Consider the following 142,867-nt stretch of genomic DNA (forward strand, 5'->3'; position numbering starts at 1 on the left):
GAGAACATAGTGTGCACTAGTCTTCTCATTATCAAACCTCCCATTCAATGTGAAATCATCGTTAAATTTTGCATTCAAACGGACACAAAGATCGTTGAACCTAGGAGGTTCATCAAACCATTCCAATTCTTCCTACATATCCTTAAACATACCATCTTCTCTCCCAACACTTCCTTCATACAAAACTCTAACACAACAATCCATCTGCAAAAGCATTTCAAAAAATTTCATGAAGTCATCGAAATCATCGTACATAATGTCCATAGTAATATTAATACATATTCTAACTATAACTATACTAACTAATCTAATATTAACATCTATACAAGACTAACTACAACAACTAATTAGACTAAATCCAATATATAACTAGACTCAATAACTATACTAACTAAACTACATATACTAACTTACTATATTATCTATCCTAACTAAACTAACTAACTTTACTGACTATATTTTAATAATTTTACTAACTTTATTAACTATACTAACTATATTAGGGGAGTACCTCGCTGCAGCGCGCTAGACCAGGCCAGGAGGCACGAGCGCAGGCCTCGGCAGGCAGCCGCCGTGCGTGGCCGGAGGGGGTGGCGCGCCGGCGTGCGGGCGCAGCGGCCGTGCCGTGCTCGACAGCGGGCTGGCTGGCGCGGGCGCGGCGGTCAGGCGGCCTTGCTGCGCTGCTCAGGCAACGACGGTTGCTTAGCCACTGGCGGACGCGCGATGCGACGTGAGTTTTATTTGGCTCTGCCGCGCCACGGATCAGGACGCGGCAGTGCCGCGCCAAGATTGGTGGCGCGGCAGGTCCTGCCCCGTCAGCGATTCTGGTCGCCGCCACGTCAACCCTCTACCGCGCCACCATGCATGGCGCGACACGTGCATTTGACCGCGTCAGGGAAATAGGCGCAGCCAAAAGTGTTAGTTTTTTTTAAAAACGGACCGTATTAGATTTAAAATTAATTTTTAAAAAGTGTTAAAATTAAAAAAAAAATCGCGTTCGCATGCACCAGCGGGGGGAGGCCGGGAACAGACGCGTGCGCTGATGTGGAGCGGCCGCGGCGGTTGGCGGTTGCGAGTTGCGACGCAACTAGGTAGCCCTCCGGGCGTCCGGGGGACGGTAAAATTTCAGCGTTCGTGCAGTGCATTGCATGCAGTGCAATCGTGCGTGGCGACTGGCGAGACAAACCAGGCAAAGGATGGATGGACCGAACGGTGAACCAAGAGACTGCAACCGCGAACTGGCTAGCTTTCGGTCGGCCAGTGGGGGGATCCATGGGACGGACAAGGCAGGGTGGTTCGGACGTTCAGGTGGCCATTGAACAACGAGGATGGTCTGGAGGCGACTAGAGCACTAGTGGCAGACGAGTAGGCAGTAGCAGCGCATAGCAGGAAGGATTGCCATTTTTTACTCCCGTTTAAAACCTACCGTATTTAGCTAAAACAGGTTTAAAATATAGATAGAGATCCAAACAACCACTAAGGTCTTGTTTAGTTGGGCGAAATTTGGGAATTTGGCTACTCTAGCACTTTTGTTTTTATTTGACAATTAGTATTCAATCATGGACTAATTAGGCTCAAAACGTTCGTCTCGCGATTTCCAACCAAACTGTGCAATTAGTTTTTTTTCGTCTACATTTAATACTCCATGCACGTATCGCATGATTCAATATGATGGCTACTGTAGCAGTTTTTGGAATTTTTTTTTGAAACTAAACAAGGCCTAAAAGCACGCAACACGAATGTGTCCCGAAGCAATTCTTTGCCCCGTATCTCAAGAAGTCAATCTATCTCAATTTTAAATAATAAGTTTATAAAAAATAGTATACTTATTTGTATGTATCTTTAAATATGTTTACTATTAAAAAAAGAAAAAAGTCTACTTAACCTCCCACCTATCAACCATGGTCTACTTCACCCCCAAACTATAAAACCGTCTATTTTATCCCCTGAACTTTTCAAAACCGTCTATTTTACCCCCCGGGCGGTTTTCGACAGTGGTTTGCTACAGTAACTGTGGTTTGCTACAGTGATGCTGGTTTTGTCTTTTTCTTTTTTATTTATTTCTGGTGAATCTTTAAAAAATTATAGTAAATCATAGAAAAATTATAAAATGGAAAATCTAATTTTGTTGGACTCCACATGAGTAGATCTACACAATGAACATATAATATGATATGCTTTAGTACAAATTTTTTGCTGTAGTTTTAGATTAATTGGAAAATCTAATTTTGTCTGTAATTAATTGGGCCGGCTGTGGATCCGCGACTCGGCCTTTGACGCGGGCCGCAAAGGGAAGAGGAGCCTGCAGACGTGTCCGGTGTCCCTGCCGTTGGCGGTGAAGAGGCAGAGACAGGAGGAATTGACGGGCTTATGTCAGTATTTTTCAGCATCAGTCGACTTATCGCTACCAGCCGAACAGCTTGGCGGCGACGGCTTGGCTGGAGCCTTGGAAGGCGGAGATGGACGAGTAGGTGAGGAAGGCGGACGAGGTGGAGGATGCGTATCGTTGTGTGTGAGGACGTGAGCGGATTCCCGAGGAGGTGCTGCTGTCCCGGGAGCAGTACAAGACAAGAGACGAGTGTCCAGTGGACACGAGGCGACGAAGTGGGGTTGAGGACACGAGACGAGGAGAGGAGTGGAGTGGAGGAGGACACGAGGTGGGTTCCGTCCGGCCCACTCCCAGGATATACCGCCACTCCCCTTCCCTCTCCTCCCTTCTCCGCCACGAGTCATCCGCCGCAGCCATGGGGACGGAGACGGAGCATCAGGACAGCAGCCTCCAATACGACGGCCTCGTGGTGGTGCCAGCGCCGCGCCCGCGCAAGGGGCTCGCCTCCTGGGCGCTCGACCTGCTCGAGTCCCTCGTCGTGCGCCTCGGCCACGACAAGACCAAGCCGCTCCACTGGCTCTCCGGCAACTTCGCCCCCGTCGTCGAGGAGACCCCGCCGGCCCCAAACCTCACCGTCCGCGGACACCTCCCGGTACCATTTCCATCTCTGATCTCTCCCTCTCTTCTTCTCCGCCAAAGCAACTATTCTCCTCCGTCCCAAAATAGATAACTCTAGAATCTTGAGTAGATTAACCGACTTTATAGGTACTTTTGAGTTTTGACACAAAAAAAGTAGACTATGAAAATATATTATTTATATATCACTCCTAGAAGTTGATTTATTTTGGGACCGAGGGATTAATATTTCTACTACTACATGTATGTATCGTCAAAATACTTCATTTTTGTGTGTTTCCTTTGTTTCCACACAAAAATTTCCTGTCACAGTGTCACGAATTCAGATTCTCAGGCTCCTTGTATAAACAAACAAAAACATTGACCTGTGCTGTTGTGCGCCCTTTAACCAGACCCAATACAATACTCCTACTAGTACCTTGCCATGACACTGGTAGTCAACAGGTATGAGTATGAAACATTGGAGCACAATACTCCTTTTACCAGTAGATGTACTCTTCAAGTCAACTAAAAACTATCTTAAACTAATGAATCTTAGGCTACAGCACTCTGTAGCAATCACCTTTAATTTAATGAATCTTCCCTTATAAAAGGAACGACTTTAAATGCAATAATAAAAATTGGCTTTCTTTGAGACAACTCCCTTTAGGAATGACATTTTCGTTATGCAGTCATGTGTTTGCTAGATTGTTCATATCTCCTTTTGTTGTCTCACTATTATTTTTTGGACATCTATCTACAGGAGTGCTTGAATGGAGAGTTTGTCAGGGTTGGGCCTAATCCAAAGTTTGTCCCTGTTGCCGGGTATCACTGGTATTGACTCTTACTTGACAACTTCCCTTTTCCTTAGAGACACCGTCGTAGTCACTGCTCCACTTTTCTGTAAAAGCCTAAAAGGTTAAACACCATTTTGCAGTTCCAATCCAAGGGCATTTAATCACATATTGTATAGTGTTACTAAAGCATAAGATTCTACATGGCTATATAATTCCAGAAGGGTTCGTTCATAGATGTGCATTCACGCATCTTCCTTAATTTACGCATAAGTGTGTACTGCTGTGGTTATAGTTACTTATTTGTTTGTAATGCAAATTCCATTCCTATTTCCCAATATTTAAGTGTAAATTTTGTAACTAACTACTTGTTTTTCAATTTTGTTTATGCAGGTTTGATGGAGATGGGTATGTGGTACTTCCCAAAATACCAAAGTTCTAGCAGTACATTCGTTCTGTCCTGCTGCCACTTGTTTCATTCATGTATATTTGATTCTTTACAGCGGCATAGAATTAGAACAATTCTATTATCACAAAATTCTCTTCATACACAATTGCAGCTGGTGACAGGAAAACATAATAAATGTAATGCCCAATGATACATGCAATTGCAGATGAACAATTTAAGACGTAGGTTATGTATTTTGATTGTTCAGTGCTCATCAGAAAAGAGAACGTGAAGAAACATAGCTATAACCATGTCCGTAGTCAAAGAATTTAAAAGAATTATCAGGATGTAATGAAGAAAGACAGGCTCATCAGAAAAGAGAACATGAAGAAACATAGTTATAAACATGTCCATAGTCAAAGAATTTAAAAGATTTATCAGGATGTAATGAAGAAAGACATGTGAATACAAAAATGCAAGAGGTCACACTAATATTTCATGGTGCACTAACTGTGATGCCATCTTCATTTTGTCTAATAGGATGATTCATGCCATGCGTATTAAAGATGGAAAAGCTTCCTATGTATCAAGATATGTAAAGACTGCTCGCCTCAAACAAGAAGAGTATTTTGGTGGAGCGAAGTTTATGAAGGTAAAATTACTTGTTTCATTCAAAACCTAAGCATTTTATTAACAAATTACCATTTGACGCTGTAACGCCTACTTATCTCCATCTCCAAAGTTTGTTCTTTTTAGCTAACTAACTAATGTGTGATGTGTGACTAGGGTTCTGAATACATACTAGGCATAAGCTTATTTTGGTCCACCATTTTGCTATGGAAATATTTGTTCTGAAACTAGCTTAGATTTTAATGATATATCCAAAGTTCCAAATCGATGACTATCGTCTTGGGGTATGCTCATTTGTTTTGGTTATTTCCTCTACTTATAAATTGTCATATCTTCATGTCGACTTATTATGTGATGTCATCTTCGTTTCTTTGCTGCTATATTGATGGCATGTTTGAATTTCAGAGCATATTTTATTCTTTGTTATGGCATCAATTAGTAGACAATGTATCATAGAAATGATGTTTAGATCTTACCATCTGACAGTTCAAGGATAATATTGATCCTAAAGTACTAATTCAAACCCTACAACTTTAGCTTTGACCATCAGTGTTATGTGCATGAATTACTGTTCACGCACGTGAATAGTACCTTTGTATTGTAGCATGAGGTTAGGGATGTTAGAATATCTATTATTTGTTAAGCTCCCATCTTATCTGGATTTGGTCTGTCAAATTTTTGGAGGCTGCCACCCTTTGTAATTGATCAAACAATGAAGAGTCAATTTAGCTATTTAAGCCTTTCCAGTGTCTAGTCTAATTCCTCTCCTAGTAGCCAGCTCCACCCAGCTGTCCTCCTTTACAATCAGCTTCCTACAAAATGGTGCATGCACGTGATTATTCCCTCTCTCAATTATTTGCAGATTGGAGACCTGAAGGGGTTTTTTGGATTGTTTATGGTCCAAATGCAGCAACTTCGGAAAAAATTCAAAGTCTTGGATTTTACCTATGGATTTGGGACAGGTACCACCTTAGCTTATGATGTGTCTGTTAAATATCATGTCTAATTAAGGGCATTGTTGTATGCGACGTAAATCTACAATTGTTTCACGAGCAATTGCTTGTGGGGTGATATTTTGGTTTTCTGATGCCTTCCTTTTTCCAGCTAATACTGCACTTATATATCATCATGGTAAACTCATGGCCTTGTCAGAAGCAGATAAGCCATGTAAGTTCTCAACCCATTATCACATTCTTTTTTGTGGACATTCCCTGTTGGAAAGGCACCTAACTTCTGTGTATAAATAAAATTGGTAAATTTCCCCCCAAAATTTTGCACTATTGTTATGTTCTTGTGGCTAACAAGAAGTGACAATGAAGAAATCATATGCTAAAACCTGTGTGACAGTACAAAAATAAACAATATGTAGAATTCACTATTTGAGATAATGTTCCACTATGCAAGGCATGCAGGGGACACATTGATTCATCTGTGCCATGCAGCTATAGAGGGTAAAGAATATAATAGGAGTTCAGGTTGAAGAAAGATACAAATATGGAAATAATGACAATCAGTTTCATATTCGGCACTGTCTGTATTGATTGTCTGCTCCCCAAAAAAAATTCGTTTATAGTAGGATTTAAATCACCAAGCACATTTACCACAACAAAAAGACGTCACACTGTGTAAGACAGATTTGCCATAGGAATCTTGAAAATCTTTTCCGATGGCACATTCTGCTTGCAACTATGCAGAGATCACATCCTGATTTTTACACACTATTGCAATCTTTTGTTATCCACAGACCACACACATCCATTGCAGTAATTATGCTAATGCAGAACATGTTTTCCACATTTTTAGATGTTGTTAAGGTCCTTGAAGATGGAGACTTGCAGACTCTTGGCTTGTTGGATTATGACAAAAGGTTGAAACATTCTTTCACTGCCCATCCAAAGGTTGATCCTTTTACAGGTAAATTACATTGGCTCAGTACTATTTCTTGATTTCCCTCTGATTTCTGACAACTTTTAATGTTTGTATTTACCCTCCTTTTAGATGAAATGTTCACATTCGGATATTCACATGAACCTCCATACTGTACATACCGTGTGATTACCAAAGACGGAGCTATGCTTGATCCTGTGCCAATAACAATACCAGAATCTGTAATGATGCATGACTTTGCCATCACGGAGAATTACTCTATTTTTATGGACCTCCCTTTGTTGTTCCGACCAAAGGTGAGCACAGAAAACCTTCTTTGCATTTTCTTTCTGTGCTACTTATTTACATTTAGCTGATGGATGTTCTAGTTGATTCCTATTAATGCAGTCGGGAAATGCTTCAAACCTGTTTTCATAACTAGATCATTATTGTTTTATATTATTGTATACAGGAAATGGTGAAGAACGGTGAGTTTATCTTCAAGTTTGATCCTACAAAGAAAGCTCGTTTTGGTATTCTCCCACGCTATGCAAAGGATGACAAACTCATTAGATGGTTTGAACTCCCTAATTGCTTCATATTCCATAATGGTACGGCGTCTTTAGCTTTCTGCTGAAACTCTTAATGTATGGCCTTTTTAGATTTTTGTCGAACCCTGTCTTCTTTTCTTTCTTTCTTTTTTTGCAAACTTGTGCTTCTACCTTTAGGAGCTTCTGATAGAATTATGTCAGAAGAACAGGACTCAAGCTAGATCAGTTTCCAGTTACTGTGCTTGAGTATGCAATTCCATGTATTTCTTAGTTTGAGCTGATCTTTGATAACATGTGTTGTCACAGCTAATGCTTGGGAAGAGGGTGATGAAGTTGTTCTCATTACCTGCCGTCTTGAGAACCCAGATTTGGACAAAGTGAATGGACATCAAAATGACAAGCTCGAAAACTTCGGGAATGAGCTGTATATACCTGTAATCTTGATCTATATTTTTGTTATGAAGTAATGCAGTGCTTGCCATTTTTCTAATGCTAATATTTTAGGTACGAGATGAGATTCAACATGAAATCGGGCGCTGCTTCACAAAAGCAACTGTCTGTTTCTGCTGTGGATTTTCCTCGTGTTAATGAGAGCTATACTGGCAGGTACCTCTATTGGATATTTTTGATTCAGTTAGCATTGATTCTTTTGTTGGAGTGAAAGCACGATTACTGTCAATTTCATTTTTTTCAATTTTCCTCTGTGGTAGATATTCTATGAACTGAACTTCATTAAAGAATCTAGTTAGATGCTTCCAGAAGCTCTGAGGATTTCTAATTTTCCACTTGTTGAAAACAGAAAGCAGCGGTATGTCTACTGCACGATACTTGACAGCATTGCGAAGGTGACTGGCATCATAAAATTTGATCTGCATGCTGAACCGGAGAGTGGTAAGAAAGAACTTGAAGTGGGAGGAAATATACAAGGCATATATGACCTGGGACCTGGTAGATTCGGTTCAGAGGCGATTTTTGTTCCCAAGCAGCCAGGTGTATCTGGAGAAGAAGACGATGGCTATCTGATATTCTTTGTACACGACGAAAATACAGGGTACTCTATTCCTTGGCTCTGCATCCTCTTATCCCTGCATATATTGCCATTCATAGAAGGCCTGAAGTGTCTAATAGACAATCGTTTTGATGATGTCGATAACTCAAGAAGCCAACATATGCCTCTTGCTCTTAATATTTCAATTTGACGATTGCAATTTGATTCCACATGTGTTCTTGTGGATGCAGGAAATCCGAAGTAAACGTTATAGATGCGAAGACAATGTCTGCTGATCCAGTTGCAGTGGTTGAGCTTCCTAATAGGGTTCCTTATGGATTCCATGCCTTCTTTGTAACTGAGGTAATACCTACTTTTTCTTAGCATCCGTTCTGCAGTATTGTACTTTGCTATAGCATCTCTGGCTATATTGCTGAGAGAGCCTTCAAACAAGGTTAATTTATTGTCTATGCATCAAAATTGAAAAATGCAAAACTGTAAAAGTAGGAGTGGTTATTATTAGTATATTTCAAACTGTGTGGTGGTTTGAGCAGTATGTTCTGCTTGGTGTTTGGCGACAGGACCAACTGGCTCAACAAGCTGAGGGGCAGTGAAGATACGGATTCATCACCTGCAGATTCTGCACACGTGGGTACACGTTGGAAAATACTGTAGGAGCTAAACTCTGAAACGGCAATGTATATGTGTCTGTCTGGTAAATACAATGGAGCTAGCCTGTGAGCCTGGACTTAAATAAAACTCTTAAAAATCAATGGGTTGATATAAATACCCCTTCACACATGTATGTATAGGACAAGTTGAGGAAGTTTATTACAGTCCTGATTGATTGCAAAATGCTTAGTCTGTTGCATGCTCTGTCTGTGGTGGCACAACTACGTTCACAATAGTACAAGTACGTCATCATACTGCCTCGCCGTCGCCGGACGCCGGTGTAAGATTACAACGATGCAAGCGATTCATCACTCATCAGGCTACTCTAGAGCAACGGTCACAGCATATCATAGGCCGTTGTGGTAGGCTCATGCGTCTCCCTGTACCATACGTGAGGCGACGCAGTGCTGGTAGTATTTGGCCTTGTTGTGGTCGGTGATGCCCTGCCCCTGGCTGGCTGGCTCACCAGTCACCACGGCCAGCGCAGCGTGCGGCCGGCGTCCTGTGGGCGGCCACCGCTGCCAGCTCCCCAACGCGCCCGTTGCAGCCGCAGTCGTCGCTCGGGCTTTGCCGCCTTCCGCACCAAGCGCGACAGGATGGACAGGGCTCCGAGGGCCAGCGCGGCCGAGTGCCGACACGGCGGCGCCCGTCGCGAGCAGCCAGCCAAGCTAGCAGCACCGAGGGGACGTCGGGACGAGGAGCAAGGAGCGTCAGGCCAGCGAGGATGAGGAGTGGTCGGCGAGCACCAGGAGCGCGCCGGTGGTGGCGCGCTGCTTGCCGTGAGCATGGTCCGCCTTATGTATGAGAAATTCTAGTAAGAAAAGTCTAGTCCAACAATTCTTAAAGAAGAAGGGCTTAGGCAAAGAAGATTTACATCGATATCGGCCTGTGGACTTAGAAGTGGGATTCCTTATTTCTTTACGAGTAAAACTTACAGGCTTTGAGAAAGAAAGTCTCACTCAGTATATATCTTATCTTATGTGTAAGTGTTCTTGGTTGGCCCTTACCTGGAGCAAAGCAGCTTCTTACCTTAGTCATTCGGTCGCGAGCAAGACCTCGTGGGAGTTGCGAGCAAGACTTATATCGTGGGACAAGATTTCATGACTTACGAGAATAGTAAGGAAAATAAAGTATAGAGAAAAGAAGCGACCTGCTAAGTTCCTAAAAAAGAGTGATTCCGAGCCGAAGATTCTATGCTTTTCTTTTGGGAGACGGTAATGAGCCTTACCAAGGCCAGAGGTAGGATCATCGGATGCAATTGCAATTATGCAAAGCAATGAAGAAACCGAACTGCCTTTCCTCTAGTGCGACGCATGAAGAGTACTTACCTCCGTTCGATTCATATACTAAAAATTAATTAATTCTGGGACACGCTGCGAAATATCAAAGCTCATGGCTCCCCAAAATGAGCAATCAAAGCAACAGCAAACAGAGATCATATATACGCAAAAAATAGAAGGAAAAAATGAGACCGTACATGAATACATGATTAAACACACGTGTACCTTCCCTCCAGTCCTCTTCGACACGTGCTAAGACTGTCCTCCAGCATCCAAACCCAAAATAAGTAGTAAGAAACCCAAAATAAGTAGCAAGAAACATAAAATCAGCCTCCAACAGAGTACCTATACGGAATACCTATTTTAGGTTATCTGAGAGGCACAACCCAAATATAGACATCTTATCTTCTGAAAACCCATTTGCAGAAAAAAATTTCTTTTGAGTCTTGTTTATTGGAAAAGATACCGAATAAATATTAAACATTTTACCTGTAGCACTGCCTAAAGAATAAATATTAAACATTTTACCTGTAGCACTACCTAAAGAATAAATAGGTCTTTTGTGTGCCTAAGCCACGGTAGACGCGGTCCCGAGGCCCAGCTTGACCAACGCGTACGAGACGAACGCTGCAAACGCTGCAATGATGACTGAGGTGAGCTAATAAAAATCACGAGCAGAAGGCACCAGTCGCCAAGGCGCTCGCCGGCGTAAACCACGTGAGTCCCCGTGTGTGATGTGTACGCCAGTGCCTACGTCGGCTTCTTGTGCAAAAGAAAAGCCGAGGAAGACGACGACACGAGAGACCGAGGTGGAAAGGGAGTGGGCCGTACCGCGCAATCAAACGTGAGGGCTGCTCAATGCCAACGCGCGCCGTGCCCAGTGCCCACCACGCCGTCGCCTCCACCGTAGGCGAGCCCACCCAGCAAAGCAGTGGCCCGACGCGGGCCTCGGCGCGGCAGCTAGCAGGGCAACCCGACGCCACACACGCCTGCTGTTCCCGTGCACGCATGCAGGTGATGTGCCGCAGCTACCGCGGGGCTCCTATTAAAACCCAAGCACATGCTATGCTACCAGCAAACGCCGCAGCGCCGCTGCGGCAGCAGCATCTCACGGCAAGCTCACCTCACCTCACCCCCACCTCTGCAAGCAAAGCTCCGGTCCGGCCTCCGGATCAGGATCACACTGACCCCCGCGAGGCGTGCCGGCGTCCAGTGCCTGCGTCGAGGGAGCCTTGGCTAGCTCGAAACAGCCAGCCACCACCATGCTTGTGAGGAGTGCCTCCACGCCGGTCCTCGGCGCGCTGCACCCCTCCGGCAGCCACTCGCCGGCGGTGTCCTCTCCGGCCGTCCGCTTCCCCGAGTCGCCGGCGGCCGCCTACCACCCACCGCCCATCTCCTGCCACCTGGCCGGGCCCGGATCCGGGTCCGACCACGAGCGCTCGCGCGTCGGCATGCGCCGCACGTGCTCCGAGGACAACCTCGCGTCTCTGGCCGGCGTCCGCGCGGACGACCACCACCACCTCCCTCCGTCCGGGAAGGGGGCGCTCCGGGCGCGGCCGGTGCCGCTCGAGACCATCCAGTGGTTCAGGGGCCGGCAGGCGTCCACCGACGACGAAGATGAGGAGGACTACGATGACGAGGAGGACGCGTACGAGGTGGAGCGGGAGCTGCGCTTCGGCCAGTTCAGCTTTGCCGGCGGCGGCACCGGCAGCACCTACTCGCAGGAACACCCGCTGTTCCTGGCCAGGGGCCTCGGCATCGACCGCCTCGGCTCGGGCCTCCTCAGCGCCGACGGCGGCGGCGCCGGGTTTGGTGGCAGCGATGGTGGCGGCGGCAGTAACTTGGTGGCGTCGGGGAACGGAGGGGACCGCTCCGGCATCGAGATGCACTACAAGAAGATGATCGAGGAGGACCCCTGCAACGGCCTCTTCTTGAGGAACTATGCACAGTTCCTGTACCAGGTAAAGCACAAAAGCAAGCACCAGTCTCGTTCCGTTCCTGCAGAGCCGTTCGTTCTAGTGTCAATCTGCTGGGCATGGCATGCAGGTCCTCATCTACTTCACGGAACTTTTCAGCGAACGAATAATATTTTTCTCTAAAAAAATCAACATAAACATAAGTTTAAGTTAAATTTCAGTGAAGCGAACAGGTCTTAAAAAAATAACCTTTTTTTGTTTCTGAATTCTGACGGCGGCACCTGCACATTGGGTTTCAGGTGAAAGGGGACTACAGGAGGGCAGAGGAGTACTACTCCCGTGCGATACTGGCCGACCCCGACGACGGCGAGCTCCTGTCGGAGTACGCCAAGCTGGTCTGGGATGTGCACCGCGACGAGGAGCGCGCCTCCAGCTACTTCGAGCGGGCGGCCAAGGCGTCCCCGCAGAACAGCCACGTCCTCGCCGCGCACGCCGCGTTCCTGTGGGACACGGACGACGACGAAGAGGGCGGCGGCGACGTGCTCAGCAGCTACGTGGGGTTCAAACAGCCTGCGCACTCGTCGACTCTGGCTTCGGCGACAACCTGAACAGAACAGCCTCTCAAATCGTCTCTGAACTATGAAGTGAATGAATGGAGGTAGCTAGCATGATAGTGGCCTGTGCTCGTCTCTGTAGCTTATCAATAATACTAGCGAACATAGGCCTAGTGCAGCGTATGTCTACTTATGTTTGTTTCAACAATGAGCAAGCAGATTCCATACTCTCTTACAGCCTGTTCGTTTCGTCGTAAACGATCGTAGATTATTTACTGCTACCTGGTTTGGCGTGAGAGAAAAATATTATTCCAGCTTATAATCCACGATCGTATACGAGCAAGTCTCTTTGGGAGCTTAACCTTGATCTGTTGTTAATCTCTCTAGTATGCTTATATTATCTGAAGATGCAAAGCTACTCTGCTGCTATACAGAGAACTGAGAGAAGGTTCAGTTGTGCTATACAGAGTCTGTAGCCATGCAATGATTTTGCGAGCGAGTTCGGGTACTGTGCTGCTGCAGATAATTCTGCCAATCGGTTCTTCAGGTTACTGTTACTCCCATGCATTCTGCATCGCTTAATACTGACATAGGCCACATCGATCCCACGGAAACAAATTTGATTGTCCGATAAAGGCCATGTTCGCTTCTCTTATAATTCGCCTTTTTTTAGCTTATTTTTTTCAGCCAGGACAATGTTTTTCTCTCACAACAAATCAGCCAGAACAGTGTTTCGGTTTGTTTTTTCAGCGAAGCAAACGGGGCCAAAAGCCTATCTTCATTATTGACACTTCGTGGCAATGCTCAATTCTGATTTCTGAAGCAACGTGTTCACGTCAACGACAATGGAGTCTGAAACTCATCAATAAAGTTTCAGGCAACACATTCAGCGTAAAGCCTCTCTTTGAAAGCGTCCTTGTACTTCTGTGTCCTGGCATTGAGATATTTGCAGGATACCATAAATATCAAGCCTATAAAAATCCAGAACTGGTGGCGCAGGACGAGCAGCAGCACCAGCACGAACTACAAGACGGATCCTTGCTAGGATTGGTTTTCACACCGCCGCATCTATCTTTCGTTGAGAATTTTCATGTTACTGTACTGCTTCACAGATATGCAGTAAAATTTTGTTCCAAATTAGGGTGTGTTTAGTTCCATCAAATTTTCAACTTTGACACTATACAAAAAGAAGATTCTCCGTCACATCAAATTTGCGGTACATGTATGGAGTACTAAATGTTGACAAAATCAAAAACTAATTGCACAGTTTGGTTGTACTTTACGAGACGAACGTTTTAAGCCTAATTAGTCAACGATTGGACAATTATTACCAAATAAAAACAAAATTTCACTGTGAATCTGCCGCCGCCGAATCAGGCCAACTAAACGAGGGCTTATTACCAACAGTTGCACAGAGCAATTCAAATGAAGTGCCAACAGGATCAGTAGTGATCAAAGTGCCCAGGGCAATCAAATCCAAAAGTGTCCTGCATAAATTCAGTATTTTGGTTCACCTTTCTTGGATGCTCTGTTCACAGAAAGCAGGTTACTCAATGTGATGTACTTGATCTCACAACAACTAAGGGCATGTTTAGTTCCTAAAAATTTTTGCACAGTACCCATCACATCGAATCTTGCGGCACATGCATGGAGTACTAAATATAGACGAAAAAAAACTAATTGCACAGTTGGGTGAGAAATCGCGAGACGAAACTTTCGAACCAAATTAGTCCATAATTAGACACTAATTGTCAAATACAAACAAAAGTGCTACAGTAGTCAAAACCCAAAATTTTTTGCATCTAAACGCGCCCTAACCATTTTCTTTTGTCTTAGATTGTGTGGACACAGGGAAACCGAGCTATGTCCCTAGGACGATAAACATTTTGTTTAATGAGATTAATTCGATGGAGAGGGCTAGGTAAAAGAAAAAATGTTGCAAAAATAACAAGCACACACTCTACATGCATCAAGTCGTTGCTCTAAAGCTGAAATACCATGCAGCAAGGTCTTGCCTGAAAAACACTGCAATATCAACTTATCTGCTGGTCTTTTTCCAGTATCTTAAGACAAAAAAGAAGAAGCTTCGTCACTAATTCATCACCTTTAATTATCATCACGAAGTTCGTCATGCACAGAAAATGTTTTCAGAGATGATCATGAATAAGATTTGTAACTTTAAACATGCAGCCACAGTTGTTAGCTAAGAAATGTAGACTCAATTTCAAGTTTCCACCATATGCTTTGCTCTAAATAAGCAATTTGTTTCACACCTTCCCACTGTGGCACCACGTAGCTAATTACACACCAGCCGAGTGGGATTTCAAGGCACTTCAGACTTGAACAAAACAACCCCCAAATCAGTCAATAATTGGTGGAAACATACCACAAACCTTTTGAGCCCAACAAAGGTTGTGCAAGGCAGCAATTGAAATTTTCAGGAAACATTGAATTAGACATGATTTTTTTTTATTTCGGTTAAAAGACAAAAAAAAAGGGTGTGGGGTCTGGGGAAGCCTCGCCTGTGCAATGCGAGGAGACCGCGACTCGAACCCGGGACCTTCCGGTCACAGGCGGTAAGACTCTACCGCTTGCACCAGGCCCGCCCACCAATAAAAAAATTTAGAGAAACAAGATATTCCAAATCAAAGATTCAATCAGAATAATATTCCTTGAATTTTACCAAAGATTCAATTATATTCAGTTATATAGATGGAAATTTAACTTCCAATTTGGTTGGGATGTGCCAGGCTCTGCCAGCAGTGCAACAGTGTCAGTGTTTTGGACCAGCAGACCCTCAACTGACTAGTGAAAATGTACTGCGTGCCCCTAACCTCGGATGGTGATGCAAAGAGACACAAGGTTTATACTGGTTCAGGCAATAGGTGCCCTACGTCCAGTCTGAGAGAGCGATCTTGTATTCCTTGCACCGAGGTGCTTATAGTAGGGGTTTACAAGCTGGGCGAGAGAGGGAGCTTGTCCCAGGTCTCTGCGTGGAGTGGCGTGAGTTGCTTGAGATGTTGATCTCTAGCAGTGAGGAAGCGTGTGTGTTACAGAGCAGTGTGCGTTGCTTGCATGTGTGTGTTCGTCTGTCTCTCTGTCTCCGATCCCCTAGAAGCGGCCCCGGTCACTCCCTTTTATAGTCGAAGGGAGGCACGGGGCGGTACATGGATTTGCTACGTGGTGTTTTGTGAGTAGAGGCGGCATGTCCGAGCCCTGTAACTTGTCACTGTGGCGGCATGGTCGGTGGAACGGCCTTGTCCACGGTGCACTGGAGCGACGTGCCGGTCACGCCCGATCCTGTGCGACGTGGGAGCTCCTGTGATGGCTTGACGTAGGGCATGGCGCATACTGTGGACGACGTGCCGGTCGCTGTATGTTGACAACGTAGAGAGCCGAGGCCCAGTTGGTGCAGAGGCTGAACCATTGTCGGGGGCTCAGCGGGCGTGAGTCTCGAGGCTACCAAGACCCCGAAGCGGATAGCCGAGGCTCGGATGGAGCATTTGGTCTTTGTTCGCTGATTCTGAGACTACAGAGACCCGGACTTGACTCTCCACACCATGCTGTCCTTGGAGCAAGTGGGGTTAGGCAGCACAGTGCAGCATGAATGTCAGTCGTGGACACAGTGCCAAGCACAGCGGCCGGTAACCCCTGCCCCATCCTGTCCCGGACGGCATGGCGTCGATGTGACTCACGTCTCATCGGCCACTCCGCTGTATCGAGCCGTCACTCGGTAGATGTCACGGGAGTGGTTGAACGTGCTAGTTGGACGTGACGTCCTGTCAGGGAAGTCGATCAAGGTGGAGGCGACGGGGTTGTTGCCGAGCCGGCCTTGAGCGAGGCGAAGAATCGGTACCTTGTTCGAGGCCTTACGGGCGGGGCCTCGGGTGAGGCGGAGAATCGGTACCTCGGGCGAGTCGAGGAATCGGTACCTCATCCGAGACCTTATGGGCGGGGCCTCGGGTGAGGCGGAGAATCGGTACCTCGGGCGAGTCGGGGAATCGGTACCTCGTCCGAGGCCTGACGGGCAGGGCCTCGGCGAGGCGGAGAATTGGTACCTCGGGTGAGTCGGGGAATCAGTACCTCGTCCGAGGCCTGACGGGTGGGGCCTCGGGCGAGGCAGAGAATTGGTTCCTCGTTCGAGGCCTCGTGGTTTGGGGCCTCGAGCGAGGCGGAGAGTCGGTTCCTCATCCGAGGCCTCGTGGTTTCGCTCTGGGCCGAGCCCACCTCGGGTGAGCTCGGATATTGTTCGAGGTGGGCCGAGCAGTCCAGTCGAGCCTCGGATAAGGTGGGGGTTTTGCCGGTGGTTGTTTCTTAGTTTTGATTTTTACAAGGTCTAAGCGATCTTTTTGGCTCTTGCTTAGGGGACCCCTTTTTATGGTACCCGACAGTAGCCCCCGAGCCTTGGGGAGAGTGTGAGCGCTCTTCCTGAGGTTTTGATGGGACTTGGCTTGCGGCAGCTCCTAGCGGGATGGTATTTCGTACTCGAGGCCTCGGTGGGTGTGCACGAGTGCACCCACCGGGTGTAGCCCCCGAGGCCCTGAAGGAGTGGATTTATTCCTCCAGGGGGCTTTTTCATGTTGAGCGAGGGGTTTTATCGCATTTGTCGAGCCCACGAGTGTGAGCTTGGGTCGCTGGGCCTCGGCTTGGTTGTAGGAAGAGCCCTCGAGCCTCTACTCGGTGCAAGAGGGCGATCAAGAGTTTCCCTGTTTTTTTTTTTTGCGCGGTCCTCGCGCATCCTTTTCGTTCGGAAGGAGGGGTGTTTATCGCGTTTGCCGAGCCGTCGAGTGCGAGCTCGGGTCATTGGGCCTCGGCTTGGTTGCAGGAAGAGCCCTCAAACCTTTGCTCGGTGCAAGAGGGCGATCAGGAGTTTCCCTATCTTTTTTGCGCGGTCCTCGCGTATCCTTTTCGTTCGGAAGGAGGGGTGTTTATCGCGTTTGCCGAGCCCTCGAGTGCGAGTTCAGGTCGCTGGGTCTCAGCTTGGTTGCAGGAAGAGCCCCCGAGCCTCTGCTTGGAGCAAGAGGACGATCAGGAGTTTTCCTATCTTTTTTGTGCGGCCCTCACGCATCCTTTTTATTCAGAAGGAGGGGTGGAGTATGCTAGGCTACCCTCGGTGGGCGCGAGTAGTGACACCTCCAGTGAGTTGTTACTGGGTAAGTCCGAGTGGAGGCCCGTGCCCCATTTGATAGGGGTCGGCTAGCGGTCCAGAGACGCACTCCAAAAGTACCAAAGGACTTCTCTAGTGGGTCCTAGGGCCGTTCGATTGGCCCCGGGGGCTCAGTGCCTCCCTACGGTGGGATTCCATTCAGAGACCTCCCTGTCAGTCTCGGACATGACTTAGGGCATCCCAAGCAATTGCTTGCTTGGGCCTCGGCCATGTACGGGCTCGCCCATAGTCATCCCTGACTCTGTTTGTCTTGGGGCGACTGTCGAGACCCTCGGGGGCCCAGCCTTCGAACCCCTAGACCATAACGGGCTCGGTGCCTAGTTCCTTAGTTTGAAAGGAATCGGGTTGGTTGCAGGAAGAGCCCCCGAGCCTCTGCTCAGAGCAAGAGGGTGATCAGGAGTTTCCCTATCTTTTTTGTGCAGCCCTCATGCATCCTTTTTGTTCGGAAGGAGGGGTGGAGTATGCTAGGCTACCCTCGGTGGGTGTGAGCAGTGATACCTCCGGTGAGCTGTTACCGGGTAAGTCCGAGTGGAGGCCCGTGCCCCATTCGATAGGGGTCGGCTAGCGGTCCAGAGATGCACTCCAAAAGTACTAGAGGGCTTCTCTAGTGGGTCCTAGGGCCGTTCGATTGGCCCTAGGGGCTCGGTGCCTCCCTACGGTGGGATCCCATTCAGAGACCTCCATGCCGATCTCGAACATGACTTAGGGCATCCCAAGCAATTGCTTGCTTGGGCCTCGGCCATGTACGGGCTCGCCCATAGTCATCCCTAACTCTGTTTGTCCTAGGGTGGCTATCGAGACCCTCGGGGGCCCAGCCTTCGAATCCTTAGACCGTAACGGGCTCGATGCCTAGTTCCTTCGTCTAAAAGGAATCGGGTGGGGGATATTCCCTTCCCATCGGCTGACGACGGTGGTTTGTGCCTTTTGAGGTGGTTCCTCGGGGAGACAGAACGGCGCCCTTGCTTTATTTGTTTTTCTTGCGTTCGACTCCTAACTCCCCGATGCGACACAGAGCTGGAGAAGAAGGCTTCCAGGGCGGCCGAGGCCTCTCAGGTTGAGGTCCAAAACTGGAAGGAGAAAGCCAAGGGTGAGTCTCATAGGCTCGCACCCTGTTTGGCTTGTTTTCTTTTGTGCTTAACCCCATCCCACTTGTCTTGGCGTAGGGTTGGAGAAGGAGGTCTCCCGGGCAGCTGAGGCCTCTGTTGAAGTGCAGGCGGTGCTCGAGGCCAAGATCCGGGAGCACAACACGCTGTAGAGCACTGCCTGTACCGCCTGCGAGGCCCTGGAGGTTGGGGGTCGAGTCGGGCAGCTCCCTCAGGAGCCGCTTGATCGCGTTGAGCGGCCGAGTCCACGAGCGGCTCCGGGGGGCGCTGCACACGGGCATCAAGCATGCCCTAGCCATCGTCTCCTCGCACTACGCCAGCATCGACCTCGAGGCCGTCAGCGACGGTTACATCATGGCCAAGGATGACGAGAAGGCTGAAGAGGAGGTCATGAAGCTGGTAGAGGCGGCTGAGGCCCCTAGCACGACGCTGGCCAGTTTGTTCGAAGAGGAGGTGGTTCCTCCTACGCCGACCGCCGACACTGGCGACCTGGAGTTTTGACCTGGGCCAAAGGGGCCATGTAAATAGATTAGGACTTTACATCATTGTATCATAACGCTTGTGGCCGTCGAGGCCTTTTTAAAGTACTTATGTGTATACGCGTTTTAATCGTTTTTATGGTATTTCTGAGCCTCTGCCCTCTGTCTCGTCTTTGAATATATCTCTTGCAAAAAACTTCCTCGGAGCCTAAGTTGCCCTTCAGGCAAAAGGTGGTGAGGGAGTTGCCATAGCCTAGAGGCATAGGCCATCTCATGGCTCGGCCGGCCTTTTGGCCCTGAGACAGACTTTTGGTCCTTAGGTTTTTTACAATCGATTTGTCAGAGCACGTGAGAGAGTTTGGCGTAGAATTTTTTTCAAAAAATGATTTCAAAAAATGACTAAAAAATGGTGTCTGGGACTTAGGGGGGTCCCCCCTTCTAGCCCCCGAGGGAGGCTTGGTTCTACAGAGGCAGAGTCGGGTCTCCCTTATAGCGTTATCGTAACGCCGATCCCCCATCGATGGGCTAGGGGGGTTTCTCGAAAAATTAGAACAACTAAAGAATGTTTTTTTAATGTATTTTGAGAAACAATGTATACAATGCTTGGAAATTTAAGGGTGAAGCGACGTAGCTATTCTATGTTCCAAGCGTTGGTGAGGATTTTGCCCTTCTCGTTGGCTAGCTTGTAGGTTCTAGGCTTTAGCACTTGGGCGACGATGTACGGCCCTTCCCATGGCGGGGTCAGCTTGTGACGGCCCTTATTGCTCTGCCTTAATCTCAGCACCAGGTCACCCACCTTCAGGTCTCAGCTTCGAATACGTCGGGCTTGATAGCGTCCTAGGGCTTGCTAGTACTTGGCCGAGTGTAGCAGCGCAACATCTCAGGCTTCCTCTAGTTGGTCGAGGGCGTCCTCGTGAGTAGTGCAGTTGCTCTGCTCGTTGTAGGCCTATAGCCTTAGGGAACCATACTCCAAGTCAGTGGGGAGGATGGCTTCGGCTCCATAGACTAGGAAGAACGGTGTGAACCCCGTGGCTCGGCTCGGAGTGTTCCTCAGGCTCCAGATGACCGACGGGAGTTCGACAAGCCATTTCTTGCTAAATTTCTTTAACCAGTTGTATATTCTTGGCTTGAGGCCCTATAGGATCATGCCGTTGGTACATTCTACTTGGCCATTTGTCCTAGGGTGTCCTACGGCCGACCAGGCCACACGGATGTGGTGGTCATCGCAGAACATCAAGAACTTGTGGCCGGTGAATTGTGTCCCATTGTCAGTGATGATGGTGTTTGGAACCCTGAACCTGTGGATGATATCAGTGAAGAATAGCACCGCTTGCTCGGATTTGATTCGAGTGATCGGACAAGCCTTGATCCACTTGGAGAACTTGTCGATCGCTACCAGCAAATGGGTATAGCCCCCGGGGGCCTTCTGCAGAGGCCCAACCATGTCCAGCCCCCACACGACGAATGGCCATGTAATGGGGATGGTTTAGAGGGCTTGGGCTAGGAGGTGTGTCTACCGCGTGTAGTACTGGCATCCCTCGCAGGAGCGTACCTGCTTGGTGGCATCAGCAATCGCCGTTGGCCAGTAGAACCCTTGGCGGAAGGCGTTTCCGACGAGCGTTCGAGGCGCTGCATGGTGCCCGTAGGCCCCCGCATGCAAGTCCCAAAGTAGGGCTTGGCCTGCCTCGGTGATGATGCATCGTTGTAGGACGCCAGATGGGCTTCGCCTGTACAACTTGTCGTTGCTGAGGACGTAAGTTTTGGCTCGTCGCGCAAGCCATCAGGCTTTAGTCCTATCTACAGAAAGCTCTCCTCGAATGAGGCAATCAAGGAATGGGACTCGCCAGTCCGTGCCTTGGTCGGCCTCGGGAGGCTCCGTGTTGATTTCCATGACCTCGGGCTCGGCCGCAGGGGTCTCGGTGATAGAGGGAGCCTCAAGCCCTATGGTGGGCTCGACGGGTGGGCCCTCTTCTGCCGTCGAGGCATAGTCAATGGAAGGCTTGTGGAGGTCTCTGGCGAAGATGTTCGAGGGGACTGGGGCCCATGCCGACGCCATCTTGGCCAGTTTGTCCGCGGCCTCGTTGAATTTTCACAGAATGTGGTTGAGTTCGAGGCCGTCGAACTTGTCTTCTAGGTGACGTACCAACTTGTAGTACACCTCCATTTTGGGGTCATAGCAGTTTGACTCCTTCATCACTTGATCAACGATGAGCTACGAATCGTCCCGTATGTCGAGACGCCGTACTCCAAGTTTGATGGCGATCTGCAAGCCGTTGATGAGGGCTTTGTACTCGGCTACATTGTTGGAGGCGGCGAAGTAGAGATGGATCATGTAGCGCATGTGCACTCCGAGGGGTGAGATGAAGAGCAGACCCGCACCTGCCCCGGTCTTCATTAGGGATCCGTCAAAGTACATGGTCTAGCATTCCACCTGAATTTGAGCAGGTGGCAGTTGGGTGTCGGTCCACTCGACCACAAAATTAGCTAAGACCTGGGATTTGATTGCTTTTCGAGGCGCAAAAGACAGGGCTTCCCCAATGAGTTCCACGGCTCACTTGGCTATTCTACCCGAGGCCTCCCGGTTCTAGATTATCTCTCCCAGAGAAAAAGACGACACCATGATCACCGGGTGGGACTCGAAGTAGTGACACAGCTTGCGTCGAGCCAAGACTATGGCGTAGATCAGCTTCTGGATGTGGGGGTAGCCTGTCTTAGTCTCAAAGAGCACCTCGCTGATGAAGTAAATAGGTCATTGGATGGGTAAAGCATGCCCCTCTTCCTGCCTCTCGACCACTATGGTCACGCTGACCACTTGGGTCGTTGCGGCGACATAGAGTAAGAGAGCCTCGCCCTTGGTCGATGGCACCAGGACAGGAGGATTGGAGAGCAGTGCTTTGAGCTTGGTGAGGGCTTCTTCGTCCTCGGGGGTCCAGGAAAAGCATTCGGATTTTCTCAAGAGGCGGTACAGAGGCAAGCCTTTTTCGCCAAGGCGCGAGATGAAGCGGCTTAGGGCTGTAAGGCATCTCATAACCCTCTGCACTCCCTTGAGGTCTTGTATTGGTCCCATGTTGGTCACAGCCGAGACCTTCTCTGGGTTGGCCTCGATGCCGTGCTCCGAGACTATGAATCCCAAGAGCATGCCTCGGGGGACCCTAAAGACACACTTCTCGGGGTTGAGCCTGATGCCCTTCTCTCTAAGGCATTTGAAGGCTATCTCCAAGTCGTTGACGAGATCACTGGCCTTTCTGGACTTGACCATGATGTCGTCCACGTAGGCCTCAACGGTTCACCCGATGTGCTCGCTAAAGACCTGGGTCATGCACCGCTGGTATGTGGCCCCTACGTTTCTAAGGTCGAATGGCATAGTCACATAGCAGTACATGCCGAATGGGGTGATGAAAGAAGTCACAAGCTGGTCGGATTCTTTCATCTTGATTTGATGGTAACCAGAATACGCATCAAGGAAAGATAGGGTTTCGCATCCCGCAGTGGAGTCAATGATTTGGTCGATTCGAGGTAATGGGAATGGGACTTTTGGACATGCCTTATTCAAACTGGTGTAGTCTACACACATCCTCCACTTCCCATTTTTCTTCTTAACTAATACAGGATTAGCTAACCACTCTGGATGGGACACTTCCTTGATGAATCCGGCCACCAAAAGCTTCTGCACCTCCTCGCCGATGGCCCTGCGCTTTTCCTCATCGAATCGGTGCAGGCGCTGCTTCACCGGTCTGGAGCCAGCTCAGATGTCCAAGGTGTGCTCGATGACCTCCCTTGGTATGCCCGGCACGTCCGAGGGACTCCACGCGAATACATCGGCATTCGCGCGGAGAAAGTCGATGAGCATGGCTTCCTATATGCTATCGAGGGTGGCGCTGATCCTCAGCGCCCGGTCGTTGGAGCAGGTGGGGTCGACCAGGACAAGCTTGACAGCCTCTGCAGGCTCAAAAGTCCTGGCACGACGCTTGGAGTCAGGTGCCTCACTACCAAGTTGGTCAAGGTTGACGATGAGGGTCTCGGCCTCCACGAGAGCCTTGGCGTACACGATGCATTCGATGTCGTAGTCGTATGCATGCTCGTACATGGACTCGACAGTGATGACACCGTTGGGGTCCAGCATCTTGAGCTTAAGGTAGGTGTAGTTGGGGATCGCCATAAACTTGGCGTAGCATGGGCGGCCCAGGATGGCGTGATAGGTCCCCTTGAACCCAACCACCTCGAAGGTGAGGATCTCCTTGTGGTAGTTGGAGGGAGTGCCGAAGCAGACGGGCAAGTCGATGCGCCCGAGGGGTCACGTGCGTTTCCCTGGTACGATGCCGTAGAAGGGCACGGCATCTCCTCAGAGCCATGACTCCATGACTGGTCGAGCCCCAGGAGTTCTAGGGTGTTGGCATAGAGGATGTTGAGACCGCTGCCTCCGTCCATCAGCACCTTGGTGAGCTGGGTGTTGCCGATGATCGGGTCGACGACGAGTGGGTACTGCCCGGGGTTTGGGACGTAATCGGGGTGGTCATCCTGGTCAAAGGTGATCACCTCCTGAGACTAGTCGAGGTACCGGGGAGTGGCTACCTTAACCGAGAAGACCTCCCGGCACTCCTTCTTTCGCTGACGCACCGTGAGGCACGCTAAAGGCCCTCCAAAGATCATGAAGGTGTTGTACACCTCGGGGAACCTGTCGTCCTTGTCATTGTCCCTATCGCCGGCGTCCCTCTTCTGGGCATCGTCGTTGGGGGGCCCGAGCTTAGCGTAGTAACGCCGGAGCATGGTGCACTCCTTGAGGGTGTGCTTCATTGGGCCCTGGTGGTAACGGCAGGGTTTCTTAAGCATGTCGTCGAAGAGCCCGAGGCCTCTGGTGGGGCCTCAGGGATTCTTGCGATTTGCGGCCACGACCAGATCGGCCTCAAGGGCCTCCCGCTTCCCTTGGCGACCCTTTTTCTTTTTCTTGGGGAGGTGGGAGGCCGAGGCCCCGGGGGCCTCGTCCCTCCGCTTCCCCTTGGCATCGTTGTCGGGGAAGATGGCCCCGACAGCCTCTTCGCCTGAGGCAAAGTTGGTGGCGATGTCGAGGAGTGCGGTCGCTGTGGTCGGTACGTTCTGGCCTAACTCTCGGACCAGGTCTCGGTAGGAGGTGCCAGAGAGGAATGCCTGGATAATTTCCGAGTCACCGATGCGGGGCAACTCGGTGCATTGCTTGGAGAACCGTCGGATGAAGTCTCAGAGAGACTCGTCCAGCATCTGGTGACAACTCTTGAGGTCCTAGGAGTTCCCAAGGCGCACGTATGTGGCCTGGAAATTCTCGACGAAGATCTTTACCAAGTCACGCTAGTTGTGGATCTGCAAGGGAGGGAGGTGTTCAAGCCAGGCTCGCGTTGAGTCTGATAGGAACAAGGGGAGGTTGTGGATGATGAGCAGGCCATCATCTGCGCCGCCTAGCTGACAAGCCAGGCGGTAATCGGCCAGCCACAGCTCGGGATTGGTCTCGCCGCTGTACTTCGAGAGGTTGGCCGATTGCTGAAACCGGGCCAGGAAGTGGGCACCGCGGATGGCCTTGCTAAAGACTCGAGGGCCAGGTGGCCTAGGAGAAGGACTGCAGTCCTCCCCACTATCGTAGCGACCACCCCAGTATGGGTGGTAGCCTCAGGCGGGCCCATCGTTGTCGTGGCACCATCACCTGCTGACCACATCATGGTCGCCTTGCGCCTCGCGTCGGTCGCTGAGGGGGCCTTGTTGGCTTTTGGTGCCCAACCAGGCTCTGGATGAACTGAGGCCTCTCTATCCTGCCGAGGTGGTAACGTGGGTAGTTCCGAGGCACCCCCGCGCCGTCGAGAGGCGGAACTTTCAGCCTATTGTACCGCGGCGGTCTCGAGGTCTCAGAGCTCACCGTGGGCCCGTCGTCCCTCCGAGGCAGAGGGCTCGGGCATTGTCCGAAGTAGCATCACCGCTGCCATGATGTTCTGGCTAGCATGATTGAAGATAGGGGGTTGCTCGTCCCCTTCGTCATTGTTGATGCGGTGGCTGACGTCGCGAGCCCTCCGCCGGGCTGCTCCGCCATCACCGCGACCCCGTTGCTCTTGCTCGAGAGTGTCTCGGAGCTGCTACAGAAGGAGTCGGTCTTGTTCGACCTTGGCCAGAAGCTCACAGAGCTGCTCTAGGTCTAGGCGCCGAAGTTCCTCGGGGGTGGGGTTCTCGTTCCGCGCCACCGGGGGCTCGACGTGTAGAGGTACGGCATCGCCTGCCTCCCCACGGGGCAGGAAGCGACTGCCTGCCCCTTCATCCTCATCGCTCACGCTTGGCATCCCGAGCTCGATGTTAAGCACTCACGAGTGGGATCGTAAGTGCCTTCGTCATCAGAGTCAGAGTAGCCGAAGCAGTAGTCGCTCGTGGCCATGAAGCGGCGCATGGCTTCAGGGTCGTGAAGCCTAGAAAAGTCCGCTCAAGCCCATGCCTCATCCTCCTCCGAGGAGTCAGTGTGGGTGTGGGTCGAGGTTGTGGCGATGAGGTCGAGGGCAAAACGTTGGTGGCGTCCTGGGGGCTCCACATGAGCAGAAGCGTAGGCGGTGGTGGCATTGCTCAACCCGAAGGGGTACGGGGATGGTGCCATCGTCGGGCTCTGCTCCACCAAAGTTGACTCCTCAGGAGGTGGCGGGGCAGAGCTTGATGATGGGGCGTCGCTGTGCGCCACCGGCGTCTTTCCCCTGCCCAGGCTTAAGCTGGACAGGTCCCCAACCAAGGACTCTATACCAACAGTCGGGTGTGGGATACTGGCGGAGCACGGTGTGTCGCCTAGAGCTCACACGGTGTCAGGGTGTCTTGCCCGCGTTGTGCCTGGCGAGCGTGATGAGAGCGGCGGCCCAAGCGCCGCCTGCGCCTGGGTTGCTGGTGCGTGATGTCGTCGTTGGTCGGTGGGGCTCGGGGTGTGAGGAGGACCATATCATACTCACATCCTAGAGACATGAACTCTAGGCTCCCGAACCAGATCACCGTGCCGAGACGTAGTGGTCGCACGGGGTCTGCCATCCGGAACTTGTTGGGATGACTGAGTTGACACGCATTAGCCCCCCTACCTGGCGCACCAACTGTCGGTGTTTTAGACCAACAGGCCCTCAACCGACTAGTGAAAATGTACTACGTGCCCCTAATCCCGGATGGTGATGCAAAGAGACACAAGGTTTATACTGATTCAGACAATAGGTGCCCTACGTCCAGTCTGAGAGAGCGATCTTGTATTCCTTGCACCGAGGTGCTTGTAGTAGGGGTTTACAAGCTAGGCGAGAGAGGGAGCTTGTCCTAGGTCTCTACGTGGAGTGGCGTGAGTTGCTTGAGATGTTGATCTTTCGCAGTGAGGAAGCGTGTGTGTTACAGAGCGTTGTGCGTTGCTTGCATGTGTGTGTTCGTCTGTCTCTCTGTCTCTGATCCCCTAGAAGCGGCCCCGGTCACTCCCTTTTATAGTCGAAGGGAGGCACGGGGGCGGTACATGGATTTGCTACGTGGCGTTTTGTGAGCAGAGGCGGCATGTCCGAGCCCTGTAGCTTGTCACTGTGGCGGCATGGTCGGTGGAGCAGCCTTGTCCTCGGTGCACTGGAGCGACGCGCCGGTCACGCCCTATCCTATGCGACGTGGGAGCTCCTGTGATGGCTTGACGTAGGGCATGGTGCATACTGTGGACGACGTGCCGGTCGCTATATGTTGACAACGTAGAGAGCCGAGGCCCAGTTGGTGCAGAGGCTGAACCATTGTCGGGGGCTCGGTGGGCGCGAGTCTCGAGGCTACCGAGACCCCGAAGCGGATAGCCGAGGCTCAGAGGGAGCAGTTGGTCTTTGTTCGCTGATTCCGAGACTACAGAGACCCGGACTTGACTCTCCACGCCGTGCTGTCCTTGGAGCAGGTGGGGTTAGGCAGCACAGTGCAGCACGGGTGTCAGTCGTGGGCATAGTGCCGAGCACAGCGGCCGGTAACCCCTACCCCGTCCTGTCCCAGACGGCATGGCGTCGATGTAACTCACGTCTCGTCGGCCACTCCGCTGTATTGAGCCATCGCTCGACGGATGTCACGGGAGTGGTTGAACGTGGTAGTTGGACGTGACGTCCTGTCAAGGAAGTCGGTCAAGGTGGAGGCGACGGGGTTGTTGCCGAGTCGGCCTCGAGCGAGACGGAGAATCGGTACCTCGTCCGAGGCCTTACGGGCGAGGCCTCGGGTGAGGCGAAGAATCGGTACCTTGGGCGAGTCGGGATCGGTACCTCGTCTGAGGCCTGACGGGCGGGGCCTCGGGCGGGGCGGAGAATCGGTACCTCGGGCGAGTCGGGGAATCGGTACCTCGTCCGATGCCTGACGGGCGGGGCCTCGGGCGAGGTGGAGAATCGGTTCCTCGTCCGAGGCCTCGTTGTTCGGGGCCTCGAGCGAGGCAGAGAGTCGGTTCCTCGTGGTTTCGCTCTGGGCCGAGCCCGCCTTGGGTGAGCCCGGATATGTTTGAGGTGGGCCGGGCGATCCAGCCGAGCCTCGGATAAGATGGGGATTTTGCCGGTGGTTGTTTCTTAATTTTGATTTTTATAAGATCTAAGCGATTTTTTTGGCTCTTACTTAGAGGACCCTTTTTTATGGTACCCAACAAACAGCTAAGTGACACCCCAATGGCAAGCCATTGTAATGGATTCTCTCATACAAAAAATAAATTTAATATCAAAAGTGGACACATGATCCACGTATTAGATATTAATAATTAAACAGGATATTGCACTTGATCTTAGCCAAATGGCCGAGAAAGGTATGAGTTACCAAGAGGGTTACCTCTTCCTTTTATATGCACCTCGTCTTCTCCACGAGTCTGCCCATGCGATGTGGTACTAATATTACTTCGCGTGTGATGTTATTCGCAATCAGAGGGACGTAATCACGTAATTACGTAAGCCAAACTGGGCCGCATAATCGTATTGATCTTTGTAAGCGGCCCATTAAGATAGGTCCCTCCCCAGCTAGAAAAAAAAGTACCGCACCATTACGACACTAGATGCTATCTTCCACTAAAAAAAAGATGCCATATCTGAGTGGCTGTTCGTTTTTTTTAAAAGAAAAGATGCCATGTGTCTGTTCTGCAGTGCCTCGACCCTCGAGGGATCACCTGAATGCTCTTGCAGGCTGCAAGTGCGGCTTAGACCTCCTCAATCATGAGAGCTCGTACAATTTCTTGGGCATCGGAACGCTGAAGGTCCAAAGCCCAGGTCTGGCGTCTCGCACACTCGGAGCGGGGTCCCCCCCTCCTCCGGCATATCGGCAGAGGGCGGAGTGACGGGGAATCCATTGTTTTTAATAAGTTTTTTTTTTAGCAGATCGAGTCTTTACGGTTATGGTCTCTCTTCATGCTAAGTTTTTTTTTTAGGATTTATCTCCTCCTCCCCACCTGCGGCGACGACGAGAGTGCAGTGTGGAATCGTTTTCTCCATGACGGCTTTGTTGAAGATGAGGGTGACAACTACGATGTCATCATTCTCATCAGTATGATATGGAGACTTTTATTTCTGGACGGCGACATTAAGACGGAGATGGTGTCGTCGCCAATAAATAATTTTCTCTAGTCTCTTCTCTGTTTTATCGTGGTTAGATCTGGCCACGATGAAGGACTATGAAAAATAAGTTTTAGATCGGTCTTCCTCATTCTTCGGCCGCAGAAGAAGAAAGGAAGACACCAGAAATAAGAAGTTTCTCAACTTCATCTACATGAATGTTAGCCGTCGTTCGTTGGGCATCTATTCTCAGGCCTTTTGCCTAGTGTTGGTCTATGCGGTCATCCATACTGCAAAGCGTTGTACAGATTTGGTTTTGAGATCTGGAGCTATTCACAGCGTGGGTACAATTCAGATGAAAATCAATTTTTGGATATTCGTGTAATCCAGAGTGATTATAACATGTCCATGTACCCAGCTATTTTTTAATATAATTCTTCTTTCGTCGAAAACAAAACTCCTCAATCATGTCGCTCTGTGTAGGAAGATCACCTTGCAGCTGCTTGGTGTGTGTGCTCCTTATTCCCAAGAGAATCTAGCAATAAGCATGCATGCAAACGGTAGGTGAATGAGCTGACGAAAGCTCCCATGTAGATCTTCGTTTATCTCCTCGCAGTTTGTCTTGGCGGTCTCATAATGCTGACCTGCTTTCGTTACGGAGCAACGAAGTAGTGGTACGTTTCATTGGTTCCTTTGCCTCGGCTACTCTGTATTTTGGCACCTCACTGTCACTGCATCTACCAACAGCCTAACTAATCACGTGCCCCAGGTTTTCTAAAAAAATAATATATATAAGGGTGACAAAAAAAAGGAAAAAACTATAAGCATGACAGGCGGGGCCAGATGAAATCAAGTGGGACCCACAGTTATAGCTGCTACTTAACGATGTCAAGAAGCATTCCACCCCTTCGATCCACACAACCGAGCAGAGACGACTTTGTACCCTCAACCAAATGGCAAGCTGGGATGGTTCCATGTGAAAAAAATCAACGATAAGACGATCACATTCCACCTTGTCCCGAAACCAACGCTAGTCGCCGGAGGTGATCCCGCGCGTGCCGTGCTCTGTCCATGCCAGAGGAGGCCAAGCTCCGACCTCGCTCGTCCGCGCCTGAGGATGCCAAGCTCCGACCTCGGCTTCGTGCACCGTCACCCTCACCTCGTCCGTCCGCAACCATGAGAGTAAACTACTGAACCAGTGAACCTCACCCGTGCTGAACCTCACTAGGGGAGGATAAAGCCTCTGCTTGCCGACTGATTGGCTTCGTCTTACTGCCACGCATTGCTCGGCCCACCACTGTGCCTGTCCGCCGCTAGGGGAGAAGGAAGAATAATGGAGACGAAGGTGAGGAAGAAAAATGGCGGGGAGAGCGACGTCATCGAAGTGGGACATGTTGGTTTGTGTCTTTTTTTTTTTGGGACGAGCTCGTCCCTGTTTCTTGCGAATATTTCGGAAATGTTCCTTAGATGGGACATTCGTGTTCTACCTAGCTCACAACCAAACACTTGGTAATAAAATGGGCTCGCCCGTTCGTTCCATATATACCCTCAACGCTACCTTAACTTTGAGAAACCAAGTCACATATGACTTCCCACCTCTCCCATGCCTTTCATTCAACATCCAATGGACGAGGAAGGAAACAACTTTCCCAGTGCATCTATAATAAGCCCCGCTATGATTGTTGGCCCAAATAAGTCCTAGTCCTGGTTCAGAAGTAGGACAAGAACAAGAGAACTAACATACTCTTAAAAAAAGAGCATGCGGATAAAGATAAAAATTTATATGAAATTATACAGCTCGAATAGATCTACAACTTCATACTTTATACTTTATGTATTTTCCATTAATTTTTTTTTGGTGTCTACAAAATTGATATAACTAATGTTTAGATATGTATTTGTAGATATAAACATCGTACCTATTGTTTTGGTATTATTATGGCTTTTAAATGAAAATATTGTCAACTAGTAGTTGTAGATCTCTTTAATATCTACAATTTTTTGTTTAAAATTTTATCTCTACACGAGGCTATATGAAAATTTGACGATTTTTTTTCTATATTATGCAACACTAGGGAGTAGACAATTCGTGGGAATTTATTCACACCATTACATAACACATCTTCAACATTTTTTATATAGTCTCATATAAAGATAAAATTTGTAAAGTACGTCCTCCGTTCCAAATTATAAGTCGCTTTCACTTTTTTGATATATCCATTTTATTATGTACTAAGACATATGTTATATCTAGATACATAGTAAAATGAATGTACCAAAAAAGTCAAAGCGACTTCTAATTTAGAACGGAGGGAGTATTTTTTATTTCTCGATGAGATCTCTAACCTTTTAGTTTACAATATTTTACTTACACATATGTTATATCTACATTACATAGCAAAATGAATGTATCAAAAAAAAAAATCAAAGCAACTTCTAATTTAGAACGGAGGGAGTATTTTTTTTATTTCTCGATGAGATCTCTAACCTTTCAGTTTACAATATTTTCATTTGAAATCATCTTGGTACCGAAATAATCGATATAATGTATAGTAGATCTATAAATGCAGATTTAAATACCTTACCAATTTTTTTTGGCACAAAACAATTTTTAATATAAAATTCATAAACTACAAACTTATTGATATATATACTCAAATCCATACAAATTTTATGTTTATTCAAGCTTAGACAATTATTATCTATATATATTCTTATAAAGCTTAACTCCACTAGAGGATTTTTCTCTTCATGGTAAAGCATGTTAGAGCAAGGCTAATAATACAGCCGGCTTGCTAGCTGTAAGGTTCATTGCAGTCTTTTCTCAGCCCACTCATATAGTAGTTAGCTCTTTACAGTTAATACATGGCACACTTGTATCTCTCACAGACTTTCTTAGTTCCTGTGCCCAAACCGGCCGTAAGCTTACAGTCCGCTTCTCCTCTCTCTCCTCCACCTCAGCATTTAAGTCGGCTTACAGCCTGCTATTATACTTGCTCTTAGGACTTGAAGATTCTTGGCAAACGTGCGAGCTAGGCGTTTCATTATTCACTAGCGCCGTGACTCTACTGCTTCTCTTTCCTTCTGCTTTATTCCTTCTGCTTTACTGCTTCTCTTTTCCTTCTTCTTGATACCTAATCCTCCTCGCTAGCGAGCCGAGCAGCCGCTGGAGACGCCTAAGGCTATCTTCAGCCACAACATCTCATTCATCTTTTAATAACGCTATAGGCAAAGAGTTTAATATTTATTGGACATCATCTCTAACAACAAAATTCAAAAGAGAATTCTTTCTGCAAATGAGTTTACAGGAGAGATGATATTTATATCTGGGTTATGTCTCTTAGACAACTAAAATAGGTCTTATATATCCGTTGGAGGCTAATTTTGGGTTTGTTGCCCATTTTGGTTTGGAAAAAGTCTACTTAACCCCCCTACCTTTCATACTTGGTCTACTTCACCCCCAACTATGAAACCGTCTGTTTTACACCCTGAACTTTCTGAAACCGTCTATTTTACCCAAAGGCGGTTTTTAGCGGCGGTTTGCTACAGTGTTTCCAATTTTCTTTTTTATTTATTTTTGGTGAATTTTTAAAAAATCATAGTAAATCATAAAAAAATCATAAAATGAAAAATCTAATTTTATTGGACTCTACATGAGTAGATCTACACAGTGAATATATAATACGGTATGCTTTAGTACATTTTTTTTTGTAGCCTTAGATTAATTGGAAAATCTAATTTACTGTAGCAAACCATCGCTGAAAACTGCCCAGGGGGTAAAATAGACGGTTTTAGAAAGTTCAGGGGGTAAAACAGACGGTTTTATAGTTGGGGTGAAGTAGACCAAATATGAAAGGTGGGGGTTAAATAGACTTTTTCGGTTTTGGGTCCCGATATGGATTCGGAGACAGTCTAAGGCCGTAACTTCACCAATCCGCGCCGGCGGCAACCCTCTGGCGACGGCTGGGCGGCTAGCGTGCCTTTTTCTTCTTCCTCCATAAACCCCAGCGTGCGCTCTGTCTCTTTCCCTCTCTATCTCCCTCTTGGCGACGACTGGGCCGCCGTCGCAGCAGCCCTACGCCAGGTGCCAGGTCTTGTTCGGGCCCTTCGTCGGCGACGACCGACGAGCACCACCAGGTACGCCCATCCCTTGGCCTCCCTTCCTGCTGTGCGAAACCGAGCACCCAACCCTAACTTACCATTTGTATTCGTCGGATCTGATCTAATTTAAAGTGTATATGCATGTATTAAGCCTACTGAATTCGATTGTTTCATCCGGGGGTAGATGTGTACACCCATGTCCTTTAGGCTCGGGTGATTCCACCCAGACGTGGGAAGGGTTGATCCACGCGGACCACCCAATACACGGCCAGCGGACCACTGTTATACACGGCCACACTGTTTTGATTCAACACCGAATACACCAGATTAGTTTTCTAAAGAAAGAATACACGGCCAGCGGACAGCTCGAACGAGACGACGACGAACAGCTCGGAGGAGCGCCCGAACGTGTGGTCGCGATTCCACACCTTGGGTGGAGATGTTTCTCTCACGCGTGGATTGACGTGGATGGCAGCGTGATCCATTCTAATACTCGCACATCCAAATGCGATTTTCGGCCGAGCGTGGGAGTTCACCCCGACGTGGGTTGTGATCCACGGGTACACTAGCTTCCAAATGAGGCCTTACTGGGTCCGCCCCTGGTTCCGCAGCTATGAAAGGTCGCTGTGTCAAATTGTGAAGATAATTTTGTGAATCATTTGAAGTTTGGACTGCTTGTATCATACTTGAATGCCTGGTTTCAGTTTATTTGTTGGCCTATTTGCGCCACCAGTGCTTTACCCATCTTACTACTCTTGTATTGGCATACCTTGAATCTAATGTAATCTATTTTAGCCTAAACTGTTCACATTGTGCTGGCTTATGTGTTGATTTCTGCTGATTCCAGGTTCCTTCTGTTTTTAAGGAAAAAAGGTTTAATGGAGGCAAAGTTGGCATTCTCCAAGGACAGCCCACCAATTTCGATAATTTGTGCAGCAAAGTTTGTGGGTCTACCCCTAACCATCGACCCTAGCCTTGCTGCTGGCTCGGCACCCACCCTACGGTTTGCTTCTGGGTAAGTTCTTGCTCCTCTTCTCAGGTACATGTTCTTTTTCTCTTTATTAAAATGTCTCTTTGGTCAATTGCTGCAAACAGCATACCACTTGTATCATAGTTAGCTTTGGGACAGTTCATATGGGTGGGGATGCTGCCAATGGCAACCTCGGGTTGTTGCATGGAACTAGAGATGGCTGATGCACCGTTAGCTGTACACAATTTGTTGCTGCAGCAGCTATTGTGTTTTAACACAGTTAACTATTATCCTCAGGACAGGAGTACATCTAATATGATTTCTACTCTGCTATTCTTTACCCGTTTCTTGCGAGTCTGCAACTTTGTAATGGCAATCCCTGATCCTGTATGTGTGAATATGTATTTTTTCCAAATAATCGAATGCTATCTGTTTTTATCTAGTTTCATTTCATGTGTTTATATTTGGTTTGACTCACCATCTGGGAGTTTATATAATTTCTTATACAACTTTGTTGTGTTTGGGTACAGAGAATCACTCCATGGTGTCAACCCAATCCTCCTCTACATTGCCAGCAGTGCATCAATTTCCTGCTTCTCTGGGAAGAATGATATTGAGTTTGGGCATGTATGTTGCCGTCTACTGCTTTTCGATAAGTTACTTATTGTCCTGACTACTTCTAATTTTCTATATTCTAAATTCTAAATGGCTGCTGTTAATAAACTCAGGTTGTTGAATGGCTTGAATATGCCCCCACCTTCCTTTCAGGCTCTGAATTTGAAAATGCCTGCTCATTTGTTGATGGATTCTTGGCCTCCCGGACCTTTCTGGTTGGTCATGGCCTCACAATTGCAGACGTTGTAGTTTGGTCAAATCTTGCTGGTAAGCTGTGGGTTTGTTCACCATTCTTCTTTCAGTCTGGCTCTAGGCATTGTAATGTTTAGCTTGCTGTGTCATTTCCTTCAGGAATTGGTCAACGGTGGGAGAGTCTAAGGAAATCAAAGAAATACCAAAATCTTGTCCGCTGGTTCAACAGCATAGATTCAGAATACAGAGACACACTGTACGAAGTTGTGGCTGCATATGTTGGGAAACGAGGAATTGGAAAATCTCCTGCACCAAGCCTTAAGGAAAAGGTACATGATTCAAAGGACCCATCAGCTCCAGAAGTTGATCTCCCTGGTGCAAAAGTTGGGAAAGTCTGCGTTCGTTTTGCCCCAGAGCCTAGCGGTTACCTCCATATTGGGCATGCAAAGGCTGGGCTATTGAACAAATACTTTGCTGAAAGATATCAAGGGCGCCTAATAGTTCGATTTGATGACACAAACCCTTCAAAAGAAAGCAATGAGTTTGTTGAGAACGTTTTGAAAGATATTGAGACGTTGGGGATCAAATATGATGTTGTCACATACACATCTGATTATTTCCCAAAGCTAATGGAAATGGCTGAAAGTTTGATAAAGCAGGGTAAAGCATATGTTGATGACACACCAAAGGATCAAATGAGGAAAGAGAGGATGGATGGTATTGAGTCAAGGTGCAGAAATAATACCGTGGAGGTAAATCTGTCGTTATGGAAAGAGATGGTTAATGGAACTGAAAGGGGCATGCAGTGCTGTGTACGGGGTAAACTTGACATGCAGGATCCTAACAAGTCACTCAGGGATCCCGTTTACTACCGCTGTAATATTGATCCTCACCATCGTGTTGGTTCAAAGTACAAGGTCTATCCAACTTATGACTTTGCTTGCCCATATGTTGATGCATTGGAGGGGGTGACGCATGCTCTTCGTTCCAGTGAATATCATGACAGGAATGCACAGTATTACCGAATTCTTCAAGACATGGGGTTGAGGAGAGTAGAAATTTATGAATTCAGCCGATTGAATATGGTTTACACTCTTCTAAGCAAGCGGAAGCTTCTTTGGTTTGTACAAAACAACAAGGTTGAAGATTGGACTGACCCACGTTTTCCCACTGTCCAAGGCATAGTACGTCGTGGCTTGAAGATTGAGGCATTGATACAATTTATACTCCAACAGGTACACCTCTGTGCTAATGTCTTCATGCTTTATCTTCATGTTTCCTGAATGTTTAGTACCGATTTTGTATCCATGTTTGATCTTTTGAAACTATATCTATTTTGTTTGTTGAAGGGTGCTTCAAAAAATCTGAATCTCATGGAGTGGGATAAACTCTGGACAATCAACAAGAAGATAATCGATCCAGTGTGCGCAAGACATACTGCTGTGCTAAAAGACCAGCATGTCATCTTTACTCTTACAAATGGTCCAGAGAAGCCATTTGTTCGAATTTTACCAAGGCATAAGAAATTTGAGGGTGCTGGAAAGAAGGCTACAACCTTCGCCAACAGGATTTGGTTAGATTATGCTGATGCAGCAGCCATTAGCAAGGGTGAGGAAGTAACCCTTATGGATTGGGGGAATGCTATCGTTAAAGAGATCAAGGTGGAGAGTGGAGTAATTACTGAACTAGTTGGAGAACTACATCTTGAGGGCTCTGTGAAGACAACAAAATTGAAGATCACATGGCTAGCAGATATAGAGGAGCTAGTCCCCCTCTCATTGGTTGAATTTGATTATCTCATCAGCAAGAAAAAGGTATTTATCTGCTCTCTTCAGCCATTGTTTATGTATTGTACTAGCCTGTGACGCTCAAAAATATAATTTTGTGCATGATTGTCCATGTTTCCATGTTTCTTGATGATGTTTGATCATAAAATTAGATATGACATATTAACATGTTATAATGTGATTTGTGCGTTGTCTTGTATATAGAAGACTATGCTGCACTGAATCAATTTGCATGCTGATTTCCACGGCATTTTATCTTCTAGATATGCAGCAAAACTGCTGTTTCATTCACAAGTTTTCCCCTTAATTTCTATTAATCTTGTGTAGTGATGCTGCAAGAGAATCTATGTTGAATCCTTTTTTTTTTATTTTGTTGAAAAGTATGTTGAATCTTTAGAATGGACATTGTCGGAGTGAGTGCAATGTCTGCCTCCAGATTAAAGACTTGCGAAAATTCCGTGTTAAGTTTTAATTAGAAAGACTCCTTGTTCTTTGACAAATTAATGTTGAATTATTCTGCTGGTGGCCTCTGGCAGCTAGAGGAGGAAGATGACTTCCTCGAGAATCTCAACCCTTGCACCCGACGAGAGAACCCGGCCCTTGGAGATGCAAACATGAGGAACCTCAAGCGTGGAGAGATCATACAGCTCGAGAGGAAAGGCTACTATAGGTGCGATGCCCCTTTTATCAGATCATCTAAACCGGTGGTTCTGTTTGCGATCCCAGATGGCCGGCAGCAGACCTCGCTTAACTAGGCATGGTGACCACTTTTGGCACATGGAATTCCTCAGATACAAGAGTCGGCAATCAGTATTGTTGCATTGTACACTTAATATTGTACTGTGATTAGGCCAGGCCTATCTATCCTGCCAACCAAGCAGCGCAGCCATTTTGATTTTGGTCGATGATACTTTTACCTGAGCTTGAAGATTCTTATACTTTTTCTAGCAGTGCCTTTGTTATTTTGCTGTTAGATTATTTTTATTGCGCCGGCTCTTTTTTCTTTTGCTCAGGTATTGACTACCTTAATCTATCGTGGACGAGTATGATATGTTGTTGTGATGAGTAATTGCATGCGGTGACCGACCAAGTTGGCCCTGCTGTATTTGCTCGAGGGATTCATGTTCAAGATGTTACTCGTGAAAACATTGCCTCGCCTGTGGCTGCTTAGCTCGGCCCCTACACATGCCAAATAATTTGAAGATGAGTTTTTCTGGTCTGAAATCTCTGGTGTTTCTCAATTGCCAGCGCCGATCGCCGGTCACTATGATCTACTTGTAGCGGCAAATTAGCTATGAAGCAGTGAGTTAGCCTTGAATGCAAAGTCACCATCCAAGCGTCATTGACTTATATACCGTATATGAGAACTAATCTTTGACCTAACTGATTTATACACTTTGAGGTTGCAGCTAGGCCAAGTGAGTCGTGCAACGAGGGCACAACAGAACGCCAAGAACATATAGATTACAACACGTAATAAAATTGCACAATGGTTCTAATCATCAACAGGTAATAAAACTGCACAATAGTTCCAACCGTCAAGGATTTGTACACTGCATAGAGCTAATATTGTTCAAACAAAATTACATTTCCCAACAGAGAACACCATCATACAAAACCACCACCTCGCCGGTCGCCGCCGCCCGGTCCGCCCACCACAGTCCCAGCCCGCCGCCTCACAGCAGCCCATACTCGCTGCAGCTAAACCCCTGGCCTCGGGGCCTCAGCCTATATGGCTGTTCTTCACGCGGTACTCGTCAAGGCCACCTCGCCAGCGACCTCACCAAAACAGGCCAAGAGACGAGCAGAATCTTGTAGACTGGGTGAAGCCCTACTCTTCCAACTCTTAGAAGCTTGAGACTGTAACCGATACAAGGCTTCAAGGGAGCTATAGCATAAAATAAGCAGCCCAGCTCGCTTCAGTGGCAAATAAATGCCTGGTACGTGCACCAAGCCAGGTACTGTCCCAAGATGAGCGAGGTACTGGAGATAGTGCAGAAGATCGTTGAGAGCAGCAAAATTGGAACATCAGAGCATCCCCTGATCAGCAATTCAAAGGAATTAGTGAGTGATGAAAAGGAAAGGAAAGGCCTTGATTTTAACAGAAGTGCAGATATTAAAGGTGGGGAAGGGAGAGGCGGATGCCTAAGCTTGTGAGAACACAATGATTCACATCATCAACAGATGAGGTGTTTCTTGCATGGCTTGACTTGCGTGGTAAGTAGCAAAAACAGCAAATGACTGAAAGGTACACCTGTGAGTTTGCATATAGCATACAAGTCAGAGCATATGACAATTGTAAACAAACGGTTTGGTGCAGCCCATGGCGGCCACCACTTAATGGATAGGTCCACATTTTCTGGGTTCACACGTAGGCTGATAGGCAATCTTCTCCACTCACTTGAGGTTCTACGTTTTTTATCAGAGCTTAATCAAAGCTCAGCTAGTGCTTTCTCCTTGTAGAAGGCTCACTGTACAGTTTAGCTTGGTTTTGTGGAGTGAATTTTGAGTGTATGAAGTGCCAAATAAGAGTATTCTTGTAGTGCCTATAGCTTGTTGCTTCATATATTCACAGGTGTTGCACTTTGCGCAACCTCCCTGCACAATTCTGTTTCCCTATACTTTGTACAGCTGATACCCATAAAAAGAGCAGAATGACTTGTGCACTTCCATATAAATTGCTGGAACATGCTCCTGGGCTCCTGGCAGATTGCAAAATTGCTCCATGCACAGCTTTAGCAGATGGTTGTAACTTATGAAACACTCGATATAGTTTTCACCTTATTGCAAAATCTGTCATATAGGCAGTAGCTACAGGTGAAGCAATTTCTGAAGAAAGTTTATCCAGATGTCAATACTATCTGTCTGCTATTCAAGCAATATAAATGCCATCTGCGTCCCATATTTCCACGTCCCTGCTATCAGCAGAGAATTTGCAGCAAATGCTGCTTCTAATGCTCAAATATATATCTCCTGGTGGATCTGCTCACAACTGTGGGTTGACCTCTCGATTTAGATTCCAATTAGATTAGCCTAACTGATGCTTTGCATAGTGCTTCAGTGACCAGGACTAAGAGTGGCAAATACTATGTCCAGATTCACTCCGAGAAAATGATCATACAGCTTCATGGAAATTCTTTGTTGAGTGATCCACAGGTGCAACCATCATTCTAGCAGTGTGCACAGAGGTAATCTGGAATAGTAGCATCATCCTTCATTTTCATCTCCATTGCTATTAGATTCAGCAAGTCATAGATCTCCGCTGAGCCAGGATGAGTCTTGTCCTGGGCAGTGAACCTGGAGAGCCCTCCACCAACATCAATCTCACTAAATCCAGGGACCTTTTTTACACCCCTGTCCTCCATTACCTTTCTAGCTTTCTTCGCCTCTTGCCACCGTCTGGCAATAGCATAGATATTGGACAGGCCAATGTACCTGCCATCATTGTCTGGCTGCAACTGGACAAGCTGCCTTCCGACTACCTCCCCCAGCTCCACCCATCCATGCAAATGACAGGCATTCAAGAGAGCACCAAACACAGAAACACTGGGCTTCATCGGCATACTTTTAACAACACCCTACACTTCCTCCAAGTGCCCAGCACGGCCAAGCACATCTACCAGGCAAGCGTAATGCTCGACATGTGGTCTGAGCCCTTGCGCTTCAAGCGAGCGGAAGAATTCCCAAGCCTCATCCACTAGACCGCCATGGACACAAGCACTCAACAGACAAAGGTACGTGATCTCATCCGGTGCAACCCCAGCACGCCGCATCTTCTAGAATATCTCCACTGATTCGGTGGCCATGCCATGCACCGCAAGGCCACCAATCACAGCATTCCATATCAGAACATCAGTGCTCTCCACCGGCACAGCCCAGAACACCTCCAGCGCCTCACGGATGGCCCCGAACTTGGCATAAATGTCAACGAGTGAGGTCGCAAGCTTGAGGTTCAATGGGACGCCTCCCACGCTCAAGGTCCCCAAGGTTCGCACAGGCTCCAAGCACGCTCACCATCGTGACGTCATTCGCCCTTGCCCCACCCCCACCATCCTCCACTGACCTGGTGGCAGTGTTCTCCATCATCTCAAACAGCGCGAGCGCCTCACGGCGCTCTCCACACTTTACGCACCCGTCGATCATGGCACTCCAGGACACCACGTCCCGCTGGGGCGTCCGAGCGAACACCTGCCGCGCGACGGGAAGGTCCCGGCACTTGGCGTACCCATCGAGGAGAGCGTTCCAGGAGACGAGGTTGAGGCGCGGGATTTCGTCGAACACCCGGTGGGCGTGGTCCGGCGTGGCGCAGGCCGCGTACATGTGGACGAGGGAGTTGGCGACGTGGAGGTCGGCGGGGAGGAGCCCAAGCCGGAGCGGGTGCGCGTGGAGCGCAGCCGCGAGGGAGGCGGAGGACAGTCGCGCGGCGGCGCGGGCAAGGAATGGGAAAGTGAAGTGGGACGGGCGGAGGGAGGAGCGGAGGAGGAGGATGAAGAGGGAGAAGGAGAGGGAGGGGGACGGCGAGGATGAGGCGGACCGGATGAGGGGCTCGAGGAGCTGGGTGGTGAGCGTGCGGCCGCGGAGGTCGCGGAGAAGGTGCGGCAGCAGCGGCGGGTAGGGAGGCGGAGGCATGAGCATCAGTGACGTCAGCGTCAGGGGATGGGCGGCAAGAACTAGTAGAGGATCAACACGCCTTCAAATCCAAACGGAGAGCACCAGCCTTGCCGGGTTGCCGCCGCTCCAAAACAGCTCATCCCCAGAAACCGCCGCCTCGCCGTCGCCGGTCATCGCCGCCCATAGCATCCCGCCTAGGACGCCCATGCTCGCCGGGTCCGCGTCCCTCAGGGCCTCGGCCTCCGCGGTGGCCGAAGCGGGCGGCGACCCGGCCGTTCTCCACGCGGTCCTCGTCAAGACCGCCTGGTCCTCCCGCGCCGCCTACAACCTCCTTCTCTCCCGCTATCCTCCGTCGCTCTCGCTGCCCCTGCTCTCCCGCCTCCCGTTCCGCCCCACCGCCGCCTCGCTCACCTCCTCGCTCTCCTCCCTCTCCGCGTCCTCCCCGGCCTCCGCGCTCCCGCTCCTACGCCGCGTCCTCGGCATGTCCTCGGCCCTCCTCGCCGACGGCCCGCTCTCCTCACTCCTCCGCTCCATGCCGCCGTCCCTCGCACCGCTCGTGCACGCCCTCGCCTTCAAGCTCGCCCTCTCCTCGTCTCCCTATTCCGCCTCGTGCCTTATTACCCTATACTCCCGAGCCCGCTCCCCCGCGTCCGCCCGCCACCTGTTCGATGAAATCCCCGTTGCAAATCGTGACCCCGTCTGCTACTCTTCCACGATTGTTGGGCTCGCACAGAACGGGCGGTACGAAGAATCTCTCTCTGTGTTCGCTGGTATGCGCGCAAATGCTGTTGATTCTACCATGTATGCACTGTCCGGTGCTCTCCGTGCCACTGCAGGGCTTGCTGTGCTGGAGCAGACCTGTGGGATTCATGCGCATGCGGTGGTGGTTGGGCTTGATGGAAATGTGGCTGTTGGGACCGCCCTGGTGGATGCTTATGGTAAGGCTGGAGTTGTGGATGATGCAGTGAAGGTTTTTGAGGGGTTGGGCGGTGACCGGAACCTGATCACATGGAATGCGGTGCTGTCTGCTCACGCTCAGCAGGGAGATGTGCAAGCGGTCATTGGGCTGTTTAACCAGATGATGGAGCTGGGTTTTGCTCCTGATGGGCTAACATTCCTTGCTGTTCTCACGGCATGTAGTAATGCCGGAGCAGCCACTGAAGCTGAGTTTTGGTTGGAAGCAATGCAGTCGAAGTACAGTGTGAAGCCTGGACTTGAGCATTATACTTGCGTGGTGGGTGCAATGGCACGGGTGGGACGTCTAGAGGATGCAGAGAGTGTTGCTTGTACAATGCCATGCAAACCAGATGCAGCAGTGTGGCGGACGCTTCTAATGGGCTGTGTGGTTCACCGCAAGGTTGACATGGCAGAATCCATGGGGCAGAGGCTTCTGGAGATTAATCCCAAGGATGACTCAACTTATGTCATGCTTGCCAACGTCTACTCAGCAGCTGGGAAAAAGAATGAGGAGGCCAAGGCATGGACTGCAATGAGGGATCGTGGAGTCAGGAAGGAAGGTGGCCGGAGTTGGATTGAGGTCAGAGGGATGGTACATGTGTTTGTTGCAAACGAAAGAAGGCATGAACAGCTGCTAGAGATATATGACAAGCTGAATGAATTGATTCAAGAGGTAGAGATGTTAGGGTACAAGGAGGCAGATGAGGGTTTTTGGCATCATAGTGAAAGATTGGCCCTTGCATATGGGTTGATCAGTGGTGCTGCACCATCAGGAAAGGTGTTGAGAATAGTTAAGAACTTGAGAATATGTGCCCATTGTCATGAATTCTTCAAGTATGCTAGCATGGTGATCGACAGAGTAATTGTAGTACGGGATGTCAATAGGTACCACACAATTAAGAAAGGTGATTGCAGTTGCAGAGACTACTGGTGAAACACTTATCCTCAGGATAAACTATGATGCAAGAACCATTTGTTTGATCTTCGGATAAACCACGAGATAACTGACTCCAGAAAAAACTCACTGCAGGATCCATTGGAAACTTACTTGAAGTTGTTGCCATATGGCTAACTTCCCTACATGTTTGAAATCTTGAAGGGAGCTGTGGTCTTATGGTGTTGCAGACACCATAACATCTTGTTCGGATAGACACCAAAGCATCTTGTGACTCATGAAGCATAAATTAAGATGGCAAGTGATGCCCTTTAGGTGCAATTACTCTGGGGAACCGTTTGTGCCTGCTGATTAACAGTTTGGGTTCTCAGAGATGCCCCAGTTCAATAGTGCTTAATAGTTGCTTCTTGTTCTTGTCTTGGGGCTGCTATGCTCATCTTGTTCCGGTAACATAAACTGCTGAGAGGAAGTACCATTCCTCAGTTGCTCCGTGGTCTGTAGCATCCCATTTGGTGCCAGTTAAAAGCAATTAACTCCAGAGCAGAAGACTTTCAGCTTTGTGGGAACAAGTGTAGTACAACAAATACACTATTGAAACGTGTGAGAGTTAGATCGATTCTTCTCTCCCTTTATTTATGATTGTTTGGCTTTTCCTAGGTTTTTTCTTTTCCTTTTTTATTTTATACTTTAGTCTATTCTCGTATTATTTTCCTCTCTATTTGCATTCTTTCAATGAATAATTATCTTCAATTCTTTTTATTTTGACTTGATTTAAATTAAGTGGATACAGCTAGACGCCTAGACTATTATTTCAATCTACTAATTTATTACATATAGATTCAAGATAATATAGCAAGAAGAATGTAAAGTGTGGTAGAATAAAGTATATGTAATTCTTTCTACCACACTTTATGATTCTAACCACATGTAAGACTTGGATTTTTTTTTCATGGACACGATGCGACATATATCTTAAAAGGAAGCAACCATCAGGTTGAGAATTTTTTGAGGATTTACTCGTAATTGGCTGATTTCTTTATGTCTCTACAACTCTGTATTTCGCAGGTATTAACGACCATCGCCAGGATTCGGATTGGTCCATGCCATGACCCACGAGGCCATGAGTCGGTGTCCCAACGCCACTAGGTACGCGGCGCGATAGGGAGGACCGAGAGATGGAAGAAGGCAGGGGTCCGAGGGAGGTGGCTAGCTTCAGAGAGCAGCGATTAACGGTGGCGGCAGCACTGCATTGCATTGTGGAGATGGAGAAGAAAGAATCAACGTCTGTGTTTTTCAGTCTTTTTTTTGTCTTGTATCGCGCTGCTAGACAGCCACTTGTGAGCTTTCTATAAAAGCTGGATATTACCTCCGTCAAAAGAAGAAGAAGAAGAAGTAGAAGAAGAAGAAAAAAGAATCAACCAAGGGGAAAGAGAGACGGCGGTCGCGTGTGCACAGGGGCAATGGGTTAGGCTTAGGCTTATACGTGGGCTGGATGGATCAGCAAAGGCCTAAGCCCAAAGGCCAGGCTTGGAAGCCCATCGCATCATTTGCCTCTTGTTAGTGATGGATGGGACTGACGTAACAAGGAAGCCACTTATCAACTCTGCTGCTGCATCTTCAGCTGGTCCATTAAGCTGTCGACGCAACGAGAAGTGAAGAACAAAGATTACATGGCAAAATTATTTCTCAACATTGATCGTGCCGTGACATGCCATGCTAGAGTTGGGCCGCCTGTTTGGCCAACTATGAACTATAGTCTATTCCATCCTATTCTTTCTCCGTCCCTGTTCGGCTTACCTTAAAACCGGTTTGTTCGTTTTTTTTTTTTCAGCTGGAAGAGTATTTTTCTCTCATAGCAATTCAGTCAGAACAATGTTTTTTCAGTCAGTTTCAGCCAAGTTTCAACAAGCCAAACGGGGCCTTTATTGCTAAGATAAGACTCATCCATCCGTCATGCGGCATGTTCGTTGGTTGGTTTCTGAGTTGGTTTAGGCTAGCTGGTGCTGGTTTATTGTAAGAGGAAAATACTGTTGACTGGCTGGTTTGGACTGGCTGAAACCAAAAAGCGAACAGGCTGATGGACTCAATAGTGGTCGTACTCCGGCAAACGACCTCACATGTGAGCTCCCATGCTCTCGCTCTTCCTCCCTTAATCCCTCGGTTCCCCCTCTTAGGGCTACTTTGGAAGCAGGTGGAGCCTATCCCAGGGAAGGAAAGCATTCGGGAGGATTTTGATGGCAATTCGTTTCCCTGGGCAGCCTTCCCTAGCAGGGTGTCAATTCTCTGTCGCTGTTTGGCAACAAGGGCAGAAATCCCAGGTAGTAAAAATGGTCTCCAAAATTAGAAAGAAGGGAAAAATCAAGACGCATCCTCTTCCTCCTGAACACGTTGTCCGCCTGTCTGGTAGACGCGCAGCGCTGGAGACTCGCCCAGACAGCCGGGGCCATCGACGCCCTGCCGTGCAGCGCGCCGAGGATCTGGAGCACGTCGAGGACGCGGTCCCGGAGGTCACCGAGGCGCACCTCCACCGTGGGCTCGCGCGTGGGCGAGCCCCTCCACGTTCTCCCTCCACTCGGCCTCCACGCCATCGTAGGCCTTCCAGAGCTGGCTCCGTTCGTATCCCACAGGTCTGCACCTCTCCACAACGTCCTCCGCGACGAAACCCCGGAACAAAGACAATAGCTTAGAAAAGAAACTGAAACCAATTCCCAGCACTGATGCGAGGAGGGGGTACAGGAATCGAGACCTTGTTGGTGGAATTGACAACGGCGTCGACCTCGAGGTTCCAGGGCTGGCCACGCCAGAGGTATATCCTGGAGTTGATCTCCTGGTCGACGGGAAAGCGCGAGGCGCCCCCGGCGCGGCCACCCGCACTAGCGCCGTCGTCGCCCGTGAGCGGGTCGGAGAAGGAGATGAAGCCGGACGCTGAGGTCGCGTCGGATCCGGAGCCCTCCGCGGACGCCTCGTCGGGCGTGGAGGCGAGGAAGATGCGATGGTCGGGGTCGCTTCAGTGCGGCACCTGGTCCAGCGTGACGGCCGGCTCGACGCCGCCCAGGCCCGGCACCATGGTGGCGCCCGCGGCCTCCGCCGCCGGCGAGCGCGGCTGCATGGAGATGGAGGCCGGCGGGACGCGATTAGTAGCGGATAGGCCGGCGGCGGCGGGGAGGAGAGATCAGGCAGGTCGTTAAGCGAGGCCAGCGGGGAGCACGGGGCAGCGCGGTGGGCAAGCTGCACATCGCGCGGCTGGCTAGCGGCACGCCTGTCGGAGACTTGGAGTTGAAGGAGGCGTCGCGACTCGTGGCAGGGAAGCGCGCCCGGCCTCTTGCGGCGTGGATTGCTCCCCCGTGAAAAACGCGAGGAAGGGGGACGTATTCCACGTCTCTGCGATCTTCCAAATGCAGCAGGGGATTTCACGGGGAGAGATCCGCCCACGGGTTTCTCGTCTTGGAAAATCGCAGGGAACCCGGCGGGGAATGCTGCTGCCAAAGTAGCCCTTAATGCGAGCTAGGCTGCCTTTCTAGCCAAATCTGAGCTCCTACCCTCGGATGTGGAAGCACCAGATCCTCCATGTTACTCCACATGCACGACCGTGTTCTCCTACACCTGGATAATGAGCTTCTCCTAAGGTATGGCGTCCTCCACGCGCACGGTGCAGCGTGAGCAGGGGCAGCCAGCCGCCGCAAGTGTCTCTTCTCCATTGAGGCATTGACTTCCACCCCACCTCCGAGCTCCCATGATTTGTTTTGAATTTTGTTCGTGTTGGCTTCTCAATTTTGTTGAGTTTTTCTGGCGGTGGCCTTAATTTGGTCTCGATCTGGTCGGCGATGGCAGCTTCGATTCAGTACTCTTACCCTCGCTTGATCTATGCCTTTTCCTATTCCTGTTCTTGTTCTTGGTTGGGGTCTGCTTCATATTTCAAACGGGTGATATGCTGGACTCTGTGGTTGGGGATTCAAATCGAACGGGAGCTAGTCTCATCTACCAGCTAGCGTGCATAGGATGTAAAGGAAAAGAGGCGGCCAGATGGCGCGCGCATTTGTTCATTTCCTGCCCCAATCATCGTGAGAGGGTGAACCACATGTTACTCCCATTTCTTGCAACCTCTTTGCCTCATCGTCGTGCCATACTTTATCTTGACATGGCAACCATGCATGCATTTGCATGCAGAGAAAACCCAGCAGCAGTCTTGTTGTCATGTTGTGGCATACCGTACTCCACAGTACATGCATTGATGTGGTTGTGGTCTCTTTGTCTCCCATCATCGATCTCATTGGCTTGTGGGGCTGGTTGTTTTTGCCTGCTCAAAAAAACGTTGGTTCAGCCACCGACCTCTGAGCCGCTCTCGTCGTACACGTCCTCCTAGGACTAGCTAGCTAATGAAACATGGAATGACAATTCGCTCGTTGGTCATCGTACGTGCGTGAATATGCAGTTCCTTCCTGAGAATTGAAATAGATTTGGAAGAGGACTAGAGGGGCAAGGAGGAGGAGTAGGCATGGGAGTCGTGCCTTGGGCGGACAAAAAGTTGAGCGGACGACACAGACACTTCTCTTGACAAGTACTCATACTTTGACAGTCTACATACTTCATGACAAGTGGCTTTACGAGCAGCCGAACAGAGCGTATATTATAACCCTAAATATTCTTTTCTATACAAAAAATACATAAGTTTTTTTTTTCTTGACAAATCTACATAGCAAATGCATGGTTAGTGCATCGAGCTGGTAAAAGCAACAAGAGCAAACTCTATCCTATATGATGGGATTTCAATACAGTACACAGGAAGATACATGATTGATTAGAAGAGTTATCTCTTGCATTATATCATATATGATGTAATTTCAACAGTACACAATACATATCAAATTTGAAGTAGGCTTTATGCGTATATACGCATTTACATACAAAAGCAACATAACAAGCAGATAACATGATACAGAAGTGTGTGGTAGTTTTTGTCAGTGACAATAGACACACGTACTTTTTCCACCAAGAATTGTCACCTTGACTTTTATTTCCCCCCATTAAAGTAGGTATTCAACTTTTCCACCAACCATCGCCTGCAAGCTTTATAGAAGGAAAATCAGCATCAAATGCATATGCAACACAAGCAAACAATAAAATTGCAAACTCAAATTCTTTACAGAAATGTCAAAGAAAATACAAATTGCTATCTTCTTTCAATTTTGGGTACAAGATATATCTAAGCAAACCATGTAATGATTGTCGTAGAAAATGACTCTGCCTCATCATATGTTCAAACTGCCTATATGCTTTTGTCTGCTGAACAAACGGATGCAAGATATATAAGCAAACTACGTACTGATCAAGGACTGTGTGCTTGGCTACCGCTTGGAAACAGCGACGAAGCCAGGAATCGACGAAGCCAGGGCTGGCTTCCTCTTCTTCTTCCTCCAGCCCCTCCTTGCCTTCTTCTTCCTCCTCATGGCAGTAGCCCGGGCTAAGCCCGGGCTCCATGTAAATCATGGCCGTAGGGGGGGCTGGAGCACGAGTAGCCCCCCCCCCCCCCCCGCTGGCTTCGTCGCTGCTTGGAAGTACTCCTCGCTCTACTCTTCACCAGGTACGAGCATGCACTTCGTATGTGCTCCTTGGTGTGTGGGATCCGAGGACGAACGACTAGCATGGTGCAGCGGATAGAAGTTGAAGAGGACGGAAGGGGCAAAGAGGAGTAGGCACGACACTACCCCAGATCTTGATATCACGTACTGTCGGTTCAAAAAGCTCCTTCACTGTCGGATTTTGAACCGGCAGTGGCATACCGATAGTGATGGAGGGTTGATATCACTGTCGGTTCCTAAAAACCGACACTAATCTACAGGCAACAGTGTCAGTTCCTGGCTCCACTCGGCATTGTCTAGTTGAACAACACTGCCGGTTTGTAGACCCAACCGACAGTGATGTTTGCTTCAAGAGTGTCGGTTCTTGGCTCAAGCGCAAGCCTACACTGTCGACTTGTGTCTCAAGCCGGCAGTGTTGAGCAAGCCATCACTGTTGGTTCATGGCTCAAGCCGACTGTGTTGGTCGAGCCATCACTGCCTACTGGTACGTCAAACCGACAGTGTTGTCTTCAGCAACACTGCCGATTTGGATTTCAAGCCGACAGTGATGGCTCAATCAACACTGTCGGCTCGTGCTATGGAACCGGCAGTGCCCTCTTTACCATCACTGTCGGTTTTGTGCTAACGACAGTGATCTCCTTTTCGTATTTACTATTTTATATTTTTTTTGGTGGAATCAGGTTTCGCTACATAGACGGCATGTCCTTCAACATTAAACATTATAAATGTTACGATTACAGTTCAAATGTACTTATGAAGCTCTCGATCCCTTGAAATAAAAAAAAATTATAATAGTCTAGGAGCCGCTCTGGCCCGTACTGCGCCTTTTACTTCACGGACTGTGCAATAGAGAATGTTCCTTTTTTTCCAAGCACTCTGATACGATGAAGGCAACTAGCTCCGATGACAGTGCTATGACCTCCATTTCTAACACCTATTGTGTTTAAATTTCTTGCGTTGTCATTAAAAAAAACCGGTTTCGAAAGGCAAAAATTGTTAGTGAATTAACAAATATAAATGAAGTGGGAATTATACACACCAAAGCATCTACCTACCTCTCCGATTTTACGCTGAGGTAACGAAGCATTGCCCACATTACGTAGAACCCGCATTCATTGTTTCCCGCCGTCTAGTCTAGAGTCTACAATTGCATTGGTGCAACCTGGAATGGGACCTTTGTCCCATCGACCATTCTTGCCTGGACACTGTGCCACATTATAAAGTGTGAAAAAGGGACAACATTAGAACATGCTATGTGCGATTAGAAAATAATATGTTATTAGGTTCGCTTATGGATTAAGTACTTCGACTAGGGGATCAAGCAAAGAAAGTGGCTTTTTCTTCGAGTCCCACACCTTGATACAGATTTCTTTTAATATCGACAACAATGAAGATGAAATGGTTGCTGCAATCATAAAACCCTAGTTAATGAATAATTGTAACTACAAAAAACAAGCATAAAAATAAGAGCAGAGAACACATACTCCCAGTTGTAGGCTAGAAGTATTTCAGTTTTATTACTCATCTTGAAATTTTTGAAAATAGGCAGTCAGTGTCTCTGTCAGATCTTCCACTTTATTTCCATGCATGCCTCCGCATGTTCTCTCGTTGACTAGCTCGGGGTCCAAGAAAGACATATGAGCGTACTTTGTTTTGAAGCAATGTTTTGCTACACACCTGCATAATTCATGGGGAATGTACAGTCAGTTAACTATTTGTGTATCGAGAGAGTAATTAATTATAATATCGTATGAGTAGGGTACTTACATAGTCCATAGCGTCAACATTTGTGTATCGAGATCACGTCTCTGGAATAGCTAAAACAAGTGATCCCAATCGACAAAGTGCTTCTCTTCATTAGGATAATGAAAAATGCGACGGGCGGATAATATATTTCGAAACCCGCCTGCCCCGTCTCAAGTGCTTGGGCCATGTAATAATCATGCAAGTCACGCATATATGTTGTCAAATTTTTATACTCCTCTTCGTCCACCAAGAAATTGCCTCTTTGAAACTGCATTGCCGGTCTTGCCGTCTCATATAGTGAATCATAATAGATGTTCGCGGCATCATCCCTGGTTAATCCGGGGTTGTCTTCGACAATCTTGTTTATCTTCCTTTGATCTTCATGATGTATTTCTTTGACTCTTAATTGATTGTGCTTACTCTCTGTTTGCCTATTGAATTCGGACTGCACCCTCCACTTAGGCAGTGAGGCAAATAGATTCCAGAATCTAACTTTGTCTTCCTTGGAGGCTACTTCTGGCTTTTGTTGGTTCATCAAGTTTGTAACGCTGCCACTCATTGTCCTTTTCTTTTTTTGTTGGTCCACTTTGGGAGCATTAGCGATCAAATCCGAGGACCTTTTCTGCGACTACGAGGATGCCTTAGATCTTGTTTTGGGCTGTTGTGAAGGAGGAGGAGGACGAGAATTATGTTTTCTCGGGGTGATGAAGAGGGAGGAGGAGGAGGAGTTTTCTCTTTTGTTGGGGCTGATGAAGATGGAGGACGAGGAGGAAGAGGAGACTTCTGTCTTCTCGGGGGTGATGACAAGGAAGCAGGGAAGGTAGTGTGATCTCCTCTATTGGGAGATGGTGAGTGATCATCTCTGGGCGGTGAATATTTGCCGTTGTCCTCATCATCATCCGAAGACAACTTATGATCAAGCTTAATGAAGTGCTTGCACCAGGCCACATGAGCGCCCTTGTTCTAAACAAGGCGTTGCCTATCTTCCTGTGCGGGGTAATCAATGTGCATCTTGTTATACTTCTTATCAAGTATAGTATCAATGCTGATGTGGACATGCCCCGTTGGAATTGGGCGACCATTAATGGTCCCGTCTCCCGTAGGCCAGGCCTGGTCGACCGCCACCTTGTCAGTTGCCCATTGCTGATGGATGTACAGCCTGACATTGATGGGTTCGATGATGCTATCCACCGGATGAGGCGCATTCACCTCTTCATCGTCGAGCGGGGTCGATCCGTAGCTGTTGCGACCCCTAAACTGTGGGCTAAAGCTAGTTGAAATAGGTTCTTATGGTACTACTCCTGATCCCGTGGACGCCATAAGTACATTGACTTTTTCTTGAACCCTTTCATCAATCCATTTTTCAAATTTGTCTTCCATCTCTTTTAGAACCCTCATATAATTTGCCTCTTGTGCCGCTTTACCCCTCAGCGGCTCCGATAAGTGGAAGATTCTTCCACGAATGCTATTTTTCAAGGAATAAGACCGGCTCCTCTAGTGCGACCAGGGTGCTCCTTGTTTCCGAGTGCTTGGGTGAGCACGTCATTCTCCCTATTAGCACTACGGGTCCCTTTCCTCACCTCATCATTTACCTCAAAGATCCTCTAGACGAGGCTACTCATGGCTGGATTTGTGGAGCTAAAGCTCTCGTCCGGGCCGTGGTGTACCCCCCTCGTCGTATAGAAATATATCGATCTGGGCTCCCAATTGGCAGTCTCAGGCTCAACGCCAAGGCGTTCCACCTCAAGTTCCCTTTCAAATGCATCCATCTTACTGATGTAGCCACGAGAGCCAAGTTTATGAGGATTCGTCGCTTTAAGCGAGTTCTCCTTATTCTTCCTGCTCAGTTTCAAGTACTCCTCGGATTGCCTATATTGCTTTGAATTCCTACCAAAAGTCCTTATTCTTGGCGTACTGTCCACCATCCCAATTTGGTCTTTTATCCTCGAGGATAAATTTCTTGTACAATATCCCCTTGAAAGTCTTGAAGCATGTCCCCATGATTTCTTTTATTTTTTTTTACTTGCTCCTTGTCATAGTCCTATGGGAAAGTGAAAATACTGTGGGATCCATTTCTCCCATATGTCATCCTTCTCACTTTAGGAACCCTCCATGGGTCATCATCTTTCTCAATCCACTTCCTGTACTTAATCGGGATGTAGTCCCTTACAAGTGTCCCAATGATAGTCTTGTATTTGGCCATAGCTTTTTTAGGTGCGAGCGGCTCCCCGACTTGGTCAAACTCAGTAATGTGCTAGTGTGCATTCCTACCAGTAGGAAGCTATGACACGCCTCACTTGGTTCTGGCCTTGCTTGCTACCCGAACCATCTGGCTGCTCGATCAGGCTGAACCTCCTGCTGGAGACACCAAGTAAGCTAATAGACTCTCAATTAATTAGCGTGTGTGGCTACCTAGTCACATGATACCTAAGTTACCTGGTCATCTTGATCTAGCTCGAGAAGAGTGGTAGGGGTCCATGGTACCTCGTTCTCACCGTCCTGATTGTTACCGCCACCAGTTTGTCGATCATGCGGCTCTCCTTCCCACCCGTGATATCAGTCGCTTCTTGTTGCCTATCAGTTCTTGGGCGATAGGGTTAACTGGGCGACTGACGAGTCATGGCTGTGACATGATCGTGGTCAGTTTTGGCTGCGTACAACTACTAGTAGAATTTGTGCATATATATATTACCTAACTAATAGAGATTTAATGCAAAGTCTAATAATAAGTCCACATATAGTTCACGTACAACAAATGCATTGTTTGATTGGCCTCATACAACAAAGTCCACCTACTGTTCTATGAAACAAAGCCTACATCAACTTCCAAATAAGAAAAGCAATGACCATAGCCATAAATAAAAGCATGGCATCTTTTCAAGACCAAGGAGTAATTCTCCTAATCTTCATATCTCCGACGGGTGGCTCCTCTTCAATCTCTAGTGCCGGCGGATCGCCATGGTTTGCACTCATTGGACTATAGTAGGCCCTAAAAGCTTCAGCTTCTGTGTTGTATTTTTTGTAACAATTGCCTAGGTATTGATTGACTTGAGCATAGCAATCTTCTCAAGTCAGGTAGATCCCAGGCACCCAACCAACATGCACTACATACCATGCCATGGTTGCCTATATATTTAACTAAATTAGGTTGATAGTGCTGTGTCATTCAAACATGTTGTAGACCAAGCAAACTAAGTTTAGTGTATCGAGCAAAATTGTAGACTATATTCAAATATTCAAACTTTAATTTCCAACACAACTAAATCATGAATGTCAACATCTAACTCATTTCAATGTATGTTTGAGCACTAGTATGTATTCAACCATGCTTCAAATGACCATAGTGTTTTAAGCTAATTTATTTATCATAGATCAAAGAACATTTGCTACTAAGGAAATTTAAAGTGTTTCTACATGAAATCTAGAGAAAATGGAATAAACAGGCTAATGTCATCCTGATGGGCATTTCAACGAACACCTAAGAGGCAGTGTCGGACACACTCACCGTGGGGGGTGGTAGTAGCTCTCTGTGTGCTCCTGAGGGCCTCGGTCTTGGAAGATGCAGGCGTGGTGGTGGGGGCACGGCCTGTGTCGTACAGTACCGCTGGGTGGACAAGGAAGACGAGGGCAGTAGTGGTGCTCCAGCGGCATCTAGAAAGAAGAGGGCGCTAGCGTGGCAGGGATGGCATCGGGCATTGAAGAAGAGGATGGCGTGATGGCTGTGGACGGCGGCACGAGTGGTGGTGGAGCTCCATTGACACGGAGGAAGGCGACGACATGGGTGTGGCTGGGTTGGTAGCGATGGTTAGCGGCAATCCACCGAACACCTAAGGGGCGCAGTGAGAGAGGCGCTCACCCTGTAGGTTGGGGACGCTACTGTCTGTGTGCTCCTTCAAATCCACACTGTGTTGGGAGTTGTTAGCGTCGCGGTTGGAGGGGTCATGGAGGACCGAGGGTGGGGGATGTCAGCGTGAAGGACCGTGGGGTGGGGGATGCCGAGGTGGAGGACAGCGTCACGCATCTTCCTCGCTACCGTGGGCTGTACGGGGACGCGCGGACATCAGCATTGAAGAAGATGAGGGCGCTCGGGCTATGGATGGCGGCGAGGGGTGGCAAACGGTGGCGCAGGGGCTTGGCGGTGCTCCATCGACTTGGAGGAAGTGGATGGTGCGGGGTTCAAATGACTTAGAAAAAATTCACCCTGTGCCATCGGGCTATATACTCGTGGCACATCACTGTCGGTGTGAACGACAAATCGATAGTGATGATGTAGCATCACATCACAGCCGGTGCTAAAGGCAAACCGGCAGTGATATGCAGCTCCACTACCGGTTTATTTAAAAGGTTAAAAAATAAAAAGAGAACATATACTAACGAACTCCCTATCCTAGCACAGCGGTTAAGGCCGCGCACTCTCGACCCTGCGACCCACGTTCGAATCTCAGGCGGGCCAAACCTTTTTGTTTTTTATTTTATAATTTAATAGTGCGTTAGAACAGAACAAAAAACTAAAAGAACCTAAACCTAATGAACTCCCTACACTACCACAGTGGTTAAGGCCACGCACTCTCAACCCCGAGACCCGTGTTGGAATGCTAGGCGACCCAAACTTTTTTGTTTTTTATTTTATAATTTAATAGTGCATTAGAACAAGATAAAAAATAAAAAACCTAAACCTAACGAACTCCCTACACTACCGCAGCGGTTAAGGCCGCGCACTATCAACCTTGAGACCCGCGTTCGAAGTCTAGGCAGGCCAAACTTTTTTGTTTTTTATTTTCTAATTTAAATAGTGCGTTATAATAGGATAAAAAAGAAAAAAAAAATACAAAACCTAATGAACTCCCTAGACTATCGCAGCGGTTAATGCCGCGCACTCTGGACCCCGAGACACGCGCTCGAACCCGAGGCTAGGCACAATTTTTTTATTTTGATTTTAAAAATATAGATATCACTGCCGGTTTTGAACATGGAACCAACAATGATACTTGTCATCACTATCAGTTTTGGACCCATCACTGCCGGTTTTGTGAAATCAACAGTGATGATTATATATAATCTTTTTCCTTTTTAAAACTGAATAAATTCACGCATTTATATTCCTGTTGCACCTATGTCCAAATGACTTGAATTTTTTTGCAAACACGTGCATCCAAATTATGGCCCCACACAAAATCTTAGGTTTTTTTATCAATTTCTTTATTATTATATTTTTCTTTCTCCTAGACGGGACAAAAGAGGCCCAATTACATGTTGGACACACTAGAATATTGCATCCACCTCGACCAAAAATTGGTCCCTAGGGCACATGATACCCTATGGAAAAGTTTGGCACCATTTTAGATTGTTTTGGGGTAGGCTCAGTTCAACCTTTAATTAATCGGTGACGTCGTGCAGAAATTCAATTAAACAGCAAAAAGTATCAAACCATCTCAGAAAAATCCAAAACTTGGAGGTTCCTTCACCTGTGGCATGTGCAAGCCTGAAAAAAGTTTGAGACCAATACGACACTGGAATGTATATGAACCATAGAAACCTTGGGAATCTAGGTGTTTAGTCATTGTAACATGAGATGGCTTCTAAGCATGTTTGTACCGCCTATGTCCCAATGGTTTCAAATTTTTTTGCAAGCATGTACACCCAAATTATGGCCCCACACAAGATCTTAGGTTTTTCTAATCTTTTTCTTTATTATTATATTTTTTTGTGCTAAAAGGGACAAAAGAGGCCAAATTACATGTTGGGCACACTAGAATTTTGCATCCACCTCAACCAAAAATTGGTTCCTAAGTCACATAAGGCCCCTGGAAAAGTTTGGCACCATTACGGATCGTTTCGGGGGTAGGCTCAGTTCAACCTCTAATTAATCGGTTACGTCGCGCGGAAATTCAATTAAATCGGAGAAAGTACCAAACCATCTCAAAAAATCCCAAACTTGGTGTTTTGTTCACCCATGGCACGTGCAAGCCTAAGGAAAAGTTTGAGACCAATATGATACCAGAATTTAGAGTTCTTGTTCCACAACATATGAATTACATGACAAACACAAGCCGAATTAAACTTAAACCTTGTAAATTAAACCTAAACAAACACTAATGAGGGGGTGGATGTGCAGCACCATACATTTGCATCCAAGCATGGTAATTGATGTCTCAGATTCTGTAACCACAACTATTGATGAAGGCCAATGCCCGTACGATTGCACTCTCTCGTGCCTCAAAAGACTGGTGACATGATCGTCCATAGATGTAACCTACTGAAGGACCATTGGCCCCGTTAGTAAATCTTATGCAGAACTAGCGTCCTGCAGTAGTGTGTTGGCCAAGGTTCCTAGTGTAGTACTCACAGTCATACCCGTGTCTCTCCGTAGCTTGATCTAGAATGGCCAACATGCCCAATGCAGCATAGGTATTGTCATGGAGCACCACCTGCAAGCGGGCAAAACAAAAAAAATGAGAGATCATTATTACAATAACAATACAATAAATAACCATGACTCAGGTATCATTGACGTCGACTTTACCACATCCATTTGGTTGTAGCTCACTCAGTATTTGCTTACTTGCGGAACGGTGACATCACCAGCACACAAAGCTTCTATCTTGAAGTGCGAGAAATCAGGCACCTGATAGCAAATGTGCTGAAGTGACACCAAACAGTTACGCATGACAGAGAACTAGGCGCTTCTCATGCTAGGCATCAGTGATCACGTCTGCTAGATAAATTCCTGATGCCCTGATGGTAGCCTCGAAGGGATGTAGAAGCTTAATTCACACTTCCAAGTTTGACCATCATTAGCAGATAACGTGTTCTCAACGATGTCCGACACCATGAGCAAGCTAAGTGTTGCTTGCAGCCACTCTATCGGGGCTATCATCTACAACATATGCAACAATGATATTATTTGAATGAGTCCATACATATTATGAAACAACACTTATTACAAAATTTAAACTATAATTATTAAATAATTAGCATCCAAAAATAAGATGTTAAAAATATTTCATACGATAGCTAGAATATGGTGGTTTGGAATGGCCACATCAGGATCGAATAGATCATTGCCAGAGTGGGAAACCTAGTTCTTGTGGTGGGGAGGTCCGTTCATCCCACCTAATAAAATTCAAGAAATATGACTATAAATATATATTTTATTATATAAAATGTGCCAAGTAAAATGTAGCAAACTAAATAAATATAGATCGATGCATATATATACATAGCTAGAATATGGAAGAGGAGAATATATGTATTGCATTGTACCTAATAAAATTCAAGAAATATGAATAGAAATATATATTGCATTATATAAAATAAGCCAAGTAAAATGTGGCAAACTAAATAAATATAGATCAATGATGCATATATACATAGCTACAATGTGAGAGAGGAGAACATATGTATATATATACCTACAATGAAATATCCAGAAGCCATGGCCAAATCACATAGAGTGAAAAGAGTGAGAAGTGAGAGTACGTGAAACTAAGAAATGAGAGTGAAGTGAGGGTGCGTGCGTGGGTATGTTCCTGGTTCCTTTTTATAGGGGGACAGATATATCACTGCCGGTTTTAAAACAAAACCGACAATGATGATGTCCATCACTGTCGGTTTTGTAATAAAACCGACAGTGATGTAACCCGATCACTGTCGGTTTTGTATGAAAACCAACAGTGATGTGGCTGACAGCACATGCTTCCATGCAAGCATGCATGTAGCAATAAATGCATTGCATGCATGCTGCAATAAATGTCATTTCTTATGAAAAAATAGTAATCATGTGATCTTTATTTAATGCTCAAATAATGTCTAAAAATTTTGTATCAATTGCATAATTTCATATATGGGTACAAAAACACCGTCGTCCACCCAAAAAAGATTGATAATTAATTATTAGGGCGCCATATATATGTAAAATATCCATACATGTATTGCCATTTGAAGAGACAAACATCGATATATATATATATATATATATATATATATATATATATATATATATATATATATATATATATATATATATATATTGGTTACTGAAATACAACATAAAATAACAGAAACCTTGAAATAAAATTACATACACGATAACAAAGACATGACACTAAAATTAAATATACGATTATAAAAACCTATTTTCGTCTAGGTTAATGTTACAATCGAAGTGTACAAGCACATTATAAGATAACCATCTCAGAAGCATTCTTCTAGCACCCAAGTAGGGGCAAATAGCCGCCAGAGAATGTCGGAGATGGCTGATGAGCTACGCCTTCAGGAGACAAACGGAGAGGTTGTCGGGCATTGTTGAATGCCTCTCTAACAGACAATCCAGAGCACATCGAATGGTTGCCGAGCACCGATGAATCTATGTCGCTCTGGTCAGATAGTCCAGAGCACACCGCATAGGATGACTCTATCAACCTCGTGGCGTCCCCAAGTTTTGGCGTTGCTCTATCTTCAGAAACATTCTTCTAGTACTTTTTGTGTGCACCATCCTTGCGGATGACCACGTTTATTGAAATTTGTATGTGGAGCAGTTCTCCTACAGAGAGGACATAGATGTGTATACTAGCTAGAGAGAACAAAGTAAGAAATAAGCAGCAAGAGGGTGGCAAAACTTGGCTGTTGAGAGGCTCCCGGTCAAGGGCCATTTTATAGGGGCTAGCAATCGTGGTATGTTTTTTTAACTAAAGTATCAGGGTAGATGGGAGCAGTGCTCCTGCTGTGGTGGTCAGCGGGAGCACTGTTGGCCTACGAGGAGCATCTAGACATCACTGTCGGTTTTGGTTTAAAAACCGACAATGAAGGTGGCCTTCTGTGCTGGTTCTAGGAATCGACAGTGATAACTTGAATCACTGTCGGTTTTTAAACCAAAACCGACAGTGATGGGTCCTGCCATGCTGACACCTAGCAGCTAGACTGCCTACCGTCGTAGCCTTTTTTATAAAAAATATAAAAAAAATTCCTGCGCCTAGGATTTGAACCCAGGTCTCGGGGTTCTTAGTTTGGAGCCTTAACCGCTGTGCTAGAATAGGGATTATGTTAGAACTAGTTGTATGTTTTCTTTTATCCCATAGTAAAGCACTACTACTACATAATAAATAAAAAATCAAAAAAAGTTTGGCCCCACCTAGGATTCGAGCGTGGATCATGGGGTCGAGAGTACGCAGCCTTAATCGTTGAGCTAGGATAGGGAGTTTGGTTAGATTGGTTTTATTTTTCCTTTTATCCTATCATAACGCACTACTAAATAATAAATGAAAAACCAAAAAAGTTTGGCCCGCCTAGGATTCAAGCGTGGGTCTCGGAGTACAGAGTGTACGACCTTAACCACTGAGCTAGGATAGGGAGTTCGGTTAGTTTGCTTTTCTTTATTTATTTATTACTAGCAATAATGCAGTTAGTTTATACTCTAAAATTAGACAAAAATTTGTGTCTTGATTATTTAATTCTATGATAATTAATTAGTGGTTTATAATTATCAAATAATAGTGTTTGTGAATATCATCTCAATATTTGATTACATAGTCAATAATTTAATTATAGAGATGTGCATAAAATATAAATTAGATAAGTATGAATTACTGATATAATGTTTGAATAATGATTACATAGTTAATAATAATCTAACTATCTTCATCGGGTCCAACAATGAGGGCCTTAGTGTGATCACGCCGGACGTAAGTAGGTTTGTCACCCTCTTCAAAGATAGGTAGGGGTACGTTTGCCTCGAATGCAGGCATTTTCTGATAGCCCCTATAGTCTTCTTCGTTCGTTACTCTATCAACACCGATAATCTTCCTTTTTTCCTTCTAGGACTACTTTTAGCTTTCCTTTTATCTTGTTGTCTCCTGCATAGAAGATTTGCATAACATCTTTTGCAAGGATGAAGGGGTCGTTTCTGCATACGGTCTTGGTGAGATCAATGGTAGTGAACCCTTCTCTATCGGTGGTGATTTCCTCAAGCCGGACCCACTGGCAGTGAAAAAGATCTACCTTCAACTGACCATAGTCTACCTTCCATATCTCCTCTATGAAACCATAGTACGTCGCCTGCACGTTGTCATTTTTGTCGTGAGCATCAAAACAAACACCACTATTTTGGTATGTGCTCTTTCCATCTTGCTTTTTTGTGTAAAATGTAAATCCATTGATCTCATACCCTTGGTACTTAAGCAATGTACTCAAAGGTCTCTTGGCTAAGATATCCAGCTGATTACCCAATGTTGTTCCAATCAAGCGGCATCGCAACTAGCTGACAAATTCCTCCTTATGTTTTTATCAAGCCAAGCCGCGACCTGCTCAGATACAAAATTTGCAGCGATTGACTATGCTCGTCAATGTATGGCATTACATCCTCTACTTGCTGTGGAACAGTGAACTATGCCTATCTAAAAAATAGAGTCATCTACTGTGATAGATTTCTCCCCGATCATTCCTTTGCCACCTAGTCTTCCCTCGTGACGAGATTCTAGAACTCTGGCCCTATTGATGTCCAAATAATATGTGTAGAACTCAGTGGCCTCCTCCGTTGACCATCCTTCAACCATACCCCTTCTGGCCTAAATCTGTTTCTAACATACCTCCTAAAAACTTCCATCAACCTTTCGAAAGATAACATCTAATGCATGTACATTGGGCTAAGGGCTCTAATTTGGTCAACAAGATGAACGAGAAGATGCACTGAGATATCAAAGTAAGTCGACAAAAAATGCATCTCAAGCCTAACGAGAGTTTTGGCTATGTCCCGCTGTAGCTGGTCCAGCGTGGACACATCAATGACCTTTTTCGAGATCACGTTGAAGAACGAGCATAACTTTATGATTGGGACGCTGACCTTTAGGGGAGGATACTATGTAGGGCAACAGGGAGCAGCTGAGTCATAATGACATGATAGTCATGGGCCTTCATATAGCCATAGTTGAACTTGAGTTGTCTCATGTTCACTAGCCTCTTTGGATTCGCATAGTAGCCCATCGAGACTTTGAGTTCATTGAAGAAAGAAATAAGCGCATGCTTTTCTTCCTTCTTCAAGGTCCACGACGCAACCAGAAGTTCGAACTGGCCATCCTCTAGCGCCATGGGATGCAGCTCCTTCCTAATTGCCAAGTGTCGCATGTCTAGGCGTGTGGCTAGTGAATCCTTCGATGTCCCCTCGGTGTCCATCAAGGTGTTAAGCGTGTTACCGCACACGTTTTTAGTAATGTGCATGTGATCAAGATAGTGGCATACACTCAGCACTGGCCAGTAAGGTAGTTTCTAGAAAACTAATTTTTTTTCTTCCAGACGCTCCCATCAGGCACTGCTACTGCATTGTCCCCCTTCCCAAGGATAACCTCTAGTTTGTTGACTTCTCAAAGTATCGCAGGCCTGTCTCGATATTTTGGAGGTAAGCGTTTCTCAATAGTCCCATCAAAATCTTTTTTGTTCCTATGGTAAGGGTGATCCTTAGGTAGAAACCTACTATGGTAGAACCATCCAATTTAACTTAATCCCAAGTATACTTTTTAGCCATTTGACACTAAGTACACCAGCGACCAAGTTAAATCCAGTAATCTGTCGAGTACACCCTACGAGAGGACTCAAAAATCCATGTTTTCATCAGGATCATAAACAAGTGAATAAAGCTTATAATATTCTTAGCCATTTCATACATCACAAGGTTATATAAAATTGGAGTTATCACAAATAGATTTCATAAAGCAGCGGAAGAGAGATCATTTTATAAAACCAGTGGAAGGTAAAATTTGAACATTGAATCAGAAGTAGAGTTTTAAGAATAAAACTTCTATAATCGCGACAACAAGGATGTCTCGCTGAGCCCACCAGGAGGTATCCACACACGACAAAAGTTAGCTCAAACATCCACCTATTACCTGCAACGGAGGGAAAAACCCTGAGTACACAATGTACTCCGCAAGAATTACACGACTAGGTGGGAGTAGTCTCTGACTCTCAAGGATATGCAAGGGGCTATTTGGCTAGCTATTTAGTTATTTTTGCAGAGAATCATCACTAATGGTGCATCCTTATATTTAAAGTTTTAGCGGTCACATCAAGTTCATTTACTTAACCATTCTAGGTAAGTACCTAGACTACTTTCAAGCAGGTGGTAAGCAATCATGATATATTTCATAATACAACAGTAGCCTCATCATCAACACCATGTTCCAATTGGGTTAACTATGATAGCAGTGGTGCAACAAGTGGTATCCATATCCGAGGAGGGCGGTAATTGCAATTGATGTACATCTAGCTAGGCAATCCCAAACACACGCTCATACTTCTCGAAGGAGCAAGTACAAGGCTACCTTTCCTCTAGTACAACCCAGGTCTAAAAGCGACCCAACCATCCCGGGGAACCCACCCTATGAGGCCCATCCCGCGAACCGATGATAGGTTTCCCCCTCATAAGTTTTACCATGGACATCCCCCGCCTCCTAACAACTCCTCGAATGGTCAGTGTAACACTCTAATAAACTTTTTAGGGACCCTGAGTCGTAGGAAAGTATATAGCTTCACGGTCAACTATAACTCAGGACCCTATTATGTGTTCGGTACCTTCAAATTTGCCACATCGCTACTAATGGTATGGTCCTTAACTGACATAGGTGGGAAACGTGCACCCAGGGCCACGCCCTGTTGCACCCACCAATTCCCCAACAAAAATCTATTTTCCCACTTCCCTCTCGGTTTCCAATTATTATCCATCTCTTAATCCATGTGATAGTAGTAATATTATAACCATCACCTATTTCTCGCGAGTGACCGTCCATCACTCGATTTCTACCGTAGCCCTATAGCATGGCATTCTACACGATTCTTGTCATACTAGTAGGACTCATAGGATAGAATATTTATGTAGGTGGGTTTCAAACAACTCCTAAAATTTAATAATGCACAAACAACATAATAATAAGTGCTTTAAAAATAGGGGTTATGCATCGAGGCTTGCCTGGGCAACTTATTAACACTAAGTTAGTTGGCTCCATCTTTGGGATGTGATCCAACCAACATCTTCAGGACTTTCATCATTCATCATCTTCCCGCTTGACGCCAACATCCTTGTGTTGACCCATTAATCCATCATCGTTCCTAAATGATATGCATAAATGTAATGCATGCTTAAGTCAAACAAGCATACACACAGGCATTACAAACTTACAAGACAAGCAACACATCGACGTGGATAAACTAGGGTATTAAATGTTCCAATTTCCACTCCCATCCTCTCTCATCAGGACTTGTTCGTGAGTTGATTATTGCACTAAATACACAAGTCTAGGACCAAGCAACATGCTACGCATATAACCACTACTACCCAGAGTTAACTAACATTGTACTTAGCTAACCAGTGGCATAAACAATATATAAAGCATGTGGTAAACATAAGATTAAGTAATTATTAAACTTGATGGTTTAGTTACATATAAACATGGAATAAAAAGGTGTTGTACCAAACGTCTATTTTGGAGGTGAAAATTTTATGGGAGGCACATCTTAACTAAACAAAGCTACTATAGGAATTTCATAATTTATGGATAAGCAGATTATTTACTAACAGTTAATTAAGATTTAATGGTAATAAAAGCATGTGACACATGATAAATCAATAACTCAGTAAATAAACATCCATTGGACATGAAATTTTTACCAGAGCACACACACATCCATACTAGTTTACTATAAAAATTTCACTGCATTTGCACTACCCAAACATCCTCTATTAATTTACCAAGGAAAAACATAGATCTAAAAATACAACAATAATTTTATACTAAAACATGTGATATTATATATCTAATGCATAGATCTAGTCATGTGGAGTGTAACAAAATTAGTTTGGCATTTTAGGATTTTTCTCCAATTTCTTACAAATTTTCAAAGTTTCAGCCGAATAAAACATAAAAGAAAAGGAAAAACCATAAAAGACAAACACTTAGCACTGAGGCCCCTGAACTTCCCCAAATCAATCCTCAGTACATCACACACTATTCACATAAGTCAAGAGTTTCGCATCTAGACCCAAGAAAGAGTTTCTATTTACATTTTGACCATCCTTCTTCCTCACGTACACAAAGTAGGGGACGAGCTTGGGCCTGTCGATTTGGCCAGCGTGGGAGCGCACCAGCGGCAAGGGGCGGTGCTTGAGCATGCCTAGGCCAACACGTAGTCGAGGGAGGAGACATCTCGGCTAGTGGCAGCCCATGGCAGCCTGACCATGGGAGCAGGCGCCCTGGTATCATGTGGCCCTCCTGCCCTAGCGATGGAGCGGCGGCGGCGACCGATGAGGGCGCTAGGGCGAGGAGCGCAGCAAGGGAGAGATGAGGGAGTGCTTGGCTTGGGCGAGGAGTAAGGAAACGCAGCGCGGCATGCTTTGCTCATCCATCCAAAGCGGGCGAGAGACAGAGTAGAGCGAGCGAGGGAGAGAGAACGCGACGGGTGAGCTAGGGCTCTACTTAAGCACGGGGCAAGGGAGGAGCAGGGCACGGTCAGCAATAGCACGGCATGGGCACAGTGGGCGAGCAGGGCATGGACGGGCATGGCACCCCTGTGCGACACCAGAGCAAGGCGTGGGCATGGGCAGAGCAGAGCAGAGCAGTGGCAGCACGATGTGGCCCTGCGGGGCCCACATTTTAGGAGATTCCAAGAAGATTCGGTCCAAGCCACAGTAATAAAATATCTTCACATTGGTTCAATCTTTAACTCTTATTAAGTGCCCAAGGTCATTACTATCACAGATTAGGAGATAAGCAGCTCTAAACATCGTGGTGTCAGTGAAAACGCTGAGCACTTGGAAACTTTCTAAGTCTCCCAGGAAATAGCATTTTATTCAAACTTTGGAGCGTTAACTAATCTCTCAAACATGCAAACTAAACACCAACAAGCACTCTACCACAAAGCTCATAACTTGTACTAAGTTGTTCACACGGACATATTTTACAGTTTCAATATAAAATAATTATTTATTTATCCTCCAAAAGGCTATTGAGCAATTAAAACAAGGTAAGGTTTTGGCATTTTTAGCCATTTTCTCCACATTTTTATTATTACAAACAAAAGATCATTACAGAGCGCATGAAACTTACTAATCAAGTTTTATTATCTTTAGCCTATCACTAATCAGGCATTTAACACCAGGGGTGTTACACATATGGTGTCCCATATAAATTATCTTTGAGTTCTTTGGCAGATGTACCGCATCAGTGTCATCCAAGCACTTGACACATCCAGTATAGCCTTTTGTCTTCTCTCCAGACAAGCAACCTTGACCTAGTAGGTCAGTGATTGTAGTGATAAGTACTACCTTGATCGTGACATGTTCCTTTTTGTACTCGTCCCAAACATCCTCTACACCCTTTTCAAACATCTCCACTAGTTCATCGATAACTGGTTCTAGAAATACATCGATGTCATTCCTAGGTTGTCTTGGCCCTTGGATCAGTAGTGGCATCTGGAGGTATGACCACTTCATATAGAGCCAAGGTGGAAGGTTGTATATACAGAGCGTCACTAGCCACATGCTATGATTGCTTCTAACCTGGTCGAAAGAATTCATCCCATCTGTGCTTAAACCAAACCAAAGGTGTTTTACCTCTCCATCGATGTTCTTATAGAACATAGTATTGACTGTCCTTCGGTCCTTCCCATCAGTGGGGTGCCTCATCATTGTATCTTTCTTGCACTCTTCGCCATGTCAGCACAACAGCTTAGCTAACTTTGCACATGCAAACAACCTTTGCACCCGGGGAGCTATAGAGAAATACCGAACAACCTTGATAGGACCTCCTCTGATCTTAGTACCCTCATCTGATGACCCTTCCTTGTACCATGGAGCTTTACACTTGGGGCACGCATCCAAGTCTTTGTATTCGTCTTCATGGTACAATATGCAATCATTGGAACATGCATGGATTTTTTAACCTCGAGGCCGATGGGGCAGATCATTTGCTTGGCTAGGTATGTCTTTTCTGACAACTCATTTTTTTCTGAGAGCATTTTCCTTATTATACCTAACAACTGATCGAAGCCTTTATCGCTCAATCCGTTTGTCGATTTGAACTCTTACAGCGTGATGTCGGCTTCCAATTTGCTCATTGGACAATTCTTATACAATGATGTTTTGCCATCTTGTCTTATTTTCTCTAGCTTTCTTAGCTGTCTTTCACTAAGACATCCAGTCTCTACATTACGTTGCAGCTGAGAAATGCCATTGTTATCCTCGGTGTCATCAGCTAGCATGTTCCTAAACATATCATTAACTGTGGCCATAGGTTCCGTATTGACACTGGATTCCTCGTCAGCATCGTGGATGGCTATGTCAGGCATGGCCACATCATCATCATTTTCCTACAGAACATTCACACCAACCTCGCCATGCATAGTCCGTATAGTTTGGTATGAACCCCCTGGTAATCAAGTGCATTCGTATAGACTCAATTTGATCCCATTTCCTTTGATTCATGCAATCTTTGCATGGACAGAAGATAGGATTCCCATTCCTACCTTGGGCTTTGGCATTAGTGATAAACTGGCTGATGCCATGCATGTACAACTTGTCCGTTCGGGACAGATGTATTCATGCATCCACTCTTGATCCATCTCTGCACAAAAAAATTGAGACAGTAATTATAGAGAAATTAATAAGAAGTCGAGCTTCATGAACAACAATTGTGGCTCAAAAATACCATTTATTCTACACTTATTTAATTTAGTCACATCATTTTTGGAAAACATTATTGTACACTAATTATTGGCAAATTGAAATTGGTAGCCCCGGCCATATAAATTGAAAATCATAGCCCCATAAAAAACAATTATTGCACAATAATAAAGAACAATTATTCTGCTCGATGCCACATAAAAATGGAGACACTAATTTTTTTAAAAAGACTAAAATTGGAGACATGACCATGAACAACAATGTAGCTCCAAATAATGTGTTGGTAGGTAACACATGGATTAATTTGCTCACCAAAATTGTAAAAGAATCTACTCTACTCTTATCAAGAACTAATTATAGCATCACATACTAACAATGATCTTGACCACCATGTAATTAGCTAGGATTTTAAATGTGCTTAAAGACACCAACCTTTGGGATAATGGATTCACCATAATTTGCTTGGAAGCCTTGCACAAAGTCCAATTGGAAAAGTGCTCTCTAGAATAGAGAAAGAACTAGAATGAGAATTAAGCAATATAGACATCAAAACAACGCTAATTAAGCTACAAAAACAAAGAAGTGGATGCTTGTTACTAACCTTAAAGCAAAAAGATCAAGCCATTCTTCCAAAACCAAGAGCTAGCTTCACGGTGAAGAGAAGCCGCAACAATGGAGGGAGCGGCCCAAACACGTGCCTCTATGCTTGGGATGGAAAAGAGGAGGAAGGAGAGGACGGCGCCAGCCTTTTGTACTGCTATTTTATCACCATCGGTTCTTAGCTCAAACCGATAGTGATAGCACCAAATCACTGTCGACTCTTGGTTAGAACCGACAGTGATAAGTGGCCGCTAACTCACTGTCGGTGCAAACCATAAACTGATAGTGATGTGGTCCTTCAATGCCGGTTTTAGCCTAACCCCAATCATTTTCTCATTTTAAGCTCAGAACCTACAGTGAAGGTACATCACTGTCGGTTCTCACAAATCCGACAGTGATGAGGCTGGTAGTGATGTCCAAATCTATAGTAGTGTGGGTGTAGTGCATTGGGCAGACGATGCAGTAGAGATGTAGTAGAGAAGAAGAGAAGAAGAAGGGGATTACTTCACACACAAACACAGCCCCCATATTATACTTTTTATTCCATACAGAGACTACCACCATAGAACAACGAACAACCAAACGCTCGATGAGAACTAAGTGAAACCATAGAGAATGACACCAAATGACGCTTGACATGAACTAATAATAACAAAGAAAACACCAACACACATAGACTACTAGGTGATCTCAATCGCCGGGAGGGACTGACCATTGGTAAGCCTCCAAGACCACACCCTCATAGTCACCCCACACCAAGCATTGCCACTCGTGGCCTCACCCATGGTGGCTTGGTTGCGGCTGTGCCGGTCCTTGCTTTCCTCGCTACGTGCTTGCCCTTGTTGGAGCGGTGGCAGCACCTCTTGTACAATAGGCATCAACATGCCACTGTACTGGTGACGAGGAGGCAACGGTGGATCTAGAAAGAAAGTTTAAGCTTTTCCTGCAACAACACTAGGGGCTTAGGGGGGCTTTGAGGAGGATTCCTCCCACCCCATAGATGAGGCCTAGCCATGCCCTATTCTATCGATGAAGAAATCTAAGCGGGGGTGGCCACCGTAGCCAATAGTGTTAGCCGGCTACTGGCTGTGTAGCCGTCGGGGGTGCCAACTTCGTGAGAGCCGTAACCACCGGTGGAGCAACAGCCCTCTACCACACCCCAAATTTCTAGTTTTGGATTGTGAATAAAAAATACTAAATAAAATAAATAATTTAATATTTTTCTAAAATTTTCTAAGATTTTAGTTGCCAATTTCAAGAGTGAACGAAATTGTGGTTCTATAAAACTTTTACAAGCCAATGAAAGTTTGTTGTTGCATTCATGCTGGTTGCATAGTTTAATTTGAGTGAAAAGTGAATTTATAAAAAAAAATCATTCAAGCCTCGGATAGGTTTTGTCCCTTTTCAACAATATTTTCTCGAAATTTACTTTTCGAAAATAGAGTTTAAAAGGATTCAAAAGAGGGTTTGAAAAGTTCAAAAATAAATGGTTTAAGATGATAGTTAATTTTTTTTAATTTTAAAAGTTTGAAATGATTTTATGAAAATTTCTTTGAAATATTTGAAATGAAAGAAAACCTTTCTTTTCTCTCATTTTCCTTCCCTCCCATTTTGTCCCGTTTCTTCAATCTAGCCCAGCCCTCCAGTCTTCTCCCTCCTTTCTCTCAGTTGAAAATCAACCGGCTCAACCATCAGCTCGGCCCACTCCTCCCTCCTCTCCCGCGCGGCTTGCTGCTACCTCTTCCTCTCTTCCGCGAGGCCCAGCAAGGGCGATGGCCCAATCGGCGGCCTAGCGGAAGCAGCCCGCCAGCACGCGCTCTCCTTTCCGTAATTTGTTGCATGTGCATGCTAATTTACCGTATATCTGCTGAACTCTGAAAGTTTTGTCTCTTTACCGTTCAAATCCTTTTGGTGCTGCTGAATTCTGTCACGAGAGCAGGGAGAGATGGTGGCACCCACAAATAATCCTTGTCTCATTGTGAACGTGGTGTCATTAGCGAAGATTCTTGTCTGCAATAAAGAATCCAAGAGAATTTCTACAAGGGGTTCCTTCTCTCCTCTGTGCATGTGTGAGTGAGCAGGACGACAAGTGGCCCATATATTTTTTAAGACTTGGAAAATCGTTCCCAGATGCAAGAGTAGGTGTGTGATCTGCACCCTGTTCGCTTGTTGGTTTCAACCAGCCCAAACCAGCCAACCAACAGTGTTTTCCTCTCACATAAAACCAGCCCAAACCAGCCCAGAAATCAACCAGCGAACAGGCCGCTGATCTCAAGAACTGCATCGCAACCTTTACTTCTCGCGGGCCCTGAGGTCACTATTCACCTAAGCTGCAAAGGGAAACAAGGACTGAAAGGAGGAGCCTACAGACTACAGACTACAGAGGCCAAGCATGAGGGCTCCAGGTATGTAGTATGATCACATCAAAGCTCGTCTAGAAAAGATCATGTTCTTTTCCTTCATGGTCTTGTTCGCTTATCTTATAATCTGGTTTTTTTCAGCTTGTTTTTTTAGCCGGAATAGTGTTTTTCTCTCACAACAAATCAGCCGGAACAGTGTTCCGATTTGTTTTTTTCAGCGAAGCGAATGGGGCCATGATGGCCAGGTTTTGTTTCGAGTTGCAATGAGGGTGGGGGCAGCAGTTACAATGCATTGGATCCCAAGCACTTGCGCTAGGTGCTGAACTTGGACAGGTTACGGATAGAAAGAGTCCAGGTAGCACGCCAAGTTCATAATGATTTATTTAGGAATCAGGCATGAGGAGCAGCCGAGCAGGCAAGAATGTTGGGCAACGTGTGTGTTTTCCATCCTTCTCCTAGTCCAATGCAATTTAAATACACCCCCATACAGCTACTCTGCCGAACTGTAGGACACGCTTAGGTTGATGAACTGTTGTTTACCTTGCCCAATATTCTTTAGGCGGCAGCATTGTACTACTTGAACACCGACTGACGTGCTACATTTCCTTCCTTGCCTCCTCTCTGAGACGAGGACGACGTTGGCTGCAGGCTTGGTGGTCAGCACTCGCATTTCGCAAGCAAAGACCAGTGGCCTCTGTGGTTGGTCAACAGGTTCGCAGACCGAATCTTTGAGCAGATCAAACTCGGCTCCAAACCGAACTGGCCTGCAAAAAAGGCGGTGGACACGTCTGCCAAGGTTGCCGCCATGACCTGAATCTCTGAAGCTCTGAATCCCTGATCATGGCATTGAAAGGGAACCAATGCGATGCACCGTGGACCGGAGAAAAATGGTCCTGTCAAAGCGCCACCGCGCTCTCCTCTTCTCCTTTTCCTCTTCCTCTCATCCTCACCGGCTCTCCCACTCCGGAGGCAGACAGACTGCCAGCAGAGAGCAGAGCAAAGCGTAGACCTTTTTTACCCGGGCCCGGTGCGGACAGCCGAGCGGCTTAAATGTGCAAGACAGCAAGAGGAAAGGAACGCAGCTCGCAGCCGGCGGGGGCGGAGGGAGGAGTAACGACGGACACTCTTTGCTGCCGGTCAGCCTGTGCGGTGCCGGCCTCTCTCCTTGCCTTTTCACCTACCCCTTCACGGTTTCAGTGATGAACGCGCAGGCGAGCAGCGAATCCTGAAACCTCCATCCCAGGCACTCCGTAGAGTCTCGAGGAGAAGCGCCCTTGCCGCTTTGGGGGCGTGTGGTCCGGTCGTGTGGGCCATGCTGGGCCTGATCCCGCCCCGTTGCCCACCGGAAGAAGGTCTATGGGCCATGATTGACCCGCTCGTCGCCCTCAGCCTCTCGCTGTCCATGTGCAGGTATAGATTATTATAAGGAATATGTGTAACACATACACGCCGTCTGTTCTAAGTTATAAGTCGTTTTGAATTTTTATTCATTAATTTTAATATGTATCTAGATACAACTTATGTTTAGATATATAGTAAAATCTATGAAAAGGGTTAGTGCCCGGCTGTCCGGCCACATGACTCGTCCAGACGCTGCTCCCGCACCTATCCGCCAGCCACCGGCGCCATTACAACATACGAAATATCCGATCTACTGTTGAAACATCCAGATACAACACTTGCAATAAACATGACAGACGAAATATTTGAAACATACGTCTGAAACACTTGCAAAAACACGTGAAAAACACATGAAAAGCCATTGTAAAACATACGCAGCATCCAGATAAACACTTGCAACATATGTGTGAAACATACGCAACATCCAAAATAAACACACTTGCAACGTAGGTCTAGAAAAATAGATGAAACATTGGGAAGAGAAGGTTGCAATGCAACCATTGCAACATCCTGATCTACCTTTACAACATCCATATGAAACACTTTGCAACATACGTATGAAACATCTGAAACACTTGACACATAAGGCTTGCAACATGCGTTTTTCACCCTTCTTTTCGTACAATGCAGCGTAGAGCGAGGGAACGGCCTGTTCCGGCCAGCCGGTAGCCGAGGATGGTGGTGCGGCCTGGCAACGGCCAACTGCGCTTGCGCCTGGCCTGGCCTCGCTAGCGGCACCTCCCTCTCTTGGCCGCCTCGCCTAGGCGCAATGGAGGACGGGCATGGCATGGCGGGAGACAGAGGAGCGGCGGGGGATGGGGGTGCCACGAGGGATGGCTACGGCGACGCGCTGGAGTGGGCCGTGGCATAGGATGAAAGCGCCGTGGGAGATGGCGAGCAACACGGCGGGCGGACGCCGCACAATGGACAAGCACCGAGCGCAGAGTGGGGAGATTTGATTTTATATTTTGAGTCCGGAAGGACGAACATTCGAGCCTAAGCATTATCGAAATCTATCTATCGGTGCGCCCACAATACTGTTTGTGCTCTGCCGCATCTGGCAGGCTGTATAGTGTCCGTCTGACATGGCCTAACGATGCCGTCCTACAGATGCGTAGGGTATGGCAGGGTACGATCCTTGGTATTGCGGTTAACTTGAGCGCCTTACCTTATTTGCTCCACCTGCTCCCCGAGCCCACATCGAGCAGGCGTCCTGGTCGATCGTTCTCAGTCGGCCCTGACCATGTCAGCTGGGAAAGATAGGCGTGCAAAGGTCCGGCATATCCTCGGTCGGAGGAACGGGGTCGGAGCTAAAACTGCAGTCCCACCTTGGCCAAGCCTTTCGATCGGGGCTCCAACCAGGACTCCTGGCCGGAGATGCCGGCCGGGGACCGGATCATGGTCTCGGCCTATCATTGTGTATCTGGGCCGGCCCAAATGCACGCTATCGCTGCACCACCTGCTGGGCCAAGTATTGCAGGGAAGTGGGTCCATTGGGGACCCCAGGTTTATGAACCCGACAGGAGCCCCTGAACCCCTTTGGGGCTTCTATGAAGCCGTGAAGGGATTGTTGAGTTAACACTTTTAAGGGGCACGGGAGTACGGTGCTAGAAGATCTCTTGTATGGATAGAGCATCGTACGTCTCGAACGGGCCCCCTGTCTCAGATTCTGGATTAGAGGATGGAGAGAGGGAGGAGAGCATTGTAGCGGGAGAACAAGGATCTTGGCACCCTTGTTCCGCTTTATGCCCTAAGGTGCGGAGCAGTCCTAGGGCTGTTCACACATGCTTTGCGTGTTATTGTAAAAGGCTGGGGCTTGTGTCTTTATCTTAATGAAAGCTTGTATTTGCATTGTAATTCCTATGCCCATTGCGCCGTGGAGGCGGGATGTTTATTGGAACTTTGGTGTTTTCCCCCTTGGTTTGTTGTACCGCGTAGGGTAACCAAGTAGGATTTAGGCGCCCCGCCTCCACAGGGAGGACTAGCGAAGGCCGCGGAGGCGCACCGGGGGGATATTGGCACCCAACCCCTGATGAGGGGACCGGAGAAGGCCACGGAGGCACGCCGAGTAGACATAGGCGCCCAGCCCCCAAAGGGGAAGGAACTTGTCGGTAGTTCGTCTTCTGCAGGGCGCGCGCGAGCACATCCGGTGGGTGTAACCTTCGATCCTGTAGCTTACTAGTGAGTCGATCGAAGGCTGAGCACCTTAGTACTCTTTTCTAGGGCCGCAAACTCCTGTGTTCCTACTAATCAGGGTGTTCGCCCGTGTTCATCCCACCCATGACCTGCGCGGTAGATTGGATTCCTGAGTCGAGGTCGAGTGGCTCACGCCCTTGAGTCCCGTTGGGCTCGGTAGGGGTCGATCGACTTTCATGCGTCACCTCGTCCATAGTTTCCGCAACCAAAGGGGTTGAGCTAACATCACTTGCCTCCATGACTCGAGTGACGTGTTCGGTGAGCTCACTAACGGGCATGTCTAAGTGGAATCTAGGTCCGTCGTTCGTAACAGGGTCAGCATAGCCCTCATGTGGCATTCCATTGCTCCTTAATATGGCTCTCGGCAGATGCCCAAGCCATTTCAAAGACTGACTTAGGTGGCCCGCTGGCCTTCCCTTGATGGAGATTCTATGGGCATAGCTCGAGGTTAGGATCGAATGAGAAGGTCGAGATGACCCTGTCCGCTTCTGAGCGAATAGGGCAAGGGCCACTAGGGCTCATCTGCATTTTTCTCCCCTAGCTCTGTTTGATGTGAGGCGACCTTGAGCCCTTTGCGGGACGACCTTCGAACCCTAGTCAGTCACTGCTCATATCGAATGAGACAACTACCACTTCATGACGCGATGCGAAGCATTGTGATGCTACAATTGCATATGCAATGTTTGGATGTATGGGATGAATGTATGGATGAATATATGACTGAATGTTTGAATGCATGCATGAGAATAGATGAATGAATGCTCATGCACTGAAAAGGTAAAACAAGGGTTGGTAAAGTTACCTTGATGGCTGGAGTGATAGGTTTAGGGAGCTCCTATCAAATATGTTCGAGTGGAATCCGGGTCCGTTGTTTATGATAGAGTTAGCATAACCTGCATGGGGCATCCCACTGCTCCTTATCCATTTCTCGATAGCTGCTTGAGCCGTTCGATCAACTTGGGTGACCGGCTGGCTTCTCCTCGATGGAGATTCCATTGGTGGGCCCCTCCAAACCTTTCTTGGGAAGGCGAAGGGTCGTTTACATGTGGCTGTGCCTCATTACCCATGCCCAGGTTGTGGTAGTGGTGGGCCCCGCCTAGTCCACATCCCACCAGCCAAGCGATGTTCCATCGGGCGGTCGCGTCCCGTCAGCCAGGCCACATCACGCCACATGTCCTTTCGCATTTAAATAGGGGGCAAGAGAGGGTTTTTTCTCTTGTCACTTCGCCTTTCCTTCACCACCGCCGCTTCCTCTTCCTTCTTCTTGTTATGCACCTTCGTGCGCCGTGGGGGTTTCTAGGAGAGAGGAGAGTAGAGCGAGGGAGAGGAAAAACTTATAGATCCACTCATAGATCCATGATGCGATGTCAAACTAGAGGCCTTCCAATGTGGATGAGGAGGCACTGGCCGCCTTCGCCGAGAAGGGGCTACTCCCATCGAAGGAAGGGGCATTGGAGGGCTCCCGCGCTAGGGGAGGTTGTTCCACAACCCTAGGTTGATGAGGTCATCTCCTTCCTTGCCTTCCATGAGCACGGGCTCGGGTACCCATGCACTAGTTCCTACATGGGCTCCTCAACGAGTGGGGCCTGGAGTTGGAGCACCTCACCCTGACTGGGGTGCTACACATCATCAGCTTTGTCACTGTCTATGAGGCCTTCCTCGAGATGGAGCCACACATGGACCTCTTTCGACGGATCTTCAGTAGGCTGGCCCTATCCGAGGGGAAACCACCTAGAATCGCTCCGGTCGATGGGTTCGCCCTGTAGAAGCGGCCTGAGCCATTGGTCCCCTACCCGGTGTACTCCCCCAGTGACTCCTTTAGGGGATGGCATGTCGAGTGGTTCTACATCAAGAACCCAGCGGAGGCGCCATTCTCGACGTTCACCTGGGAGAGGCCAGACAGGTGGGAAAGCTGGTTGTGGGGTCCTGCCCATCAGTGGAACAAGCTAGAGATCATCGAAATGGAGCTTCAGAGGCTCATGCGGCATGGCCTTGATGGGTTACAGATCTTCCATACCATCTTCTGCTGTCAGGTCACCCTATTGGCAGAGAGAACGTGGCCGATATGGGAATACTCTAGCCCGATGGATCCCGACCATGCGTCACCGGAGGAGTTGTCAAGGGATGAAGTCTGGAGTTATATCAATCGGGTGATGCAGTTGGGGAATGATGAGTCCCTCGAAGGGACGCCCAGACCTCTCCATGCCACACAGCTGTCTGATCTAGTATACTCCTTTCCTATGACCTTTTTCCTTTCTATTTTGATCTTTAGATTGATTTTAAGCCACCTGTTTCATAGGGGCTTGCGGGAAATAAATCCCGGCCACATGTTCCAAGAGGGGCGGAAGGCGTGGCTTGGCAAGCCACCTAGAGGGAGGCCAAGCTTGCCAAGAAGAAGAAGAAAACCATGAAGCTCTGAGAAGGAGAAGGAGATCAATCGGTGGCTCTGCGGCGGTGAGCGCCACGAGGAAGTGGAAGAGGAGCTCGAGTCAGAGGACCCCACGAAGTCAGGCGACAACATGGGTTCCTTAGAGGACGAGGGAGATGAGGGTGTTGTCATGACCTTGGTGGAGTTGGGCGTGGTATGGAGACGTGCAGTGATGCTCCTGAGTTAAGGAAACACGCCACGGGTGAGGATGCTGCTCGTGAATAGGAGGCAAAGCGAGCGCGGGCGCCATGCCCTTCGGAGGCTTCATCACTTCGCAACCCCCTGCTCTGAGTGTGGCAGAGCATGTCAATAGGTTGAGGGAACATGATCGTTCCCCTACGTCTTTAGGGTCGATGTGTGTGCACGACCCCCAACGGGGAGATGCCTCGCTAGTTGCTCTGGCTGCTTTCACCATGAGCTAGCAGTCGCGGCCATTCATGGGCCAAACAGGGACCACCTGGGTCACCCCCACCCTCGGTTGATCCGAGGGGGCATGGGTCGTGACCCCTAAGCGATCCTTGTCCGGTCAGCTTGTCGTCAGCTAGTCAGGCCTTCAAGGTTCTGTCGCTTTCGCCTAGGTATGTATGCATGCTTCCCTTTGTTCTCATATTTGAGTTTTTGAGTGTGACTAACCTGCGCTTGTGCCTTTTTTGCAGCGGGCAAGAGCTGATAGGACTAGGGATTTGCCCACCCCCCATGCGAGAAGAGTGGAGACCTAGCCTGTAGCGGGTTGCGATGAGCGAAGGGGAAGCAGGCTGGTGATGGTGCGACCTTCCTTAATGAGGGTTGCATCTTCCCAGCCGGTCATGAGCATGGTGGTGGCCATGATGGTGGTGACCCCCATGGTGATGGTGAAGGCCGGTTCAGAGGTGACTCTTATGGTTTCTCCCCCATCAGTCATGGATGAGAAGAAGAGGGAAGCTAGGCTCCCTATCTTGCCTGGCGAAGGGGCACACGGTTCGCCCGCCTAGTCATAGCTAGAGGGGGGCGGAGGAACCATGACTAGGCCAAAGGTGGAGTAGCCGTAGGCAAGTCTTGGAGTCCTAGTGGTGGACATCCCCTTCGACGGTGAGGAAGACACCGGGGTGGAGCCGCCAGCCATCCTGCCATCCTAGGAGTTGGTGATGATCTGGTCATCGCTTGATACTTCGATGGCTAGATCTTGTGGCGAGTCAGGGGTGACCCATGAGCTGGTGTGACCTTACCCCGGTGAGCCGAGAAAGGCCTAGTTCATCCTTCACGACGAGGAGATGAAGCTTTGGCACCTGCTCGTGGAGAGAGGACTATCGATGGTGTTTAATCTCGCCCTTACTAAGACGAAGCTCATGGAGGCCTTGGAGAGGGTTGAGCTCGTCCATCAGGCATGACTATTGACTAGATCTGGGGGTAGATGCTCGGTGTAGAGGAGTCAAACACTCGGCTGCTCAAGAGGGTGACCAGTCAAGAGGAAGGGCTTTCCATTCTAAAAAGCACCTGCCTTGGTACATACCTATTCTTCCCTAGGTTGATGCCTTGAATTTTTCTTTTCCTTGCTCCTAAATTTGTTGTTCATTTCTAGAACTAGGTGGAAAGATCAGCTCTCTTGAGCAAGAGCTGGAGACAGTCAAAGCGGTGGTCGGTCAGAGCACGGAGGCGCTAGCCCAGTCCCTCAAGGAGCGATATGCTCTCGAGGGAGAGCTTGACTAGCTTCACAACATTGCGCAGGTGGTGGTCTTTGAGGTGTTTGGGTCGGGACCGAGCACCAGTACGCCCGCCACACAGCTGGCGGAGGTCCCGAATGGAGTTCGAGCGCTCATCTCCAACAACATGTTCTATGGGACATCGGGGGTGCTGACCTTGGAGGCAACCCACTACCCTGATTTGGACTTCGCAGCCATCTGTGGAGGATATGCCGATGGGTGGAGCACAGATGAGATCCATGCACTAGGGGAAAGTTTGGTGCTGCACGCACAGGTGGTCGCTGAGGAGGTCACCATGCAGTGGGTGATGGAGGCTTGCCGTTCGACCGTGCCCACAGATGTGCACCGAGAAGAAGTCATCCAGCCTATGGAGGTAGCGGATGCCGATCGGGGGCGAGCGTCATCGTGCCCCCAACCGAGCCAAATGTCATCTCGGCTACAGCCAAGCCGAGCACCGTCATCCTGACCACAACTGAGTAGCCTTCGTCCTTGCCAACCGCACCATCAACCGACGCAGCCGGGGGGCCATAATAGAGTTAGAGTAGAAATAGTCAGTTTATGTAAAAGATGAATTTGTAAGGGAACCCCTGTGTGAATAGTTTTACATTCATGAATATTTTAAGTTTGTTTTGTGATGAAATCACTCGTGAGGGGAAGCTTGTCTCGTCCGCCCTTGTTTTATCCTTGCATAGCTTTGTTTTTTGTCCTTTCTTTTTCACACCTGCCCATTGATCCATAGGTTGCAACCTTAAGAACCTAGGCGTGGCCTGCGAGGCTTAGCTACTCATAATCGTAGGTCGTGGTAGGGTGTGATCGGTCGGGAGGCTAAAGCGCATGTTACGTAGGGTAATCAAAGGAACGTGATGCCCTTTTGTTTGGGCAAAAAGTGTTACTACATGATAGTAAAAAAGGGGGTGATTTTGCACCCCCGTGGACCCAAGCCAAGAGTGATTGTGCTGGGGCACTATAGGACCAAGCACTGAATGAAAATAAACGGTAAGACCAAGCTTTAGGGAAAGAAACGACATAACTATTCGATATTCTATGTGTTGGTGAGGACATTGCCATTGTCGTCCTTTAGCCAATAGGCGCCTGGTTGGATCACCTTGGCCACCGCATACGGTCCTTCCCATGATGGAGAGAGCTTATGTTTATCCTTGGTTGACTGGGTCCTCTAGAGTACAAGATCACCGACCTCGAGGATCCTCCCCCTGATTTTTCTTTCCTGGTACCTGCGAAGAGTTTGCTGGTAATGAGCGGAGCGGATGGCAATAGTCTCATGAACCTCCTCAAGTAGGTCGACCATGTCCAGCTGAGCCTCCGTGGCTCAGCCTCGGTTGAGGTCGCCATGATTGAGGTTAGATGGCAACACTGCTTTTGGCTCTGAATGCCAAGAAGAAAGGGGTGAACCCATGGACCGGTTTGGGGTCGTTCTTAGTCTCTAGAGGATCGCTGGGACCTCTGCAACCCATCACCCAGCATACTTTTTGAGTTAGCTAAAGATGCGGGGCTTGAGTCCTTGGAGGACCATGCCATTAGCCAGCTCGACCTGACCATTAGTACGTGGGTATCCGATCAAGGCCCAATCGATCCTGATGTTGTATCCATCATAGAAGTCTAGGAACTTCTTCCTGGTGAAGTTTGTTCTGTGGTCAGTGATGATATAGCTAGGGACACCAAACCGATAGATGATATCGAGGAAGGACTTGATTGCCTCTTCCGAGCAGATATTGGTGATGGGCTTTGCCTCTATCCACTTGGTGAACTTGTCCACCGCCACGAGTAGGTGAGTGAATCCACCCAGGGCCTTTTTGAGGGGTCCGACCATGTCGAGGCCCCAGACCATGAATGGCCAGGTGATGGGGATGGTCTAAAGCTCCTGCACCGGTAGGTGAGTTTGCCGAGCGTAGAACTGGCATCCTTCACACCTGTAGACCACCTCCTCTGCATCTTGCAGCGTAGTGGGCCAGTTAAAACCTTAGCGAAAGGCTTTCCCGACCAGTGACCTTTAGGCCACGTGATGTCCATAGATTCCAACATGGACTTCAAGGAGAAGCTATTTCCCCTGGTCGGTTAAGATGCACCTCATGAGCACTCCCAACGGACTTCACTTGTAAAGTTCATTACTAATGGCAACTAACGTCTTGGCGCGTCGAGCGATTCATTGCGTTTTAGTCCTTTTTAATGGGAGAACCTCCTTGAGGAGGTAGGCGAGCAGTGGTGCTCTCCAATCGGCTAGATCGAGTGCCATCATGGTGATGTCACTGGGTGATGTTGCCATGGAGGCACCAAGGTTAGAGCCCCCGAGTGCTCGGTCAGGGTCGGGGCATGTCGGGGGGTAAGAGCCCCCGAGTGCTAGATTGGTGTCGAAGCACGTCTAGGTCGGATCCTCTCAGATGCGGGCAGATGACTCATGGAGGTCGTTTACAAAGACCCCATCAGCGGGTGGTTCCCATCTAGCCAACAATTTTGAGAGGAAGTCGACGGCGTCGTTGTACTTTAGAGGGACATGATGCAGTTCGATCCCTCAAACTTATCCTTGAGCTTGCACACCTCCTGGCAGTATGCCACCATGAGAGGGCTCTTGTAGGAGGACTACTTCATGACTTGGTCAATGACCAACTCTGAGTCACCGCGGACATACAGCCACATGGTGCCAAGCTCGATGGCGATGCACAGTCCATTGATGAGGGCCTCGTACTCTGCGACATTGTTTGAGGCTAAAAAATGGAGACGGATTGCATAGCAGAGCCTGATGTCGTGGCCCATGAGCTCGAGAGCCCACTTGGAGATCCAGCTGGCGGCATCATGATTACGGATGACCTCCCTGAGTGGGAACGAGGTGATGATCATGACCTCGTGGTCGGTGAAGTAGTGCAGGAGCTTCTAGTTCACCATCAGCATGGCGTATAGAACCTTCTGAACCTAGGGGTAAGAAATTTTGGCGTTGGTCAGTACCTCATCGATGAAGTACACTAGTCATTGGACCTTCAAGGGGTATCTTGGCTCCTCCCTCTCAACGACGAGGGCGGCGTTCAAAACGTGGTTGCTTGCCACGATGTAGACGAGGAGGGATTCTCCCCGTTCAGGAGTGACGAGGATTTGGGCCGACGTTAGTGATGCTTTGAGGCTTTCCAAAGCCTCCTGTGCCTCCTTTGTCTAGACGAATGTGTCTGTCTTCTTGAGAAGTTTTTAGAGAGGCATCCCCCATTCGCCTAGTCAAGAGATGAACTGGCTCAGGGAGGCCAAATAACCGGTGAGCCTCTGTACGCCCTTGACGTTGCGTATAGGGCCCATGTTGGAGATGACCATGATTTTTTTGGGGTTGGATTCGATGCCGCGCTCAAACACAATGTATCCGAGTAGCTTCCCCTTTGGAACCCCAAAAACACATTTTTCGGTATTCAATTTGACGCTAAACCTTCGAAGGTTCACGAATGTGGCGGCCAAGTTTGCGACCAGGTCGCTAGCTTGAGCTGTTTTCACCACTATGTCATCTACATAGACAATGATTGTTGGTTTTGGCCACTCGACTTGGTTAGGTTGGTCGAGCGGGTCCATTTGATCGGCGAAGCATCGCTGCATGCACCGTTGATAGGTGGTGTCAGTGTTCTTTAGACCGAAAGGCATGGTTACATAACAGTACAAACCATACGGGGTGATAAATGAGGTCATGACCTGGTCGAACTCTTTCATCGTGATCTGGTGGTAGCCTAAGTAGGCCACTAGGAAGAAGAGGATTTTCGCACCCTGAGGTGGAGTCGACTATCTGATCTATGCATGGTAAAGGGAAGTGGTCCTTTGGGCATGCCTTGTTGAGGCCAGTATAGTCAACACATATTCTCCATTTCCCATTCTTCTTTTTCACAAGAACATGGATTAGCTAGCCAGTTGGAGTGGTATACCTCTTTGACGAATCCGGCTACCAGAAGTTTGGCGATATCCTCGCCTATGGTCCTACGCCTTTCATCATCAAAGCAACATAGGCGTTGCTTGGTCGGCTTTAAGCCTAGGACGACGCGTAGTGCGTGCTCAGCAACCTTCCTTGGTATGCCCGGCATGTCAAAAGGCTTCCACGCGAAGACATCGCAATTTGCGCATAGGAAGTCGGCGAGCTCGCTTTCCTATTTGGCCGGGAGCTTGGTCCTGATCTGCACCATCTTGGTTGGGTTGCTAGGGTTGATCAACACCACCTTGGTTTCCTCAGTCAGATGGAAGGTGCCTAAGGAGGTCTGCCCGTTGCGGTTGAGGACTGCTGGAGTTGCCGAATTCCCGAGCTTTGAGAGCTCGGTGGAGTTGATGACGACAGTGGTGAGCTCGTAATGCTCGTAGTCGTATGTGTAGGCATGCGAGAAGGTGCTACCTACAGTGGTGACACCATTCGGCCCCGACATCTTCAGCTTAAGGTAGGTGTAATTAGGGATCACCATGAACTTGGCGTAGCATGGCCACCCCAAGATGGCGTGATAGGACCCCAGAAAGTCCACTTCCTCAAAGGTTAGGACCTCCGAGCAGAAGTTGGCAAGGTCGCCAAATGTGATGGGCAGGTCGATCTGCCCGAGTAGGTGTGCCTATGTCCCTAGGATCACACCGTGAAAGGGAGAGCTCACTGGGCGGAGCTCTGACCGGGGATGCGCATGGCGTCGAGGGTGTTGACGTAGAGAATGTTGAGGCCGCTGCCTCCGTCCATCAGCACCTTAGTGAGGCACTTCTTGCGGATGATGGGGTCAACGATGAGAGGGTAGCGACCCAGTCGGGCGACGTGGGAAGGATGGTCCCTCTGATCAAAAGTGACCGGGGAGTTCGACCAGCTAAGGAAAGAGGGGATGGCCAACTCGGCGATGCATGCCTCTCTGTAGCGTACCTTGTGCTGGCGCTTGGAGTGGATGGTGTCGGATCACCGAAAGATCATGAGGCATTCCTCGGGGTAGGGGAAGCCATCTTCATCCTTGCCCGCCGTGCCTCCTTTCTTGGCCGCGTCCTCCTTGCCTTTCCCTTCCTTTGGATTGGCGACTTACTGTAGGAAGCGCTTGAGGAGCTCGCAGTCCTTGTAGAGGTGTTTGATGGGATAGGCGTGGTTGGTGCATGGACTCTCCATGAGCTTGCCAAAGTGGTCGGGCTGGCCCTGCTAGGGCTGCTTGCCCGCGCGGTTGGCCACGGCGACCAAAGCTGGGTTGGCCGGTCGGTGCGATCCTTCTTGTTCTTCTTGCCCTTTTGTGTGGAGGGGCCCTTGCCTTGGTCCTCACGCTTGGCCTTGCCCCTATCCCGACCGCCCCTAAAGACCACCCCGACCGCCTCCTCGCCGGAGGCATGGTTCGTGACAATGTTGAGCAGGTCACGGGTGGTACGGGGATTCACACAGCCGAGCTTGTGGATCAGGGACTTGCATGTTGTCCTAGAGAGGAACGCGCTGACGATGTCCCTACTTCATCACATAACTTGCTGAATAATTATTCAATTTTGTTGTCCTCTCCATCAAGCGATTGTATTCCTCCGGTAAAGACAACAACACTCAATGCATCACATCGATGCCGAAGAAGAAAGATATATGGCAAGCACTCTAAATTTCTCGTCTGAGTTGTTCTCCCTTCACTGGCCAAAACCTCCTTGGGTGGTTATTAGCGTTGCCGATGTGCACACTGTCGGTGTGAGTTCGATTCTCAGGAATCACTCACATCTCTCACCGCGACTTGCTCTCAATATTGTCTGCAACCTCTCTCGTGTGAAGCCACAAAGGGATTGCGATGCGCCTGTCATCTATGGATCCATGGGTGGTCCTGGTGGTCCCTGGAAGGACGCGGTGTACCGATATATATAGTCGTAGCCTCGTAGGTCTAGTTGTGCGCACTTGCTGTGAGTGTGGTGTGCGTTCGTGTATGAACAGATGTTACAACTATACCCAGATGAGAGATATACAAAATCTTCTCACACCACTCTCGGACCTTCTAACACCGTCTAGCGGGTCTAGAGACGAGAGTATGAGAGCAAAAGGCTCGAGCAAGTGAGAAGTCAGCTACTCGGCTCCTGTGGTAGGCTATCTCAATTCTCAAGCTGGAGGCGAGGACTGCTCCCGATCCGTTAATCATGCACTACTATGTCCCAAAAAAACACCACCTCGTTGGCACTATAAACCATTAGGGTTCATATATAGTACGTACGTAGCTCCGATTGACATGTCGGATTATGGTCCATGCATCCACATGCATGTGTCTGCGACAAGCACGCACATACGATACGATACGACACACACACACACCCCCCTTGCTCTTGCGGGAGCGTTTGGTGTTTTGTCCCACTAGGGTGGCACACACCCTTGCACTCATCCTGTCCTTCCCAAAGGCAAGGCCACAAAGTACAATGATAGTGGCCAGTGGTGTAAAGAAAAGCTAGCACACATGTACGTACAGCATATGATGTATCTCGAACGCAAGTTACCAGCACTTGCATCGGCGGTGTAGCCTACCAGCACACATGTACGCACTGCAATTGGCTAAGGTGTGCTCCCAATTTCCCAAATGCCCTGGATGAACCACCCAGCACACCAACTGGCCATGCATCTGATCTGGGGCCCCGGCGACCGGCCTAGCACAGGAGAGAGGGAAAACCACGGGCTGGTGCATTTGGAGGTACACCTATGACCTAGTATGTATGTTGTGGGGGTAATTTAAGGCTGTGTTTAGTTCCACCCAAAATTCCAAAAAGTGCTACAGTACCTATCACATCGAATGTTTATGGCCTGTGCATGGAGCATTAAATGTAGACGAAAAAAAACTAATTGCACAGTTTGGTGGGAAATTGCGAGACGAACGTTTTGAGCCTAATTAGTCCATGTTTGAACACTAATTGCCAAATAAAAATGAAAGTACTGCAGTAACCCAAAATTCCAACTTTCTGGAACTAAACACGTGCTATGGTAAGGTATTGCCATACTGGTCGAAAGTGAAAGGCTCTTATTTGCACTGCCACTGCACCTGGTGAGAGAGGCAATCATCCAAAGGGGGAAGGCGATCAAAGCGAGAGGAAGTTTCGTGCTTGCTTTGGTGCCTCTCCCTCTCTCGGTCCCTCCCTGTGTTGCTGTGTTTTTTTCACTTTGCCCAAAGGATGCGTATGCGTGCAAGCAGGGGAGACGGGGTAGAAAGGAAAGCCATCACCGATCACGCAGCGATCGATCGGGCCGGCCGGGGGCGAAAAAACTGCTTTTTGCGGTGGGCGAAAGCGTCGGTCGGGCCTTGTGGGTGGCCAAGAGACCGTCTGGGCAAGTCATTCCGTAGCCGCTTGGGTTGGCTAGAGTGAAATCTACTAGTACTGTGCAGCAGCTTTCGTTTCAGGTACTGTACCAGTACCACTCACTGCTAGGTAAGCTACAGGGCACGGCGGACAGGTCAGGCAGGCAGCGATCGGAACGGACAGCGGAGCCTCCGGCGACAGCGATCGGAACGGACAGCGGAGCCTCCGGCGACCCAAAACATCTGAGACGTCCCTTTGCTCCAAACCTGATTCCACCTCTTTTATTAACGGGATGTCATCACGGCCTCACCTGCTGCCGATCCTCCCTCCCTGCACCTGCAACTGCAAACCGCAAAGCATTTACTGTAGCACAAGCCAACAATCGCTAGTAAGTACATTCTAAAAAGGCCGATGCACCGTCTGCACATGCAGCATGCATTTCGTTGCTGCATTTGCATTGCTCTGCTAGCGGAGTCAAGTCCCATCCCCATCCCTAGCACGAGTGCATGACAGGGAAATTGACAGGCATGATGGGAAGCAGAGAGTGCTCTCGTTGGTTCCTCCTTTCATCAGCAAACCAAGTTCCTGGGTGCTGCGAGCATAATCTGCTAATCCCTGTCATGTTACATGAAAAGCGGCGGGGGCTACAGCCTGTTCGGCTGGTGCTGATACGATCGTATACGATCGCGGATTATTACTGCTGGCTAGTTTGATGTGAGAGAAAAATACTATTCTGGCTGGAAATTTACGATGGAGTTCTTCTCAGGTCACGGTTCTAGCACTCCGCAACGAGATCTTGGGTGCAGAAAAATGAACGTTGCGGTCATAGGAAAAACATGACACTTGGAGAAGGGTGCATGTGGATCTTCTGCGGCCAAAAATTTTTAGTACGGGCAGTGGTATTATTAGGCAGACCGTGCAATGGTGGGCGATGTTCGTGATTAGTGGCGGATCTACACGGTATGCCGTATATGCCACGGCATACCCTGCGATTGAGCCATGCGTGGCATGCGTATTGCACCTCGCACGCTTGGAACGGGCCATCGCTCGCACGAGTAGATTCACCTGCCTGCCTCACGGTCACCACCGACTCGATAGAAGAGACACATCACATGAAGGTAATTCCACAAACAAATACTCCCTATTGAAAGGACTCATGGATACAGTTGCGGCGGTGTTATATTTGTATATATTGTAGTGAGATTGATCAACATCAATATCGCAGTCCGTGCGAGTTATATTCGTATTGTACTTCATGCAATTTTTCAACTTTGTACTCCTACATCAACGGCGTAGTTTCGCATGACACGGTCTCCTAAATTATGTTGTAACAATTTATTTATTTTATACTATATTATTGATATTTATGAACTTATGATAATTGAATAGTACATTTAATTACAAATCTTATAGTATCAGAATTTTCCAATTTGCATTATAATAATTCAAATTTGTTAGTCCAATATTGGTCAAAGATATTAAAGTTCGATTCTTGATATATGTGTGCGCCTTATAAAAAATAGAGGAACTAATCTATAAATTGAAGACTTATCATATTTTTTCTTGCTTATATACCGAATTGAGTAGCAAATTTTTATAACTGTTTATCGAGTTGGTAAATAGATTTTACCGAAATACATGTGAAATTTTGGTATAGCATACCCTTTAACAAAATCCTAGATCCGCCACTGTTCATGATTATGGGCCTGTAATGGTACACATGGTTAGTTATTTAATGGGACTAAAAATTAGCTCAAATTAGTTATATATAATTGGCTAGCTAGTTGGCTCACAAATAATTAAAGACTTGACTAACAAACTAGCTCTCCTGCTTGGACGGACTAGAGCTAATCTTTAACTAGCTAGCAATTAGCTCCGGTATCAAACATACCCTATAACAAGTTCTAAACTGTAAAGTAAACAGAGGTATCCTTAAAAACGCCATGGCACCAATTTTTTTTAGCTGTTCATCGCGGTACATCCTAGCAAATATGCACTTTCTATAGCACATTCTTTCAAAGAAAAAAAGCCAGGGTCGAAGTGTTCTGTAGTCTAGCCAAATTGGCCTCTTAGCTGCATGACCAAAGACGCGTTTGTTTTGGAGGACAAATGAATGTGGTGTGAGCTTTAAGCTTTGCAATGGATAAAACTTCTGCTGACACAACAAACGCTTCTTTAAATGGAATCGGTTTAAAACAAGATAGCACATATTAATGAACATCGAAGAAGCCACTTTTGTTTATATAATAAAGTGATCGAGAACTAAGGCAATCAGACAGAGGCAGACTGTAGAACTGTAGAAGATCCCCAAGCCACATCGGAGAAGTAAAAACTTGCAACGAGGTTATTAGATAGAGGCAGGACTGTAGAAGATCCAAAGGACACGCCAAATGAGAATCCCTGGTCCTATCCACATCTGGTACACCGTGCGTCCAAAACCTACTACGACGTAAAGAAGGCCATTAGCATTAACTTAATTAATGCGCCTAATAATAACTTAAGGGTACAATCAAAGACTGAAAATAAGGTTCAACGCAACGATGGAAGTACTCGTACTCCAAATACTACAAGATTTGCTACCGCTCCACCAGAACATGTCACGAGAGCCAGATGATGAATCGATAATCGTCGATGTCGAGATGGCCCCGTTCGCGTGCCCTTAAACCCGGCTTGATCCGTTTTTTTTTTCATCCGGAATAGTGTTTTTCTCTCACAAATTCCTCCAGCATTCCTCCAAACCATCCAAATTCCTCCAAAATTCCTCCAAGCGAACAGAGTGCTCATAGAAGTAACATGTGCGTGCGCACTTGTTTAGTAACCATGTATGCATGTATAAGTGTCTTTATTTGTATCATGATTTGCAAGAAGAAGAAGAAGAAGAACAAGATCCATATTCTAGGGCATGTTGGAACCCGGAAATCTCATAAGAATTGTACTTAAATTTCATAATAATCATTTCAATTTCTCAGGATTTGTACAAGAGCTTTTGAAGTGAACCGTTTGAGGCTTTGATTAATATTTTGTTATAATATACTTGTAAAATACAACAAATACATACTTTTGAATAAAGCTATTTTTAAGGAAAAAACACTTATACTATTTTAAACATTTAAACTAGAAAAGTAAAAAAATATTGTATGGTCAAAATTTTAAATTACGATCTTAGATAACCTAAAAGATTTCTCCTATTTATAACCACGGGTTCGCTCGTTTGTTGAGAAGAAGTTACAACCAGAGCAGCCGACGCTGCTGCAACAAGCACTAGTAGGCTACAAAGGAGTAGTCAATATAAATAAATAATTATTACTTTAGCCACATAATTTTTCAGACATCAGTAATAACTATTTTTTTTTGCATTCCCTCCCCTTCAAAGCAGATACTATTGCAAACCATCTAACGGTATTAAACGATGCCCTGTCAGCAGCGCACCTGAACTTGGGCCGTTGGGCGCCAGGGACAGAAGGAGTGTCAACCTGCTGAAGTGCAAAAGCGTCCCGTTGCAACAAAACCCTCTAGCCTAAGATAACTAAGAGTACCCCCAAGTCTCTTTCCGGACAACAACATTTAGTATATCCTCTTTTAGCTTTAGCCCATCGAGACGTTGGTCCGCGACATTTTGCTTTTGAAAACCGTAATCTTGTTAGCACTTTCGCAACCACAGCAGGTCGGTTTTGCGGACGAAAATATAAAGCTGATGAGTGGCACCAGCTGCAATTTGCGTGCAAGCTCCGATTTTTCCTCCTCGGCTCTTGTTCACTTCACACGCCAGAGATTAACCGCGGCGTCAACGTCATCAGCCGAAACAAACGCAGAGGGGGGAACGGAACGGGAGAGAGAAACAAGGCACCTGGCGGTGGTGGCCTTGCCCTTGCTGCGGTGGGCGAGAGGAGCGCGGCGCGGCGCGGGGCGGCGGCAAAGGCAACCCACCCCACCAAGCAGAAGCGGGCGAGCCGCGAGCGTGGCAGTTCAGGTCCAGTCTCCAGTCCAGTACACTCCCACTCCACACTATCACCACCGCCGCCGCCGCGACGAGGGGCACAGAGGAGTGGGAGAGCAGAGCAAGGAGAGAGTGGGTGCGCGGGGGCCGAGGGCGGGGAGACGAGGCCAAGAGATCCCCAGGACCTGGCGGCGAGATGATGGGCATTCGCAGAGCTCGCCGGTTCCTCTTCCTGGCGGCGGCCGCAGTCGCCGTCCTGCTGCTCCACGCGCCGCCGCCTGCGTCGTGCGCCGACATCTACGCGCTCATCTACAAGGGCTGCGCCAACCAGAGCTTCCCGGGCGGGGTGGCGCCCGCGAGCATCGCCGCGCTCTCCGCCACGCTCTCGGCGCAGTCCGCCTCCGCCAAGTTCTACAAGACCTCCTCTTCCTCGGCCTCCACGGCCTCCGCCACCTCCGTCTTCGGCCTCTTCCAGTGCCGCGGGGACCTCTCGGCCACCGACTGCGCCGCCTGCGTCTCCCGCGCCACGTCCTCCTGGCCGGGCGTCTGCGGCGCCTCCGTCGCCGCGCGGGTCCAGCTCGCCGGCTGCCTCGCGCTCTACGAGGTGTCCGGCTTCCCCCAGGTCTCCGGCATCCAGATGCTCTTCAAGACCTGCGGCACGGGCGGCGGCGGCGGCGGGGGCGACTTCGAGATGCGCAGGGACACCGCCTTCGCCGCGCTCGAGGGCGGCGTCGCCACCAGCTCCGGCGGCTTCGTCGCCACCAGCTACCAGGCCGTCTACTCCATGGCGCAGTGCGAGGGCGACCTCTCCACGGGGGACTGCAGCCAGTGCATCACCCAGGCCGTGCAGCACGTCGAGGTCGAGTGCGGCGGCGCGCCCTCCGGACAGGTCTACCTCGACAAGTGCTACATTAGCTACAGCTACTACCCCCACGGCGTGCCCCACGGCGGCGGCGCGGGAGGTCAGTCTCCTCTCCTGGCTTTACCTATGCAACGCTGTTCGATTTGACAAATTGGTGCCTTGGCTGTGCTTGCAAGTTTCATTTGCATCCAGCATTCCGATTCACTCCCAATTGCTTGTTGATGGGTCCGTGGATGCATTGGCCCGATTGATGAATAGGGCAAATGCAGCATCATTGTTCAATTGCAACCAGTTGTTAAGATTCACGTGGGTGCCTAGTTTATGACTTTGAAGTTTTGTTGGAAGTTTTGTTTGTATGTGTGTAGGTGAGATCTTGGCAGTGCTCTCTGTTCACTTGTGCTTCAGAATTGATTAATTTATAGTGATTGGTACCTTTTAGGTTGTTCCTTTGGTTGTTTTGGGCAAATGTGTGTAGATTAGTCCACTCTCAGGTGTATCATTGTATACATTAGAATCCTTGAGTGGTCCAGAACAGAATTATAGGTAGCTGTGACTCTGACGAAGTGGAACTTTGATTGAGATGTGGCATGATCTTGCTCTTATCATGTCTGTTTAGTTTATGAATTGACAGACATGGATACTTTTGTTTGCCTATATACTTCTCTTTATCTTCCACATTCTACGTGTTTCTTCAGCTAATTAGTTCAGCTTAGGAGATGTGCATTACTGAACCTCCATCAACTCCCATTCATTGTTTGGCTCACGCTTTCTGTAGGTACTATATGGTAGTAGGGTAGTGCAGTTCCATTTTCCCACCTTGTTTATGCATCTGTCTATTCAAGCTTTGATAAAAGTTGTGTTCATTGCCTTTTTGCCTTTCTTCCTGAATTTACCGGAGATATGCATGTATGATTGTTCCCATGATTAGACCATGGTGCCCCTAGTCTGATCAATCGATTTGCCTCTTCCCGTTGTGCTTCTCACTTCTCAGGGCAGCAGACAGCAAAGACTGTAGCCATTGTGCTCGGGGGAGCTGTAGGCCTGGGTTTCGTGGTCAGCTGCTTGCTTTTCGCCAGGAGCCTGGTCAAGAAGAAGGATGGTGAGTTAGTGGAAACACGAGCATGAGCAGCACTACGGCTCTCTTTGGGCTGCCACCAATATGCAGCTCCCACTGCTGTTTGTTTCACCATACGGCTGACTGTTCCTCCTTACCAAACCTGTGTTTATCTCATCCTGTGCTTGCAGATTACTGATGGGAGAGCACGGGAGGAGAATCTGGACAAAGGCATTCGGGGGGCATGGTATGTCATTTTGATGGTAGGGTTGTGTATGTTTGTTTCTTCAAGGTGGTGACTGGGGAGTGGAATACAGAGGGGGTGTTTTTTGGGTCTTCTTCCTCTGGCCATGTGAGGCTGCCACCCCTCCATGATGGCAGAGAGGGGAAAAGAGGTGGCAAGCTGTTCAGTTCAGGAAAGAAGCTGTCCACTTCTGGGGGCTATTTTGATTCTCAATTAAAATTGGTAGATGAGCTCGGGGCTGTCATCTTCTTAGCCTCTCTGCTAAGGGTTCCAGGAGTACATTGATTCTCTTGTTTTTTTTTTCCGCCAAATGAAAATACCTGTTAGGTCTAGGCTGAACGTACTTAGTCTCTTATTTAAGGTTGCAGGAGCAGGTTGAGCGTCAATTTGGTTGGTTTATTATGGAAAGTTACTTTCCATATGCTCCAGAACCAGATTTTAACTCTAGGGTTTGGTAGTAGTTGGTGCTACCACCATTGGTTAATTGGTCGCTAGCGTTGCGCCGTTGCTGTATGGACATTGCTGACCTGATAACCAGCTGTGCCGCTGTGCTGCTGTGCAGCTGTTCTCTTCTTTTGACTTGTTGTGGCTATTCGTCGTACGTTCCTGAATGCTTGCCTGAAAACTTGCTGCTCTAGCGACCAACAAGGGCCGTGTCAAACTTGTGATGGTTGCGACATGTTGCGTTGTTGTCGCTAGAAAAGCTGTCATGACATCAGATGAGAGTTACCTGTTGACAGCATAGCAGCAGGTAGTTAGATGGTTGATCTTATCTGAATGTGAAAAGGAGCTTCAGATAGCACTGTAGCCTGTACATGATTGATAATTCTTCGTTTATTTGGCGGTGCTCCACATCGAAACACTGTAGTCTGATAACCACACTTTTTAATGACAAATTACAATATGAAGTAGCTCTGTGTTTTTTTTTCGTCACGGACGGATGGCAATCGAATCATGGGCTGGGTTGGTTTTCTATTGCATTCGGAGGTCCAACACTAGCCTACATTGGCCTCCGAATTAAGTCTTGCATAACCGGACTGTCATGGGCCTAATGTAGAATTTGGCCGGGCGACATGCTTCTACTTGTGGCCCATGAAGCCTCTCCGGTGCACCCTCACAAGGAGCCCATTCTTCATGCGAAGTATGGCGGACAGCTTCGGCTCCACGACGTGGCCCGGCACCACCTCGACGGTGAAGTTCCACAGCACTGCCGCCGCCGCGGACTTCATCCCACGAACGCCATCTCCTTGCCCAGGCACATCCGTGGCCCGGCGTTGAAAGAGATGAACTTGTAGGACGGCGCGTAATGAAGCTCGGTGCCTTCCTCGTTGAGCCATCTCTCGGGGCGGAACTCCATGCAGTCCTTGCCCCACACGCCCTCCATCCTGCCCATGGATATTTTTTTATTATTTTTAACACTTTTTTAAACTATTTTTAAAACTGACACTGTTTTTTTTCTTCAAAATTAACACTTTTGGACGCGCCTGTTTGCAAGGCGCGGCGAAACAACTTTGCCGCGCAATGCATGGCGGCGCGGCAGGGGTGCGTACGTGGCAGCGACCAGGGTCGCTGACCGGTGACGTGACCCAGCTCTGCCACGCCACCGATCAGGGCGCGGCTGTGACGCGCCACCTGTCAGGGCACGACAGAGCCAAATAGAGGCATGCGACCTAGTCCATTTCCTCCCTCTCTGTTTCACTCCGCGCCGCACAGCAGCCTCCTCCGTGCCGCCCAGCCCTCGCCGCCGCACCTCCTAGCCCACACCGTCGCGCCATTGCCTCCCGGCTCCCCCATGGCCGGCCGCCGAATTTCCCTCCCTTGCTGTTCCCCTCCCTACCTTCTCCGAAACTCCTCCTCGGCCTTGTCAAGGTAACGAAGCTCCTCCTCGACCTCCACGGTGGATCGAATGATTTGAATGAGTAGTTAGGGTATGGAGGAAAATATGAGTTCGTTAGAATGTTGGATTGAAGGATTATGATTATGATTGCCAATGTTAAGGTTAATTGGTTAGTTAGAATTATGATTACCATGTATTTTGCTTGTTTGAGTTTGCATCTCAACTTTTATATGTGAATAAATATATGGAGACACTGTTGATGTACCAAATTTTATTTTTTTATTGACCAAAGTATAGTTTTTATATAGTTTTCATGTTTGCATCTAAGATAGAGTTTGCACCAAAGTGTAGGTTATATTTTATTTGTTGTAATGCAATGGTTCTCATTGACATTAATTTGTGATGTTTTGATTTTTGTTTGTTAAATTACAACTGTTTTATTAGATGCAAGAAATGTCTCGAGAGGAGTTTTGGCGAAAACGGGGTCGTCCTCGAGAATTATACCCCAACGCGTCTAGCAAAGATGCCTCGGGCCCGTCCCTCCTGACCTCCCTATACCTAACTGTGACTGTGGTTTCCCGGCCGACGTGTTTCAATCGAGATATCCAGACACAGCGGCGTGTTGCTTCTACACATGGAGTCGTTTTAATGTAAGTAATTATTTCTACTATCCTTTTTTCTTCATTTGTGTAAGTAGGCTACTAATATTTTGTTGAAATCTTATTGTGTAGGACCATGAGAGGTGTTTTTTCTTTCAGTGGATCGACGGTGCAGATAAATTTGACCCTAGGTGCCTCATTTTCGACAATTGATGTAGAGGGAGACATCCACGTGAGCACTTCCAGCGGTGGGTTCCACCCCCCTAACCCCCCGCTAATGACGGCTAAGGAGAAGCACCTAGCCGCAGTTAGACGACTCGAGCAACCTCCTCTGTGCGAATGTGGAGATCGAGCTGTGATAAACCCTGATAATACGTTGGAGTTTATGTGTCCGAACAAACACGAAGTAAAAAGTATATCTATTTAAATGTTTAGCTCTATATGTGTGCGTGTACTAATGTATTCTCTTGTAGCGTTATGAATTTGCGAAGTGTCGTTTCAATGAGTGGCTCTACGGTCATAAGAATCAATATTCGGAGCCACCAAAGGCAAATGAAAAGAAGAAAGAAAGGTTAATTTACAAAGCACCTTCAGTTAAGTGCAAATGTGGTGTTAAATCCAACTATGGTCTACTCCCTTCGGAGCTTCGAATAGGCCATTATTGCGGCCATATGGTTGACTATGATGAGGTTGGTTATTTTTGTGGTAAACATGAAATCATATTTTGTTTCTTTTGCTAAGACATATATGATATAATTTTTTGTTTGAACAGCGCACTAGGAAATGCAGGTGGGAATGTTATAATGGTCAAGCTAAGTTCTTGAATGAACTGAAGGGGAAGCAAGTAATTGCATGAAAGAGGGGATATGGATCTGACTACGTCAACCTATTCGTTAAACATCACAAAAACAAGATGCGTGAGTTTGCTAAACAGCACGGTATTCATAACCCGATCGATGTTGGGCTTGACAAATGGAGATTGGAGAGACAAAGGGCGTTAGAGGAGGAGAGAGCAAGGAAGGAGGCAAGGGAGGAGGAAAGAGTACAGATGCAGGTCTTGAACGACCATGTTGTTGCATTGTGTGCCAGTGAGTCATTGGAAGCCTTGTTATTTTCATTGCCTGCTTTTAAATGTAATATAACCGCGTTGCTAACTTGTTGCATTTCATACATGAAGGGATTGGACGTAGTGAGGACCATGCCACAGAGGTGGCCTGTGCAAGATTTAAGGAAAAGAAGTTACATGAGCACATAACATGAGCTAGTTGTACCGTTCAATCTCTGATTGTGTTGTCTGATGAGGGGGACGAGGATGAGGATGGCACTACCATGTTGAGCGATCTCATCACTCTTGCTGAGGCGGGCTTGTAGGCGAAGGAGTCTGAGGACGACACTGGCAGACTGAGCGAGCTCATCGCTCTAGTAGAGGCGGGCTTGTAGGCAGAGGAGGCTGAGGATGACACTAGCAGACTGAGCGAGCTCATTGCTCTAGCAGAGGCGGGCTTGTAGGCAGAGGAGGATGACGACGCGTTCTTGACTCAGGCCGCAGAGGCCACAAATGAAGCGAAGGCCGCTTACTATAGGCGACAGATAGATCAAGGCAATGCAGGTGAGCCTAGCCACATGAGCCAGATGAAGGAGGATGTGTTCTTGACTCAGGCCGTAGAGGCCGTAGGTGAAGCAGAGGCAGCTTACTATAGGCGACAGGCAGATCAAGGCAATGCAGGTGAGCCTAGCCATAGCAACGAGGTTGTGGTAGAGGACTGGTACTCGAATGACAAGTTGCTTACTCAGTATGTTTTAGACTGAGAATTGGTATAGGTGTGCTAGTTCAATGTTTTAGATTTGGTATTTGTATCATAGTAGAACTTTCTCGGTGCTGCATTGTGTTTCATTTAAACTATTTATGTATTGTACCCATGTAACAAACATTGTTTAATTTTTGTAACGGACATTGTGTTATCTCATAAAACTTTCACCATAAAAAATGGTATTACAATGCTGCTACTGATGTGCTCAGAAGGGAGTCTGGCCAGCGCCCAGCATGGGTTTGCTGCGCCATCGTCCATGGCGCGACAAGGCTGATGCACCAGCAGCCATGGTGTAGCAAGGTTGACGCACCCCAGCCATAGTGCGACGGTCAAAGCAGCAGCAAAAGGAACAATGCACTTCTGTTATGTCATCGTGTTGATTTAACGAATAGGTCAACATGAAGGATAAGTGCACGAGACAATCAATACACAAGTTCAGCAATACTAACTTGTACGTGTCCCAAGTTCATCGCAAGTTCGACAATACCACTGTTCGACATAAGTTCAGCAAGTCATAACTATGACACAAGTTCATCAATATATAAGTTCGACATTACTCGACATACTACATGTTCCATCAGTATATGGGTGTTCGAGTACAAGTGCATCATGTCATCATAAAGAACCACTACGACCTAGAAGTATATGGGTATGTGGATGTCGCTGCCTCTTCGGATGTGAAGGCAGCACGTTAGGGGTGAACCCAACGTCGGTACGGTCTCAATGGCGGTACACCCGACGGTACTGCTGAGTGTAACTAGGACCCTGCAATTACAATATAGGCATCGCTACTTACAATGTTTAAGTAATTGTGACGTATATGGCGAAGGGTTGTTTCAAGTACCTGTGCGTCGAACTATGTAGGAAATGGTGCATCACCAAGCTGAGACATCCCAATCTCATCATAGTCCTCCTCGTTCTCCTCAATGTCGTGCTTTGTAGGACCCTTACCGTGATTGTCGGGAGTACGAACATAAGAGGTCCCACCAGCCATCGTGTCAGAGGAACCTGCTCGTGTCGGCATAGTGCTCAAGCATAAGGAACTAGACAGGTTTGGGTCATAGGGCATCTCCCATAGAGTATCCACATAGCGGAGCTTCTGTGCCAGCTTCTTATAGCTCCTCACTTTCTGTAAAAAAAGAAAACACGGATGAATGAGTCATGCGAACCATTTAACAATTGTCTTGGCTTTGAGAATAGAATGTACATCAACGAAGACGTGTAGAATGCCGTGTGGCTCCCGTCTGGTCTCGTGAAGTCGCATGGCTGCTTCATTGGACAGACTTGTCAACTATGATGCCTGCATACACAAGCAAGCTAAGTTAACATCAGTATAATTCATAGGAACATCGACGTGTAGTTGTATTGAAATTCAAATTTCTTACCATGTATCTCTGTAGCGGGGCTCTCTAAAGCTGTGTCTCCATCCTTGTCGCCTCATCGTACGCATCAGCGATGTCATCCTCATCTTTGTCCTCATCAATTGGCTTGTTAATGTAGGGTGCTGAAAGCATCTAGGCCCCTAGTTGGATTTCGGTGATTAATGTCAATACAATATTACTATGACTAACGTGTGTTTTGTAGAGGCAATAAAGTTAGGTCATGGTAATGGAGATCGATTGGGCAATCGAGGTGGTCATGCCCCTACGATGGAAATCATTTTGGTTTTCAAAGGATGGACGACAAGGTTAAGGATGACTAGTTCTAAGTGTCGATTGGAGTTGGAAAGACACTTAGAGTAGTTTAGGACTTTGTTTTTTCCTTTGGCCGTACTATTAAGGGGGGTATGAACGGGTAGCTTGACTTAGTTGAGTCTAGTGAGTTAGGTGTGGTGCACACTTGTTTAAACTAGCTCTAGGTAGCTCCTATGAATGCCTAAGATCCTTTGGAGCAAACTTTATTCACATATGTTCGAGAGTTGGAAGTGAATGGAGGGTCAAATGCTGACCGGACGCTGGCTCCGGTGCGACCGGACGCTGGCCGTAGGGTTCGGTCAGTTCATTTGATCAAGAGACTGTGTTCGGTGCGACCAGACGCTGGAGAGGTCAACTGATCGGATGCTAAAGTCTAGTGTCTGGTCGACTCTAGTAAGGTTTCAGAGAAGGGAATCTATGACCAAATGCGTCCGGTCAGTACTGACCAGACCCTAGGGGTTCAATGTCCGGTCGAGTACAGTAAGGTTTCAGTAAGGGTTTAATGTGATCGGATGCGTCCGGTCAGTAGTGATCGGACCCTGCCAGCGTCCGGTCAACACATTTTCACTGGTTCATGGGTTGAACTGACCGGAGCATCCGGTCAACCTGACCGGAGCGTCCGGTCACCCCGCAGAAGCTCATAACGGTTTGTTTTTCAGATTGCCTTATAAATAGAAGCTCCACTCGTGTGTGGAGTTACTTTTGCTCATTCCAACAGCTAAGAAACATGTTTGTGAGTGCCAAGAAGAGCAAGGTCCTAGTGAGGTGATTGAGATTTGAGAATCTAAGAGAGTAGCCTCATTAGTGAATCAAGAGTAGCAAAGTGTGCATCCATCTTCTCATTAGGCTTCGAGTGGTCAAGTGAGAGTTCGTGCTTGTTACTCTTGGTGATCGCCATCACCTAGATGGCTTGGTGGTGATTGGGAGCTTGGTGATCACTCGGCGGAGCTTGTGGGTGACCCAACTCAAGTTGTGAGCGGCTTTGGGTGATTCGCCACGACGGAGTATCGAAGAATCAACCCGTAGAGAGCACTTGATCCTTGCACGGATTAAGGGAGAGCTACACCCTTCCATGGGTGCTCCAACGAGGACTAGTGGGGAGTGGCGACTCTCTGATACCTCGGCAAAACATCGCCGTGTTCCTCTCTCTCTATTTACTTTGAGCATTTACTTTGAGTATTTACTTTGAGCAATTCAATACTTATTTTTACATTCATAGAATTGCCATGCTAGAGTAAGTTTGGAACATAGGTTGCAAGTCCATTGTGCGTTAGTTTGATAGAAATACTTTTCTAGGCACAAGGGGTTAATTGGGCTATCCGTAGGATTTGATTATTGCAAGAAAATTTAGAATTAGCCCAATTCACTCTCCCTCTTAGGCATCTTGATCTTTTCAATTGGTATCAGAGCCTCGTGCTCATGTTTTAAGCTGAATCGCTTTGAGCAAGATGTCTCACGAGGATGGACCTCCTCCTATCTTTGAGGGAGATGACTTTTCATATTGGAAAATCCGCATGGAGGCATACTTAAAAGATCTAGACGTTGGTATTCTTAGAGCCGCCTCTCAAGGCTTCCCAAAACCTCGGGATGCTACTAACTTACAAGGCGATGAGGTTAACTATAAAAAATGGAATGCAAAGGCTCGAAACACCATCTTTAGAGGCCTTTGCAAAGATGTGTTTAATCGTGTAAGGAACCACAAAGACGCCCATGCACTATGGTCGGACGTTTGTGCACTCCATGAGGGAACCAAGAGTGAGCGTGAGGAACGCTATCATCTTGTGATTAAAAAGCTAAATTCTTTTGAGATGTTTCCCAAAGAAAGTGCTAATGAGATGTATTCTCGTTTAAATGTTCTTATAGAGGAAGTCAATGGGCTTGGACTTACTCAAATGTCACCATCTGACGTTGTGAGAAAGATCTTGAGTGTCCTTCCCATTGACAAATATAGGCACATTATGACCATGCTATATCAAGGTCATCTTTCCGCCGCTACACCGACACAAATCTTGGGAAAGATCAATGCTCATGAGATGTACATACACATCACACCACAAGATGGCTCATCCTCTACAAAGAAGAAAGAGAAGGACTTAGCATTCAAAGCTAGCCAAGATAAGGGAAAAGCAAGATTGAGTATGAGAGCTCAACTAATGAAGAAGATGATAAAGAAAGTCTTGCTCTCATGGTGAAGAAGACCGCCAAGATGCTAAAGAAGCTAAATAAAAGTAGCATCAAGTTTAACGGCAAGAAGAAGTTCTTCACTAGCTCAAGAAGAAAGCCAATCTCTGAGATAGATTGCTACAATTGTGGCAAACTTGGCCATCTAGCTCATCAATGCACAAAGCCCAAGAAAGACAAGTTCAAGAACAAGAACAAGGGTAAGAAAGATGACTCAAGCAATGAAGATGAAGATGAGAAGAAAAAGAACAAGCCACACAAGAAGAGAGATGGCAAAAAGAGAGACTTCTACAAGAAGAAGAGTGAAAAGGCCTACATTGTCAGTGATTGGCTCACGGACATTGATTCATCAAGTGGATCATCCGATGATGATAGTGACAATGAGAAGGTGGCCGCCATTGCTATTGATCTTGCTTCTTCACCGCCACCATCGCCATCATCCTCTACACACCTATGCCTTATGGCCAAGGGTGAACGCAAGGTAACTAAGAATGATGATAGTAGTGATGAAGAGCAAGCTAGTGATGATGATAGCGATAGCGATGATGATGATTCACCTACATATAATGATATTGTCAAAATACTAAGAAAATACACTAAGGTCATTAGAAAGAGTAGAGCTACAAATGAAAAGCTTGATGCTAAAAATGATTCACTCTTAGCGAAGTGTGATACATTGGAAAAGGCTAATGATGAGCTTAGAGAAACTAATGATGCTATATCATCCAAACTCAAGGAGCTCAAATCTTCTAAGAAAGAGCTTAAGGATAAACATGATAAACTTGAGTGGGTGCACAATGAGCTCATCACTAGTCACAACAAGCTAAAAGATGAGTATACAACTCTTAAGATCAATCATGATACTCTTGTTATTGCTCAAGAATTCTTACCAAATGAGCCACATGATGCTACTAACCATGTTGTTAAGATTGATATAGCTACATCATGTGATGATTTAATTGATGAGAGCATTGAGCAATGATCTAGTGGCAAAGGCAAGCAAGTGGTTGAGTGCAATGACTATGATGAATATGTCAAGCTCAAGAACACAAATGAAAAGCTTATGAAAGATCTTGAAGAAATGAAAAGCCACAACACCATTGTGCTAGAAACTCTTGATCATGACAAAGAGTTGGTTCTTGAGAATGAGAAGCTCAAAGAAGAAAACAAGAAGCTCAAGGAAGAGAAGAAAGATGATGCTCTAAAGGAAGAAAATAAGAAACTTAAGTTGGAGAAAGAGCATCTCAAGATTGGGTTGAGCAAGTTTGCTAGAGGCAAGCACCTTCAAAGTGAGCTACTCATGAACACCGTCATGAAGATGGATAGAAGTGGCATTAGATATGTGGCAAGTGTAGAGAAGAAGAAGGCTCAAGCTCAACAACAACAATCAAAGCCAAAGCCAAAGCCAAAGAGATGTTTTGAGTGTGGACAAGAAGGCCACTTTGTTTATGAGTATCAAACTCCACCGCCACAACCCTTGCCCAAGCATGCTAGACCCTTTGCTTTCAATGCTCACTACATGCTTAGAAAAGATTCTAGTGGAAAGATGAAAGTCATATTCTTAGGACCCCCTAACAAGAGTAGGCCTAAGAAGATTTGGGTGGCTAAGTCACTTGTTGAGAAGGTGAAGGGCCCTCAACAAGTTTTGATTCCTAAAGCTTGAATCTCTTGTGTGTAGGTGAACTACAAGACCGGTGGAAGTCATTGGGTTATTAATAGTGGTTGCACTCAACATATGACCGGTGATCCTCGTATGTTCACCTCACTAGATGAAGAGGTAGATGGACAAGAGAAAATAACATTTGGAGATAATTCAAAGGGCAAGGTTAAAGGATTGGGCAAAGTGGTAATATCAAATGATCATTCCATCTCCAATGTGCTCTATGTTGCTTCATTGAACTTCAACTTGCTATCCGTTGGACAATTATGTGATCTTGGCTTTCAATGCTTGTTCACCGAGAAGGAGGTTGTTGTATCCAAGGTAGATGATAATCAAGTGATATTCAATGGATTTAGATACAACAACCTATATCTAGTGGACTTCACCTCCGAAGATGCAAATTTGAAGACTTGTCTATTCATCAAAACAACACTTGGGTGGCTATGGCATAGAAGACTTGCTCATGTTGGGATGAGCTCACTCAAGAAGCTTATGAAGAATGATTTGGTGAGAGGATTGAAGGATGTAAAGTTTGAGAAGGACAAGCTTTGTAGTGCATGTCAAGCCAGCAAACAAGTTGCAAATACTCATCCAACCAAAGCTTTCATGTCAACCACAAGAGTGCTAGAACTTCTATACATGGATTTATTTGGACCAACAACATACAAGAGTTTGGGAGGGAATCTCTATTGTCTTGTGATTGTGGATAACTATTCAAGGTATACATGGGTATTCTTCCTTCATGATAAATCCAAAGTTGCATCTTGCTTCAAGAAGTTTGCCAAGAGAGCTCAAAATGAATTTGAAGTAAAGCTCAAAAAGATTAGAAGTGACAATGGGAAAGAATTTGACAATACAAACATTAAGCATGAAGTCTCCGCAACTTATACTCCTCAACAAAATGGTGTAGTTGAGAGGAAGAACTGGACTTTAATCACTCTTGCAAGGACAATGCTAGATGAGTACAATACCCTCGAAGCTCTATGGACAGAAGCAATCAACACCGCATGTTATGCATCCAACTACCTATTCCTTCAAAAGTTCCTTGGGAAGACACCTTATGAGTTGCTCAATAGGAAGAAGCCAGACGTCTCCTTCTTTAGGGTGTTTGGTTGCAAATGCTACATCTATAAGAAACGGCAACACCTAGGGAAGTTCCAAAGACGTTGTGATATTAGTTTTCTTGTTGGTTACTCATCGAAGTCTAAAGCATATAGAGTATTTAATCATGCCACCGGCTTGGTTGAAGAAACATATGATATGGAATTTGATGAATCTAACGGCTCCCAAGGAGCACATGAGAATCTTGATGATGAAGGTGATGAACCATTGAGGGAGGTTATGAAGAATATTCTAGTGGGAGACATCAAGCCAAAAGATGATGAAGATGATGTACAAATCATTGATCAACCTTCTTCATCAAGTGTACCACAAGATGGTGAAAAAGATAGGAGAGTAGAAAATGAAGATACTCATATCTCCCATGAGCAAATGGTGGTTCAAGCACAAGACGTTGATGCTCCACAACCTCCTCCTCAAGTGGTCCATAGAAGAAATACACCTCTCCTATAAGATCATCCACAAGATCTCATCATAGGGAGTCCAACAAAGGGTGTAATGACTCGATCACAAAAACTTACTTCATTTATTGCTCATCACTCTTTTGTCTCTTGCTATGAGCCTACCAAGGTAGAAGAAGCTCTTAAAGATCCGAATTGGATCAATGCCATGCATGAAGAGTTGAATAACTTCACTCGCAATAAAGTTTGGACTCTTGAAGAGCGACCAAAAGGTGCAAGAGTCATTGGAACAAAGTGGGTGTTCCACAACAAGCAAGATGATCAATGTGTTGTTGTGAGGAACAAGGCAAGACTAGTTGCAAAGGGGTTCTCTCAAGTTGAAGGTTTGGATTTTGGAGAGACCTTTGCACCGGTTGCAAGATTAGAAGCCATCCATATCCTTCTTGCATATGCATCACATCATGAAATGAAACTATATCAAATGGATGTGAAAAGTGCATTTTAAATGGCTTTATTAATGAACTAGTCTATGTTGATCAACCTCCCGGGTTTAAAGACCCTAGATATCCTAATCATGTTTATAGGTTGTCCAAGGCACTATATGGGTTTAAGCAAGCCCCAAGAGCTTGGTATGAGCGCCTTTAGGACTTCCTCATTGAGAAGGGCTTCACCATTGGGAAGGTCGACACCACACTATTCACCAAGAAGCTTGATGGGCATATCTTTATTTGTCAAGTATATGTTGATGATATCATCTTTGGATCATCAAATTAAGACTCATGCAAAGAATTTGGTGAATTGATGTCAAAGGAGTTTGAGATATCAATGATTGGTGAGCTTATATTCTTTCTTGGTTTTCAAGTCAAGCAAATGAAAGAAGGCATCTTCATCTCTTAAGAGAAATACACAAAAGATCTTCTCAAGAGATTCAAGATGGATGAATGTAAGCCAATCAAGACACCAATGCCTACTAATGGACATCTCGACCTAGATGAGGGAGGTAACCCAATTGATCAAACTCTCTACCGTTCCATGATTGATAGTTTGTTATATTTGACCGCATCTAGGCTCGACATCATGTTTATTGTGTGTATGTGTGCTAGATTTCAAGCTAGTCCTAAGGAAACACATTTAATTGCCATAAAAAGAATCCTTAGGTATCTTAAGCACACACCAAGCATTGACCTTTGGTATCCCAAAGGAGCTATATTTGAATTAATTGGCTATTCCAATTCGAATTACGCTGGATGCAAAGTTGATAGAAAAAGCACATCCAGAGGGTGCCATTTGCTTGGTAGATCACTTATGTCTTGGTCCTACAAGAAACAAAATAGTGTGGCTTTGTCCACCGCCGAAGCGGAATATATTGCCGCGGGTGCTTGTTGGGCATAAATTTTATACATGAAACAAACTTTGCTAGACTATGGTGTAGTTCTAGAAAAGGTACCTCTTTTGTGCGACAATGAAAGTGCGATAAAACTTGCAAATAATCCGGTTCAACACTCTCACACCAAGCACATAGATATCCGCCATCACTTTCTAAGAGATCATGTTGCTAAAAATGATATATCACTAGAAGGTGTAAGAACCGAAGATCAATTAGCGGATATCTTCACTAAACTACTAGATGAGGCTACATTTTGTAGATTGCGGAATGAGCTCAATGTACTTGACTTTAGCAACTTCACTAAAAATTGAGCTTGTGTTGTCCCTTGCATTCATTGTTATATACAACATGTTTAATTTTTGGCAATGCATATAGGGCTTGTCTAACATGGTTAAGATAACCGCCGAAAAGCATGTGAAGAAGCTTAGCCTTGGATCAAACTTGACAAGCAACTAGATTTACTTACAAAGTATTCCATATGCATGGATGTTGTTTTGTTGTTTTGTTCCATTTGCTCTCTTATTGCCTATTTTCTTAAAAAAGAATTATAGCCTAAGGCAAAATATTTTGAAAAATATGAGGGTTTGAGAGAGATCACTCACATCAGTCCTAATTGGTGTTTATTTGGATCTTATTCAAGTTGGGACTTGATTGGGAACAGGCAGCGCGAAGGAACTTTGAAGATTTGCTAGAAAAGGTGCACCGGACGCTGCTGTCTAGCGTCCAGTTAGTTCAGAGAAGGTGAACTGCTGCTGAAGGAGTGACCGGACGCTGTGTTTGTGCGTCCGATCAGGAAGGGATCTAGCGTCCAGTCATTTGAAAAAGAAATAGGCTGTACTGACTGGACCCTGCCTGCGTCTGGTCATCGACCTCCGGACACGTCCGGTTGTGATTCCAGAGGAATTGGACCTCTCTGGAATCGACCGGACGCTGGGTGGTAGCGTCCAGTCGCTACCACCGGAGCATTTGGTCAGTGGATTTCACGCGGCATCAGGACTCTTTCTCTGTTTCCTTATCTGTTGCGTTGGGGGACCTATTTAATCGCATCTGCCGTACCCTTTGCCCCGCATCCCGCCAAGCCCAAGCCAGCGCCGCTGTAGCTCCTCCACGCCTCTGTAAGCTCGCCGCAATAGCTCCACCACGCCGTCGAGCTTTCCTATCACCGGAGTACTGCCCGCACTCGCCTCTGCTCCACGACCACATGCCGAGCACCTCGCGCTAGCCTCGCACGCCACTGCGCCGTCGCAGCTAAGCCCGCAGCCGAGCACTTTGCCACGCCGTCATCGCCCGCGTGTGCCACCGTCGGCTCCTAGGCACCGAGCACCACTCAAGGCCGTTGTTCCAGTGCCCTAGCCCTACCTCCTTGTCGGTAAGGCCAGACCTTTGCTCCAAATTTGATCTACTTGTGACCTAGATAAAATTGCAATGCACTGATTTCAAATCACATCCAGGGATTTCGATCTACCCTAGCCCTAGTCGGTTCTGAGGTTCCCCGTGTGACGTCTTCTCTTTTCCTGGATCGCTGATCGTTAGGTAGCATGCCCGTCGTCTCAATTTCATACCTACATTGCTTGCTTCCTAGGTCTTTCACATCTATTAGATATATTGTATTTATTTGTAGATCAATCTGTTCCATCGTGTAGCGAGTCGGTGTTGTTGAGGTTCTTGTGGCAGTTGTCAGTCAACTTGGAGCCAAGCTCGCGAGTAAGGATCGAGGCTAAGCCTCGGGAGTGTCAGTTTGATAGTTGATCTTCATCAGCGGCAGTTCATCCTCTTGTCAGATTAGATGGCTCGCACGAAGAATGTTGGTGGTGGTCCGAGAGATGACGATTGGAGGCCCCCGCCTCGCCAGCCTGCAGGACCAAAAGGCAAGGCAACGAAGCAAGTGACATCCAAGAAGCGCAAGTACCCCAACGCAGAGACAGCGAGAGCAGCTGCAGTCACTAAGGCCACAGAGCATGCCGAGAGAGGCGGTGCCCATAGTGGAGTTGTCATAGCAGATCATCTGGCACCAGACGCGCAGGGCAGACTGAGGGAGATTGAGCGACTTTATGGTAGTCCACCTAGGACTATCATGATGGTAGGACGTCGTCTGGCTATTGAAGAGCCTTAGCGTTAGGGGGAGTCTTAGCAGGAGCCATAGCAGCAACCCCCATCAGTAGAGCCTCAGCCAGCTCAGAAGACTCAGGAGGGCCAGCAGGCCGAGGAGACCGAGCAGGCACCCCAGCTACGCTGCTCTAGTCATACCAGTGCTACAGTTCTAGCAAGGCCAGCTATATAGCACAGGGGTTCACGCCCACCGCCCAGACCGTAGGGTCCGCCTCTAGTAGTACATCTTGACTTGAGGGCCGCCATAGCTAGACAGGTTCACCAGCTGAGGTTTGTTGAGTTTGACATGTGGTTCCCTCCGAGGAGGGATGAGAGAGCTGCAGAGGGTTTCTATACACCACTCTAAGAGGATTTCTATAATGCTTTTCTAAACAGTGGGGCACTGTTTAGATCTCAGAGAGTCTGCAGTATAGAGTCTATTGTGGTAGCAGCCGGAGAGCATATCCGCCCCTACTTGTCATATTTGTCGGGGCTCACAGATCTGATTAGCCAGACAGGAGTATATGTACCATCTTGGGTTCAGCAGTTTTATGCTTCGCTCTACGTTGATCTGCATCACAACTTCATACACTTTGCATTCAACGGCAGAGACTACAGGGTGATGAGTTTCAGGGCCTGGGAGATACTGAGGCTACAGGATCAGCCCGTCAGATTGCATGAGGTATGCTATGGACAGTAGGAGCCTCCTAGGCGTCCTCATGGAGGGTTGGTGCCCCCTACTGATCTTGTGCGCCATTGTTTCAAGGAGCCCTTTGGTGAGGGGTCGAGGAGGAACCCCAGTGACCTGACTCCTATAGCGCGAGTGCTAGAGGCCATTATTAGGAGGACACTACTTCCCAGGTTGGGATATAGGGAGGGTCTAACTCGCTTACAGCTCTGGCTTCTTAATGCCCTAATGCAGCAGACCGTGTTCGATATTTGGGACCTCCTTCTATCAGAGATGGAGGATACTATAGCTAAGGGCTTCAAGGGTCGCAGATAGCTTCCATATGCACATTGGATTACTTTCCTGATGCTCCAGTCTATGCAGGTTCGGACCCCTGAGATGGTTGCAGAGTACAAGGGTGCCACCACAGAGTTTCCAGCATATAACATGGCACAAAGGATTAGGTACAATACTCCACAGGCACCCGCTTAGCCTAGTCATCATCCAGATGTTCCAGAGTCAGTAGCTCAGTAGGACAAGATCAGTAGAGGCATAGCCGCTATAGAGGAGGAGCAGCTTGAGGCACAGCAGGGGATGACCGAGTCCAATGATAGTTCAGATGATGACTATTAGTCGATTCCTCATATGCCTCCACGTAGACATGATGCAGAGGCTGGCAGTTCTAGCTTAGCTCCACCTACACCGCAGATGGACCCCGCATTGATTGCCATTCTTGAGCGGATGCAGCAGGAGCAGGCACGACAGGCTCAGAAGATAGCTGCCAACTTTGCACAGTTTCAGGCTCATCAGGACGAGTTCCAGTGGCAGCAGCAGCTCCTTCAGCAGCAATAGTTACTTATGCAGTAGCAGCTCATGGGATTTATGCAGCATATAGTAACAGCACTTAGGGCCCCATAGCCACAACCTTTGCCCTAGCTTGCTTAGCCTGCCACCACTATGATGACTCCAGCAGTACAGCCTAGTGGGCTTCAAAGTCAGGGACAGCCTCTAGCTCCATTTGCTTCACCTATAGTTCAGGTGTCCCAGTGGCTGTCCTCACCAGTGGTAGCCCCACAGTTCACACCTTTTCAGACGGGCTTCACACCAGAGCAGTCATCCTCGCTATTTGTGCCTGACACGTTAGTCTCCAGGAGTCTTGGAGCATCCTTTAGTGAGTTGACCGGCATGCCTACACCACCTCATATGCATGTCGCCGGTCCTTCTACAGCAGCTCCAGTTGTTATGACTACTCAGAGGCTCCCCTTGTCTGTCGCCTCATCAGATCCTACGACAGACGTCCTAGCAGCATCACAGGCAGCACCTGCCCTAGCTCAGACCTAGACCGCTTCAGCGACACTTCCTGCTATAGAGGGTCAGTTAGTACAGAGCTCAGGGTCAGATGATGATGGCACTCAGTTTCATCTTACTCCATGTACTTCAGTGCCCGGCTCATCCGCTGCAGCCCCACTGACCGACCCTTAGGTTTTGGTGTTTGACATCAAAGGGGGAGAGGGTTTGAGTATGTAGACTCAGGGGGAGCGCCTTTTAGGGGGAGCTAGTTATCTAGTAGTAGCTTATTATATACATTTGGAGTTCTATTTGTGTGATACACTATTACTATTATGCATTCGTGTGTTACTTTTATGCATACTATTATATCTATGTGATAGTGCTATCTACGTGATTGAGATATATGACATGTGCGCTCTCTACTTTACATTATTTATATGTCATATCACTTGTGTTATGCTCATTTGCTTTTGCTTCCGCGTCTATACTTTGATGCAAATGAGCTTTGTTACTTGTACTCATGCTTAATTCATATCCTTTGAGTACATTGTGTTGGCTTGGGTCATATAAGCTTGCCTAACTCTTTTGTTCCTATTGACAAAAGCTTATATGAATCAAGCCTGACAAAAACCTCACTCTTTCACATACTCGAGGTGGTATTGTCATCAATCACCAAAAATGGGGAGATTGAAAGCATCTAGGCTCCTAGTTAGATTTCGGTGATTAATGTCAATACAATATTACTATGACTAATGTTTGTTTTGCAGAGGCAATAAAGTTAGGTCATGGTAATGGAGATCGATTGGGCAATCGAGGTGGTCATGCCCCTACGATGGAAATCGTTTTAGTTTTTAAAGGATAGACGATAAGGTTAAGAATGACTAGTTCTAAGTGTCGATTGGAGTTGAAAAGACACTTAGAGTAGTTTAGGACTTTGTTTTTTCCTTTGGCCATACTATTAAGGGGGTATGAATGGGTAGCTTGACCTAGTTGAGTCTAGTGAGTTAGGTGTGGTGCACACTTATTTAAACTAGCTCTAGGTAGCTCCTATGAATGCCTAAGATCCTTTGGAGCAAACTTCATTCACATATGTTCAAGAGTTGGAAGTGAATAGAGGGTCAAATGCTGACCGGACGCTGGCTTCGGTGCGACTGGACGCTGGCCACAGGGTCCGATCAGTTCATTTGATCAAGAGACTATGTTCGGTGCGATCGGACACTGGAGAGGTCAACTGACCGGACACTGAAGTCCAGCGTCCAGTCGACTCTAGTAAGGTTCTAGAGAAGGAAATCTATGACCGAACACGTCCGGTCAGTACTGACCGGACCCTAGGGGTTCAGCGTCCGGTCAAGTACAGTAAGGTTTCAGTAAGAGTTTAATGCGACCAGACACGTCCAGTCAGTAGTGACCGGACCCTGCCAGCATCCGGTCAACACATTTTCACTGGTTCACAGGTTGAACTGACTAGAGCGTTCAGTCAACCTGACCGGAGCGTCCGGTCACCCCGTAGAAGCTCATAACGGTTCGTTTTTCAGGCTGCCTTATAAATAGAAGCTCCACTCGTGTGTGGAGTTACTTTTGCTTATTCCAATAGCTAAGAAACACGTTTGTGAGTGCCAAAAAGAGCAAGGTCCTAGTGAGGTGATTGAGATTTGAGAATCCAAGAGAGTAGCCTCATTAGTGAATCAAGAGTAGCAAAGTATGCATCCATCTTCTCATTAGGCTTTGAATGGTCAAGTGAGAGTTCATGCTTGTTACCCTTGGTGATTGCCATCACCTAGACGGCTTTGTGGTGATTGGGAGCTTGGTGATCACCCGGCAGAGCTTGTGGGTGACCCAACTCAAGTTGTGAGTGGCTTTGGGTGATTCGCCTCGATGGAGTGTCGAAGAATCAACCCATAGAGAGCACTTGATCCTTGCGCGGATCAAGGGGGAGCTACACCCTTCCACGGGTGCTCCAACGAGGACTAGTGGGGAGTGGTGACTCTCCGATACCTCGGTAAAACATCACCGCGTTCCTCTCTCTCTATTTACTTTGAGCATTTACTTTGAGTATTTACTTTGAGCAATTCAATACTTGTTTTTACATTCATAGAATTACCATGCTAGAGTAAATTTGGAACATAGGTTGCAAGTCCGTTGTGCGTTAGTTTGATAGAAACACTTTTCTAGGCACAAGGAGTTAATTGGGCTATCCATAGGATTTGATTGTTGCAAGAAAATTTAGAATTAGTCCAATTCACCCCCCCCTCTTGGGCATCTTGATCCTTTCAGGTGCCTGCATATGTGTGCGGGTACTCCTATGCAACCATTGGAGGTAGCGGTCGAAGTTGCATTGGTCGTGCGGCGGTATCTCAGTGATCTGGACCCTTTGTCGACTGTCCCATTCATGGATGAATGGGGCATGCATCACGGCCTAATTCTTCTCCTTGTACCTGTTCCTTCAATCATACCTACAAGTTTAACATAAGTTAATGGTTGTATGTATGCTTATGACTACTAAATTATTATGTTTTAGTTGTTGCACCTGTGTACCTTTCTGTTGGTTGTGTATAGCGGCGGTGGGCATGGCTGCAATCTTCCAAACTGCCTATACACCCTTATAGGGTAGTGCGTCTCAACCATGTGGAAGAAAATTAGTGGCCCGTTAAAAAGCCACTCGTCTGACTCTTCTTCAGTGCGAGGACTCAAGTACCCCTTTAGCTCGAATCTAGACTAGGGACACCAATTCACCTAAAAGTTAGGTAACTACAGTTAGGTTTTTAGAATAATAAAAAAGCAATAACAACGACTAGCAGTATCAAAGTGGTCGTTATCTGGTGCTGTGTTAGGACGTCTAGCGTGTCCGAGTACTGCCTGTACTACCGCTTTGGGTTCCCTCTAACTACGTCCGCTTCTTGCCAGACATATAGAGCAGTCGGTCCTACGTCCATGTGATTCCATGCCTGCATTGAATAAGATAGTCAGTCACAAGTGCGGCATCAAGTTTGAGGAAAATAATAAATCGATGCACTTATAGGTAAACCATGAACAACGGGCCTCCCGACTAACCATCGCTCCCAACACCAAACATGTAGTAGGTGGGAACAACCTCCTAGGTTGGCACCTCCTATACTACGTTGGCAGGCAACACAGAGCTGACGATAGATCCATGCTAGGACCGTGCTGCCCCAGCTATACGCTCCTATATTCTCCCATGGTTGGCTCAGTATGTTGAGGAAGGCCCAGCTGATGGTGTTACCCGATGCGTCGGGAAACAGGAAGGTGCCTAAGTGCCACAGCCACACCCTAGCATACCTCTCGATCTCCTGCTCTGGAGCGTTTGGGTGCAGCGGCGCCCCAAAGTTTTCTATTATCTAGCTCAAACTAACACCGGATGTTTTCCTGAAATATTTTGCAAACATTAAATGAGAGCTGACACCGGATGTTACATGAGAGCTGAGGGAACAAAAACAAACATTAAACTAGACAAAGACAATACACATTATAATAGTTATGTACTACACCCTCCATGTAAATAGCAAAATTATTTACAGAATATGTGCCAGTGTCAAAATAGTAAAAGTTTGAAACGTAGAAATTCTTAGTTTGCTCTCTTAGCATCCTCATCCTCGGGTGGTCTTCTACCATAGAACTGCTCCACCAAGTCCATCCAGTGATCGTTATCAAGGATCCCAGTCACTGGAAGAACCCTCCAACTGTAGACACATAATCATCTTCATGTCTTGCATCGTGATAGTCATCTTGCCACACGGAAGGTGTGGGCCTCTAGCCTCCACCTGTTGGTTTTTAATTCAATACAAGAAGTTTTTTAATTCAAACAATGAGACAAATCAATGCTTTGTACTATCACAAACATGTATCAAATCATACCTATCGACAACAGCAGTGAGAAGTGTAGGGTCGAGGATTGGTAGCCCGGTGTTGAAGACCCAGACGATCTCAAGGAAGCCGGCACACTATATGTACGGCCGGTATCGCTCCTCCCAGCGGTGCGGCTAGTGCGTGCATAGTCTAAGAGGTACCAAGTCCTCCTAAAGCTCCGACAGGCGCTTCGCTCGGTGGCCCTTGTCGTAGTGCACCTAAAGAATGAGGTACTGTGGATGATGATCCCCCCATCCCAGTTCAAATTTCAAATGGATATGTTAGAACAAACATTAAGAGTACTATAATATGATGGAACATTAGTGCAAAAAAAAAGTAAATATAAAAGGAATAAACTATTATGCAAAATTAGAGAATAAACATATATCATAATAAACATAGCTCAAATTAGCGGGTGATGCCAATTTGCCGCCGAACCACCAAGTGAGCGGTCGACACAATGGGGACGTAGCTTGGTGGCAACCAAGTGAACCTCAGGAGAAAATCATCATGTCAACATTGTCTTCATCATATTCTCGGTGGTTTGCATTCCGCGCAACATAAGATTGTATTACTTTCATTTACATTCTGCTTGTGTAGTTGCTCTTATGACTAGTTTAGCTTTAGTAGCTTGCTAATTACCTTCTTGCTTGTTGTAGCACTCGGTTTTAATAACAAAACCAGATACACACCATATGTGAGCCCAGGAAGTCAAATATCACATATAGCTACAAATAAGGGTAATATCGAAAGACAATGGTCAATATATAACGTACTTAGTATAAAGGATATAACCTTAGACAACAAATAGCGAAAAGACAACTCCGATCTTCAGGTGAAGACTCCAATTCCATAGGGACAACGAATTGGTTGATCACAAGCCTAACTCCTCAAGACTAGCAATCTGGTACCCATCCAGGATTTTTCCAAATAATTGAAAAGTAAAGCAAGCGTAAGTACATATCGTACTCAACAAATATAACATGGGGTTCATAAGAATAAAAAGGCTGCACTGGTTTAACTATGATTAGCTTTTAATGAGTCATGATTTTACCAATAGGGTGGCAACAAGTTTATTCATAAGCCCATATAAACACATGATCAGGTAAACATGAATAATGAATAGCATAAATAGTAATCATTAGTGTTCATCATCTATTCCGTAAGGATTCTAAGGCCCCTCATGATCATGAGCACGACTGATATACCAGTTTTACACTCTACAGAGGTTGTACACTTTCACTGTGAGTCTTGATTTACCCTTTCGCCCGAGGTAGCTAATCTCTTGACCCACTTCCAAGGAAGGTGGTAGGGTTCACTATGAAGCCTTTCAAAGGTTCGTCTAACAAGTTAGGGCCATTAGATTCACTCGGCAAACAGATGTAGAGGCCCCCTTCTCGATGGCACAATGACGCGCAACCTATACATAGGGGGACAGAGGCCATACTATACCTGATTTGGCAAGCCATTCTTATGCAAATAAATGTAACCACCAACAAGCTAGAAAAGGTCCACATACTGAGCTAAAGCCAGAGCCATGTAGCTCTCACAGTTGTACTGTAAGTCCCGGATGATCACTTATAGATAAGTCCTTAAGGAGAGGAATCTAGAGCACCATAAAACATCCCAATGCTCTAGCCCCCTTGTTCCATGTTGCTAAAAACGTCTTTTAGTGTTTATTGCATATACCATTAGTCAAGTTACAAGATCATGACTTTAGTTTGAGCAGTAGCATCATACTACCCATTGCAATACCCCATAGATGACAAGGAACAAGGTACGCAGTACTAGGAAATCCTTAGTGGTAATCAAGATAGACACATGCAACATGCATTAAATGATTAAAGGTGTATATGACAACAAGGAAGATCCCATGCTATACTTGCCTTAAACCTTGATCATCTTCTAGTCCAAGCCTTCAAAGATCTGCTTCTTGATTCACCATGTATAGCTCACCGACTGGACACGATCATAAAGCACCACACAAGCAAACAATAGATCTAAATTAGAACAGTACACCAAACATAATAAATAGCAAGTAAAAAGGTTTTAAAGATGTTCTACACGTTATTACGAACACATAGACGCCAAAAGCACTCTAATCGGAGCTATAACGAAGAAGTTATGAATTAAAAAAAATTTCCTTTAATAAAATAATAGTATAAATCTAACCTCAAATTTCAAAAGTTGAAAACATGTTTAACAGTAGCTTGAACATGTAGATTACGCAATTACGAATCTAACGCAACTTGAACGGATCAAATCGGAGTTAAAACGAAGAAACTACGCATAAAATAAGATCAATGGCAATTCTATAAATATTTTGAAATCAATTCCGTATTAAAAATAATTAAAAACTGAATTAAAACAGTCCTGTGGATGGGGCATCATTTTTGGAGATGTCCAGGAGTCAAAACAGATAAACCAGGGGTATATTTTTAATTTCTTTTGAACTACTCAGGATGGCGGGTTGATTTAAGGAAAATAGAGGGTCCCTTGTGCAAAAGTGGCAAGCTGACTCTGTTGACTGGTATTGACTCGGGTCAACATTAGATCTGTATCGTTGATTCAGATCTGGACGGTGTAGAACAGAAGGGAGGGAGATAGGGATCGACCGGCTAGAATAGAGCGGTCGGCGCGGTGGTCAGCCATGACGGACGGCGAGGAGCTCGTCGACGTAAGGCTTACGAGGCTAGGGACCATGTTACGACATGGGAATAGCACAGAGAGGGAGAGGGGAACACGGCGGATCCATCTAGGGTATCGATTGAAACCAAGACGGCGAGAGTGGGCGCAGTGGCTCGATTTGGCGGTCGGCGTTGACTCGGCGGCGGTGCGAAGCTAGCAGAGAGCAAGAGGGCGCATAGCACGGTACCATCCGCTTTCTTACCCCCATGCGAAGATCGGAGAGCGGCTCGAGACAACGGCGAGGCACGGTAGCAACGAGATGCGCTCGGTGGCGGCGGGCTAGGGTTCGACGGCGCGGCGTGCAGCTGGGCTTGAGCGAGGGCAGTTGGAGGCTCTAGGGTTCGAAAGAGGTGGTGCATGCTCGGTATTTAAGGGACAGAGGCCGTGGGGCGCACGCCATCAGAAGGAGTCATGGCGGTGCAAAGATGAACATGGCGTGGAGTCCGAGCTCAATGCGATGGAGGTAGGGGAAGGGACTGACAAGGCGGGTCCACCGGCAGAGAGGGAAAGGAGCGGGGCCAGCGGTGAGGGAGAGGGGAAAGAAAGGGAAGCGGCTTGCTGCCATCGGCTTCGGCTGGGCCAACGCATCGGAGTGGGCCGAGGGAGACAGCTGGGCCTCAAGGAAATGAGGGAGAGGAGCAGGTGGGCCGCGTGGGAAAAATGAAGCGGGTCGAGCTGAGAGAAAGAGGCGGGGGTGGGCCGGACCGATAGAGAGGAGAGATGGAGCAGGCCGTCGGGCCAGATTGAGAGAGGGGGAGGATTTTCATTTTCCAATTTTCTTTTTTTGAATTCTATTTTCAAATCAATTTTCAAACTTAGCTTGTAATAATTTGAACTTTGGTCAAATCCACACAATACAGTAAAACATATGTGGCAGCATGAATGCACGAAAATGTTGCTAAGCCTTAAGATAAATTTTAATTTAATAAAAAAAATTATTATTTTATGTTTTCATGAGCACAAAATTCAAAATTAACTCAATTTATATCTTTTTTGAAAGGAGCAAATTTTAGGGTGTTACACTTGTGTAGCATAGAAGTAGCATCCATGCGTGGCTAATTTGGTTTTAGTAACCTTGATAGTCATATTGCTTAGTTTGTGTAGCTAAATAATTTGTGCTCTCTAATTTGACATTAGTTGCCTTGTTATTGAGCGTTGCTAGTGAGCTTAGGAGCTTTGTGCTTTTGCTTACTAGTTGTGTAGAAGCTCCCCCATGCTTGAAGTACTGGTGGCATATGTCTGTGCGACCTTGCTCCTAGAATTGGTTAGGTGAGCTTTAGCTAGCCTGACACCTTAGTTGCATATTTAGGATCTTTTCAAGGTGCTTGATAACTTAGATGGGTGTAGTCTTGGATAGACCGATAATTTTAATTTTGCACTTGTATCGGTTAGCCGGCGTGATTGTTTATAGAAAGGACTATTTACCTCCCACCGGTCCGTCATCTCGACCCTACAGCCGGCGGCGAGCGGTGGCGCGCGAGCACCACCAGCATCTGCGATGCTCATTGGTGCCCCTTGGCTTGGCCGGGGATGACCTGAGGCGCCCCTGCATGTGCGCCCAGCCACCATCGATAAGGGCAGCGACGGCAGCCTATGGTAGCAAGGCATCCCGACGACGCTGGGTTGGGGAAGAGACCGGGAAGGCACTGCCGAACTATGGGAGGGGTGGCGTGGTCGGCTTGGGCTCTGCTGCTGCTAGTGGATGCAAGAGAAAGACCGAGAGATGGGGAGGACGAGACGGAGTGGGGAGATTATTTTCTTAAAAGAGGCGAGCGAGGCAGAGTGAGAAGCCGCGTCCGAACATACGCCCGTGTCGAAGTATTTCCGATTTGAGAAATCGAAGAACAGTCAGGAAGTTAAATTCGAACGTTATAGCACCGATCTATAGCTAGAATACAAGTAGAAAGCACCTCCATGTAGCCAGTTCTGGCTTTGCACGAGCTTGGAAAGAAACTTGTTTCGATGCCTATTAACATTGTAGGTCTATATGAGGTGGCATCCTACAACGACAGAGATGGTCAACAATTGAAGAAAAAAGTTAAAATCATCTTAAATCCCTAAAAATATTTCATAACTTCTAAGATTTGGATAAAATTCTCATACATAGATAAAATATTTAGAGCTCTTAAAAGGTTTATATTTACCTCAAAAATTGGATTTTACACTAAAAACAGAAAAAGTTCAAAAAACTAAGGAAATTGAAATTTTCACTCATAATACATTAGGTGCAACCCGCTTGAGTGCAAAAAAATATTATATCCTATGATCAAGTAAATTAATTTAGTAGATAATGTTTCCCTAGACTAAAATTTCATACATAGGTCTTGTTTCGATACCTACAGATTTTAAGAATCCAGATAAGAAAGATCTTAGAATCCTAGAATCCCATGCGAACGTACCAGGATTGTAGTAGATTTTACCACACAGACATGAAATCTAATAAAAACACATTAGATTCTTTTTACTCAGATTTTTAAAATATCTAAGGATGCAAATGGTACCTTTTTACTAAAAGTTGGAAAATAATGTTAGAAAAGCATTGATTTATTTGTGCATTCTATAAAATAGTTTTTTTGTGGTGTGATAGGGTGGGGCGTTACGGTGATAGCACGGCGGAGCTAGGTTATCGTTCGAGTGGATGGCGGTGATAGATTTGGCGGTGGGGAACCTGGAAGATGAGCAGAGGGGTAAGCACGCGGATCGGAGGAAACAATGTGAAAGGAAGAAGAAAAGTAGGTTAGAGAGAGGTGATGCTAGGTCATTAGATGAGGTTCATCGGGCGGTCCAAAAATCGGGTGCTAGGTCAGGCTATAGACAACTTCAAAATAATATGGGAGTTGCTAAAATTGAGGTGCATGAATTTTAGCTTTTTTAGGCGACAGATATTACATATTTTTCATGTTAAAATTACAGCTTTAGTTCGTAATTACAATTTCTGTAGACATAATCTGTTATTTTTGGATCCTAGAATAAAAAACCTGATAGATAAAACCACGACCTTGACAAAATCTACTATATATTGGCATACAGACAATTAAAAATTTATAACTTTTTTATAGTTAGATAAGGGAAAAAATAATATATTATGACACAAAGACAATTAATAAATTATAAACAAATCGCAAGAGGACAAATACAATGTGGCTGTGCCACATGGCCAGCACGTCGCCTAGTGTAACTTAAATTTTCACGCACCTGAGGATTAGTAAAAGTGAAATATAACATACTTATTAGAGCATCTCAAACATAGTAATAATCTTATTGCCACGAATCCTAACCTTCCCAAACGATTTTCGGATAAAAAATTGTCTGTGTTTTTCACAAAAAATCGGTCGTTCAGTGGCTGATAGTCCCATCGGCAAAATACGGCCCACTTTGCCGTACGAGCCAGTCCATTCCGAAGCTTATCGGCTTCTGGACAGCCGATAGGTTCGCGCCCACTTTGCCGAGCACGCAGACCGTGGGCGTGGCCCCCACAGACGGGTACGCCGTGGTCCAGAGGCCCCTCGTGGTGACTCCGACGGACGTGGCGCGGTGCATGGAGGTCGAGCGGGGGCTCCTCCGCGTGGCGGCAGCGGAGGACATGGCTCTGGCGCGGGATGCGGCCGAGCGCGGCTCCTACGCCGTGGCCGTGCGGATCCTCGACGCCAGCCGGGAGTCGATGGCCCGGTCAGCGCTGGCACTGTCCGGCGACGCGACGTGCGAGGCGCTGGCGGCCGAGCTGCACGAGCTAAGCCTGCGCATGTCGGACGAACGGGAGTACCAGCTGACGGGCCGCGCGTGCTTCCTCGCCGGCATGAGCTCGCACGCCCAGCAGCGCGGCTTGTCGGTGCGGCTCGCGCGTCCTTTGTCGTCAGGGCTTCAGTTTGGATGTGCGGGATCGGCAATGTTCGTGACTCCGGCCATGCGAAAGATGGAGAAGCTGTCGGAGATGTCGCGTGCGCAGTATGCGCCGGAGTATGGAAGAAGCAAGGCCGCCGCCATCCCTCTCCCTCCTCGTTCTCACCTCGAAGCAAGGTTGCCGTCGGCTGTCCCTCGTCTCGGCGTGTTTCAGAGAAAACGCCTTCCTGTGCCACTCAAGCGCTTAGCAAATGCTACTAGTTCTAGTTTGGTTCGTCGCTCCGTGTTCTGTCCTTTCTAAGAGGACATGAATGAAGACGACGAGTTCGATCAGAAGCACAATAGTCAGATGGAATGATTTGCTTTCGTTAGGTATTCATTGTTTAATGTTTAAGAGATCAAATCCAGACTGTTATGATACTAAGTATATTGCTTGCGGTATCTCGTAATGAACTGAGTATTAATCATGCCTTGCATGCTTATTCGCTGGCTTGTTGCTAAGAGCATCTTTAGCAGATCCCAATATCCCAAAAACCTACTATTGGAGGAGTTGGCTCAAAATCGTTACCCCAGCAGATCCCCTTTTTCATCCTAGCTACCGGTGGCCACCAAAAAAAACATCCCAACTCCCCCCCTCTCATCGAGGGGGACATATAGCTCCCCCGAAAACTCACATGCATACAACGTTCAAAATTTGGCCGGTTTTCATCGAAACCGGCGATTTTCGTTTCTATCAGTGACCTCCGATAAATTCACATGTCATAAATTCTAGTTCCATTTTGTTCAGGTTTTTCAAAATTTCAGTCAGAAATTAATGAAGATTTGAAAATTTTGAGCGAAATTTCAATTGATTTTCGTTTCTATTGGTCCCCTTTGATATTCATGTCTCAATCGGTAAGCTGAACTCCGACCACATCCCAACTACTGAATTTCTTTTTCCCGCGGACATTTATGTTCTGACGAGGCTTCTCCTGGTGCGGCGACGGACGCGGATGGGTTCGGCGAGGAGGGCCACTGCGTTGGAGAGGCGTCAAGGAGGCGTGAGGCGTGGCGGTGGAGAGGGCCACCATGCGAGTGCTGCTAGATCTGACGCTAGCGTCCACGGGGGAGCCCACACTCGGTGGAGGCGTGCTTCCTCAAGCTTGAGCCGGCGTTCACCACGAGCAGTCTGCAGAGAGAGCTCGAATTGGTTATGGCAGATCGGGATCTAGGGAGGAGGAATCCGAGGTGGGCCCCACGACAATGGAGTACTCGGGGAGAGAAAGCGGTGGCCGGCGAGGGAGAGGAAGCGGCGGCTGGGGCAGGCGAGAGAGCGGTGATAGGCGACTGCGAGAGAAGCAAGCGGCGAGGAGAGCGATGTCCGCGTGGGGAAAACAACAAACGAAAGAAAAATATAACCTCTTTCGCTGACAAGTGGGCCCATCTCTATTGGCGATAATTATCGGGTATCTACTGCTGTATCTCCCCCCAATAAGTTAAAAAGTGGTATTGGATTATCCCCATTATCATGTTATTGGAGGAGTTATACTGGGGAGTTGCTGGAGATGCTCTAAGGTTAGCAGCGAAGGCAAGGAAACTAATCGAGAGTTAAAGGTAGAAGCAAGTAGAGTTCGTCAAAAGATTGAAATAATCAGAGATATTTATGGATATTCATGTAAGGAAAGAGAGATTAAGAAGCAGACATGCAAGGAAAGGAGATATATCCATGAAAAAATAAAATTAGATCAGCTATAAATAATAAACTATCTATATTCATAACTTTACGTCGCTCTAGCGTGCTTGTATAACTTGAACTTTTCCTGATTATAATCACTAGATGTCATTTTTACAACTTTGTATCCTTAATCTGTATTTTGGACCTAATTTGTAGCTAATTATCATGCAAGACATTCCTATATGTAGAGCAATAATCATGTAGACATGTTATGTCCTTAATTAAGGAACGTAATTCGTTGCCCACATGGCCCTTTTGAGGAGCCGTTAATATAACTAGTGAAAATGTAGGTACGACACGAACGTGTCGACATAAAAGAGTTCGTATATACCACAAATATTTTGTTATAAAATTATGCGGAATCTCAACGGAAACAAGTGTATCAAAAATAATTGATAGAAAAGCATGGCATAAGTACACAATGTAATTTCTTACTGCTGATGTCTAAATCTATAAGCAGAATTAGACTGGTTGTCCTGTTAGCAAAAAGGAAAATTGCAGGAAGACAACTTCAGCCAAGGTGACATGTTGCCATAATTACACAGTCAATGGATTATTCAAATCAAACAACTATAATGGACTGCATTTAAACAGAAAATCGATCACACTACCGGACAGAGCATCTTTGCCGAGGGCCTGAGCATTTGCCGAGGGAAAATGCTCGGGCACTCGGCAAAGACAAGCACACGGCAACAATAATTCTTTGCCGAGGGCTAAGGTCCGGCCCTCGGCAACAGCGCCTGACACGACGTCCATCCCCTGCCGTGAATCTTTGCCGAGGGCATCACCGTTAGGCCCTCGGCAAAGACTTTTTAACCGTTTTTGACATTTTTCTTAAAAAAAATTCTTTGTCGAGTGCCCCTGGCCCAGCACTCGGCAAAGACAGTCTTTGCCGAGTGCCAAGCTGGCACTCAGTAAATTTTCAATTTTTTTTTGTTTTTTTTACCCCAAATTTTTTGTTGGGCCCGCCTACATTGTTTACAACTTCATGTTCAAATTTGGTGCTTTTATAGTTTTTTTTTGTTATATTTGGTTGATTAATTTGATTGTGTTGAATTTTTATATATAATTCAAATTTGAATTGCAAGTGCATGGAATATTGTAATCTAGTGCTTCGAAAAATGTTATTCATGGTATTTGGTGTATGTTGAGTCTCTATCCACGAACTCGCATCAAATTTCGCACATCTTCTTCACGTAACATGACGAGCCACTTGCCGGAAAAGTGTTTTAAAATTATATAAAGTCCATACGAAGTCCGAAAATCACGAAACATGTCGAGGTGTCATGTTATCACATGTGTAGGCTGTGGTAAAAAATTGAGAATGTTTCGAGCAAGTTGCGAAACATTCTCAATTTTTTACCACAGCCTACACATGCGATAACATGACACCTCGACATGTTTCGTGATTTTCGGACTTCGTATGGACTTTATATAATTTTAAAACACTTTTCCGGCAAGTGGCTCGTCATGTTACGTGAAGAAGATGCGCGAAATTTGATGCGAGTTCGTGGATAGAGACTCAACATACACCAAATACCATGAATAACATTTTTCGAAGCACTAGATTACAATATTCCATATACTTGCAATTCAAATTTGAATTATATATAAAAATTCAACATAATCAAATTAATCAACCAAATATAACAAAAAACAATAAAAAGCACCAAATTTGAACATGAAGCTGTAAACAATGTAGGCGGGCCCAACAAAAAATTTGGGGTCAAAAAACAAAAAAAAATTGAAAATTTGCCGAGTGCCAGCTTGGCACTCGGCAAAGACTGTCTTTGCCGAGTGCTGGGCCAGGGGCACTCGGCAAAGAATTTTTTTTAAAAAAATAAAAACATCTTTGCCGAGGGCCCTGGATCTGGGCCTTCGGCAAAGGCCCAAAACCTAAAAAAACCCAGGTCGGCCCAAAATCCCTCTTTTTCCCTCCGGCCCGCGCCCGCGCTCGGTTCCGCACCCCCGCCGCCACTCACCTCGCCGCCCGCCCGCCACGCCGCTGGCTGCCCCGCCGCCCCGCCTCCGCGTCGCCCTGCGCCTGGCCGCCCCTCCCCCGACCTCAGCTCCCACCGGCGGCCGCCCCGCGCCCCACGCTGGCCCCCCTCTTCCACCACAGCCACCACCGCCGGCGGCCCCCTGTTGCTGCGCCCGGCTGCCCCGCGCCCGGCCGGCCCTCCTCCCCCCTTCGCCCGGCCGCCCCGGCTCCACCGGCGGTCGCCTCCGCGCCGCCCCGCGCCTGGCCGCCCCTCCCCCGACCTCAGCTCCCACCGGCGGCCGCCCCGCGCCCCACGCCGGCCCCCCCTCTTCCACCCAGCCACCACCGTCGGCGGCCCCCTGTAGCTGCGCCTGGCCGCCTTGGCTCCACCGGTGGCCGCCCCACGCCCGGCCGCCCCTCCTCCCCTCACGCCGGCCACCACCGACGGCCCCCTGCGCCCGGCCACCCCGGCTCCACCGGCGGCCACCCCGCGCCCGGCCGGCCCTCCTCCCCTGTGCCGGCCCTCCTGCCCCCGCGCCGGCCCCCACCGATGGCCCCATACGCCCGGCCACCCCGTCCCCACCACCACCCCGAGGCTAGTCCTTAGCTCGGCCTGGTCGCCGGCTGGTGTTGGAGGGGAGGAGGTAGAGGTGAATTAGGAGGAAGAAGAGAAGGAAAAGAGGAGAAGGAGGAAGGGGAAGAGAAGGAGAAGAAGAGGAAAAGGAGAGGAGAAGGAGAAGAAGAGGAAGGAGAGGAGGAGGAGGAGGAGAAGCGGAGAAGAGAGAAGGGAAGGGGGAGAGGAGTACTCCGGCACCCTCAACCTCGCCGGAGAAGAAACTGAACCTCGCACCGCGACGCCCGACTCCACCGCAACACTAGGTAAAACTCTCGTAATTGGCCTTCGTGCCGTATGTGGTTGTGTGGGCCTTCGTGCTGTATGTCGATATGAGGGCCTTCGTGCCGTTGTCGTTGTTGGCCTTCGTGCCGTTGTGAATGTCGGCCTTTGTGCCATTCTTTTTTGCAGGTTATGGAAACCTCACTATGCAGGGGAGGTGCTACCGAATTTTTTAACAAATACTAACATGTTGTCTTTTTATATTGCAGAGGATCCATCGGAGGGGACCAGAGGACCCCAATCGTCTTCGTGGGTGTTGCGGGTCTGCCTGCACCACGTCGCCTCGCCACTGCACCGACTCGACACCGCCCCACTAGCCTGACCTCACCGGCACCTTAGGTATAACCCCTCTATCCATATCATGGTCGTAGGTCACGTAACCTAGTTAGGCGTCTCTCGTCCGAAACAGATACGATCGGAGGTATGCGGATCTTTGCATATCTGCGACCGTATCTGTTTTGGATTGTCCACATTTTTTGGACAGCCCGCGGATGCGTAGATGAGGTTAGTTTCCATGGTCCGCTCTAGTCCGAGGCAGACTTTTGGCATCACCTCCTTGTTGTTCTCTGGATACACACTCTCCCTTGTAGGACGTGTATCGGGAGAACGGCGGGGAGGTGCTGCCGAAATTCTGTCTCGGATAGGGAGCGGAGCATAGAAACTAACCTCATCTACGCATCCACGGGTGGGATTAGGACCTATCCTCATCTATTAGAGAGTAGGAACACCGCATAGATGTAATTGATGGTTACATTACTATGTGTTGTATATGTGGAAGGATGGAAGACCGTCAGTGGATGTACACAGGCCGGAGAAGCAGGAGTGACTTTGACATTGAGTGGGTGAATGGGACAGATGCTTTCTTGGAACATGCATGGAGCTCGGGTGTAGCTAAAGGACATTCTAAACTTTGGTGTCCCTGTAGCAAATGTGACAACAACAGAAGGGTAGACAAGGTGACCATGGGTAAACATCTTGTGTACAATGGTTATACGGCTGGCTACCACCAGTGGATCCACCATGGTGAAGCAGATCATATAAGAGCGGAGGTGGTGAGACCACGCCTCGAGGCTTTTGATGATGATGCCGGAGTAGCAGACATGCTAGATGACACTTAGCAAGCTCACTTCGCAGAAGGACGTGAGAAGGAGGAGATGGAGGAAGCCGCTAAGGCCTTCTACGAAATGTTGGACTCGGCACGGAAACCCCTTCATGAGAGTACAACGGTTTCTCAGCTGGATGCCATTGGACGTGTTATGGGGTTGAAGGCCAAGTTAAATCTGAGTCACAAAGGCTTTGATAAGATGTTGGCCGTGTTTGGCAGCATGCTACCGGAGAAGCACATTCTGCCAAAGAACTTGCACGAGTCACAGAAACTACTTCGTATGCTTAAGATGCCATATGACAAGATACATGTTTGTCCGAAGGGGTGCGTCTTATTTAGGAAAGATCACAAGGATGCAAAGTACTGTCCGAAGTGTAAATCCTCAAGGTACCTAGAGGTAGACTCTGGAGATGGCTAGAAGAGGCAGCTTACGATCCCCACGAAAGTCCTACGGCACCTTCCGTTTGTGCCGAGGATCCAATAGCTTTTCATGATCGAGGAATCCATGAAACAGATGACATGGCATAAAGAAGGTGTACGGTACAAGCCATGGACGATGGTGCATCCGTCCGATGCCGAAGCATGGACGTACTTTAATGACAAACATCCTGACAAAGCAGCTAAGGCTCGTAATGTACGTGTCGCGCTGGCAACAGATGGGTTCAATCCTTATGGACAGTTGTCTACCCCATACACATGTTGGCCCGTGTTTGTTATCCCCCTGAATCTCCCCCCCGGCATCTCCTTTCAACGGCATAACATCTTCTTGTCATTGATAATTCCTAGACACCCAGGGAGTAATATGGGTGTGTACATGGAGCCTATGATTGATGAATTGATCGACGCTTGGGAGAAGGGGGTATGGACATACGACTGAGCTACAAAATCATCCTTCAAGATGCATGTTTGGTACCACTACTCCCTGCATGACTTCCTGGCATATGGGTTATTCGCCGCCTCGTATGTCCATGGGAAGTTCCCATGCCCAATATGCAAGGAAGCTGTGAGGTTCATTTGGTTGAAGAAGGGTGGCAAGTATTCGTCATTCGACAGGCATCATCAATTCCTCCCTTCTAACCATCCATTCAGACAAGACATCAAGAACTTTACGAAAGGTGTTGCAGTGATAGACCCTAAACCGTGTATGAAGAGTGGTGCTAAGGTGCGTGCTCAGATAGATGCTCTCGTGCCCAATGAAGGAGGTGGTTTTGTGGGATATGGTGAGGAACATATGTGGACTCATAAGTCCGGCTTGACAAGGCTCCCCTATTTCGATGACCTTTTTCTGCCACATAACATTGATGTAATGCACACCGAAAAGAATATCGCTGAGGTACTTTGGGGAACTCTCATGAACACTGACAAGTCTAAGGACAACGTTAAGGCTAGAGTGGACCTAGCGACATTGTGTGATAGACCGAAGCAAGAGATGCGACCTCCTAGTGGTCGAAACAAACAATGGAAAAGACCTAAGGTCGATTTCATCTTGGAACCTGATCAAAGGAGGGAAGTACTAAAATGGATCAAGATGTTAATGTTCCCAGATGGATATGCAGCTAATCTGAGCAAGGGAGTGAACTTAGGCACTTTACGAGTCAACGGGATGAAGAGTCATGATTACCACATATGGATTGAGCAGCTTCTTTCGGCGATGGTCCGAGGCTATGTCCCTGACCATGTCTAGCAAGTGCTGGCAGAGTTGAGCTTTTTCTTCCATCAGCTTTGTGCTAAGGAGATATCTCGGACCATCGCTCAGGACTTGGAAAAGCGGCACCTGTGTTGCTCTATAAGCTGGAGAAGATCTTTCCACCCGGCTTCTTCTTGCCCATGCAGCATATGATTGTGCACCTCCTGTCCAAGGCACATTTGGGGGGGCCATGCAAGCCTGGTGGTGCTATCCAATCGAGAGATGTATAAAGACTCTTCGTAAGAAATATACAAATAAAGCCAGAATTGAGGCTTCCATTGTAGAGGCAAGTCTAAGGGAGGAGGTGGCAAACTTCACAACACTATACTACAAGCCGAAACTTTCTAGCAATCATAATCCACTCCCTCGTTACAATGTTGGCGAAAATGAATGGACCCACAGCCTGTTCCAAGGCCAACTCGGCAGCGCAAGTGGATCGACCAGTAAGATATTGGGAAATGAAGAGTGGTGAAGTGTCATGCTATATGTGTTGACCAACCTTCCCGAGGTGCAGCCATTCATCGAGTAAGTTCTCAACAAACTTGTTTCAATACGCCCTGAATATTCTTCATGCAACCCCACTGATTCTCGTTCGGATAGGGAATTTGTTCGTGAGTCCTGGCATCAATCAAGGGATCCTACCTCGCTGGAACATGACACCCTTCTTTCTCGGGGTGCAGGTGCGGGGAGGCCTGATTTCATTTCTTGGTTCAAACAAAAGGTAATGTCCAATTTAGCTCCCACGTTCCATATTCCAAGTTTCTCGTTCGTTTGATTAATATAACGACCTATCATGCTTGAGCTTGTAGGCCCAGACTGACTCATCCATGAGTGAGGAGTTGAGATAGGTTGTAGGCGGCTATGATGTTAGGGTGTAGTCATTTACCGGTTATGACGTAAACGGATATCGCTTCCACACAACAAGATATGAGTCGACTCGGCCTAGACAGAAAACCACAAATAGCGGAGTTTGTACGCCCGACACTGATGGCCTCGACTATCATGGTAGAGTTGAGGAAATCTATGAACTCTCATTTCATGGTCACAAACATAAACCTGTCGTGTTCAAATGCCACTGGTTTAATCCTCGAGAAACGAGATGGACCCCTCATCTTGGGCTAGTCGAGATTCGAGAAGATTCCATCTATCCAGGAAAAGATGTCTACATTGTGGCTCAACAGGCCGTGCAGGTGTACTATACATGATATGCCAACCAAGACAAAGCAGATCTTAAGGGTTGGGCTATTGTGCACCAGGTGTCTCCACACGGTAAACTACCTGCCCCAAACGATGACGATTACAACTTCAACGCAAACACATATGATGGACAGTTCTATCAAGAAGATGGGCTACTAGGCACGTTTGAGATAGTCTTACCCGAAGCGATCGAAATGGAAGTAGACAACGAAATGGAGGATGACGAGGTTGATGGAGATGTGGTGCAAAATGCCAAGGACATAGAAATGCTTGACCGATTAAGGCTAGGCAATGATGACGAAGACAACATAGAAACGTCAGATAGTGTTGCCCATTTGGACAATTTTGACAGTGATGACGACACCTATGATCCTAATCATGAAGATTATTCCTAATACATGTAATACTATGTTTGTTTTAGTTTGTGTTTTCTTTATTTATTTTGAATCTATTTCTAATATATATACTAATAAGTCTTGTTCATTCTTTGTGATTGCAGGTGATGGCGAGCAGCCGTCCACGATGTGAGATGGCCTCCCTTTACGGGAGACCACGCCCTCCCATTTCAGACGAGGGGTCAGGGTTAGGGGTAGCGTCCACAGGAGGTCAGAGGAGGAGGACCAGGGTCAGCAGGAGGCAGCGGACTCCTTCCCCGCCACCTTCAGACGAGGTGATGGAGGAGGAGCACGTGACGGCCATGCCCGAGGACGAGGTCGAGGACGAGGACGTCCGACAAACCGAGGATGAGGCGGCCAAGGATGAGGCCACCGAGGGTGATAGTTCTGCTACCCCGACTGTCTACCAGCGAGGTCCCACGAGCCTCCCTCAGCCTCCGCTTCCTCGCAACCGGGCACTGATTCGCCCTATGGCAAAGAGGTAAGTAACTATAGATGTTATCACAACTACTTCATATGATAATGTTGAAAATCAAAAGAGGAACTGATAAATTTTCTTAATCACTTGTGCAGGGACTGGTTGGTTTTGTCGGGTACTCCTGCACGCTCCCCCGTGAGCATCCTTGGTGTTTTGTGCAGGAAATGGTACCTCGGCCTTATGAACGTGTCCAAGGACATGCGGGAGCTGGCCTACACGTGGGACAGGTACCAGTTGGCCCCTGACGACAGGTACCGCAACAAGCAGGAGCGGGTACTGGCGAAGTTTTGGGTAAGTCTCTCTCGCACAACATTTTCATTGGGCAAGTCTTTTATTGAAATAATGAATGGATACATCGGTTTTGTATGCAGAGGTATTTCAAGCCGGAAGAAGGACTTGAGGCTCGGGCGGATCAGGCGGCTGCCGCCGCCTGTAGGAAGTACGTCACCGACATGCACCATGAGGCGCGCGTGCAGGCCCATAGAGACTACTATGCCATGGTGTTGAAGCAGTCCATCAGCAAGCCTGATGCAAGACAGGTGGAGCTGTCCCGGGCCCAGTACCTTGAGGTAGACGAAAAACATTAATAATGATTCGTTTTGAGATTAAGACGGTTTAATTTTATCTTTTTCTATGTCAAATAATCGATGACTTGTAGGTGATTCCCTGGTGGTGCCGATCCCACTCCGTGTGCTAGGAGATGATCGTGGACAGGTGGTTGTCCAACGACTTCGCTGAGAACCACGCGAGGCAGCAGGACCAGCGTCTGCTGAGGCAAGGTGCTACTCACCATCAAGGCAGCCGCAGCCTCCCCTGCTACAAACAAGCATATGTAAGTGATTTCTTTTATCTTATTTGATGCTAAGTTTTGCCTTATTTCTCACCATCTTGCCGTCTTACTCGCAGGAGGCTGCACACCCGGGCGTGGAGGTCTCGAAGTTCTCTGCGTGGGCTATGTCCCACATGGGCAGGGCATCTTCCTCTGTCTCCTTCGACCCGTCTGCCCCGCGCGAGGTGTACTCTAACCCGACCGTGCACACTAAGGTCCAAGAGTACACCTCAAAGGTGAGGGAGGTCCATGGGGAAGATTACGATGTGCGCACTGAGCCCATTGATGCAGAGACCATCATGAGGCTAGGAGGAGGCAAGAAGCATGGGCGACTGTGGATTGCAGACGGTGCCATCGACTCCACCATTGTTCCCTCTCTCGACGTGCTTCGAGCACGGAGCATGAGCTCTAGCCAGCCCATACGCCCACGGCCTACTCCGTCACTACAGCGGGTCGACGCTCTCGAGGTACGTCCTGTTTTACTCATCGTACGTTCATCTTTTCACACCTAAGTTACATTTGCATTACTGAAACATTGAAGTTTGTATTGCAGGCCGAGCTGCAGGCCCAGAAGTTTGTGGTCGAGGCTCAGAGCGTGCAGCTGCAGGCCTAGAGGGAAGCGTTCGTGGCCCAAGAGAGGAGGATGCAAGAAATGGAGGCCTTCATGCGGAGTGTCCAACAAGGGGGTGTACCTTTGCCGTTGGCAGCTCCTCCACCGCCTACTCCTACAGCCACTCCTGTAAGTATGAAAGTTCACTCTTACTAGATGCTTCCTTGACATACAACCATGGTTGACATACAAACTTACTAGATGCTTGACATAGAAACTTACTAGATGCTTGACATAGAAACTTACTACATGCTTGCACTAGCTATGACATACAACCATGCTTGACATTCTCAATTTACTAGCTGCTTGACATAGAAACTTACTAGATGCTTGCATTAGCTATGACATACACCAATGCTTCACATAGAAACTTACTAGATGAATCTCACACATGCAACCTCTTATCCTTTTTGCAGCTTCCGTCGGTGGGTTCGAATAACCCCGCTTATGCGTCACCGAATGATGGAGCCTTTACTTCACCATCGTGTCATAGGCCGCCTTTTTGAGGAGTTGTGCTTCGTCATGTGCTTGGACTTGAGCTTCACTTATGGTTGTGACTTGTGCTTAGACTTGATGGACTGTGGTTGTGAATTTGTGACTTGTGGTTGTGATATTTGACTTGTGGTTGCGATATGTTGTTATTTGAGTTGTGGTTGTGATATAATGTGTGAAAATGGTTTCGTTGTGATATATATGTGATTATTGTGATGTTTGTGATATATATTTGAACTGTTTGCGTCAGTGGAATGCAAAAAACAAAAAAAATTACAATTTCGGTTGATTTGCCGAGTGCAATGGTCATGGTACTCGGCAAAGCTGGGAAACTTTGCCGAGTGCCAGGACATTGCACTCGGCAAAGATTTTTTTTAAAAAAAGCAAAAAAATCTTTGCCGAGTGCCAAGCTGGGGAGGCACTCGGCAAAGAGCTTTTTAAAAAAAATTAAAAAATGGCTTTGCCGTCTTTGCCGAGTGCCTTGCCGCCGCGGCACTCGGCAAAGAGTTTTTGAAAAAAAAAATGTCTTTGCCAAGTGCCCTAACTGTAGGCACTCGGCAAAGGCGCCGTCAACGGAGCAGCGCCGTTGACGGCTGCTTTTCTTTGCCGAGTGCCGCCATTGGCACTCGGAAAAGGCTTTGCCGAGTGCCCGACAAATGACCCTTAGCAAAGAGCCTCTTTGCCGTTAAATTTTTTTTCGAGGGCTCTTTGCCGATGGCGGCACTCGGCAAAGCATTTGCCGAGGGCTTTTGGGCCTTTGCCGAGTGCCCTGGGCCCTCGGCAAAGAGGGCGCCTCCAGTAGTGTCAGTATACAGGCAATAGAACAGTATACTGTAATCTCAAGATTGCCGTGTTGTGTTCTCTAAAAAAAGCAACTCCAAATTCACTTCTATCATTTTCATCTACATCATCCACTATTCTGTGTGCAGATCCATGTGCATTTGCTCGTTGAAGGGAACTGAGCTAGGTTTTTCAATACCGAGTCTTGTGCAGTGTAGCCCACAAGGCTCTCCAACTTATTCCTGCTGAGATATAAACCATATAAGTTTACAAATCCATTAGAAAGAGCTTAAACTTACAACATCCAATTCATGGCCAGACTTTGACAAATCCAAATTCCAAGCTGATATATATATATATATATATATATATATATATATATATATATATATATATATCTTATCACATATATAAGTCTAGTTACTTCCCTTAATAACAGACACTATATTGATTAAAATTAAAACATGATTCAATATTTTTTTACATTATTATATTAAACAATATATATAGATGTAAACAAAACTACAGGATTGGAAGAACATAACGAACCGTTGAAGTTTGCTATCATCATTATGGTATGCCACATGGACCTGGGATTAGCTCCTCCGCTTTTCTAGTGTTCCGCGGTGGCTGCAAAATTCATAATATAGGTACAAAGGTAACCATCTCTAGTGCACCACCGTTTAATTTACTGAAGTGTATAAACACAGATGCCAAATAACTATATCGAAATTAACATGTTAAAAATACAAATTGTAATAGATAATAATAAATCTCAATTTATTTTGATACTGCACTTGTGCTTTCTTTTCTAATGCATTGCTTTCCAAATTAGCCAACAAATAGATCAAATAAACTAATGAAGTAAATAATATTATAGATGTAGTAAGAGCAACTAATAAGCAATACGAAGGAACAGAAGCAGCTACGGCTATGGCCCTTACCTGATCAAGTGGAAGAGCGTGTTCGTCAGTTTGTCTTTGTACACAGGCAACACCGATACATGGGTCGGCAGCACCGGCAAAAATTGTGCCTTCATGGCTTCGTCGGGTTGGCAACACCGGCACGAATGATGCCTTCATGGCTCCGGTGGGTCAGCAGCACCAGCACGAATTATGGCTTCATGGCTCCACGTCTCCGCCCGTGGATGTTGGCCTGTCGGCATGGCGAGTTCGTGAGTACTGAGTACTGGTGGATCTTAGGACACAACACAGGGATGAAAGCATGATAATGGCTTGCAGCTAATGAACTTGAGCAGGAACAAACGAAATTGAGCTGGCCAGACTACTGCATTGCAATATGCAAACGTATACTCCCAGCAAGAACTGAACAATCTAGTAGTAAAAGGAGCAGGGGAAGGCAGAAGCACCTGGCGGTTTTTTATAAACTATATTACTTTCCATTTAAGGCATTGTATATTATAGATATTGCTAGTCAAAGTGACATATATTAGAGACCGTATAGATGCCTGAATGGGTTTATATTTCCGACCAGAGGAAGTAGAGTGAGAATTTTTTACTGGTTCCTGAATTTGAATGTTCTTATCTCAAACACAAACAATCAGATACACAATAAATAAAGCAGGTTAAATTCACAAACCAGATATGCTGATGACATCCATATCAGGCCAAGTCAGCCTAGACGTAGTCCAGCACGTCACCTTTGGAGGCCAATTTCGTCCCAATGGCATGCCCTTTGCTTCAGCTGAACCACGTGTACAGGTTCGTTGCTGCAATCGCACACTTCACTCCCTGGAGCCTTCCAAATTTGGTCAATCTGCACAAATATTTCCAGAAACAAGTCGATCATCACATAATCCCACCTTAAATCCTTAAGTTCAAAAAGTGGGCAACAGCACAAGCAATTTAAGGGTTTGACAGACAGCACCTGCTGCTTTGATGGGGATGGATGCACAGAGACGTGTCCTCAAACACAAGAGTCGCGCTAGCCTAACGGCAATCATTTAGCGTGTGGAACATGTGTGACGTTGATTTGGGATCTAGCGTTTTTTACCTGTTGAACACCACAACCAGGGAGTCAAAGTTTGTTGGGTCCTCCAAGAAGCCCCAGCCCTTGTACCAGAATCAAAGCACATGTAAATTGTAGTTTGATAGTGATGTGCAGTCGTTTTGCTTTCAATGGCACCCTGCCAAAACAATTGGCACACAATTAGCAAATACAACTTCCGGACCCAGCCATGGCGCCGTGAGCCAGAGCCCGACGTCGTGCAGCACCTTGTTGCCAGAGGCGTCGTCACGTCGTGGGTGTAGGCAAAGCACATGCTCTTGGCGATGAGGTCCTGGCCGGCGCCCTTGGCCACGACGAGGACCATGTGGCCGTTGTCGCGGAGGTGCTTCTCCAATCTCCACGAACTCGAGGAGGCCGCCCTTGCCTCAAGGTAGAAGGGCGACTCCGGGATGAGAGCAAAGAGTAACAAGCTGCTGGCATAATATGGGTTGATGCTACTTTCTCATCAGTATGATCCTGATTCCTGAACCCTGAAAAATTCAGTCCAATTAGAATTATTCTATGATTTAGTAAGCATATGTGCTTGATCGAACAATATATCAAAATCGCTAAATGTGTAATCAGTTATAGAAGTAAACACAAAACAAAAATCTCGAAATTATTGGGGATATCACTGATCAGCAGGTAGGGAAAAAATAACTTGGCAAGTGTATAGCCCTCTTTTAGCATGTCCTACATACACAGAAATTACGAGGCTAAGCTTCTATGCTGCCTATATAAGTTGGAAAGGAGGCAATTTTCACCTTTTCCAGTCCGAATATGTATTGGCTGGCAGGTCGTAAAAGCAGAATTGAGACACTGACGAACGTATTGCCTAACTACAAAGCAAACAGAATGGCTTAAATCCCACTACTGCTGCTGCAACACTCAAAATCTACTCAAATTCTCGGACCAATGTAAAAATATCTATGGTTATCAATCTTAGTGAACTCCTTCCACGAAATTATAGTCAGATTAGTCATTATCAAATTAATGGATTTGAGAGAGCGCAAGGGGATGAAGCATGGGGAGAAGCCGACACCTACCAGTAGATAGCAAGACGGAAGAGATCAGGTCCCCTGCAGCAGCGTATGCTTGCACCTGTCGCCCGAGATAAGGATGATGTGTAGCCGAGGGGCGAGGGCAGGGGTGGGGCGCGCGAGTGCCGCTGGCCTGGAGGAAGAGACCCACGTGCCGCCGCTGCCGCCTCGGAGGGAGAGAGTCGCCTGCTAGAGGAAGCGAAGCAGGTAGCGTTGGCTCGTTAAGGGGCGACGCCGGCGGTGGTGGGTTGAGAGGCGACGCCGGCGCTAGCAACGCACCAGAGGACAACACCCACGGAAGGGAGGCGCCGAACAACACCCACGGAATGGAAGCGTCGATTCCACGGTTGCGGAAGGAAGGGCCCCACAGTAAGATTAATTAGTACCATTAGATTTAAATACCTAAGTCATCCAATGGTTCTCAGGTAAGATGGGTAAAAAATTTTTGGGTAACAAGTATTTCTCAATTCCTTCGCTCTTTTATAGTATAAAATAGAATAGATGCATATACACTTGGAAACAGGGGAGGTGCTGGTCGTGCTGCAGCACCGCCTCAGCCCATTAATACCTAAATAATTGATGTATTTTTGGGACAGTACTGGTGTCCATACGCTCACCGTTGCTGCTGTACCGCCCACGCCGCTCCCCGTGCTTCTCCATCTGCTTCCCGCGCCCGCAGCCGCACAGCGCTCCTCCCTCCGCTTCCCACACGCATGCACGACGCCCCAGCAGCTATAGCTGGAAGGTGAGTCATATTGCAACATGTACAGCACGCGATCTACTTTTGAAATATACAGATGAAATTTTTGCAACATGCGTTTGAAGACTGATGAAACACTTGAAACATGCATCTGAAACACATGCAAAAGCACTTGAAAAGCCATTGCAAAACATACGCAACGTCTAGATAAAAACACTTATAATATATGTGTGAAACATATGCAACATCCAAATAAAAACATGGCGCATCATACGTATGAAAAAATAGATGAAACATTTGAAACGAACGCTTACAACATACATGTATAGCCATTGCAACATATGCAATATTCCGATCTACTTTTGTAACATCCAAATAAAACACTTGCAACATACCTCTGAAACATATAAAAGAATTGAAACATACGTTTGCAACATAGGGAGAGGCCGGGGCCTATCGATTCCGGCCGTCAAGGTGAGAGCCATAGAAATGTCTTTGTTTGGTTTTGGTAATTGAGTGACAACCTTAGATGGACTAATTGTGTTTAATGTGAGATACACATGTGATTAGTACATAGGTACTTGTGTGAGCAACTCATGCCATGACGGTGAAGATGCCTTGGATTTGTTGCAAGGCTCACACATGTGATGATAGAGCTCATTGAATATGAGACATGACATTGAGTCATGTTACTAAGGTGGAGAAGATCAAGACAAGACTTGGCTCGACGGACCGGTTGCAAGTGTGAAGGGCAAGTTGAGTGATGACTTGGCACCGATGGACCGAAGCAACGGTGAAGTGGTGGACAGGCTTGGGCCGGTTGCTGAGCACCCTTAAGCCTTGGTGGCTTATGTAGCTGTGCATGGATGCCCTCTAACTCACTTGTGCTTGCAAGAGTGGGATCCGATTGCGAGTGAGTGTGATTCTAAGGCATTGCATCATGAGGTTGCATCGAGTGGCACTAGGTGATCGAGTTGCAAGCCGGTGGTGCTTGTTACTCTTGGAGGTTGCCACCTCCTAGATGGCTTGATGGCTTGCGACTCTGTTGAAGCACGTGAGAAGATTGTGCGGTGCTCTGGAGGAGGATTTGTGTGGGGGATCGTGTTCACCCATGGGATCGCGAAGAGCAACTCTAGTTGAGCGTGTCATTGAGCTACCCTCACTTTTGGGGTAGGTTCTTGTGGTGCCTGACGTGTGGGCTTGGCGGGTGATGCCAATTAGCCGTCGAACCACCAAGTGAGCGGTCGACACAACGGGGACGTAGTTTGGTGGCTACCAAGTGAACCTCACGAGAAAACCACCGTGTCAACATTGTCTTCATCATCTTCTCGGTGGTTTGTATTCTGCGGAACACATGATTGTATTACTTTCATTTACATTGTGCTTGTGTAATTACTCTTGTGACTAGTTTAGCTTTAGTACCTTGCTAGTTACCTTCTTGCTTGTGTAGCATAGAAGTAGCTCCCATGCATGGCTAATTTGGTTTTAGTAACCTTGATAGTCACATTGTTTAGTTTGTGTAGCTAAATAATTTGCGCTCTCTAATTTGGCATTAGTTGCCTTGTTATTGAGCGTTGCTAGTGAGCTTAGGAGCTTTGTGCTTTTGCTTACTAGTTGTGTAGAAGCTCCCCCATGCTTGAAGTACTAGTGGCATAGGTTTGTGTGACCTTACTCCTAGAATTGGTTAGATGAGCTCAAGCTAACCTGGCTCCTTAGTTGCTTGTTTAGAATCTTTTCAAGGTGCTTGATAACTTAGATAGAGTGGTGTAGTCTTGGCTAGACCGATAATTTCAATTCCGCACTTGTATCGGTTAGCCGACGTGATTGTTTATAGAAAGGACTATTTACCCCCCTCTGGTCCACCATCTCGACCCTACAGCCGGCGGCGAGCGGTGGCGCGCGAGCACCACCAGCACCGGCGTCGCTCGTGGGTGCCCCTTGGCTTGGCCGGGGACGACCTGAGGCGCCCCTGCATGTGCACCCCGCCACCATCGGTAGGGGCAACGACGGCGAGGCATCCCGCTGATGCTTGGTTGGGGAAAAGACCGGGAAGGCACTGCCGAACTGTGGGAGGGGCGGTGTGGTCGGCTTGGGCTCTGCTGCTGCCAGTGGATGCGAGAGAGAGACCAAGAGATGGGGAGGGCGAGACGGAGTGGGGAGATTTTTTTTCTTAAAAGAGACGGACGAGGCAGAGTGAGAAGCCGCGTCCGAACCGTGTCGAAGTATTTCTGATTTGAGAAATCTAAGAACAGTCAGGAAGTTAAATTCGAACGTTATAGCACCGATCTATAGCTAGAATACAAGTAGAAAGCACCCCCATCTAGCCAGTTCTGGCTTTGCTCGAGCTTGGAAAGAAACTTGTTTGGATGCCTATTAACATTGTAAGTCTATATGAGGTGGCATCCTACAACGACAGAGATGGTCAACAATTCAAGAAAAAAGTTAAAATCATCTTAAATCCCTAAAAATATTTCAAAACTTCTAAGATTTGGATAAAATTCTCATAGATGGATAAAATATTTAGAGCTCTTAAAAGGTTTATATATACCTCAAAAATTGGATTTTACACTAAAAATAGAAAAAGTTCAAAAAACTAAGGAAATTGAACTTTTCACTCATAATACATTAGGTGCAACCCGCTTGAATGCAACAAAAAAATTTGTATCCTATGATCAAGTAAATTAATTTAGTAGATAATGTTTCCCTAGACTAAAATTTCATACATTGGTCTTGTTTCGATACCTACAGATTTTAAGAATCGAGATAAGAAAAATCTTAGAATCCTAGAATCCCATGTGAATGTACCAGGATTGTAGTAGTTTTACCACACGAACATGAAATCTAATAAAACTACTGTTTGCCTAAACGACCGTTTAGCCCGTTTAAACACCGTGTAAACGCTACACGATGGTGCGTCGTTTCCGTTTAATCACCCGTTTAGCCCATTTAATTGGCCGTTTAGCCCGTTTAATGGGACGTTTTGCCCGAATAATGGCTAAACGGTAGGTGATCGACTATTTCCATTTAGCGTTTAGAAAAATACTGAATAAAACACATTAGATTTTTTTTACCCAGATTTTTAAAATCTCTAAGGATGCAAATGGTACCTTATTACTAAAAGTTGGAAAAAAAATGTTAGAAAAACATTGATTTATTTTACTATTATATGAATTTGAAAGAGAAAGTCTGACCAAGTCATCTATGATGACTTGACCGACTCCTACAGGTCCACCGGAATTTGGCGAGGTTTACTAAGTGAGCTCACGTACACATATTAGTATACATAAGAGAAGCTTGGGGTAGTTAGGTACTCCCTCCAGGTTAATATTAGAAGTCGCCCTGCGCTCCGTCGGCCAGAGCAGACACTACACCACAACACCAAGATTAGCGATGGACGGTCTAACGCTAAAAGCGGCTACAGCGACAGACAATCTGACGCTAAAAAGTTATAACGTCAGACTTCTGCAGACGCTGTAAGTCCTGTCGCTAAAAATCTTTAGCGTCAGACAGTACTTTTAACGTCAGACAGTCTGCTGCCCTGAATATTTATAGCAACAGATAGTCCATTGCTACTTTTTAGCGACAGATAGTCCATTACTACTTTTTAGCGACAGATTGTGCAATGGTACATATGGTTTTAGCGACAGACAGTCCAACGAGACAATTTTAAATGGTTAAAAAAATAAAAATTAATCCATCAACAATTGTCCACAATAATACAAATGTCATTACACAACTAAGAACAAACATACACTAGTGAATGGCGCACGCCATCGCACGCCTACACATATATATATGTATATTACACATGCTGATGTTTCCAAAGAGCTTATGCATATTTATATTACACATGGTCACTGGGTGGAATCATTGTCAGACGCTCAATGTGGAGTTCTCGATGAACTGAATGAATACATCAGACGAATGGATCATTACCGGCATCCTTGTATCTCTCTTCGACGGCTGCAATGAGCATGTTCCTTACCAATCCAAACTCTTGAGCCTCCACACATGGCTGTCCATCAGGTCTAACAAAAATGCAAGTGTAAGAAAAATTAACATACAGATTCATAGATTGGCATTCTGGATCTTAAATGCACAGAATATACTCGAATATAAGAAACCACTTTGTCAGATATATTAGTGAAAGGTCTAAGGAACACATCGATTCATCAATTGAGGGCAATAAGTTGCAGGGCAGATAACAAGGTAGAAACAATAAGTTGCAGGGCAGATAAACAACAACAAAGCTTCTTAGACCCAAGCAAAGTTGGGGGCAGATCAACAAAAAATATTAAAAAGAAATCCTACAAGTATTGTATAATTCTTACTCGCTTCTAGAATACCTGTCAAGCTCTGTAAATAACAACCCATCGGATAAGCCAGCTGCTACTGCCATTCTTGCTGGCTCGACTGGTCTGATGCCATCACTGTATGCAAGACTTCTATGGACTTGTACAGGAACCTGTTCTTGCCAAGTGAAACAAGAATGACATAAATATGGAGAATAAAAAAGTTTCACATGTATGCATGACAAATGAACCCACACTACCATCAAATGTTTCTCAAAGATTAAAGCAAAACACAAATAAACAAGAAAATGTGCACACATTTACATGTCACTTTGGAGGACTAAGATAGTAAACATGGACAGCATTTGGAGTATATTATCCAATAGATTGAATTGGTTCTTTGTTTTCATACAAATAGCTCTATGTAACAGGTGACTGACTGACTGAAAAACAAGGAAAAGCTGCCACAATTCATCAATGTAACTGAGCCAGAACCTCAACCTATGAATAAACAGGATTTCAGCCACTGCAAGCTGAATATAGATACCACAGAAATCTGTCGCAGCTGCACTCACACAAGCAATTTTCTCATAAGCTGATTCAATCACAGAATATGACGATGCATATGAACGTGGACAGTGTCTATTGACAATATAACTACCAGAAATAAAGAGATGATGGATTAATATTGTAGGTGAGATGGCAAAGTAGATGTACGGGTCCTCATCAAATGGTATAAGAAAGCCATAATTGATTATAAGAATAAACAAACTATATATTCACTTTCCTATTTTCTAAACAAGATGTGCAACATCACAAGTCATATGCGAAGTAACCTCAGCAGAGGTGCCAGCTGTATTTGCAGTTTATTTGTCAAATAAGAAGATATCTGAAACCCCTATTTCAATCTACCAAGTGAACCAGATCCATGATACCATGAAATCAAAAGCATGGGGAATAAGAAGATAGTGCCTCTTCCCATATACAACAGAAGACCTTAATTTGAGTGAGTCTTAACTTCCTACCCATTTTGTTTTAATAAGAGCTGGATTGCATTGAATGGACTACAGTCTTTCAGATTTAATTGCGGCTATGTCACTTACTATTGTTGTGGTTTTCAATAAATAGTTGGAACGAAGAAGCTGCTAAACAGATTGGGGACTGCTACTGGTATTTAATTTTTCATATTTCCAAGACTCTTGAAGAATTTGTGTCAAAGGATGGTGCTTCACCCGTGGCAATTGACTGTTTCAAGGAAACTGTAAGTACAAAGTTCATGACATATGCATACAAAACATCCAGTTTGTTCTTTATTCAGGGTAGGCACTCCAAATCAACAGTAACTGAGTAGCTAACCTATGTAATTTTCCTACTTTGATTTATTTGAAACGTACAGATAACAGTTGTGAACTTCAGTTTACATATTTCAGCACAGTTCATAGTGGTTGGATACATGTGCAAGTAAAGTTACAGTTACAATTTTCATCTCTAAACAAATGCCTTCTTTCTCCGTCATATTTAGTATAGCTATTACCTATAAACTACGACCTGACAGCATATCACATGTATATGTACGACTTTGGGTGAAGCTCAGTCTTGTTTCTAAGTTATATAGGATCATCCTTGTTTAGGATCATCTTTAGGACTATTTACTAATCAACCCATCCTCAATCAATCAATCTAGGGATAACTTCACATACCTCAACCAATCTGGGGATAACTTCCTTTGGAATTCATAGCCACGTTCTTCCTAAACAAGGATGCTGAGAGAGAAGAGATTCAGGATCAGACTCAATCACATCCAATGCCAACCTACGAGTCAAAGTTAACTGCGAATATTAGTGCCAACCCACAGCAGACATAATGAATGGACGCACTGCATAGTTTAATTTAACTGCAAATATTAGTGCTCGATATATTAGTTGAATTGCCTTGCAGCTATGAGATCTGAAAAATCACAAAGCAAAAATGGCACAAGTCAGGTTTTCCAAAATACCTAATTTCATATAGTTGATTTGAAAAGCTATTGTTCTTCAGGACTCAGATTTTTTACTCATGCCAATTTCTCAACCTGTAATAAAATATGCCAGGTTACCCCTGGTCTACAAACCACAACAACGCATCCTCCGTCCCTGTTTTCAATCTAAAGAATTTGAATGTGAAATTGGATCAAATGAAGTACCTGCCACACATCAGTTGGAGGAGATGCCACTCGCCTGGGGGAGCTCGGTGGGCACTGCTGGTGAATGTCAGCCAGCGATGCAAACGTGTTGCTGTGCAAAGGATGCAGCCATGAATAGAAGGCATTTTACTGATGTGATCATGTAAATAGAAGGCTTTGATGTAGAGATGCAGTGATGTTCCATGTGCCATTTAATTCATAGCTTTTTTCTCAAGTACTTGGTGTGCAGCCAACATTTGCAAATCCATTTGTTTCACTAAAAGGAATTAGATGATAAGATTTATTTAAGTGTTCTCAGATCTCAAGCACAGCAGTTGGAGCAAGCTATTTTTCATTGTGCCTGTAGGAAGCTAAATGTAAACAAATAGAAGGGAGTTAAATCTGGTGTGAAATTATCAACCTGTTGAAAGTGAAATTGTCTAAATGTTTTATATTTGTTGGTCCGTCAATACATCCTCGAGAAGTTCATGAGCTTCTGTGCAGTCTTTCTGTTGCAACTTGTGGAGTTCCTTGTGCTACTTCTGAGAGAGTGCAAATTCCTGACAGCATCATAAAGGCCTCTTAGTGACACAATGATATTGAGATACCACAAGTCATTACAGATCCTTGAGAGACCTCCCAATCGATCTTTCGGGGGAAAAAAAAGAGGACTCCCATGGAGGGTCAAGCCTAAAGAGAAGATTTGACAACACTTAGTACAAGTTCAACAAGATCAACAGGTAGTGCAATGGTCTAGCACAGATCGGCTAATTTGGCTAGGCAAGACCCTAGTCCTCCAACAGACATTTTCTCTTGTACTGAACTAAATCATTTTTTCAGCTACCCAATTCTGGAGGTGCTAACAAATGTACTTTCTCTCAACTGTATCTCACCCATGTACTTGGTTGTTAATTTTAATGAATGCCCTTATAGACATAAACTTAAGCTTTCCTATATATGGAAAAAATCAGAATGTTAGTGGCTTAACTTATATTGCAAAAAAAAAACACAGCAGCATATGAGCATAGACCATAGATACAGTATACACTGAATTTAGTCTAATCTGTAATCATACATACAGTAAACAGATTATATGCTTATTTTAGTTCTCACAACAGCTGCATAGAAATAGAAATGTTTTGATTCAGAAACAGGATTGCTAGTGCATTGCACTTTCAGTTTTCCTATGTGCTATCATGAAACAATATCAATGGTTTAAATAAAAATTGGGATCTGACGCCTAGTTAGTTATCAGAATGCTAATTTAAAAGTGACTCACTAAGGTTGCTCCTATATATTCAGCTTCTTTAATTCAAAATAACTTGTAGCTTTTTTGTTCAGAAACATGCATTAAGCATCTTCTCTTTAGATTGTACCAGCTACTTTGAGTTCATAAGCTGGCAAACAAGCTTTTTTTATCCATATGCTGCAACTTCATGCAGGGAGTTCAAAATGCAAAAAAAAAAAAACACTTTACAGTCTACTGGCTTGTGTTTTGGGAGCAATTAGCAATAAATTACCAAGCATATTTATGCAAACTTTACAGTCGGCGGCGCTGGACGTGAGCATGACGAGATGGCCCTCGGGCTTCAGGATCCGCTTGGTGTCGACGGACGACGCGTCGAACGGCAGGCAGCGGTCGTCCCCCGCGACGACGAGCTTCGAATCGAAGGAGATAGGCAGGTACGGCGTCGCTGCTCTCTTCCTCGCGGCACGGCCTGCTCTGCAGATGGCACAGCACGCGGCTCATGGACACCACGCCCTCGGCCGCGGCCTGCACCACCGGTGGGGTGGGCGCCGGGGACGGGGGCGCGCACGGCCGGTCCTTGCCGATGACGGCCTGGTAGGAGACTTCGCGAGCTCCATCGTGCGCCCCTCCTCGGTGTCGTCAGGGAGCCCCAGCACGACGCCCCAGATGCGGAGTAGCACGAGGGGGAGAGGAGGTCACCGTCGGTGAGGGGAGGAGAGCTCGACGCCGTTGGTGAGGGTGAGGGGGAAGATCCGGCGAGATTTGGGGCTGGCCGGGCGGGCACCATTTGGGAGAGGGAGAGGGAGGCGGCGCCCGGCGGTTTGGGCGCTTCTGGATTTGGGATTTGGGTTAGGGTTTGTGTACTCGTGGGCAAGGCCAATATTTGGCCGGGAGATGAATATAAATGGGCGCGAGCTGAATATGCGTGCGAGGGTGGGAGCCATTTATTTTTGGCAACAGACAGATTGACAGTATACTTCGTTTTAGCGTCGACCAGTTAAACATTAAATATGAGTACCTATGGCGACAGACAGCAAATCGCTAAATGAGGATTTAGCGTTAGATTATCTGTGAGCTATCTTTAGCGTCAGATTATCCATCGATAAAAAAAAAGTTTTAGCGTCAGATGACTGACGGTGATATGGTGTTGTGGTGTAGTAAGATTAGAAGTCGTGTGGCGAGGCGTGGGTCTTGGA

At 46.8% G+C, this 142,867-nt stretch overlaps 7 protein-coding genes, 1 long non-coding RNA gene and 1 pseudogene across 12 annotated transcripts in view; 5 read left to right on the forward strand and 4 right to left on the reverse strand.

Annotated features, from left to right (window-relative positions):
* The first annotated feature begins 2,619 nt into the window (after positions 1-2,619).
* LOC136449448 (carotenoid 9,10(9',10')-cleavage dioxygenase-like) lies at positions 2,620-9,016 on the forward strand. The gene is made up of 14 exons (XM_066449476.1): positions 2,620-2,981; positions 3,708-3,778; positions 4,132-4,146; positions 4,667-4,778; positions 5,619-5,718; positions 5,861-5,923; positions 6,560-6,670; positions 6,755-6,939; positions 7,095-7,233; positions 7,480-7,597; positions 7,678-7,779; positions 7,973-8,224; positions 8,413-8,524; positions 8,743-9,016. Exons 1-14 carry the CDS (start codon positions 2,745-2,747, stop codon positions 8,773-8,775), a joined length of 1,650 nt encoding a protein of 549 aa, XP_066305573.1. The 5' UTR covers positions 2,620-2,744; the 3' UTR covers positions 8,776-9,016.
* A 1,810-nt stretch (positions 9,017-10,826) lies between these two features.
* LOC136508075 (uncharacterized) lies at positions 10,827-13,045 on the forward strand. Its single transcript, XM_066502688.1, has 2 exons — positions 10,827-12,074; positions 12,329-13,045. The coding sequence occupies exons 1-2, from the start codon at positions 11,376-11,378 to the stop codon at positions 12,635-12,637; spliced, it is 1,008 nt and encodes a 335-aa protein (XP_066358785.1). The 5' UTR covers positions 10,827-11,375; the 3' UTR covers positions 12,638-13,045.
* A 14,865-nt stretch (positions 13,046-27,910) lies between these two features.
* On the reverse strand, positions 27,911-28,097 carry LOC136512256 (U2 spliceosomal RNA; annotated as a pseudogene).
* Positions 28,098-32,777: 4,680 nt separating this feature from the next.
* LOC136449455 (glutamate--tRNA ligase, cytoplasmic-like) lies at positions 32,778-37,441 on the forward strand. The gene is made up of 7 exons (XM_066449491.1): positions 32,778-32,966; positions 33,778-33,945; positions 34,431-34,527; positions 34,629-34,782; positions 34,867-35,942; positions 36,057-36,521; positions 37,031-37,441. Exons 2-7 carry the CDS (start codon positions 33,809-33,811, stop codon positions 37,247-37,249), a joined length of 2,148 nt encoding a protein of 715 aa, XP_066305588.1. The 5' UTR covers positions 32,778-32,966; positions 33,778-33,808; the 3' UTR covers positions 37,250-37,441.
* Positions 37,442-40,633: 3,192 nt separating this feature from the next.
* Positions 40,634-41,123, reverse strand: LOC136469564 (pentatricopeptide repeat-containing protein At5g08305-like). Its single transcript, XM_066467709.1, has 2 exons — positions 40,720-41,123; positions 40,634-40,661 (listed from the first exon to the last, which is right to left on the reverse strand). Exons 1-2 carry the CDS (start codon positions 41,121-41,123, stop codon positions 40,634-40,636), a joined length of 432 nt encoding a protein of 143 aa, XP_066323806.1.
* On the forward strand, positions 40,855-44,778 carry LOC136449462 (putative pentatricopeptide repeat-containing protein At5g52630). Its single transcript, XM_066449502.1, has 2 exons — positions 40,855-43,557; positions 44,023-44,778. Exon 1 carries the CDS (start codon positions 41,122-41,124, stop codon positions 42,994-42,996), a length of 1,875 nt encoding a protein of 624 aa, XP_066305599.1. The 5' UTR covers positions 40,855-41,121; the 3' UTR covers positions 42,997-43,557; positions 44,023-44,778.
* A 44,059-nt stretch (positions 44,779-88,837) lies between these two features.
* On the forward strand, positions 88,838-91,505 carry LOC136508081 (plasmodesmata-located protein 3-like). The gene is made up of 3 exons (XM_066502700.1): positions 88,838-89,735; positions 90,627-90,734; positions 90,881-91,505. The coding sequence occupies exons 1-3, from the start codon at positions 88,970-88,972 to the stop codon at positions 90,886-90,888; spliced, it is 882 nt and encodes a 293-aa protein (XP_066358797.1). The 5' UTR covers positions 88,838-88,969; the 3' UTR covers positions 90,889-91,505.
* A 28,730-nt stretch (positions 91,506-120,235) lies between these two features.
* On the reverse strand, positions 120,236-122,314 carry LOC136469573 (uncharacterized). Its single transcript, XM_066467713.1, has 2 exons — positions 121,756-122,314; positions 120,236-120,249 (listed from the first exon to the last, which is right to left on the reverse strand). The coding sequence occupies exons 1-2, from the start codon at positions 122,312-122,314 to the stop codon at positions 120,236-120,238; spliced, it is 573 nt and encodes a 190-aa protein (XP_066323810.1).
* A 15,334-nt stretch (positions 122,315-137,648) lies between these two features.
* Positions 137,649-142,867, reverse strand: part of LOC136508090 (uncharacterized) — a 10,135-nt gene continuing 4,916 nt past the window's right edge. Inside the window, exons 1-7 of one of the 5 annotated variants that reach the window (XR_010771860.1) lie at positions 141,943-142,532; positions 141,059-141,112; positions 140,844-140,982; positions 140,444-140,534; positions 139,962-140,073; positions 138,316-138,434; positions 137,649-137,997 (exon numbers count right to left, since the gene is read on the reverse strand). This is a non-coding gene — a long non-coding RNA (uncharacterized lncRNA). Of the gene's footprint in view, positions 137,998-138,300; positions 138,435-139,961; positions 140,074-140,443; positions 140,535-140,843; positions 141,113-141,942; positions 142,533-142,867 lie in introns of those variants that run through there. The other 4 variants (XR_010771858.1, XR_010771863.1, XR_010771859.1 and 1 more) reach the window with 4 other exon arrangements.

This window comes from Miscanthus floridulus, chromosome 1 (assembly GCF_019320115.1).
Source record: "Miscanthus floridulus cultivar M001 chromosome 1, ASM1932011v1, whole genome shotgun sequence".
NCBI lineage: Eukaryota > Viridiplantae > Streptophyta > Magnoliopsida > Poales > Poaceae > Miscanthus > Miscanthus floridulus.

What these genes read in the sequence shown, in the direction of transcription:
- LOC136508081 (XM_066502700.1), top strand. Translation starts at nt 88,970, where the DNA reads ATGATGGGCATTCGCAGAGCTCGCCGGTTCCTCTTCCTGGCGGCGGCC. An exon ending in CCACGGCGGCGGCGCGGGAG is followed by an intron (nt 89,736 to 90,626) that starts GTCAGTCTCCTC and finishes CTCACTTCTCAG; the next exon opens with GGCAGCAGACAGCAAAGACT.
- LOC136449448 (XM_066449476.1), top strand. Translation starts at nt 2,745, where the DNA reads ATGGGGACGGAGACGGAGCATCAGGACAGCAGCCTCCAATACGACGGC. An exon ending in GTCAGAAGCAGATAAGCCAT is followed by an intron (nt 5,924 to 6,559) that starts GTAAGTTCTCAA and finishes CCACATTTTTAG; the next exon opens with ATGTTGTTAAGGTCCTTGAA. An exon ending in AAAGGTTGATCCTTTTACAG is followed by an intron (nt 6,671 to 6,754) that starts GTAAATTACATT and finishes CCCTCCTTTTAG; the next exon opens with ATGAAATGTTCACATTCGGA.
- LOC136469564 (XM_066467709.1), bottom strand. Translation starts at nt 41,123, where the DNA reads ATGCCTCCGCCTCCCTACCCGCCGCTGCTGCCGCACCTTCTCCGCGAC. An exon ending in TGGAACGCTCTCCTCGATGG is followed by an intron (nt 40,662 to 40,719) that starts GTACGCCAAGTG and finishes CGGACGCCCCAG; the next exon opens with CGGGACGTGGTGTCCTGGAG.
- LOC136449455 (XM_066449491.1), top strand. Translation starts at nt 33,809, where the DNA reads ATGGAGGCAAAGTTGGCATTCTCCAAGGACAGCCCACCAATTTCGATA. An exon ending in TACAATTTATACTCCAACAG is followed by an intron (nt 35,943 to 36,056) that starts GTACACCTCTGT and finishes TGTTTGTTGAAG; the next exon opens with GGTGCTTCAAAAAATCTGAA. An exon ending in ATCTCATCAGCAAGAAAAAG is followed by an intron (nt 36,522 to 37,030) that starts GTATTTATCTGC and finishes GGCCTCTGGCAG; the next exon opens with CTAGAGGAGGAAGATGACTT.
- LOC136469573 (XM_066467713.1), bottom strand. Translation starts at nt 122,314, where the DNA reads ATGGGGCCATCGGTGGGGGCCGGCGCGGGGGCAGGAGGGCCGGCACAG.
- LOC136508075 (XM_066502688.1), top strand. Translation starts at nt 11,376, where the DNA reads ATGCTTGTGAGGAGTGCCTCCACGCCGGTCCTCGGCGCGCTGCACCCC. An exon ending in ATGCACAGTTCCTGTACCAG is followed by an intron (nt 12,075 to 12,328) that starts GTAAAGCACAAA and finishes ATTGGGTTTCAG; the next exon opens with GTGAAAGGGGACTACAGGAG.
- LOC136449462 (XM_066449502.1), top strand. Translation starts at nt 41,122, where the DNA reads ATGAGCATCAGTGACGTCAGCGTCAGGGGATGGGCGGCAAGAACTAGT.